The 124,845-nt window shown below is 38.8% G+C and overlaps 3 protein-coding genes, 2 non-coding genes and 2 pseudogenes across 6 annotated transcripts; 4 read left to right on the forward strand and 3 right to left on the reverse strand.

Moving 5' to 3' along the window:
• Positions 1 to 20,098: 20,098 nt before the first annotated feature.
• Positions 20,099 to 36,136, forward strand: LOC105054962 (protein PAF1 homolog). Of its 2 annotated transcripts, XM_029267567.2 has the most exons (13): positions 20,099 to 21,337; positions 23,944 to 24,012; positions 27,253 to 27,360; positions 27,452 to 27,632; positions 27,740 to 27,819; positions 27,919 to 28,038; positions 28,388 to 28,471; positions 28,849 to 28,954; positions 30,001 to 30,087; positions 30,292 to 30,360; positions 30,534 to 30,605; positions 30,685 to 30,846; positions 35,695 to 36,136. In XM_029267567.2, the coding sequence occupies exons 1-13, from the start codon at positions 20,319 to 20,321 to the stop codon at positions 35,821 to 35,823; spliced, it is 2,286 nt and encodes a 761-aa protein (XP_029123400.2). In that variant the 5' UTR covers positions 20,099 to 20,318; the 3' UTR covers positions 35,824 to 36,136. The 2 variants fall into 2 exon arrangements, with proteins under 2 accessions (XP_029123400.2, XP_010934933.4); XM_010936631.4 differs by lacking the exon at positions 28,388 to 28,471.
• Positions 36,137 to 45,414: 9,278 nt separating this feature from the next.
• LOC105054963 (uncharacterized) lies at positions 45,415 to 56,463 on the reverse strand. The gene is made up of 9 exons (XM_010936632.3): positions 56,130 to 56,463; positions 52,275 to 52,339; positions 50,287 to 50,335; positions 48,905 to 48,999; positions 48,445 to 48,530; positions 48,274 to 48,333; positions 48,120 to 48,201; positions 45,891 to 46,004; positions 45,415 to 45,816 (listed from the first exon to the last, which is right to left on the reverse strand). Exons 1-9 carry the CDS (start codon positions 56,314 to 56,316, stop codon positions 45,649 to 45,651), a joined length of 906 nt encoding a protein of 301 aa, XP_010934934.1. The 5' UTR covers positions 56,317 to 56,463; the 3' UTR covers positions 45,415 to 45,648.
• A 1,838-nt stretch (positions 56,464 to 58,301) lies between these two features.
• Positions 58,302 to 62,056, forward strand: LOC105054998 (putative pentatricopeptide repeat-containing protein At3g25970). Its single transcript, XM_010936684.4, has one exon. The coding sequence runs from the start codon at positions 58,302 to 58,304 to the stop codon at positions 60,828 to 60,830; it is 2,529 nt and encodes an 842-aa protein (XP_010934986.3). The 3' UTR covers positions 60,831 to 62,056.
• Positions 62,057 to 67,387: 5,331 nt separating this feature from the next.
• On the reverse strand, positions 67,388 to 70,278 carry LOC105054999 (probable receptor-like protein kinase At5g24010; annotated as a pseudogene).
• Positions 70,279 to 76,387: 6,109 nt separating this feature from the next.
• LOC105054964 (uncharacterized) lies at positions 76,388 to 88,374 on the reverse strand. The gene is made up of 5 exons (XR_012135850.1): positions 87,987 to 88,374; positions 85,901 to 86,162; positions 81,632 to 81,699; positions 77,846 to 78,157; positions 76,388 to 77,671 (listed from the first exon to the last, which is right to left on the reverse strand). It is a non-coding gene; the product is annotated as an uncharacterized protein (transcript).
• Positions 88,375 to 102,831: 14,457 nt separating this feature from the next.
• Positions 102,832 to 102,938, forward strand: LOC140852992 (small nucleolar RNA R71). Its single transcript, XR_012136069.1, has one exon. It is a non-coding gene; the product is annotated as a small nucleolar RNA R71 (small nucleolar RNA).
• Positions 102,939 to 113,113: 10,175 nt separating this feature from the next.
• LOC105054965 (uncharacterized) lies at positions 113,114 to 117,322 on the forward strand (annotated as a pseudogene).
• Positions 117,323 to 124,845: the final 7,523 nt, after the last annotated feature.

The raw sequence follows: 124,845 nt of genomic DNA on the forward strand, positions 1-124,845 counted from the left end.
TACCCACAGCCGAAATTCTCAGCGAAATCGACTACGAGCAGCACAGCTCCGCCCGGACTCCTACGGGAGCCGGGCTCCGCCTCCGACATCAACCGCAGCACAGCTCCGCCCGGACTCCTACGGGAGCCGGGCTCTGCCTCCGACATCAACTGCAGCACAGCTCCGCCCAGACTCCTACGGGAGCCGGGCCCCGCCTTCGACATCAACTGCAGCACAGCTCCGCTCGGACTCCTACGGGAGCCGGGTTCCGCTCTCAGTATCAACTGCTGGTAAGCTCCGCCCGGACTCCTACGGGAGTCGGACTTCACCTTTAACTTTGATTGCAGAGGACTCCGCCCGGACTCCTACGGGAGCCGGGCTCCGCCGCCGACATCGACTACAGCACAGCTCCGCCCGGACTCCTACAGGAGCCGGGCTCCGCCTCCGACATCGACTACAGCACAGCTCCGCCCGGACTCCTACGGGAGCCGGACTCCGCCCTCAGTATCAACTGCTGGTCAGCTCCGCCCGGACTCCTACGGGAGCCGGGCTCCGCCTCCGACATCAACTGTAGCACAGCTCCGCCCGGACTCCTACGGGAGCCGGGCTCCGCCTCCAACATCAACTGCAGCACAGCTCCACCCGGACTCCTACAGGAGCCGGGCTCCGCCGCCGACATCGACTACAGCACAGCTCCGCCCGGACTCCTACGGGAGCCGGGCTCCGCTCTCAGTATCAACTACTGGTCAGCCCCGCCCGGACTCCTACGGGAGCCGGGCTCCGCCTCCGACATCAACTGCAGCACAGCTCCGCCCGGACTCCTACGGGAGCCGGGCTCTGCCTCCGACATCAACTGCAGCACAGCTCCGCCCGGACTCCTACGGGAGCCGGGCTCCGCCTCCGACATCAACTGCAGCACAGCTCCGCCCGGACTCCTACGGGAGCCGGGCTCCGCCTCCGACATCAACTGCTGGTCAACTCCGCCCGGACTCCTATGGGAGCCGGGCTCCACCTCCGACATCAACTGCAGCACAGCTCCGCCCGGACTCCTACGGGAGTCGGGCTCCGCTCTCAGTATCAACTGCTGGTAAGCTCCGCCCGGACTCCTACGGGAGCCGGACTTCACCTTTAACTTTGATTGCAGAGGACTCCGCCCGGACTCCTACGGGAGTCGGGTTCCGCCTGCAACTTCAGCTCCGAGAGGGTTCCGCCCGGACTCCCACGGAAGTCAGACTCCACCCACGACCCCAACCGCCAGGGGGACCTCTCCCGGACCTCCACAGAGGCCGGGCTCCGACCGCTGCCGAGCTTCAATCAACAGATCCGTGCCCCCTGGCAGGCCACCATAACGGTCGCGATCCTGCTCCACTTCCTGTGGCGGATTCCGCACAGCTCCACTACCCCCTAGCAGGCCACCATAACGGCCACGAACCTGCTCCACCTCCTGCGACGGATACCGGGCGATTCTCTCATCCGCTGGCAAGTCACGACAACGGACGCTGCTCCACCCCTCGCAACAGATCCCACGTGGCGAGCTGCGGTGATGGCCACGATTCCGCTCCACTACCTCTCGCAATAAATTCCCCCTGACTACGGGCGGCCCACGATGAGATGGTTACAGACGTCGCCATCGATCCGTTACCTCCTCCGCCTATAAAAAGGGGGGATCCAGATACGTTATTCTCTAAGCTCATTTCTTATCTCAAAACTCTGCTAAATTCTCCGTTCGAGCACTCCATTCTTGTTGAGGCAGAGAACTGACTTGAGCGTCGGAGGGTCTTGCCGGAGCAACCCCACCTCCGGTTTAGACTTTCTTTGCAGGTTCCGGCGGCGACCGCGGCTTCCCCGACTCCAGCTTCTCCGGCGCAAGCAGATTTGTGCACCAACAAAAAATATTATATTAATATAAATATTAAAATAATATTAAAATATAATAAATATTTATATGAATATTAAAATAATATTAATATAAGATTATATTACTATTCAGTATTCCATTCTAACCATCTATCGATATTTTACTAAATTTTAATTATGGATCTTAAATGGATATTTTAGGAAAGAAAAAAATACTATCACTTCCCATGTCACAGGAAGTGCCAAAACTCACCTTCTCTATGGGTTTTCACTTCTCATGAAATATGAAAAGTGATTTTCTATGGAAACTACTTTTTCCACTCTCTCTCCTCTTAAAACTCTAACCAAATAAATGGCACTTTCTTCACTTCCCAAGAAGTGCCTCTTCCTCCCTCTACTTCCTGTCAACCAAATGAGTAAAGATGATAGTGTTCTAGGCTGTGGCATTTGTAATGCATACGGTTTGATATAAAAATTACTGAAACTTGAAGGTGTCAAGCCAACAATTGCAAGAATTACTTACAGATTTGTAAATAGAAATTGAATTATTCTACAACCTCACTAAAGTTTTGTATAGAGTTTTAACCTTGCCAGTGATATATAGAATGTCAGGAAAGAAAACTATTTATGAATCTAAGAATGGGCTGTTATTTATCTATGGTTCTTAAACCATAAGTTTCCATAAGTTTCCAGGTCACTTTTCAAATATATATATATATAATACATCAAAGAGAATTTGTCTATGTGTATCTAAATATACACCAACTTTTGTAGCCATACTTTGATTACCATTTTCATAAAATGTTGATAGGCATTTGCCAACCTTATACCGAGCATTTCTTCCTTAGATTGCTTGTTTTACACAGTATGTTAAGAAAAAAAATCCTCCTAGTAAACTACACTACATTGAACTAATCCCTGTAAGAGGAGGCTCTTGAGCCTAATATTGAAGGATAATTTAGTGAAATATATAAGAAAATGAACCAAATAAGAATTAAAAGGTGTGATAAATGGTTTTCTTCAAGGGTATGAAAATGATGCATCCAATTGCTAAGCAAAGAAGTTATTATGCATTATTGTAGCAAACTACTAAAAATTAGACATCTTTGCCTCAGGAGAAAAATAAAAATAAAAAATAAAACTAAATAAGAGGGGTCCAAGAGGATCACTTAACTCATCATGGATCAATCTAGCCACTTTGGATAGATCAAAACGGATTTGGGTTGTATCTTTCACGTAAAAGAATGATTGATCTTCTTTCACACCCTCGATCATTGGATTGCACTTTACATATCTTTCAAAATACGACATAAGCTTAGTGATATGCTGCAAATTTAAATGAAAGAGGTTCATCATACTTTGAAAGATATGTAAAATACGATCCAACGATTGAGGTCACTAAAAAAGATCAATCATTCTTTCATGGGATGATACAACTCAAATCTGATGTAGACAAGCTTTAGGAGAAAAATCCGCTACAGGCAAGATTTAGTCTAATACTAAAATTTTAGGAAGTCATAACTTCTAATTTATAAAATATTTAGCAATAAGACTAAAGATAATGCAAAAGTTAAGATCTAGTTTATACTAAATTTAAAATTTTTAAAATTTTTATTTTTCTTATACTTTTATCTTCTTTTAATTATAAAAGGAATTCAATTTGATTAGGGTTTGGCATTGGAGGAAAATTTTTACCCTCTCTTAACTAGAAGAGCAATTTGACTTAGATAAAGAGTAGACCACTAGAGAATAGTAGAGAACTTGTAGCTTCGCCTCTTTTAACTAGAAGAAGAACCCAAATCAAATACGGAGGATCTTGTGGGTATAGATAGGGGACATATGCAATGGCTTTATATAACATGAATATAGAGAGTGAACATAAAGTGTATGCACTCTATTTTTCCCACTAGAAATCTTCATAATAGGAGTGAAAGTGAAGAGTATGTTGGAGATGTGTGGTCAGGACACCACCTCCACAAGACCTTTTCGATATCGCACGTCACAGCAGAAAGAAAAAAATAAAACAGAAACACAATCAAATATGTGGATCAGTCCAAAAAAAACTCATCTCCATGGGGCATGCAAGCTTCACTATGAGAAAAAGAAAAAAATTATAATAGGAGATCACACCCTCAACTCTCATACACTCAATCTCTCCCTCACAAGAAGCTCCCTCACAAAAGCTCTCTCTCTAAGAAGACCCCTCTAAACCCCTGAAGCGACCGCTGTCCGCTGCCTAACAGTCTACCTGAAGCCCCTGCTCATTCTCCTATCGATGCCTCACCTTTGCTGCTGCTCTGGATCTTCTGTCGGTCAATCAACCACTCACAACGTCTCTGTTCATAGAATAAGGGCTTTAAAGCCCTGAACCCGAGTGAAAATAGGAGTAATAAACTCTTCACAGCACCCAAAAATCTTCCTGAACACTCAGATCACGACCGATAGTACTCCAGGCTGTCTGATCACATAATGGTCTGTGAAAACCCCCATAGACCGTGAGAAACCATACAAAAATGGCTGTCGGTCCATGGTGGATTGCGAAAAATCAAGGAGAAATGCCCTCTCAATCCACGTGGGTCCCTGTGGATCGTCGGTCCATGCTGTCACGGGCTTATCCGCAGGAATGTCGCAGGGGGTGCCGGCATGGGCGTGGCACGATGCTGCGAAGGATTTGACTTGGTCAAAATTTACAATGCTACTCGATCATTTGGAACCCCCGGGGTGAGATTTGGGGGGATGTCTTGGTGGGGTAGTGAGGGAGCAATGGTTCGCCAAGGAGCGGCATGGTCGTGGCATGATATCGGGGGCTAGGGACGCATGATATTTGGAATGGTGGTGGTCCACCATGATATATATGGATACTCAAGGATTCTTCTTGGTTTGAGGAGGGGCACAGAGCTTTGGCCGCGTACCCAACTCCCCCAGACCCGTAGGAGACGGATCCGCCGTGGCACAGTTGTGTGGACAATGGTGGTGCCACGCCCGAATGACCTTATGTGGAGATATTTGGGGCAATATTGGTTGGACGAGCTGGCCACATTGTGCGGAAAGGGGATATCTCGAAGTTTTATCCTTGAGGGATTTGTCTAGACTACTCTATGCATTCTTGATCTCTATAGTAGAGCGAAGAGGTGATAGAGGGCTAGTCGGGCAAGGGTATGGCCTACCCAAATAGGCAAGTCTCGTGAGCATCGCAAGGAGATGTCTCGCGAGAATCTACGGGAACCGATCGATCGTGGAGAACAAGGAAGGCTTATGACATATCGGTCGGAATATGTGCCTTGGAGCTGGGCCAAGGATCATGGATGGCCAAGAGGGTCATGCCGAGGAGAGGACGGCTTGATGCATTTATCATCCGATCGAAGATATTTACTTGATGGGGCAGACTTGGATGCCGATGTCGTGGCAGTGCTCAATGTGTGAGTAGGCTGTGGACCTAAGATATTGGGTGGTGTGGTTATGTATCTTCAGGATCGTGGTAATGCACAGTGATGGGCAAGCAGGTCATGAATATTGTCAAGCGATATGGCCAGGGATGGAAAGGCATATCAAGGATGAAAGATCGGGATCATGGCACAAGAGCTTATGGAGGAAGCTTGGATAGTCGAACCCCAGAGGACTCGGATGTGTACGATCATCTGTAGCTTGGAGGAGCTGTAGGTCATGTCAGCTTGGTAGTTTAGCTGGGCTGCATTAAAGATGGGTTTGCCCGGGCCTCATGCGTAGTGGTGACATTGCATGGTCATGCTATGTGAATTTAGTATGTGTAGTACTGAAGGACAGCTTAGTGGGTTACGGATCAGTGACACAGTGGTTATGTCATGGCACAAGGGTATGTTGAGGATCAAGACATCTGAGATGAGCAGTGCTTGGCTTGAGGGGCAAAGCCTTAGAGTTGACACAGAGGTGTTGAGCTATGGAGCACTCTTGGAAAGAGTCTAGGTTATGGCACGGAGATGCGCATGAGCATTGCAGTTGATTCGAGGGGTTGGATTGCTTATGGGCACTTGAGGGTGTCATCTGTATTCAGTACAATAGTGTTGCCAAGTAGGGGCATAGAGGTGCAAGCTTGGCTATGTGGCTGGACTGCTGTGTGCTTATTGGTATATCCGAGGAAAAGACTCGAGAGGGCTGGCCTTGGTGTGTGGCATGCTGGGGCGCCGCATGGGTGTTTGGGTAAGAAAACACTCACCCCGTAACAGTTGGTATCAGAGTCAGGTTGGCTAAGTCGATGGTCGATGTTGTGCTTGGTGTTAGCTTCTGATACATGGGGTATCCAAAGTAATGTGAATTTGAAGTCTAAGATTAGAAGAACTGGATGTCTGAGTCTGTTGTGGGTGTCAACGACTCAAAGTGGGGGAGCATATTGCAGGGCAATGTGCTCAGTGTTAAACGAAAAAGGATGCTCATCAATGGCACTAGTGGATGGAGGCTTGTGAATGTGAAAGTCTACCAGTTCATGGCTGAAAAAAAGAATTCAGGGTGAAGAGTGCTCGTGAATGCTAAAGCACTTGGGCTGCATGCAAAGTTATAAGGCAGAGCATCTCGAGGGACTAGAATCTCCAAAGAGGCAGAGTTGGGCAAAGAGACTAAGGTACTTAGGTGTATCTATAGTGCATGGAATGATGTAGCACTCATTTTTAAAAGTGCAAGCTGAGATGAGAACTTGAAAAGTTAAGGGACTCAGTTGCACAAGGTATGAAAACATTGGAAAGAGCCATCTCTTGTGTGGATGATTGTGGAGCTGAAGCACTTTAATGGTATGAGATATCAACCAAACTCAATGGAACTGCTCTCAGGGTGAAGGCGTTGGTAAGCTGAGGTACTAGAGGCAGATATTTGGCTTAGTGAAACTGCTCTCAGGGTGAAGGTGTTGGTAAGCCGAGGTACTAGAGGCAGATATTTGGCTTAATGGAACTGCTCTCAGGGTGACCGCGTTGGTAAGCCAAGGTATTAGAGGCAGATATTTGGCCGAAGGTGTCTTCTTGCTACACAGGCATGTGATGTCAGGGTGTAGGAGATGAGGCATGAAGGTTGTTTAATGTTGGCTGGGTTGGCCATGAGGTGGTCATGCTGTGAGGCATTACAAGGCCCTGATGTCGAGGCAAGTGGGTGTCGATGCACTGGAGTCATAAGAGTGAGGCAGGCCAGAGGGGTAGCCTTACATTGGCATTACAGACTCAGAGTCAAGACACAGAAGCAATCGAGTTGGGGATCGTAGGAAACAGCATGGACAAATAGTTCTGTAGAGACAGACAACTGGTGCTCGGAGTGAAGACTGGATTGTCTAGACACTTGAGCAAAGTGGAAAGTGGCCTTGATCGGATATCAGGGTCTCGCTTGAAAGCAGCCATGGATCTGTGTTGGTATGGGACAGTGCAGAGTTATGGAGGCAACTTGTGAGTACTTGGCATCAGTGCAGTATGGTAGGGTCCGAAGTCTTAGTGTTGAATGGAAAAGGTCGGAATTACCACAAGACTGTAAGGTGGGTATGTTGCAAGACCAGGCGTTTGGAGGTGAGTTGCCAGAGGGGACTCATGTGATGGCCCACTTCGAGACTGGTGGGTAGGAGTTAAACCTTGGACATAGTCCGAGGAGTGCCATTTTGTGTTTCTGACAATGGATCTTGCATTGATGGAGGCAATGGCAGCTCTTAGATTGAGAAAATCGAGAGTAAAGCCTCAAAAGAGTTCGAAGAGTGCCATAAAATTTTTAGTTAAGTTGATGGTCAGAGGACTGCAGCAAGCTTAGAGAATGCAGTGGCCGCTCTTAGATTGGGGTAATCGAGAGTTAAGCCTTGGAAGAGTTCGATGAATGCCATGTAATTGAAGGTTAAAAGACCATTGGAGGAGGACAAAAGTAGAGGTTGGTGCTGGATTTTGTAGCAGTTTGATTCTGTGGAGGAGTCAGTGTGGTGTGGATGATGGATTCTTAGTGGTGGAGAAAGGATCAAGGATATCAAGACCGTGAGTCTCTGACTTGAGGAACCATATTTATAGTGACTGTAGTAGAAATTTGGCTATGGTGACTAATGTTCAAGTAGTGGCTTGGACATCGATGAGGACGTCGACAGCTTGAGTGGGGGAGAATTGTCATGGGCTTATCCACAGGCATGTCGTAGGAGGTGCCGATATCGGCATGGTACGGTGCTGCGAAGGATTTGGCTTGACCAAAATTTGCAATACTACTCGATCATTTGGAACCCCCAGGGTGAGATTTGGGGGGATGCCTTGCTGGGGTAGTGAAAGAGCAATGGTTCGCCAAGGAGCGGCATGATCGTGGCATGATATCGAGGGCTCGGGATGCGTGATATTTGGAATGGTGGTGGTCCGCCATGATATATGTGGATACTCAAGGATTTCTCTTGGTTTGAGGAGGGGCACGGAGCTTTGGCCGCATATCCGACTCTCCCAGACCCATAGGAGACGGGTCCACTGTGGCATAGTTGTGTGGGCAATGATGGTGCCACGCCCGAATGACCTTATGTGGAGGTATTCAGGGCAATGTTGGTTGGACGAGCTGGCCACATTGTGCGGGAAGGAGATATCTCGAGGTTTTATCCTTGAGGAGTTTGTCTAAACTACTCTATGCATTCTTGATCTCTGTAGTGGAGCGAAGAGGCGATAGAGAGCTAGTCGGGCAAGGGTCTGGCCTACCCAAACAGGCAAGTCTCGTGAGCATCGCAAGGGGATGTCTCGCGAGAATCTACAAGAACCGATCGATCGTGGAGAACAAAGAAGGCTTATGACATATCGGTCGGAATATGTGCCTTGGAGCTAGGCCAAGGATCATGGATGGCCAAGAGGTTCATGTCGAGGAGAGGACGGCTTGATGCATTTATCATCCGATCGAAGATATTTACTTGATGGGGTAGACTTGGATGCCGATTTCATGGCAGTGCTTAATGTGTGAGTAGGTTGTGGACCTAAAATATTGGGTGGTGTGGTTATATATCTCCAGGATCGTGGTAATGCACAGTGATGGGCAAGCAGGCCATGAATATTGTCAAGCGATATGGCCAGGGATGGAAAAGCATATCAAGGATGCAAGACTGGGATCGTGGCATAAGAGCTTATGGTGGAAGCTTGGATAGTCGAACCCCAGAGGACTCGGATGTGTATGATCATCTGTAGCTTGGAGGAGCTGCAGGTTGTGTCAGCTTGGTAGTTTAGCTGGGCTGCATTAAAGATGGGTTTGTCCGGGCCTCATGCGTAGTGGTGATATTGCATGGTCGTGCTATGTGGATTTGGTATGTGTAGTACTGAAGGATAGCTTGGTGGGTTGTGGATCAGTGACACAGTGGTTATGTCATGGCATGAGGGTATGTTGAGGATCAAGATATCTGGGATGAGTAGTGCTTGGCTTGAGGGGCAAAGCTTTAGAGTTGACACAGAGGTGTTGAGCTACGGAGCACTCTTGGAAAGAGTCTAGGTTATGGCACGGAGGTGCGCATAAGCATTGCAGTTGATTCGAGGGGTCGGATTGCTTATGGGCACTTGAGGGTGTCATCTGTATTCAGTACAACAGTGTTGTCAAGCAAGGACATAGAGGTGCAAGCTTGGCTATGTGGTTAGACTGCTGCGTGCTTATTGGGTATGGGGGACTCGAGAGGGCTCGAGAGGGCTGGCCTTGGTGTGTGGCATGCTGAGGCGCCGCACGGGTGTTTGGGTAAGAAAACACTCACCCCGTGATAACGCGCTACGCATGGACCGCGTGAGGCATATAGCACAGGCCGTGCCCACGCGCACGCCCGAGCCTAGGCCGCAGTTCACGCACGCCTGCACGTCCACACGCTCGTGGTCAAGCCGCATGCGGTTGCTCCATCGCGGCCTTCGTCGGCCCACTGCTGGCCACCACCGACCTCCATTGCTTCAATTTCTGTGCCATCTTCTATCGAGAGTATCTCCTTCATCTGGACTCTATTTGGGATGATCTTAGACTCGTTAGACTCCGTTCATCATCACGAATCTCACTATGAACTCAGTATGGACCAAATCTTGAGATATCAAATCTTAACAATCTCTATCTTGACTCGATATTCGGTCTCCTCCTAACTTTGAGAGCTTCTGGATGTCCTTGCCCCTGTGCCCTAGGACAATCATTTGCTGATTATGAATAGACAGACATAAGAGTCGAGTCAGACCTCTCGATTTTATCTCCATCGTATGCTGTGCTCCTCCTGACCTGAGATCTGCTTGGGATATCATTCTGCAACAATAGAAATCTCGCATCTCATGTCCAATCCACCTTCACCTGGAGCTCCACCTCGCTCTGGACTTCTCCTGGCTCCTGAAGCTCCACCTCACACTGGGCTTTCCAATAGGTATTAATGTCCTCTCATCCTCTTCTTTTCCTTCAGAATAATCCTATCATCACGCAACACCTTCAGGATTCCTCCACCAGCTACAGTCCTATAGCCTCTTGAATTCAGTCTACTCAGTGAGATAAGATTTCATCTGAAATTTGGTATGTATCGGATCTCCCCCAATCTCCTCACTACATCATCATGTGTCCTCCAACTGACTGTCCCGATGCCTCTGATCGCACAGCTCGATCCATCCGATAGATAAACAATACCCTCACTGCTCTCTAGAGAGTCGAACTACTCCTCTCTACAACATATACGATAGGTGCATGCAGAATCTAAAATCTACAGCTGAGAAGAAATAGATATCTCATCAGATATCTTCAGGGTATCATCCTCTGACTCGCTACTAGCTGTCGCTGCAATAGTTCTCATTTGATCCCTGAGTTTAGAGTAATCTCTGACTAAATGTCCTAACTCGTCACATCGACAACATCTGATTTTGCTCAAGTCTCTCGTCCTGAACTTGAACCACCCTCGTCGTGATCTTCTATCGCTCCATCTACCGCCTCCTACTCCAGCAACCACCAAAGCTGAGCTGCCACCTGAACTCAAAGCTAGATTTTTTCTTCTGAGAATCTTGTTCTGAAGAATCACCATAGTGATCTCGTCCATCTTGATGGTGCTCTTTTTCACTAGAAGAACAGTCATTAAGGACTCATACGAAGGGGGAAGCGATGTTAGCAAGACCAGCGCCCTATCTTCTTCTCAACTTTCTCATCAATGCTGAGGAGGTCGGTGAGGATCTTTTGAAAGTGACTGAGATACTTCTGCATACTCTGTCTCTCAATCATCCACAGCTGGTAGAACTACCTCCAAAAAAAGAGAGTGTTGGTAAGGGACTTCGTCATGTATAATTCCTCAAGCTTCGACCACAGTACCATCGAAAAAGTCTCATCAAGCACATGGATCACCATCTCATCTGTTAGATACATGCAGATGGTACTCACTGCCTGCATCTAAAGTCACCTCCAATCCTACACCTCCATGATGGTCAGTTTCTCCTCGCACAAAAGAGCATCGATCAATCCTTGCTGGATAAGTACATCCTTTTTTCTTACCTACCACAAAAAAAAATTACTCTTTCTATTAAATCTGTTGATCTCTATCTTGATTGATTATGTCTTCTCCATCTTCAATCTTGCTCACCACCATCACAATTTGCATTCTGGTACTGCCTCGCTCTGATACCACTTGTTAGGAATATCTGGTCAGGACACCATCTCTACAGGACCTTTTCGATACCATGCATCGTAGCAGGAATAAAGAAGAAATAAAACATAAACACAATCAAATATGTTGATCAGTCCAAAAAAAAAAAGCTCGTCTCCACGGGGCATACAAGCTTCACTATGAGAAAAAGAAAAAAATTACAAGATGAGATCACACCCTCAATCTTCGTACACCCAATCTCTCTCTCATAAGAAGCTCTTCCTTACAAAAGCTCTCTCTCTAGGAAGACCTCTCCTAACTCTTAAAGCGACTGCTGTCCGCTGCCTAACAATCTACCTGAAGCCCCTGCTCCTGCTCTTGTCAGTGCCTCACCTCTGCTGCTGCTCTGGATCTTCTGTCGAACAATCAACCACTCACAACATCCCTGTTCACAAAATAGGGGCTTTAAAGCCCTGCACCCGAGTGAAAATAGGAGTAATAAACTCCTTACAGCACCCAAAAACCTCTCTAAACCCTCAGATCATGATCGACAGTGCTCCAAACTGTCCGATCATGTAATGATCTACAAAAATCTCTATAAACCATAAAAAACTATAGGGAAACAGCTATCGGTCCATGGTAGACCGCGAGAAATCAAGAGGAAATGCCTTCTCAATCCACGTGAGTCCCCATGGACTGCCAGTCCATGCGCTACGCGTGGATCGCATGAGGCGTATCATGCAGGCCCGCATGGGCCTGGGCTGCGGTCCACGCTCACCCGCGCTCTGCATGCTAGGCCGCATGATCGCGGTTGCACCGTCGCAGCCTCCGCCGGCCCACTGCCAGTCGCCACCGGCCTCCACCGCTCCGATTTTTATGCCATCTTCTATCGAGCGTATCTTCTTCATCCGGACTCCGTTTGAGATGATCTTGAGCTCGTTGGACTCCATTCGTCATCGTGGATCTCACTATGGACTCAGTATGGATCGAATCTCATGACATCAAATTCTAACAGAGTATAAACTTTATATTTTCAATTATGATATATAATCTATATTATATATATTAAAATGAAAGCATCAACCTCCATCTGCTATATGTTTATTTTTTCCAATGCATCATCTGCCATGTGTCCGCAAGACAACATTTTTGTTTAAGTTTACATATTCTGCCTCTTTAAGCCATCCATCCACATAAAATGTAGGGAAAAATCCAAATTGAGGGAGACATCAGAGATGGTAGCAGCGCAAAGAGGGGCCTTGCAGTGGCCGACGGAGGAGGTGGAGGGCGGTGGGGAGGTGACGAATGGCGGAGCATAGAGTGGTGGAGCCCTCACGGACGCCCACCTCCTCCCTGCTCTCTTCACTACCATGTCCCTCCATCTCTATTGTCACCTTCTTTCTCATTGTCGCTGACATCGGCCTTCCCCTCCTATCTTCCTAAGGTACTTTCCTTCCCATAGATCTCCAAAAAAGAGAAATAAATAAACCTGCTCTCCTCATTGCCACCTCTCGCCATCTCCACCGTCACCTTCCTCCCCATCATCACCAATATTGGCTCTCCTCTCCTATCTCCCTTTGGTGCTTTCTTTCCCATAGATCTCCAAAAAAGAAAAAGAAATGAAAAGAAAAAAAGTGAATAAGAAAAAAAAATACCCAACACAAAACCCAAGCCATTGTTTAAGCTTCCCTATTCGACCGCTCCAAGCCTCCCACCTAGTTGAGACTCCTAAGGACAGAAAAAATAGATAAAAAGGAGAGAAAATATAAAAAAAATCAGTGAAAATAGATGAAAGACATAAAAAATTTAAGAATAAGACCTTTGCCCACATAGATGATCATTTTTCTTTTCATTTCATGATCTTTTGTAAAGATCTTTGGGAAAGGAGGGCATTTGATAAAGATTAGAGGGATTTCTTAGGTTCCAATTTGATTTTTCTTTGAATGATGTGGTATTTGTGTGAGTTGCGGCAGTATGAGTTGGTCCCTTGAGGTTTTGAGAGCTTAATCTAATCACAAGCCTGCATGGATGCCCATCTCCTCCCCGCTATTCTAGTTGCCACCTTCCATCATTTTTATTGTCGCCTTCCTCTCCATCATCACTAGCATCGGGCTTTCCCCTCCAATCTCCCTTAAGTCGAATATTAATAAGATAAATAAAATTAATTATTATTTTAAAAAATTGTATTTCATGCATTGCATGGATTATAAGCTAGTAATATTTAGAAATAGAGAGCGAGGAGGAAAAATACATACGGAGCTCTCCGAGGTCTGTGTTCTTCTTACGCTTTTTCTTTTACTGTGATTCTTTTTCAAGATCGATCTGATGGAGTAGGAGAGACCTAAGATAATCTATAGGATAATTTTAAAGAACAAGTCATGAGCTAGCATGAAGGATGAAGTGCATGACATGATGTACATATCGCATGTGTCATGGTGGTTGCCAAAATATTTTTAATTATGGATTTGATGGATGTTGGTTGCGATCCTCCCTGTTTATATCTTGCTTTAATTAACTAGTCCTAGGGTGAAGGTGATATATATGATATGGATAATATCTACCTGGATTTATTTTTATATTCGAATCTATTTGAATATAGATGAAAATTTAAATATTTGATTAATATTCATATCCATCAAAAAAAAATTGATATATATATATATATATATATATATATATATATATGTATGTATGTATGTATGTATGTATGTATGTATATGTATGTATGTATGTATAAATAGAGGCATCTGCATTGACAGTTTCTCCGTTTGACATGTGGGGTTTTGGTGGCATGTGATGGAAGTGTGATCACAACATAAAACCCCAACCATCATCTAAGTTACCTTATTTGGCTGCTTTAAGCCTCCCACTTGATTGGGACTCCCGAGGATGAAAAAATTAGAGGAAGTTGGGACTCCTCAGGATAGAAAAATTAAAGGAAATAGAAAACCTCAACCATTGTCCAAGGTTCCCTATTCGGCCACTCCAAGCCTCCCACTTGGTTGGGACTCTTGAGGATGAAAAAATTAGAGAAAGTTGGGACTCATGAGGATGGAAAAATTGGAGAAAAAACTAGGGAAAACATAAAAATAAATAAAAATAAATAAAAAATTGAAAAAAAATTTAAGGGTAAGACCCTTTTCCCACATAGATGATCTTTTTTCACTTCTTTTTCTTTTCATTTCATTATCTAATTCAGAGATTTGTGGGAAAGGAGGGCACTTGAGAGAGATTAGAGGGGCTTCTTAGGTTCGGAGGCTACTCCAAGCCTCCCATCCGATTGGACTTCTAAGACAAAAAAAATAGAGAAAAAACAAGGGAAAACATAAGAAAAATCAATGAAAATAGAGGAAAGATAGAAAAAATTTAAGGGTTTCCCCACATTGATAATTTTTTCACTTCTTTTTCTTTTTCATTTCTTTATCTTTTTCGATATCTATAGGAAAGGAGAGCACTTGAGAGAGATTAGAGCAGTTTTTTAGATTCCGATTGAATTTTTTCTGAAGGATATGGGATATTATGCGAGTCATGGTAGTGTGAGTTAGTCCCTTGAGGTTTTGATAGCTTAATCTAAACTAATCTTTTTTAACCCTCACAGATGCCCACCTCCTCTCCGCTCTCCTAGCTACCACCTCTCGCCGTCTCCACCATTGCCTTCCTCCCCATCATTGCCATCGAGCTTCCCCCTCCAATCTCCCTCAAGTCGGATCTTCACAAGATAAATAAAATCAAATATTATTTTAAAAAAATGACATCCCATGTATGATATAGGGTTATAAGCTAATATATATTAAAACGGTGGCTTCTATATTTGCAAGACCTCTGTTCGCCATGTGTAAAAAAAACTCTCTGTAGTAAATACTTTTTGAGCCCCTACACCATGGGGCTCTGTTCGAAATGGGTTGAATGTCAAAACATCTCTCATCTCTGGAGCTAAAATCGACCTCATCTGAGAGGATGTGAAATGATTCCTCACCTTCATGAGGTAGGGCTTCGAGAAGAGAAGTCCACACCTGCTCGCCTATTAAGACAATGAAGCAGTAGTTGCAGCTCCAGCTCCACATGATGCAGTAGACATGCCACCGATCGTGGATGACAATGAAGGCCGTATCCAAGAAATTGTTGGCCTCCACAAAGGGGGATCAGCATCGGTGGGTCATAGTGACCGTATGAGTAGGGTTGGTAGTTATATATCGACAATCCTTGGATTGTTGAAGATGGTGTACACCATTGGTGCCATTGGGAGGAGAGATGCCGACGATCGCTCGATGCTGTTAATCGATCGGGTTGGCACAAAGTGTTAGTCCTTTCCAGTATATATCTGCTTTGCCAGCTTGAGAACATCATTGATGGTGCCATCGACCATCATTTAGCTATCCTATCAGGATCTTGCGATCACAAGCAGAGGGGAGACAAAGTCACCAGAGAAGTGAGGAATGGAATGAGAAACTATAAATACCGAATTAAATAAAATTTTGGTTCATTAATTTCAATATGAACAAGAAAACTTTAAATCCCAATTCTTCTTCAAGGACCTAATTTTTTCCTTTTTTATTTTTATATTTTAATCTTTAATCAAAAGTAAAAAAATTAGCAAAAAGAGAAAACTTAAAAGTATCAATAATATAGATAGTATTAATATTATTTTAATAAAAATAATATATTTTAATAAAATTAATAATTTTATTATTTATAATATCTTAAAGATTAATAACGTTCAATAATATATTAATACATTAATAAAATAATATTTTAATAAAAATTAATAAAATTATTTATTAATAAATTAAAATACTTTATATATTAATAAAAAATATATTAATTTTTAAAATAACTATATAATTAATAGAATAATATCTAATATAGTATATTTTCTAAATAAAAGATGTATCCCACTCAATATATGGGTTGCTTACCGTGATATCCATATATCTAATATATATATATATATATATATATATAAATGGAGGCATCTGTATTGATAGAGCCTCTATCCATCACATGTCATCCATCATGTGTGCAAAAAATATAATGGTCGAATTGTATATGCTGCTTTGACGAGATCTCTATAGCCTCCTGTGGCACAGAGGACTCATAGGGGCGGAGGAGAAATTTTCAGCGGGTAAAGATCTCAGTGACAGAGCCACTAATGGTCTATCCGACAGACTCAAGAGAAAACATAAAAGACTGGTAGGGGCGGATGCCCAAAATTATAAGGTATGTCCTAAACATTATCTTTGTTTCACTAAAAGCTCTTAAATTTTTTTAAAAAAATAATGCCCATAAAATCCTAGAAAAGGGACAAATATATACATGCAAAAGCATCTCTATATTTTTGGGTTTGCATGAGGCTTTTTACTTAAGCCAAAGTTTCTTCTGAAAGTTTTATTCCTTAATAAATATTAAATAAATTTTATCATCATTAAATGTGCTTTTCTATAATATACTGAAAGAATTATATCTTGGATAGGAAGTTGAGTGAAGAGAGATAAGAATCATAGGAACCCTTTGTCTTAAGTGCTAAAATCAAGTTCTTTGAATCCTCATGTTTTGTAAAGTGATGTTCAAGGAAACCCAAATAAGCCTGATCCAATATACCCATTTGGATTAGTTTTCTATCATTCAAACTATATTTGAGTCAAGCGAAGCATCTTTTGGTTGATGCCCAAGATGGTGGAATTCTAGCTTAAAATGGTGGCCCAAGTGAGCCATCAACCTAAACTATTTTAAGTAATAAAAATCTTTTACATCTATCTTTTGATATATGTGGATGCTTATGGTCCTATTACCATAAATTCAAACCAAGTCTCCATAAATTTTTGAGTTTTAAAGGACTCCCATTTACAAGCTCCACATCATAGAGATTTTGATTTTTTATAAAAAAATATTAAAATTTAAAATATACAACCACTCCAATATATCTTTCTTCTTTCCTTAATCACAAGCATGGCATGCTTTCTATTTTTTTGGTATTTAAAAAAGTATTCAATGGCATGGTTAAATATACTAGTTAGTACATATCTTAGTTCGATACTTTTAATCTTTGATTCTCTCATAAAAATGTTATACAACTAAATATGATATATTATTGTTGTATTTTTATTGTTGATATTTCAACAGTTCATTGGCAAACTAAAATGCCAATACATTAATTATCGAAAGCCACGTAAGGTATGTATCTTAGCTTAAATAAGTATGTACCATAAGTTATTCTTTTAAACAAACTACACGAGAACAAAAATCATAACTTCTTTAGTGTAGGTAAACCACTTGTCACTCGCTCTTCTCATCCTTATCCTCCTCTCCATCCTCTTTCTCTTGGTCCTCTCTTTCTTCTTTTTCTTGTTCTTCTCACAAATCTTGTGCCATTTCTTCTTGTTTAGCCCTCTTTATATATTTTTTCTCTTTTTGTAGTATATCAAGATATTATTTCATCAACTATGTCAAATGAGGATAGCAACATGTTCGGCAGATTAAGGTATATTTTATTAAATTTTTTTGATTATTTTTTATGCAATACATTTTTCTTCAGATGCCTCTTTCTTGATTTATTTCCTCACTTTGATTTTTGTAAAATTTGTTTACATATTTTTATTGGCTTGGAAAGAGTATTTAAGGTCATAGAGGTTGATTTGCTAGTAGATAGATCTGGCATGTTTGAACCTAAAGCAATATTTGATTCTTCTATTTTATTTTTAATATTTTATTTCTTAGGTGTAAGATTGAAAAGCAAAATATAGCTACATGCTGTTTTGCTAACTCTAAACCCCCACAGATCCTGATGAAGGTGGCAAAAAACTTTTAATCTTTGGTACAATTACAAAGGAACTTATCGATAAATTAGTTTGCAACTCATCTCTTGCAACTTTTTACTAAATGCTAGGATGATGAATATTTACATCTCATGGATGAGGCAGTTAAGAATTAGAGCAACAAAGATTATAAAACTTTTTATATATGATGTGCATATTGTGATCTCATAGCACCTAAAAGTGTTTAGGAAAGTTTTCAATATAGTCCCAAAGAAGACAAAGCAAATCAAGAGAAATTTGATTGAATGGCTAGATTAGCAACAAGAAGAAAATTGTATATAAAAGTTATTGACTTCAAATTTAAAGAGATAGAAATGTCCTCAACTAGAATGTGTGACTATAATATTCGGAGAACAATGATGAGTATAATGTAGATATTTTTAGAGGCTATTTGACTAACAAGTTCTATCAAAATAGATATAGAGAAAACTCAAGATGAATGATTTTTTTTGTAGAATTAGTAGTCTAGTTATTTTCCTAAATCTTATTTTGTTAAAATGACAAGTCATAAAGCCTGAAAATTGAGTTTTATGAAAAAGCATATATCTCTTTGTTTTCACATACATGTTTTGAAGAGAATCATATTTTATTGATATCTGTTTTTAGTAAACCTAGCAACCAAACATCTGCTGAGAGTAATTTTGAAGGAAACTATAAGAGATCTTGTAGATATATAGGGAAAGGAAGAGATATCGGTATTCTTCCTAGGATTGAGCTTACTTCATAGAGGTCAAATAATGATAAATAGGTCAAATTCATTTTCATATGAAAGATTTTTATTATGTACTAAATTGCTTCAAATACGAGTGATAGCTAGAGCTTATGAAGCATTCTTTATATTTCGCATTAGGAAACTAGTTTTCTATGAAACAATGATCGGCCAACTGCATTTCATCAATTTAGAGATCTATCTAGACCTAGCCCAACTTTCTTTTTATCTTTTTGGTAAGGGGGTTCAAGTTCCATCTATGTTAAGCTTCATCAATTTGAGCTATGTCGAGAGCAAACATATGAAAAAAATGATAATAAATAAAATATAAATAAAATTGCCACTATGCTTTTAGATAAATTAAAATTAATAAATGTTGTTTGTCCTTTTAGTTACTAGTTGAATTATTAATAGAATATTGTAATCATGCCATATTCTTTGTAAAGCACGGAAAGAGAAACTTTGTTAATATCATCTTTGATAATAACATTATATTTTTCGATATTTCTATATCTAACTATCTCTTTATAGCAAATTTTTAATAATTTTCCTACTCATCCTCTTTTTATGTCCATGGGCTATAATTCATCAAAAATGATATAAGATATAATCTTTAAAACTTAATAAATATTTGCATGTTTTAAAATCCTTACCAATCTAGTTTTAGGAAAATGAAACTTTCAAAATATTTACCTTTTCTTTAATACAAGTTGAAGAATATTCCGACAATCCTTAACCTTGTCTATTTTTTCTTCGCAGTGTCAAGTTCTCGAGTAGCATTTTTATTATCTGAAATATATTTATAAAATTAGTGAACAATTTATATAGCAAACAAAATCAATAGCAAATCCACATTTCTAACCAAGTTTAAAGGAAAAGTTATTTTATAAGAATGTTAGAACTGTATCCATGCACAAGTAGCATTGCTTGCAACACATATGCAAAATCACAAGCAATGAAGGATCATGATTTCATATGCTTTTCACTTGCAACCATGTACACCATCTAGCACTCTTGTCCATACAAATTTTTGATTCTTCAATTCAATATCTTCTTGCTCATTGGGTTAGTTGATCTTCAAGCTGGAGTCCTCTTGAGGATCTCTAAATTATTTCTAGTATGGGGAGGGACCATATGAGGAAACTTAACTCCTAGCCTAATCATTGCTAGATCTCTCTTTTTCTGTCTAAAATTTGCTGTTCTATTCAAGTTTGTGCTCTCGCCATCTGGTGATTTGGGCAGCGGGATACTCCCAAAATTAACACCTTCCCTGAGCTTCCACCTTGCAACAGCCCGCTGGATCCCCTTCCCCTCTAAAGATAAGAGCTCGGCCCGGCCTCGCCGAAACCATAGCTCTAGGGTTTTAAAACCAAGAAGTCGTCGCGTTGATTAGGTTCGATTTCTCTGCTCGATCGAAGCGTCGGCTCCCCTCCGATCTCCGGTCATGGCCTCCTTCCGGCCGTTCCCCCCTGCTCCTCCGCCCAAGTCATCCTTCCCTCCGGCGCCCGCGCCCACGCCCGCACCCGCACCCGCACCGAACCAGAACCCCCTCCCGCCGCCCCCTTCCGTGCAACCCCCGATCGGCCACCACCAGCCCTACAACCAGCACAACTTCCCATCCGCCGCCGCCACCGGTGGTGGCGCTGCTCCTCCTCCGCCCAATTACGGCCGGCTTCCCCCCAACCAGGGAATCGGCGCCCCCTTCGAGCCCCAGAGAAATCAACAGCAGGCTCCTCCCCCTCGGCCGCCTCACCAGCCGCCGCCACCGCAGTACCCCTATGGCCCCTCCTTTCCCCCGGCGCCGCCGCCGCCCTCCTCCTCGTACCCTCCGCCACCGCTTCCTCCTCAGCCGCAGCCCTCTATGTATTACCCTTCCTCCCAGTACTCTTCTCAGTATAACCCTCCGGCCCAACCGCCCCCTCCACCCCCTCCGCCGCCGTCTTCCCCTCCCCCTAATCCTTCCCTTCCTCCTCCGCCGCCTCCTCCGGTCCCCCCTCCATCCGTTCCACCCCCTCCCCCTCCTCCTACTTCCTCTCACTCAGCCCAATCGATGCCCGCTAAAGAAGCCTCCCGTCCCGGTTATCAGCCGAAGCCCTCCATCCCACTCAAACAGCAGAAGCCCCCCTCGGGGCCCCTGGCGGCAGCGCCTCTGGCAGGGCGGACTGCGGCTCATCCGGGGGCCCCAAATGGGCCCTCGGGGAGGGTGGAGACGGAGGAGGAAAGGAGGGCGAGGAAAAGGAAGGAGTATGAGAGGCAGAAGATGGAGAACAAGCGCCAGCATATGCTGAAGCAGTCGCAGGCCACTGTGCTGCAAAAGACGCAGATGCTGGCATCGAGCAGCACAAGGCTGCACGGCTCAATGACAGGATCGCGCATGGCAGAGCGCCGAACAACCCCGTTCTTGGGCGGGGAGAGGATTGAAAATCGGCTGAAGAAGCCGACCACGTTCCTCTGCAAGATGAAGTGAGTTGCTTTGTTAGTTTTCTTTTGGTGAAGATGAGGTTTTCTGATTTGCATACTACACTGTTTCTGGTCTAATGTGTTTAGGCTTGTTTTCTCTTTTGAAATTTTTGAATATATAAGTTGCTCTACTCTATACAAGTTATTAGTTGTGTAGTCACTTCCGGTAAAACTGTTTTCTCATGAGTATGAACTTCCCTTCGTAGATGCCAATTTATAATCTAGTGAATTGTTAGATGGCAAGAGAACGAAAGTTTTTTTTCCTTTTTTTTTTTTTTTTTTTTGACATTGCATTTAGCGGGTTGAGGAAATTACTCCAGATATTGTCAACATATCTATGCTATTCTTTTTGATTTTTAGTTTCACATTTTGTATGCAGAATTTGGAAGTTGATATATGCATTAGCAGGATAGCTTCACCACCAATGACTTAATACACAATGAAAAGTATGAAATCCCATAATGTTTTCCTGTCAAAATGGTACTGCAATGGTACCAATAATACTTACTGAAACTAACTTTTTCTAAAAATTGAAAACCATTGGTGCCAACCAGTACAACTGTTACATATCGATACCATTTCAGCATCTCGGCAACCATAGTAGTGTCAGTTTCATTTCGGAATGGTAAGGTACTACTTATACCATCCCATTTGATGGTTTTTGGAACTATGTATAAGATCTTCAAAGATTGTCAAAATTCTTTTTATTCATTTTAGACAAGATTTTAAATCTCGTGAGATGAGGCTGTCCTAGTTTTCTCGTAGAATGGGACGCACTGCCGTCTCATCCCGTCCTGATATATGGGATAGAGGATGTCCTAAAACGTCCTAATCAGGATGATGGGACACTAGCAAGATGGACCTGTCCCGACATGTGGGATGGTACCCCGTCTTGATGTCCTGTGGAACATCCTGCTACGACCTGAATCCTTGATTTTAGATAACATCCTAATGGGCTACTCAGAGATCAACGACAATGATGAGATGGCCTAGATACTAAACTGGAAGGTCCACATAATACTGGTCATGCACTATTTGTGTGTATCCCAAGATATTATTGCACATATGATTCTATAATAATGTTCCTTTTCTAGACTCTCTCAAGGATGGTTTTCCTTTTCTATTTGGTATATTAATTAAAATCTCTAGTTCAAGCAAGTGGAGCTTTTATTACTAATGTTTCATCTGGCGGTCTTAAAGCCCGAGAATTCCATAGTGTTTTATGAAAGAAGATCTCCAAGTGGAATTACTAAAGTCTGGCCTAACCTGTATTACATCAAAATTCTAAGCAATGAAACCTGAACTGAATGACTTATGTGGTGGCACATGAACTAGAGAAGAGACAATAGAGCAAGGATTAGTGTGATGGCATGTGCTGATCTGTGTTGTATGGCATGTACTATACTAGCATTGGACCAGCATGTGGCATGGTTGCATGGTCAGGCCCCTGCAAGCTAGGGTGAAGTGGTACCGGTGCATGGCAAAGGATGTAATGACATGGGGCTACATGTCACATGCTGAACCGGTGTCAGGTCAGGATGACATCAGTCTGCGGTAAATCCTTATAATAGAGAAGTAGAAGGGGAAAGAGAAGGATGTATGAAAATTAGTCTCCATAAGCATAAAATATTAAAGATACAAAGGGGTAGCCACGGGATTTGAGATGAAACAAAAAGCATTCAATCAGATTTATAAGCAACTGTTCTAAAAGAGTCCTAATAGGTTCTTTTTAGATAATCTTCACTCAAAAATCAATTAATTCCTTAAATTATACTGGCTAGGTTGATAGATACCAAAGATGATGTCAAATCTCTCTCTCTCTCTCTCTCTCTCTCTCTCTCTCTCTCTCTGCGCCACCCCCTCTCTTTTTTAGGTTTTTAGGCTATGATCTTGTGGAGTAAGAACTTGCTAGTATCTCATCCTTGAATTTGTCTTGGATTTGTGCATGCATATTGAAACCCTAAATTTCAATGTAATTCAGCACTGAAATCAAACTAGAGCAAAATAAATTATATACTAGTCTAGAAAGTTTAGATATGTTTTTTGCATTATTTGGAGGAAGTATTATTATTGATATTAATATTGCAGGCCAAAGATATCCTTGTTGTCGTTGGTGTCTCATTGTAGATATTGATGCAGAGTTCCTCCATTTATAAGTTTTTTCACTTCTCGGTGCTTTAGAATCTGGACCCTTTTCCATACCTATATGCAAGGTCGCATGCAATGCATATGGACAGTGCTTGTTTATTTTAGTGTACATGATCATTCTACTTAAGTAAGTTGCTTGAGGAGGGCTTGGTGAGATTCTTGACTAGATAAGAATGTTTTTGATGCCCCAGAATAAACACCAGAAGTGATGACATTCCTATACTTACACATTTATGTCCCAGAATCACTAGAGCAGACAAATATCCCCACACTCAGATGTTTACATATTTAGCACATTCTTCAGTGATTTTTTCATACAAATATTTTTCTTAAGTGCACGAGTTTAGCCCAATTGAAAATATAGCTGAAGTGGTCCTGAGACATTTGCAATATTTAAGTGCTCACCTTATGTCCTTTTCAAAGTGTAATGATGGTTATTCTTTCTTCTTTTCCCAATACAGGTTTAGGAATGAGTTGCCAGATCCAACCGCACAACCAAAACTATTAGCTATAAATACTGATAAAGACAGGTAAATCATAGAACTTTTGGGGCCTTACTAAATTGTTGCCATATTTTGTTTTCCATGCTAAATTATGCTGCCCGCACCTCCCCCCAGCTTGCATATTTCATCATCATCATCATAATCATCATCGGTTTCATTTCTTAAATATGCATCGACTATTTCCTTTTTAATAAATAGTTATAAGTTTCTAAAACTTTTTCTGAGTGCACAATTTGGTGTCTTTCCTCTTTTCAATTTGTGTCTAGGGAGGCTGCTGTGCTTTTTTATTTTTCTCATTCTGAATAACTGTAAGCATCGTCATGGTTGTTTGAGTTTAATTGTTCAAAGTTTGTATAGTTTATCTTGGATTGACTTGGAAAACTATTTGATAATCTTATCAACTTACTGTCTGGATTCGGTGCATTAGTTCCTTCTCTAATATTTACCCTTCTGTTAATATGTTTGCATTGTATCTTGGCATTACCATTTTCTATGTAAGTGCGATCAATGCATGTTGGCACTTGTACACAAACAATGGGTAATTGCCAATAATCGTGTGAAATTTACAACTTTATTGTGATCCAAAAGCATGGAATTCATAAATGAATTTCTCTGACCCTTTGCTTATTGAGTTTGTTTGATCAGTATGAGCATTTCTCCCATGCATTGATTTGATTTGGTGCACCATATGCCTTGCTCGCTAATGTAACAAAGGTGTAAACTAGGTTTTGTTTAATTATTTAACTTGAGTTTTATTTTCATATAAAAATTGCTGCTATATTGAGTCTTGGGAGTCATCTATTTAACTCTTTAATGAGCAAATTATGTGCTTGTTGTTTTCTTGCATTTTGGTATGGCTTTTTGGTGTTATTTTTTTGGTGGGTTTTTAAGTCCTGTAGTGAGTGCGATTATAATCTTAACGGTTGGGCTGAAACCAGATCGGATGCTAGTATATTTATATCTATATTTGTTTTATTTGATGAATACAGGTGCGGATATGGATACAAGTCAGATAGTGGAATTATGGATTTAAATACGGATATAAGTCAGATAACTAAAATCTATGACCACAGAATTAAAGATTCTATTAAGTGGATCATAAATCAAATTAATAGCATGTTAATATAGTTATATATATTTTTTAAAAGTTTATGAGTGCTATATAAAATTAAATAAGATTACAAATAGAATTGGATATTTGGATGCGGATTAGATAGTTGTCTATCTATATCTATATCGATTTTTCTTTGACGGGTATGGATACGGATATAGATATTTGTCGGATGCTCAAATTTCTATCAATATCTTGATAGATTCGGATGCAAAAGCAGATCTGGACCGATATTATCCGATCCACTTTCACCCCTATTGAATGTTCTACTGTGATCTAGGTTTGACTACAACATTTTTAAACTCATTAGAATTGTGATTTGGAAACAATGATAGCCTTTTATTGGGATATGGAATTCTGTATTTGCTATTTTTGGGAAGTCTAAAGTCCAGGCTAGCAAAGAATCATTCTATGATTTGAGATTGGAAATCCTATTTTCACTCAAATTGTTTAAAAGAGTTCTAGATTCAGTATAGGCAAGTTGAGAGTCTTTTATTATTAGAAACATAGTTTACATTTGTTTTTGTTTCTTTTCACTTTATATTTCTTTTCTCCTTGTAAAACCCTCCTCTTTTTCCCTACTTGTACTCTCTGTCTCGTTGTTTTGCATGATCAAAGAACCATTGAGATCTGAAATTTATCTCACCATATGTAAACTTTATTTGTGGCCCTAATGCTGAGAGGCTATGCTGCTTAGACAGTCTAGTCTGTAACCATTTGATTAAAGTCTTAGTTATGGGTTTTGATTATAAGTGGATGAAAACATCTGTACCAAATAGCCAGCTTTGCTTTATTACATTGTTGCCACATAGTTTTGTCTTGAGACCTCTTGGACAGCAATATCTCTAAATAATTGCATATGCTTCTTCTGTTCTTGTTGGTTTAACTGCTCGAAGTGATCCTCTAAATTGCTTTCATATTCTCATTTGTGGGCTTACTTCATTTTGTCCTCCTGTCTCCCAATAAGCACATGAAACCTTTTGCTTGCTCTACTCATGTGTTCTTTCGGTACACAATCTTGACCTTAAGGGTGATAATTATTATTTAACAGTTGTGATATTATGGCATATCACATGGTTTGTTATCTCGAACATCTTTGTAGTTAAACTATTCCTAGCCATCATGCTTCTTTTCCTCCCATTGTTAAGACATTTGAAACAAGGATGGAGTGGAATACGTTGGCTATTGAAGGCCTGAAATGAGACTTTTAGTTGACCTGTTGATTCAGCTCTTGAGGAGAATTCAGCCTATGTAGGATCAAGTCTCACTGCGATGATCTTTTGCCTACTAGAGATCCATTGTCAAAACTGTGGTTGACAACTCTGTCCAACTGTCTTTATGGATGATATGTACTGCTAATTCATAGATCAGTTCGCAGATTAAACAGTATCATCTTCCAAGTATGGCTTAGGAATGTAGTACTTGCTAAGAAGTGAAAGATCTAAGGTTAACACACCGGTGAACTCCCTCAAAAAATGTGGGCAGTCATGTTTCCTCCTTGTTGTTTTTCTTGTTTCATTCAGGATTTGTTGTATCTATTTGAAAATCGAGATAGGCTTATTATATGATGTGATAGTTCTCACATACTCAGTCATTGACTAGGGCATGGCTGCTTATGGTTCACTTCATGTAAGTGACTTCCACCATATTGATCCTTATCCATTTCCCTTGCTGTTATTGAAGAAGCTTATTCCTTAGTGATTTATGGTTTTTTCGTAGTCAAACTATTAACAGATGTCCCCTTGCTTAGTGGACTTGATGACTCCAACCAATTGTTCTTTCCCAGGAACAATTAAATAAATGTCTCATAAAATTAAGTTTGATTTGAAGATGATTCTGTGAAAACCTTAGCTAACCTCCACCAATTTCCTTTTATTGTGTTTGTGTCAGCATTAATTCTGGGCAGACAATTTGATTTTGTACTTCTATTCTCTTTTTCCTTTCTTCTTTTGTGCTGTTTTGTGGATTCTTCACATCTGAGACTTCACTGTGGATGTTTTGCAAGGTATGTGATATTGACAAACTTGAGGCTTTATCATATATCCTAATTTTTTCACTTGTAGTATGTGATATATGTAGGCATCATTGCTTGCATTCTATAAAATCGATGTATCTGTTGCAGAAATGAAGTGGGTTTCGATTTGACATTTTTGCAGATATACCAGATATACCATCACATCGTTAGAGAAAATGTACAAGCCCAAACTCTACGTTGAGCAAGATCTTGGGATTCCTCTTGACCTACTTGACATTAGTGTGTACAAGTAAGAGATCTAGTAGTTACTTTGAACTGGAACTTTTATTCTGTTTACAATGTTTCTAGTTGCTTATTTGCAAATTTACACCATTCTGCAGTCCTCCCAAAGTGCGCTTTCCCCTAGCACCAGAAGATCAAGAATTGTTGCGTGATGATGAGGTAGCAACACCTATCAAACAAGAAGGTATAAGGAAGAAGGACCGGCCCACTGATAAAGGTGTTTCATGGTTGGTCAAGACTCAGTACATTTCTCCACTGAGCACAGATGCAGCCAAACTGGTAGGTGTTATTGCTGACAAGTGAAGGAATTATATTCTTTAGGTTAATCTTCAGTTGTTCTGCAGCTATGCACATGTTGCTAATTCAATATGCATTGGCAATTCTAGTCTCTAACTGAAAAGCAAGCAAAGGAAATGCGCGAAAACAGAGAAGGACGGAATGTCTTCTTAGAGAATCTTAACAACAGGTCCATAAATGTTTGTCTATTGTTAATAATGAGAGGTTTTACAACAGTCAGGAACTCTGACATTTTTCTTGGTAATTGCTCCAATTATCTGTGTATCAGGGAAAAGCAAATACAGGCCATTGAGGAATCTTTCAGGGCAGCTCAATTGCCTCCTGTCAATCAAACTAATCCTAAATTGCGGGCTGTGGAGATTCTACCTTTGTTACCTAATTTTGATCGGTATATTTCACAAATTATTAATAATTATGCTGTCCATGAATATATACTCGTGTTTTGATAAATTTACCTGGTAGATTGACTGTGCACAGTACACTTATGATCATCGATCTGTATATGTTATTATCTACTGATTGTTTCTAAGTAAATGGGAGAATGGTGCTTCTGTCACTTCAATTCTGGCTGGAGTAATAGTTAAAACAAAAATTCCTATGCATATCACTGGAAATCTGATATTCAGGTCTCGATGCTGCTATAATCTGTTCACTCTATAGCATAAATGTTGAGGTTAAACAAGCAAATTGAAACTGCTGCACTGATGAGATATTTCCCTATTGTACATTTTTTGTAGAAGCTGGAGCAATCTTGGAATAATCCTGTATTTTCCACTACCATTAAAGAAACATTTGTTGCCTGGCGCCAAACATATTTGCGGGTACTAGGCTATCATTCAGTAATAGTTGTAAGATCAATTTAAGAAGATCTATTTTAATAAACCATTTAAATTTAGATGCATTAGTATAAGTAATGTGCCTCAGTAAAGTAAGCAAACTTTTCTTTTTCAAGAACAAGCTTTGAAATTAAGTAAACAATAGGAAAAAACTCTAATACTATCTACTTTTTTTAATTTAAATTCTGTGTCTAACATGACTTCTTGTGAGATAAAAAGGTTTGCTGGAATATTATAAGTTAGATTAGATGATTCAACTGATCTAATTATGCTGTCAGCTTGTGTTGGGCTTCATTTTAGTTATGTTTGTAAGTAGTTTGTCGTTGACCTCTGACTTGGTTAACAACAATTTACTATAATAGGGATGATGATCAGTTTGTTATGGTAAGCTTTGATGGAGATCCAACAGCTGATGCAGAGCAGTACAACAAGTTAGACAGATCTATTCGTGATGAGTACGAATCACAGGTGAGTTGTGTCCAAGATGGGCTCACATGTCTGCATTATTTTTGTAATTATGCATCATTGTTTAACACCAGATATTCTATAAATTACAATTTTATTTGGCAAATGTATTTTTGCTCTTTTTGGCTTATAGTTGCAGCTTGTAGATGGATGCAATTTCCTGTGTCTGATCTTGCTCTCTTCCCAATTTGTCTAGATTTGTATAGAAATTTGGAGGATTACACCTCATTTGCATGAGTAAAAATTTGAAAATTGCATAATCAAGTTAGTTCTCTGCCTGCTGACTACCCCTTTTAAGTTTTATGCTAGGCCCCTCTCCTATATGGAGATGGCTGAGCTAGGAATTCGATACCAATTCAGAGGGCTGACACAATGTCATGAGCTGGTCTATGCACATTTTAACTTTAATGGACTGTAAAGTGAATGTTAAAGCTGACCCCACGTAGATGAGATAAGGCTGCTGGTTGAAGTTGATTATATCAATTTATTTTTGTAGAACTATTTTTTGCCAGTAACAACTAATATATTGTGCATTTTGAAATATTTCTTAATCTACAAACTCTGTATCAATTGATCAGATAATATAAACCTTCCCTTATCGCAGATTGTGGCATATGCCATTTGGATTCATCCTGCTACTCCATCTTATGTCTTCTCTGTGCTTCAATTATATCAATTGTGTTTTATCATTTTGTAAGTTAAATTTTTCTGATCTTGCTTGTTTTGCACTGCTAACAATTTTCTTTTCTTTGCACAGCAGAAGCAGCATGCTTTTGTATGTGTTTGTGATGGTAATTTGACTTGACTAATTTCAAAGAATGGACTTTGTTGTAGTGGTTCCCACTTTACTGGAATATTGATTAGTTGTAGTTCTTTATGTTAAATTCTTCTCTCTCTCTTGATGTGGGTGACTGCTGTCAGATATTGGTGTATCTTGTGGGTTATTCCTTGGGTACGCTAATACAGTGAATTGCTTTGTTCTTACATCTCTGTTATGTTTAAAACTTTAATTGCTCTTTATTGTCGGGGCATATTATGCTCCTTTACAGGCTATAATGAAGAGTTTTGTAGTAAATGGTTCAGATCCTGCAAAACCAGAGAAGTTTTTGGCGTACATGGTTCCTGCACCTGATGAGGTATGATGTTACTGTTGTTTCTACTTTTAATATCAATGATGAAGTGTTTCATTTTGTGATTATCTGGATCATTTAGTGTGGAATACTTGCATGTTTCTTGCAGAACTTTATATTGTTAAAAAATTGAAATTCAGCACCTCTTCTTGTCATCTTTATGTTGTACATTTGCATAGTGACAGTGTTTCTGATGTTTATTTTTGGCAGCTATCCAAGAATATGTATGATGAAAATGAAGATATATCATACTCCTGGGTTAGAGAGTATCATTGGGATGTGAGTGTCGTATATGCCGTCATCTATTCCTTATTTTTTCCCTATGATATACAAGAATTGCTTTCGAGTTTACATTTGTTTTTCCATATATAGGAGAACTAACTGGAAATATATATATATATAGATATATATGACATGCTGAACATGAAACTCCTTTTTTCTGGGTGTTATAGGTGAGGGGTGATGTTGCTGATGACCCCACAACTTACCTTGTTACTTTTGACGACAAAGCTGCACGATATTTGGTAATATTAGTTTTATTCATTACATTACTGGGGGTTAGTATGGTGGGGTCTTGATTCATAAATAATTCTTGTTTTGCAGCCCCTACCCACGAAGCTTGTCTTACAAAAGAAGAGGGCAAAAGAGGGAAGGTTTGGAGATGAGATTGAGCATTTTCCTGTGCCTGCAAGGGTGACTGTGAGGAGGAGGTCAGCTGTTGCTGTTGGAGAATTGAAGGAATCTGGAGAAACATCTGTGAAAAAAGTATAGTGTTTCGCCTTTTAAATTCCAGATACATTTCAAATCTGGAGTGAATCTGTTACATTTGCGTCTACTTAGTAGTTAATACCGTAGAATGAAGTGTCAAAAACTTCATGGTGAATAATCAGTTTTAGGCACTCTATCTATGAGGATATGAAACCCTTGTTTGGCCTCTAGCTAAGGTTAATGTTGGTTTCTTGGCACTTCGCATTTTGTGTTTATTATGCTGTTTGCCCCAGATAGTATATCATTTTGACATGTTATAGTTGCAGACTCATTGTTAACTTGGATCTAGTTGATGGACTGACAACCTTGGTTAAGCTGACATTTGAGCATGTGAATGTTGCACATAAATACTTAAATATAAATCTTAATGTATTCGTTTATGATTTTGTGGGACTGTTTTTGCTTGTCTCTTACTGTTTATTTGTGCCTCTGAGATGAAATTGGTTCCCTACATCAGAAGTTGTCATCTTCCTCCCTTGTCTACTCTATCCGAGTTTAGGGGAACTTCAGTGGTTTTTTTGTGGGTGTCATGAGCTTAAACTTTATGTTACCTAGACACTCTATTTTTAAGCTGTCTGTAGGTGCCTATACGTTTGGACACTTGGACAAGGCATGGCTGGACACTATTTTGAAGTATCTTGCTAATGTCAACAAAAAGTGTCCAATACTTGATACTTGTTTTTGGTGTGTCATGCAGGGAACTCTTAGTTTTAAGTATCAGACATTTTAAATGAAGTGTCCTGAAGGTTTTATGGACACTTACAGTGAAGTGTTTTTATGTTTAACATAAACTTGTCAAGTATACGGACACTTTAAGCTAAGTTATATTATATTTTCTTATAAAGTTATCACAGTTATATGAATACTTTAAGTGAAATGTCATGATGTTTAATCATACATGCATCACAGTTAGTTATCAATTTAAGTATCTCAACATATCTTAAGTACCTTTAGCTAAACCCAGTGAATAAATTAAACAACCAGCAAGCTCCTGGATATTCTATTGATTTTATCTGTTGGATAGCATCTATGATTCTAAGTTTATATTTCTTTGAATAAGCCTTGACAAACACAAACCTATGTCTCGACATGTATTTATTGCAGATGTATGTATGTTCGTGAAATTTGCATGTATATATGTATGTATCCCTATATTAACTGCACAGATTTTCTGGTTGGGAATTTATGATACAATGAATCGAATATATTCATTATTGTTAACCTGATTATATGATTTGATTGAGATCTTAGATTTGTTTAGATTATCAAAACATGTGGTTCTTAGATGATCAAAAGATATCTGCTTATCAATATGACGCAATCCAAATTATCCTTGACTAGAAAAATAGGTATTCTTTAGTGTTTTTGATCTTTAGAGTTTTCATTCGTATTGTTGCATATCTTTTTGTGCCCATATGTGCCAGTTGTTAGCATTATTTGGACATGAGAAATGCTTATATGCTGGTGTGCAAGAGGTGCAGAATTTGGACGCGGTTTATGAGAATCTTTATTTGAGGCTTGAACATTATGGTATACAAGAATTTGCATTCAGATGTTGTGATTGATCATGATCTAAGGACTTCATGTGACATTATGATTTTGCATTTTTGGTATTGCTGCTATGTTGCTGCATCGGTATAAGTTATGGGCTGTTGTGATGAAAATATAGTGATGAATAAGGGAAAGGGATGAGAAGAGGGAGAGGGAAAAGAGAGGAAGAGGGCGAGACTTGAGGGAGGGTCTCGTATATTATGAGAAGACTGAAGAGGAATAAAAAATAAGAAAATGAAAGAGTTTCTGGACTTGGAAAGTGAGAGAAGACAATCACTACAAAATATATTCTCTGTTATATGACATAACATAAATTCTCTGTTCATTTATTCATTCATGTTCTCAATGCAGTTCCACAGAAGTTTGAAACCTGCTGCAAGATCTTATTCTACGCCATCTATTTAAAATTTAACTTATAGGTTATACATTTATGTGGTTACATCCATCATTTAGATGCAGTTAACTTGAACTAACATTGGCACATGAATTCAAGTGGAAGGATTAAATGATGAGTGGCTGTAATTTAGGACATTTGATGGATAGCTATGATCCCACAAACCAATAGATCTTTTTTCTACTATTTTTTATTTTTATGATGTGCAATGGCATGGCTGATTTAGGGAGGGAATAATTGTTGAAGGGTTATGATGCCGTCAGATGCAATGTATGTAATTGGTTCAAGTTGAAAGATTATTTGATGAATAGCTGTGATATGCATGGCATATGTGATGCACATGAGGGGGTGAAGAGTGATGAAATTTTGGTGGGTGACTAGACCCTATCAAACAAGGAGATATTTGGGATTTTCCAATGTTGCATATGGTTGACTCATGAGAAGCAGTATTTGATCCACAACTCTGATCTCATCAACCAATGAATTTGGGATTACATTTTTGCGAAATCATATTTTGTTTTTTAACTTACATGAATTGATATTAAAACTCACATTTCTAATGTCTTATAAAGCATTATCAACAGATAGATTCAGCAAAGGTTCATTGACACGAAACAAGTCTCTTAAGCAGAGTGTATTTGTGAAGGTTCATATAGCTTAGACAGCATGTGCAGCTTCATCAATGGAAGAGAGGGTGATGATGGTAGACCTTAGTCTATCATGACCTTTCCTAATATTATTGAATTATTTTTAAGAAATCTGAGTGTGGTGTTTCACATGCCCATGTGGTATCTGCTTTATAGCTGGATTGAAATATAAATTTGGCAGATAAAAACAAATAAAAGCAAAATAAAAAGTCTAACTCATAACACCATCTACCTTTATCCTCCAGTCCCAAAAGATGAGGTGAGAGTATTTTGTTGTGGATCATAAAAAGTCAAATGGTTTGGTTTTGGTTGTCTATGCTTGATTCCTAAGGACCTGATCTAATATGGGAGAACGAAGAATTTCCTCAATCTACTCGACTCAAATCTCTCAAAAGAAATTTAGAAAAGGTAGAAAAATTGGTAAAAGTAGAGTTTAGGTTTCCTTTTCTTTCATTGATGATTGATGATTCAAAACTGAGGTATATAGCTTCTATTTATAATAATAGTGAGGTCTGCTCGTATGCAATTTGGATTGAATTCTTCTCCTAATTCGAATAGGAGTAGTTTTCTAAAAGTAAACATGACTAGTGGAAATAAATATTAAAAAATAAAATAAAATCTTATAGGAGGTAGATTTCGACTCCCACATCAACTTTGCCTAATGTTGTTCCGTTGGATTTTTCCTAAATTAGGAGATATGCTTGATCAAAATTTTTTCTGAAAAGAAAAGTTTCGGTTTGATTGGTCCATTTTAGGGTCCAAACGATAGAATTTCTGTCTATTTTGATCTCCTTGGAGTTTGACATTATGTCATAGATCTCGAAAAGTTACTTGAGTTGAAAAAAAGATCATCTCTTTTGGGCATCACCAAGTTATAGCCTTTGAAAATTTGACACATGATTTGGCTTCCCATTGTGATGGATCTCGCTTTCGGATCCTATCTAGTCCTACCCACAGTGGCCAAAATGGTCCATATTGAGTCTAGTGATCCTCCTGGATCATGCACTACTGTGGCTATAATTAGGCAACACTAGTCTAACCTTTTTAATTGATATAATCAGCATCCTATATAATTTGTGTCATATCTCACAATCCAAACAAGGTTTTAAATCTCATGCAATGGAGGTATCTTGGTATCTCAATGGAGCGGGATGCCTTGTCCCGCATCTTATCCCGACAGTAGTCTTGGTTATGCATCTTGATAGATTCATCCATCTCTCTCCCCTTCTATTATTTCTTTCTTTTTTTCTTTCTTTTCCTTTCACATTCCTTTCTTTCTTTCCTTTCTTTTTTCTTTCTTTTTTTATCGTTTCCTTTATTTTTTTTTCTTTTTTCTTCTTTTTTTTCCTTTTCTTCCTTCTTTCCTTCCTTTCTTTTTCTTCTCCCTTCCTTTCTTTCTTTTATTTTTCTTCTTGTTCTTTCATTTCATTTTCTTCATCTTTTTTCTTTCCTCTTTCTTCTTCTCACCCTGTATGGATGGATTTCGGAGTTTTGACCCTATCTGGATTCTGTTTTCTGGTAGGAATGGGGCGGTATGACTGAGACGGCCCCCATCCCATCAGGGTGTAAAATCTTGCAAACAAGTGGTCATCATGACACGTTCTTTTGCAACTGCTTGCTATGTTGCATGGTGTATTTGTTAGCATATGCAGTCCCCCACCCCCGCCCCTCTTCTCTCTCTGGTGGAAAGGGGGGAAGGAGGGTTTCAAAAATTGTCAACCTTCTTGATATAAAACTCTAATTGATCAATGTACTACATAATCATGTTCAGGGTGGTATTTACAGATTGTGATAATATCAATAAGGGAGTTGCTCATAGATGTAGTTAGGTGTATTTCCATCTGGTTTCATGCACAAGCCCCTTCAAACTGTTAAATGTTTGTTCATATGGTAGCATTAATGCAAAAAAGTAAAAGCATAAGTTAATTGTTGTAGTTTAGCCGCATGCACTTTATTAAGGATATTTGAAAGCTGATTCTCTCAAGTATGTCACCAGAGATGATTATTTTAATGCCAGCTGATTTTTCCTCATTTTAATCTTTCATTTCTTTTCTGTTCTTTTATCTTTTTCGGTCAAGTATATCGTTTTTATCCATTGCTGCTGCAATTCTAGTTCCTTGATTCACTGAGCATGTCAGGAAATAAAAGATATTAGAAGTAAGATGCTTTTGCCTGAATATATATTTTTATTTTGATGATTCATATTACAATTATCGTCCTTATATCCTCAATATGTATCATGACTTTTTTCAGGATCAGGTAGATATCTTGAGTTTAAAGCGGGGAAGGTTTTCAAGGGATGATGACTTTGAAAGAGAGAATAAACTTGCACGAGTGGATGACATGGATCAGTTCAGCGGGGAGGAAGACATGTATGATTAGTTACTAGCAATGCATCAACCACCTTATCTAAAGAATATTTATTTCTGTCAGAGATGTATAGTTCTGGACTATTACTAATCCAGGAAGAGATGGTGAAGCACACCTGACCACCATGGATGTTAAATTCAGAAGTCAAAAAAAGGCGAGGTGGTGGTGTTTCTCCATTTGTTTGCTTCAATCACAAGGCATGTGCTCACAAGTGATGGTTGGCTGTTGTGGTCATAAATGAAACTCATTTTCAAATCTTGCAGGCATATACAATTGTAACATTACATGAGTTTATTCATAAATAGATCTCCTATTCTGTTTTTCCCTTTGGTTTCATGTAAATGCAGTGAACTTTTGGAGCCTCTTGTTATAGTTTTAGGTTATTTCTTAATCACCTGCTGGTCCTTGCAACAAGGAGAACCTGATTTCAAGTTTTACAGAATTCTGTTCCTTTAATGTGGTAATGTCTACTAGTATTAATGTCTGTGAGTTTCTTATTCCACCACATTGCGAGCCAGATAATGCTTAAGGTGTGGGCTTTCTAATGTAGGTCGAACATTTCTTAAAGTACAAAGCAATAAATTCTCGTTTTTCAAAGAAAAATTAGATAATGTAATGGCATTATTGGAAAATATATTTATTTGTGTCAGATACTGAGGCACAATTTTCTACTTATTTGACTTCACCAAGGGATACTAAAGGCTATTAAATGTGTAGAACCCTGAAAACAATGATGCCGTTACATGCTTTTTTTTTTTTTGGTTAGCAATTGTTAGTTAATGATTCATCATTTTTCTTTTGAAGCTTTTTGATTAATGCTAGCAATTCATGGCTTCTGATACTTTCTAAATTAGCTGGCCAGATGAGTGAAACAATTAGCTAGGGAAATTTTTCCTGACCCTACCGAGTCTTAGAATTTTAGTTGAGAAAATCCTTTGATTTTATTTCACTCTCCCTTTTCTTAACTGCCCAAGTATTGCATCCCCTTCAGCTTTGCAATTGTGCAGGGCAGCATTTCATGCACTTACCTGGCAAATGCATGGTAAAGGGGTGCTGCTCTGTATGATGCCTTCTAAACGAGGCAACCTTGGAATGACACATATTGTTAAGCAAGTGGCTAGATATGCATTAAAGAAGGTCAGATCCCCTAAGCACTACTATGCTACTGTCTAAGTTGTCTTGTGATGTTTTAACGTTCTGACCTTTTACTGACTTGTGGTATAAAACTAAGGAGTCTCACCTCAGGTGGACATACGTCACACATGATTGCATTTTTTACAGTGATACCTTATGCATTATACTGTATTTATTTCAATTAAGTTCTAGAATCACTGTAGAAAAAGTCAAAAACATTTCTTAAAGGAGCATCATTTGTTGCAGTGTCTTACTGAAAGTTTTTGGTCTTAAATGTAATGCTTTCTAAGGCCCACTGCTGGAAACTTTTTCTTTTTCCAATCTACCAGGTACATGATTGGTGTTAAGGTTAACTTATGTGGTCCTAACTTTCTCAGCATCAAATGAAATTAGTAAGTACACGAGTGGTGGATGAATTTTCCTGCCCTCAACTGTATCCATCGTATGTGATGTTTTGCTTGTTATCCATTGTTTTTTTCTCTCTATTCTTTTTGTTTGAGTACAAAACTAAACACTTCTTTCAGAAACTAACAAATGCTTTATTCTGTAGCATTATGTGCTAGTAGTTCTTGGTTGTCTTTGTTTTTCTCAAACTAACTAGTGTGTTGAATTTTGTAACCTTAGATGCAGGTAACTCTTGTTTGTCGTGGATTAAAATGGCAGTCAGGTGCAAGTCTTGGCAATCCTTTTTAAATAATTCTGTTAAAGATGATGTTTGTGCTCATGGTTACCAACACCTTTTCTCTTCTTGTTGCTAATCAATGTGGGCATCGGCCTTCTTTTTTAGGTTTTTCATTTTAACACTTGTTTAGGTGTTTTCATTGTCCTATATGCTGACATGTGTTTCTTAAACTTAAGGGATATTTTTAGCAACTTGCTTTAACATGTAGCATAACCGTAATTTTGAATAAAAAAATTATTACCTTTACTTCCATGAACTTGGAAAGGTGTAGGATTTCTTACACATCAGATGATATTCGGTGTATATTAATTTGAAACTAGTTTAAATGAGGCTTTACAGAGCAACTGGGAAATGGTTCTTTAGATAAATGAGTGAAAGATTTATATTGAACATGCTAAGGAAGTTGGTAGGCTCAAATTTGAATTTAGTATGATAATTATTAGCAACAATATATTTAAATGGTCAAGTATTCTAAAAAGTACCACGCTTAGTTGCAATTTTTCAAACCTGGGCAGGACGAGGGTGTCTAGGTCATTTCATTTTGTTCTAGTGAGAAAATGGGACTAGGATGGGGGTGAGATTCCAAATCCATCAGCAAAGGGAAAGAAGAAGAAGAGGAAAGGAATAAAGCAAAGAAGAAGGAAAGGGAAAAAAAGAGAGGGAAAGAGGAAGAAAAAGGAAAGAGAAAAAGGAAAGGAATGGAGAAGGAAAAAAAGAAGGAAAGAAAGAAGAAGAGAGAAAGAAGAAGGAAAAAAGAAAGAAAGAAAGGGAACGAAGGGGAAAAGGAAAGAAAGGAAGGAAAGAGGGAAAAAAGGAGAGAAAGGAAGGAGGAAAGCATGAAGGAAGAGAAAAAGGAAAGAAAGGAAGGAAAGAAGGAAGGAGAGAAAGGAAGGCAGAAAGAATGAAAGGAAAGAAAGAAAAAAGGGAAAGGAAGGAAGGAAAGAAGGAAAAGAAACAAATAAAGAAGGAGAGGAAAGAAGGAAAAGAAACAAATGAAGAAGGAAAGAAATAAAGGAAAGGAAGGAAAGAAGGAAGAAAGAAAAGAAAGAAGAAAAGAAACAAATAGAGAAGGAAAGAAATAAAGGAAAGAAAAGAAGGAAAGAAGGAACAAAGGAAACAAGGAAGAGAAAGAAACAAAGGAGGAAATAGATAAAAACAAGAAGAGGAAAGAGATGGAGGCTGGGATGTTCGACTAGCTGTTGGGATGGGCAGGATAGCAAGATGTCCCATTTCATGGAGAATATTGGAATCCCTCTTCCATGAGATTTAAAACCTTGCTTGGTTGCATCAAAATAAATTCTCGGTGTTAACTTAGTCATACTATTCCATCAAACTTCATTTCTTAAATACCTTTCTGTTAAATATGCTTCTTTGTATGCTAATCATGTCTTACTCGTAATTCATGTTCAAGATATGATATAATACTGACCAAAAACCAAGGCTTGTAGTCTGAGTACCAGAACCTATACTTGTAGCCGACTGGTGTACCTTGTGTTGAGCATTGGTATGGTACATGCTTCAGCATGAACATTTGGTGTTGGGGCTTTGCTGCCTCTGTACCCTTCTGGTATGGTACACTACACTCGGCCTTGTACTCGACAGTTTCATTTGGGTGGTGTGATCCATATCCCTCAGAATTATCGTATACAAATAGATTCACCAATTTTTGATGTAGTAGCATTACATTATCACATATGATTAGTAGATTAGACAATTATATTTTCAAGAGAGCAACAAAGTAGATTTTCAACTTTTATTCTTTCAATATGTTTTTCTGTAACAATTTGAAAAACAATGAATGATCGAGAGGTTTAAACCAAGTTTTAAATTTTTATATATAAATATACATCAGGGAATGCAGTAACATCCTGGATCATACCAGCGGCGAACCGGCACAGTTCATCCCATTGGTTCGAAAAAATCCCACAGTGGAGAGGGAGAGGGAGGAGAGATAAGAAAAGAGAGGGAGGGAGGGAGGGGAAACTAAACTTTGGATGATCGTTCCCCTGTTTACATGGATTATGACAACTTGAACATGAGAAAACTAAACTTGAGCGAATTCAAAATGATCCTGAGCTTTAAACCGAGCTTATGACTAAAGAAACTGTAAAAATATAATTTTCTCTTTTCCTATCACAACACTCTCTAGTCATCATAACTTGAACTTGACTGTCTCATTTGGCATCCCTAACACATGAAGGTGTATCTCCTTGTTGGGTGAATCTCAACTTGGGATTGTTTGAATGCTATGGCTATATTTAAATCAAAAATTAAATGCATTAACTAAACTCAAACACTAAACTGATAGGCATTTAAATCTAATCATGTTGTCTTCCTTAGTTTGCAACTTGTCCCAAGATCCTTTTAATCTATTGCAGTTTATATCCATTGTAATTTGTGTCTGATGACATTTTACTTTGTGATTGAACAATGCTGCTCCAGTGTCTAGGTTGTCACAACATCCTATCATCTGGATGAGCATATTTGTTTGGAACTTTCAAGTCATGAATAGTGGGTCATAGGAGTTGGTCACAACCATCAACTTCACATTAGTGTCAAGATTCAATAGTATTTGGTTTTGCACATCATTGTGGTTAAATCCTCAACTTGTACTCTTTCTTACATTTTCAAAACCATGATGATTTAGTTGGTTGTCAATGTGCTACTGATGGATCACCATGACACATCATTCCTGATTCTTGACTGCAAGATTTTTGTATGTTGATCTTCAATATTATGATCTGTTGTGGATCCTTTGTCTTTGTGTTAGCCATCAATTTCTTAATTTGCATTGTTAGAGCATCCATTTCCTTCATTGAAGTGGCAATATGATGATCAGCATAGTCCTCATCATGTTGTTGAAGCTTTTGTCATCTTTTGCATCTGTAATTTGTCGGCACACTAATGAAGAATATGACGTGATTCTCAAATTATGGATCTTCCAGTTCTGATATGATTTCAATATGTTAGATTTGATAACCAGATTCACGAAGGAGTGATCTATTCTTTGCCAATCAGGGTTGAGTAAAAAGAAAGGGGAAAATGTTGAATCAATTCCATGATCAAAGAATAGGTAAATCCTCAGAAAGAGAACTAGAAAGCAAACTGAAGTTTCATTAGTTTTCAAGTTCTTGGGGAATGATCTGAACATTACATAAATTGAACCATGAGGATCTGAAACCTAATTCAAACTACTGAGTTAAGTAACCTAATCATAGCCTTCTAACTATTTTTAAAGAAAGCTCACAAAGGCAGCTGTGCCCCTCATTCTGTTAGAATGCTTCAACATTTTCAGAACTTGGTCTTAACATAATTGTTTGGTGCTTATAACACATCTAAAGAGGCATTCAATTCAGCAATTTGAAAATTATAACATTTGCTGAGGTGATTGCTTAGATGTCAAAATGCAGTCCTTGCCTGATGAATGGAGGAACTTGACATCAATTTCATTGGAAGAAGGTTAATGCAGTGTCTATGTATCTCTTGCGGAATCAAACTAATGAACCACAATGCAGGACTTTAGGATGGCATGGTGGGAAGGTCATTATGGGGGGTGATTTTCTTTTTCCTTGACAATGAGTTCATCATATGGACAAAAGAGAAGAATTTGTTGCAAGTGCCGAACTACTTGTGAATAGGCCTGTAAAAATCCAGCTGCAGGAATTTTTAAGGTTATTTAGCACAAATTTTGGTTAATTACTGTCATGAGACCATATTTCATACTTCATGGACTATCTTGCTAAAACATGAATGAGCAAATCACTCAAATCATTTATGCGGCAAGCTCCTTTTCTTAATTGAAGGTATATCTACTGTTGAATGTGCTAATATTTTGTGCATGCGATGCATGTGCTAGAGATTGGAAATAGTTAGCCTCCTGACTCTTGGTCCTTAAAAGAGTTAAAAAATGGGTTTCAGGAGTCCAGAAGGGTGGAATCGAACTTTGGGGTTGGAGACGCACACCCCGGAGTTACCATTATGATAATGGAGATTAGTAATTTGCTAAAGTGGCAGTTACATAAATTACCCTTCCTGTGAAGGGTTGCTTCTAAATTAGGAGAACAAAGTAGCTCATGCATAGATATCTTCTACATAATGCCTTTCATGAGTGATGTGGATTACAATAGCATACATGTGGTAGTTTTTATTTTTCAGCAAAATGGTGAACCACCAACAGCATACATTTGGCAGTATTCATTTCATGCTTTATTTTGAAGTTAGAAACAATCAGATACGATAACTTGTTAATCAAATTTCAGGCCTTTTATGTTTGGATTTCTATAGTAAATCTTTTATTCACTTGTAAATAGTGTATATCAGACAACCAATCAAAGGTGGTGTTCTCTGTTAGTTGTTACAACGGCATGGTGCATGATCATTCTTCACTACAGGGATTTAGGCTTGATTAAGAAGCCATTTCTGGTGTTATGTAGCAACCTCTGGGGATTCTACATAGAATATGAACTATCTTATTCTGGTTGTGCATTGAAGCTTTATGTAAGTGGTAAATGTATCACCTACACAATTGGCTTCTATAAGCTTGATATCATTGTTGTTAAAATCTTAGGATTTATGGTCGATACTTTCCAGTCCGGATTAAAATGGTGCTAAATGATCTGGATCCCATCCTTGGATCAAGATTAGTGTAGGATCACAAGATGTAGACCCTTTGGAATATTTGCAATTTATATGTGTCACCTGCACAATTGGTTACATATTAAATCATGGGTCGGTCTATTTTGTATAATTTATGTGTCTATGTGGTTTTTAAATCTATTATCACCGGTAATTGTTGAGTAGTAAAATTAGCAAGTTTGATTATTGGACCTAGTGTTAAAAACAAGTTGCAAATATTTGTATTTTTACGGCCATATGTTAAAAAATTGACCATTTTTTTTAAAAATATATTCTACCTAAAAGGATAAAAAAGAATTAAATTGATAGATGATATATAATTTCTTGAATAACCAAACGAAATATTTATTTCATTTGACATGCTATATATGGAGGGTTCAATATTAGTGAAAACTAGAGTTGAATGTATCGCTTTTTATTCTCCATCATTTAACTTTTTTGACTCATGCTTCAATTCTCACATTTCTTTTATGTCTAGAATTTTTAAAAGAATTCAGAAATAATCTTATGTTCTACCATCTGATCTAGCCCCTTCTACGATTTACAATGATCCTGATCTTAAAAACATCACCCGATATCCTTAAATGGTTTTTGTCCAAATCTTTTTGGGACTTTGTTATTTTCATAGTTTTTAAACCAGTTTAATGGTATTGGTACATGTGATGATACAATGGAATCTGTACACAAATATGGTATTGCTTTTTTCAGCGCCAAATAATTACACTTGTTGAGAAAATTGGCAGAATGATCCTTCAGAAAAGAACTGCTTGTTTATAGCGTTCTCACTAATATTCATCAAACCCAGACGGCCGAAACATCGGACATGGTAGCCTGGAATAACTCAGGCTGTGGTCTTTTCCGAGATCGGAACTTTGCTTCTGTTTGCAACATTTGTTGAGGGGATTCGCATCACTGCAGGAGGGACTATTCATATCATAGTGCATTTTACTGTGTTATCCACTCTTGTGCTTAGAACTGAAATTACATTAATACATAGCTCTTTACTACTGAATATATGATTTTTTTTCATTTTAGTGGATAAAATATCTTGGGTTCTCATTGATGAATTGAAAAGTGAATTCCAGCTGCAGTTTCTAGTGCGTTTCTTTGTGTGGTCGAGTAACATGCAAAGGCCATGCGAGAGTCTGACATTTTCGTTTAAGCTGAAATATGGCCTTGTGAATGTTAAATATTTTCCTATTTAATCAGCTTCCTAAGGTTTTAAATAAAGATCTCTCCATAACTCTGAAACAGTTGCTCCAGATCTACAAAGCTGTTACAGTGTGACAGACAAGTCTTTGCAAGCCCTTCGTCAGGATATTGTGAAGAAAATGCTCCACCCCTGTGCCCGGACACTTGCTCAACTCTGTGTTTTTCCTGATCTGTCGGGGATAAAGTTGACATCTTGTCTCCTAATAAACCACCAAGCTGCTGCATTTAATATTTTCACACTTTCTGGAGAGGATATTGGGCACATGTATCGGCATCCAGTGTGAGCCATCGGACAAGCTGAAAGTGCTACTTTGATTGTTGTGACTCGATAACATGTTCCCCAATTATTAAGCAGAGTTTGAAGGTAACTATTATTTGTGCAATGTAAGTCAAGTAGATTTGTTTTCGCGTGCAGATGGTGCTTCAAATTTTTATCAGTTTAAAGGATATATTGGTATTGTTATGCCCAATCAGGTGCTTGGTCTCATTAATGTCTTGCATGATGCATATAGTAAATTTCAATCTGTAGGTTTAACAAACATCGAGGGAGATTATCTGCCAAGTGGTCTGTCTTTCAGAAACTCTTAGATGAGGTTCTACGCCACTTTGTGTCCGTCTTATCCCTGAGATGCTAAACATTTTTGCTGTATCAATCGTTTTTCGTAGATTTGAAATATGAGCAAGCCTGAGCTTACTGATTTCTTTCATTTTTTTTTATCGGTATCTGGTTAGCATCCTCCAATATGGCTGCAAAACTAAAGAGATAGCAGGAGCTAACCTGTTCCCTTCCAGGCTTGGTAGGTCTGCATTTTGATTGGGCTTTTGCATGGATTGCAAAATTATCAGCAAAACTATTTGGAATTTTGCCTAAATCTACTTTGTTGTGGTTCACTTATAATGCGACACCACGTCAGGACTACCACGTTGGGAAAATCTGACTTGGTTTGAGCAACCGGCTTGAGCTGGTGTCAGCAATGTTGGGTCTGGAATGTGACCATATTGGGGTTGCAGTCTGCCCCGTGTCTGTTGACTCCTTGGTTGCAAGTTGCAACGATTCTCTGCCTTGTGGATAGACATTGGTCTGGTACTACCGGCAATTGGTCAATGGCAGGTTGCTTCATAGATCCGTGCAGTAAAAGACACTTGTCATGGTTATCATGATTACATCTGAAGTATAAACTGGAAAATTCCGTACCAGAGTATTTGGATGTACACTAGTGTTATTTGGAATATTTGGGGAGATCACATGGATCTGTAGTTACGCACTTTTGTGGTATGATTGCATCCGTTTCATTATACTACTACACCCCTAGGAAGCTAGGATGCTGGATAGATGACCTAATCCTAACAGGTATTAAAAAGTGGGCTTCTCACCTTTCTGGGGTTCATTTAGACCCAGATTTTCAAATGCCAGGGAAACTACCGGCCATGGTTACGACAGCAAGTGAGAGTGATATGACCCCAGACCAGGGAAATCACCGGCCATGGCTCCGCTGGTGGCGGGACAGAGGGTGCGGGTGAGAAGCGGCAGCAAACCCGCCATAAAATTATAGATCAACAACATGTAAAAAATGAGATTACTGGAAGAAGAGGAGAGCCTGGAGGAGAGGGAGAAGGCAGTAAAATGGTTAAGATTGCCTCCTTAATTCCATCTACGAAGCTTAAAGACGGATCCACTGGTCACCATGTCTCCAGCCGGCCAGCCTGTCCTTGCTCTTGCATCCTTTTCGCTAACGCAGTCGATCATCCTCATCATAAAAGTTCCTGTTAGTTTTTCTATGACAAGCTTCTCATCACCTGGTCTGGTGAAATCATGGTGCCAAGAATACAAGGCTTATATGTACTAAATATTCCATTGTGACAATCATGTAGAACGCACCACGAACAATGCCCGACACACACTTTGTATCATTATACCTGAAAAGGGAAATTTACTCATCTGGAACGATATAACTGATGTCGCATGGTTGGATTATATTTCATGTTTTCACATCAATATCTAAGAATTATACAAGACATCCCCAGATTAAAGGGACAAGAAACAGAAAAATACCCTCAGTAAAGAAAATTAAGCACTAAGCACCGTACTTTTGCAATATTTCCTATGCTATTGCTGAATTGGAGCAACCAGGAGTCAGTCACCAATGTTTTTTTTTAGAAAAGTAAAATCAGAATCAAGAGATGAGTTTCATATTCTTCAGCATTGTGGAAAGAAGAGGTAGCTTTTCAGGGGCCCTATGCTTGTAATCTTTCAATAAAGCCTCTGCAGCCAGAGATTGCAGTTCAGAGCTCTCCTCTTCCTTGTTGCGCCCCTTGGTCAGCTGATTGATGGCAACACTACACTGAACACATTGAGAAAATATATCACTAAGCATCATGGTGAGGAACCATGTGAGAACTATCCAGGATATCTTACCAAGCATACACCATAGAGAGCTCTGGTATTCTTGCCTCCAGTCAAGTTAATGGTGGATGCATAGTATTTTTTGGCTGCCTGAAGATTTTCCAAACCACCCATAGTATAAAGTACCTAATGGTAAAAGGATTCACAGCATGAAGAGTTAATCCAACAAAAATAGCACACCCTTTTTGCTATATTCTCATCAATTGAGAAAACAAGCACAAAGTAAACTAAGACACATGGGTTCCAAAACCCATTCCCCAAAAATACAAAAAGATAAAAAAAAAAAAAACAGAGAGAGAGAGAGAGAGAGAGTAGGAAATCTGTCCATGAACCTATTTTGGTCATCTTATTTGCTAGACTATAGCAGTTATAAGCATGTGGATGAACTAGTATTTGTAGAGATCAATCCAAATTTCCATAAGCAATGGAAGCAGTCTCCATTAAGCGAAAAATATATGACCACTTTTCACAACTGATGTAGGGTATAACTACCCCGACCAAAAGCAACTAATAAAGGACCCAATCTTCCACAGCAGCTGTGTCACACTGCTAAACAATATGGCCAACGTGGTGTGTTCTGTCGATATGTAAGTACAATGTCATCTGCCCAGCCAATGTCAAATGCACCCTGTGCAGCTAACCCTTTATATCCCACCAGCCCAAAGGATCTCAGCTCAGTTCACACTGAACACTAATATTAGGAAAGGTGAGTTATGACCATCCAATATCTGAACCAAACCAACACCAAACAACATCTGCATAATGCTGAAAATTAATTGCCCTCAACCTACATCAGCTCTCTGTGAAATGTTCTTGAGCTTATCTTGTCAAATTCAACTTTGGGCAAATAGGGCCTATCATACAACCTAGAATACTGGTAGGTGGGTATTGAGACATAAATTGCAAGGATTATCCAGAAAACATATTTTAGAATAAGTCATGTGCATCAATGAAGCATTCTTGAAGTGCAAGAAATGGTGGGTGATGGCAGCACATCGTATCTACAATGAGTATAGATGATTCCTTTTTCATTGCAGAGAAGGAAAAGAAGAGGAAGCGGGACAATGGATGTTACAGAACAAATTTAGGTAGAAAATGACAAACTGATAACCTGCTGTCAAGAGAAAGAAGATCAAAGTACGAAAGCAATTTTTTTCAACAAATGAAGTAGAAGAGAATTTAGAAAACAACTTGCTACAAGATAAGAAGAAAAATCCTCATCTCCATCAACAAGATGATTCATCAACTTGTCAGCATTAAGGCAAACATGAGTAAGATGATTCATGTTTATCATGAATTTCACTAATATTACAACTTACAAGTAAAAATTCCTTTTTCCTCCTTTTTTTTTTTTTTGACTATTTCATATTTGATAAATGCGAGCAAGAAGCACATTTACAAGTGTCCACCTCCAAGGCCCAATTTACAAATCTTGACCCACACCCACTTCTCTAAACAAAATCATAGCAATTCTCAGTATATAATTACAGAAGAAGGACATTAAACAAACAAAATTCAAAAAAAAAATCGACAATTCTAGAACTAATTGGGCTTTCTGCCAGGAAGATGCACTATAAGAGACTTTCTGCTTGGAGAACTTGTAGCATATGGTTCTCTATTCCATGTAAGGCTCCGAGGGCATCCTATACCTTCATGCTAACTTTACTATTTAGTTGGAATATCATCTTAATGGATGAAGCTAGAAGGAATTACCCTACTCAGTACTCACAGATATGAGTTTTTTTCAACATATATTTAAACTTCACTTTGTTGATTTTCCCCCTCTTTTGCCAGATGTTAAGGTTTTGATTTTTCTTCCTTTTCTTTCATAAACATGGATAAGTCTTGTTATATATTTCTCTTCAATTTTGTAGCTAATCTAGACTAGGTTTACCGCTCCCCACCCCCCCCCCCACCCCACAAAAAAAAAAAAAAAAAAAAAAAAAAAAAAAAAAAAAAAAAAAATATATATATATATATATATATATATATATATATATATATATATATATATATATATATAATAAAATACAAACATGCATACACCAAAAAAAAGAAAAGAAAAGATATCGATTAACGTGGCTGGCGAAAAATCAACTCCAATGCTTTGGAGATCTAATAGTAACAATGGGACAGGAGTGAAATAAGATAGGAATAGTAGCCGCATGATGTAATAATTTTCAACAATCAAGGAGTGAGAACCTCAAAAATATTAGAAGATACTAATGGTAGGCCACTTGCCTCTGCATAAGCCAGATGATATAGAGGAACTGTTGGCTGAGATAATATTAGCTCCTCATAACAAAAGGCTGCTTGCTTGTACCTGATTAGGGAGACAGAGCTTAGTAAAACTTAGAACAAGTTAGATGGTGCAATGACAAACAAGATGCCTCACATTTGTAGGGATACATAAATTTCTGCAAGTTCTCTCCAAGCATCTTGATCAGCCATAAATCTGGGAAAAGATCCAAATACTTCAGTTATCTATACATTGTGCAAATAGTTTCACCATGAATTGACAAAAAGATTCAAAATAGTTGCAGATTAGACATAAACTGATCCTTACATTTCAAGGTACTTATTTAGAAAATCAACAGCAGCTGAGATATTTCCTTGTGCCTTGGCCATAGCAACCTTCCTCTTATGCATCGCCTACATGAGGAAGATTTTAGAGCTTATATATTTTTAAGTTTTAATACTTGAAAGGATCAAAGTAAAGCATATGTAACAGGAGATAGAAAAATGGATTTAAACGGTAATCACAAATTTAATTGGGGAAAGCAGAAACTTGCATTCCAACAAGCTGGCTTTGCTTTTCTTAAATTGTGCTTAGACATTAACTCAATTAAGGGTTGCATCTCCATTAAAAAAGCATTTTTTTATATAATTCATAGTTGCTATTTTTTATAATCATTTCCAGGCAACAAATAAATATTAAAATTCCAATTCTTTATTTGGGCTTAGGACCATCACCAGCTATAAAATGGAAAAAATAATATAAAAAAACAGCAAAAACATTAACCTACCTGATCAAGTGGATTATCCTCTAGAAGACGTGCATAAGCTTTTTCTGCATCAGCCCATGCTCCCTTCGCTTCAAGCAGCATTGCTTCTAATCTGCCTGAAAATTATCCAAAGAAAGGCCAGAAGCAGCTTAGCCTGAAACAAGTATAACCCTGCACATAAATAGGCCTATTATGTATAGTGCAGTATTTCATTATCTTCGTGCCTATCGCAGATAGGATAAAGCAATCCAACATTTTCTGTATGAGCTGCAATGCCCACGACACTAAATTCTAAACCACGTATGTGTGCATGTATGTACTTAGATGTACACTTGCTTCAAGACCCTGAAGTATACATATGTACATGCTTTATTGGGTTGGGACCTTATTAAGACTCAAATCTGTTACTGTTCTATTGGATATCTTTATGATCTAATAACATTTATCTGCGCATTGCCGCATTCAACCTCAAAATAGTAAATCTGACTTATTGTGGATCTTTATCCAGTGTTCCAGAGAATTTCTACCCGTTGACATATCTTCTTACTGTTTCTCCATATTTTTGCTGTAGGTCTCTCTGAAAATTTTCTTCAATTTTCATAATCTTCGCATGAAGTTTGTAACAAATAGATTGCTCTTATTTTTCATAATATCTTACAAAGAGTACAGAATAACCACAAGGATTAACCAATTGAGAGTGCAACACACAGCTTATGCTGGCAAAACATTAGAACAGTATGCCATGAAACCCATTACAAGTGTGCAGCATTATTTACAGCAACAAGCTAACAGTATAAGCAACTAGAATGATAGGAACAAAGCAAGCCAGAAAAGACTCATTGAGATCCAAGGTGGTGTGAGAACTTACATAAACATAAATTCAACAATCATGAATCCACAAAAAGAATAAGATAGACTCTAAACCCTTTAACCTCTCTTATTCCTACGATACCTGATACATTGTATAAGGGATCAACTCATCTAATCTTTAAAATAATTTAAGATCCGAAACTACCTCCATTTCCCATGTATCTCAAAACCAAACATAGAGGCTAGAGCTATTATATATAATAGGAACAATTAGGTAATTGAAGAATTTAACTAACTAGGTATGGTTAGAGAATGGATACATTAAATATGATTTCCAAAAGATTTATTGCTTTATGAGATATACAGGCCCATAATTTGTAAATCACATACACAACAATGTGAGGTCTACCAAGGTCTATCATCTCAACCCCCTGGGCAGGATCTATAAAGAGAGAAATGAAACATGCAAGCTCTATTCGGCAATGCTTATCCAGTGACTTTATGAAGTTTGTCTATTTTATGACTGTATATAGCTTAAGTTGACTGCTATGCCAAATACAGCACAAAACATAGGTTTATACAATGGTACTTACCGACCCTCAAACTTCCTGTAAATTTCTTGGAGAGAGTAGCAATACAATCCTGCAAAACAAGAATTACAGGTATATCATGTCTGTTGAATTAGTAGAATAACATAAAAAGTGGTTCGATGATAGGACCATAGAAAATCTGATAGTATAGTTGAAACTTCTACAATAAAGATGCCAAATTTACTGTCGGGATACATGCTGCTGCCAAGTCCTCACAAACAGTACCAATAAAGTATAAACCATAAGAGACTTTCCATGGCAAGGCATCAAAGGAGTCAAAAGAAAGCTGACTGGTTGTTAGCATTCTACTTATTCTTCTATTGGACCTTCTTACCCATGTTTCTTCATAAGAAAGGGCTTTGGTGCCAGTGACTGAGCATATGAAATAAATTTGCAAAAAACAGAAAAACATCATGCATGAATATATTTTTGAACTAAGTTGATAGTAGTTACATATTTCATATGTGCTTTGTAAAACCAACACAATTTTGCAAGGTTGGTGCTTGGTACAATTGCTACATTAGCTACTATTCCAGTGAAGTTATATTATGAGCTCGAACATGAGCCAAATGCATAATTTCAGCATTTTAGCAATTAAAGTAGCTTATTCTGGATGCTGGTTCATGTCACAGTTATCATAAGTAACACTCCTCACATGACACTTGTGCTACAAACATGTTTTCACCACTCACAATTGTAGATATGATTCTTGTTGGTGCCGGTACTTCCTCCTTCATCTTATCTAAACCAACCCTCCAACATTAACTTGCAACAAAGAGCTCTGGCTCTCATAATTATATTTGGGTATCAAAGATGTCTAATTTTTGCAAAGGGGTACAAGGTACCAGTCATCTCATTAAAACATTCACTCTAATAAATTCTGCATGCTACAATGATATTCACATTGCTAATGAAGTTGACTTATCTAAATCATTATTCCACTAATGGTAAGTTGTTCATAGTATCACCAGATTTATTATGGTCTCTTTTATTGGACCATGTTCCAGATGGACATAATTTAATTAGTGCTCATAGTGAGTTCGTCAATATTCCTTACTCCTATCACTATTTCACCTTCTTGCAACATTCTTTGACATCTCTGTGACATTAGCTACTCTACTTTCTGCTTTTACCTCCTGTGTTTAGAGCCTTACAAGTGCTCATCAAGATTTGAATACTAACGATCAGAATTCTACAACTAGCTATTGTTGGCAAAGGATAAGGAACATATCTCCTGGTCAATAATGTCGAGAGCTTCACCATGGCCCAGAGTTCAACAAAGTTTTTCTGGCCTCAGTTTGACTAACATGTCTGTCAGAGAGCAACACATAGTGCTAATAGTCAAAGTATTGTTTAGACTGCTAGGCATACTGGAATTTATTGCCATATCATCCTACACTTCTATCTACTTGCTCTTCCATATCCTTACATTCAGCTAATCAACAAGCCTATAAATTCGTTCACAAATAATCGTGAAATTATATACTGACGCAGCCACATAAGCTAGTTTCATATATTTGTATATATTATTTGTCTATAAATGGAGAAGAAGGGATTAGCAAGATCATCTAGATGAATCAAACCAGCAACTATATGCCTTGGCTATTACATATTAACTGACCAAAACAAGGAAAAATAAGTTAATTTTGCTTATAAAACTATTACATATTAACTGACCAAAACAAGGTTAAATAACTTAATTTTGCTTATAAAAAAACCCATGAAGGATAAATGAGCCTTGTTGACAGCAAATCCTCTGATAGATTCAATTTAATTAAATTTTTAAAAGATAATTACGTGATATCAATATAACAACACTTCCTTTGCATAAAGAAATGATTCATGCTCACTTATGAAAAAGAGAAAAAAAGATTTCACTGAACAGACCATATAAAAATATTCTCTCACTTATGGAGTCTGCAAAAAAGAAAGAACGAAATTCAAAGAAAAACCAGAAAAAAGCGAAACATAATTTAGGATTAAGGCACCACCTTTGCAACATCTAGCCGCTGGCAATCCATTGCAGCAATAGCCACCTGCTCATAAAGAGTCCATTCTGCATTAATAGAGAGACTATACTGAGTTTCCAACCATCTCTGCCTGAAAAGTGGCTAATAGATGAACGGTTGTGATCATATGGAAGTAAACAAATCATGCATGTACATATCTGCATGCATATATCTACACACACAGGTACATGCATATGCATGTATATGTAAATAACAAAACAAGGATGAAAATGCAATATATTTAATGATGATTCAACTGACAAGGATCATCTTTGCAATTGAAATAAATTTGTAGCATGACTCTTGTTTGCAAACTAAAAATTAATAACCAAATTGGCAACCAGATTAAAGGCCAAAAAAGGTTGCATACTAAATTATTGCCATGACACTTGCTTTGTTTATCAAATTGCAGAATATTATTATGGAGTTTTTTCTTCTTTTAGAAATAGGGAAGGGTTAACCACCCAAAATATCATTAGGGAGTTAAACATAATTTATGTGCACAATAGAGGCATTCATAGGCCTAGAAAAGATATGTCAAATAAAATAAAGTCACTCCTGTGACCACAACCATAGCCGCCTAGCCAAATGCTTACTAGGATAATCATTCCACTTGCCTAGTAAAATCTATCAAGCATTTTGAGCATGTCCAAACCCTTTAGCAACACCCATCCAGAATTTTGTAGTGACTCCTACTCAACCATTATCCAATGTTCTATGCACCTTCCTTATAAAGTCATCTACAACAAATTTTACATTCCAATACAACCATGATAAATTCTTCATCACTTCCAGAACTAAGCCAATATTTTCTTGGAAGTTGGATCTACATATTCTTATTTCCTACTCATGCCACATACATCTGCATGATCATCTCATTCTGCTTTAGGAGTAAACCTTGGCAAAACATTTTATATGATCCCCTACTGCAAGTTGCATCAAATGAACAATACTTCAATATCTGCTTGCTTCATGCTTCTTTTGATGTTGAAGTAAACATGTTGTTCATGCAAGTGCATGCCAAGGTACCATAAGCCATTGAACTAAAGTTTAGCATACCAGTCGACACCGTACCATGCCAATACCGAATTGGTACGCAGCACCATACCATATCGACACTCGGTATGCTGAACCTTACTGTACCATACCATATACCGACACTATAACAAGACGTACTGGTACGCCGTCCGGTACTAAGATAGCAACCTTGCATGAAACAATGCTAGCATTAGCCACTCATTTGTATATTTGTTAGCTAAAATAACTTTCAATTGAACCCAAGTGTTGCACATCAAACGGAGGGTCATTTGGTTACATAAAACCTAATTCTCCTAGTTTGCTAAAATTCTATAAGTAAATAGCAGCTGGTCCAAGAGGACAAGACCTTGAAAGTATTTAGGAACTATAGGACCTTATATGCTATATTCTCCAAAATTTTGACATTACTGAGTTGATTCCCTCCCTTTAACATCAGAAATATACATCTTGCATGAACTCCTTAGCCAATTGCTATAATAAGGCCAACTTGAACAAAAATATCTTATTCACTTCTTTTGCTTGGCCAACCTAGTTTACAATATCTTTTTACCTATGACCTAGATTTTTACACCTAGGTGTGGCGTCGCTTGCCCTAAAGCCTTTCTAGGGTGCTCTAATTTCCACTTAAAAAACCAAATGACACATAAAATTCCCACAATGTTTCTGATAATATTTCCTTTTTCCAGGTTTGCCAATAGAATGTTCAACTACCTCACTAAAGTTCAGTTTATAGCTCCTTCATGTGCTTCCCATTTAACTTAAATGATATCCTGTATTCCGGTGACTCCATCATAATTTCCAGCCCCACATGGTCTTGTCGATGTGCTGCAGGTATATCCTCTCATGAGTTAAAATAATCAACTGTTGCCTTCAGCGCACTTGAAGGCACCTTCAGATTTATCAGTCTCCTCAAAAAAAAATGGTTGCTTTCCAAATTTTCCAAATGCATCATTCTTCTTCAACAGCACCAGCTTCAAGTACTTGTTGTTGTCTCCTGGTGCAATGGAAGCACCTTGCAATTGGCATAGAGCAAAATGAATCTATTAGTATCATTTGTAGTGCATGCCACTCTTATAAAATGGTGAATAAGGTTCCAAATGACAAGAGAATAAGTGTAACTCAGGTTCTTCAGAATATAATGCACCACCTAGTTAATGATGGACCAGTGGATAATTCTTTAAGACCACATGAATCTTTCCTGCATCCTAGGTAAGGAAAACAACAATCAGTCGCTCTCTCAAGAGTTCCCTTTGTCATGCCTTCTCACATCTTTCCTTGCCAGAAAGTTCATGTCCTCTGCACAAGGCATATGGAATATGAAACCAATTTTTTGATTCCACATCACTCAACAACGCAAAGAATAGGGGTCAATGAGAGGATTTAAATGATATGAGTGGTTAACCATCTTATAGAAATGATATGTCCCCATTTTTACTTCCTACTTCCCCTCTTCATCCCTCTAAACTTGATTGAAAAGGAGTTGGGCAAGAAGTGGCATGAAGCAGTCCAACCAAGGGTGCCTATGTCCCCAGGAAGACTTCTTAAAATAAGGGTGGTAGATCCAATTATGAATTCTGTTTTCAAGGAGTCCAGTCTGACATCCATCGGCACATGACTGGCATGACATGGTATGTACAGAATTCTCCCGTGACAACCTTGGGACCAGCAAGGGTGCGGCATGTAGAAATTCAATTCTCGCCTGTATAGGGGTTCCCTTTCTCACAAAACATTCCCATAAGCGCACTTCAAAGCTCGTTCCTCAAGTATATGTTATTTTCTCTTTCGTTCTTTCATATGTAGCCTACGAAGTAATATATTAGCACACCAAAACCTTTAAAAGTAATTAGAAGTTGGAAAAATAGAAACCAAAGGATATTAAGGAGAATCTATTATAATCACCTAAATAGTCTAGAAAGCATCATATAACGGATAGTTGTTAATGCTTATGATCTTAATATTGGACTCATCATTGACATCGCGACAATATCAATAGAAACAATGGACGGCTAGATATATGGAGTCATGGCTCTCCAAATTCAAAGGCGGTAAACCAAAATATTTACAAGGGAATATCAGGCGAGGATAAAGGGGCTTGGATGCTTGTATTTATAAAATATCAAATATGACCCAAAGGTGCAACATAAAACATGACCCAAAGGTGCCTTTGAAACATTGCTGGGACTTCATCATCACTAGCATGTCATATAGTTTGCTTCATTTCAAGAAGTTACATTAACTCATCAAAAACCAAAAGATTCCTCCATTATACATAATTCACAATTCAAATAACAGAGCACTAGTCATCAACAAAATACAGATACGGTAGCATGTGCCCAAATTGCAAATACTAAAGGTATTTCTCTATCATCATCAATTAATTTTAACACCTAAAATCTGAAAGAAAAAAAAAGTAATAAAACTTCCATCAGTCGCAAAGGAGTGGAAAGAATCATAACCGATATGCAGAAACAACACAAAATCCAATACAATAACCCAAGCCTACAGATTAAATAGAAAACTTCATAACAATACAGAGAAATCACAGCAGAGCATAAACTTAAAACAGGAAAAAAAAAAAAAAAAACTAAACTTGCCGTCCTATTTTAACAGACCAAAAACAGAACCTGTACAACAAACTGGGCAAATTAAAACCAAACAAAGCACTGAATCCCAGATCCCCAAAATAAACAAAACCCACTCGCAGGAATTTCTCAATCACTCCAAATTTCAAACAGTGTTAACGCAAAACAGATCTCAGATAAGCACCAATCCAGAGTCCGCATCAAGAATTGAACTAACCTTCTCCACCGAGCCTGGATCGAGCCTTGGGGTCGTTCAAGATGGAGAGACCGTGCTTGAGGACCTTCTCGGATCGGCGGGCCTTGAGCTTGCGGACGAGGCAGAGGTACTCCCACGCCCCGCCGCCGCCATTGTCTACCTGGCTCTCAAGGCGGTTCAGCTGCGCCTCCTCCGCCGCCCCCACCATCGCCCCCTCGAGATCGCGAGAAGAGAACAAAGAAAGATCGAGGGTTCTTCGGAGCCGAGGGAGAAGAGAACGAGAGAAGGCGGAAGCGCCGGCCGCCAATAGATGTTATGGTGGGGGAGATGGAAAAGATTTGGCTTCTTTGGCTCTTGGCTCGACCACCAGTTTTAGAGACTTGTTGATCCGCTGTCTGGTTGTATTTGTCGCTTTTGCTCACCTCTTTCTCTAATCTGAGATCCAATTTAGTCCGTTTTTTTTTAACCCGTTTTATGCTATTATTTACTTGTCATCAAGCCATGGACCATGGACTAGTGTCATCGATGTAAGTGGGTCAGGTGACAGAATACCCGGCCCAAAATTGGGCCTGGGTATGTTGGGTTGGAAGAAAGGCCTAAAATATTCAATTAGATATACTAAAAATAAGATTTTCTGCAAATCTCTTACTTATGCAAGGATCACCATTATCCCATCAATTACAAGATGTAGGGTATTACATAAAACTTCACATGGATTCCACAACACCCACACTTGTTCAGAAAGGCCAATCAGCAGTTTTTTTTTTTTCCCAGCCTTGAAAGCAATATATTACATAATAAAGATAGCCCTCTTCTAAATAGTTAACAACACCGATAAAGATGAATCCCACTGGTAAGTGTATTAAAGCCATTGCTTAAAGTCACTAGGATAATTGTTAGAGTAAAGATCTATTTGGATGGTTGGATCTAAAATTTTATGAAATTCATGCATTAGACCGATATAACCATCAAAGTCAAGCTAGATTAGGCTTATACTTACAAATATTTAGAGTATCTTTGGAATGAACCAATTTGAAATCCATAGAAAGAAAAAAAGACCAGCATGTATTCTAGATATTTGTGAATATATATCTAACCCAATCTAATTTTGATGATTATATTGGTTCAATTCATGAATTTCATGAGATTTTAGACCTAATCATCCAAACATACCTTAAGTCAAGAACAGTAATGTTATATTTTCCAAAATGGTGATTTGGCTCACTCTGAGTCTATTTTTTTAAAAAGATTAGGATTGTATACTTCGTGTGAAAGAATGATTGATTTTTTTTTTGCAATATTCACCATTAAATCTTATTTTATATATTTTTTGGCTCTTCAACCTCTTCTTTCTATCTTCAGCATTGATTATAAGATAAACATAATACTTTAAAAGCTATACAAAATATGATTCACTGGTGCACACCATTAAAGAAGATTAATTATTCATGTTAACGATATAGCCCACGTCTATTTTGAAGACACTTAACCGAAGAGAATAAAATAAAATAAAATTTTTATTTTATAATTATACTATAAAATATTAAAAATGATCAAGAAATGAGAATTATATTTTTTAAGGATATAACTAGTTTCAAACGATACGATTCTATTCTTCCAAAATGATAGAATCATCATATAATTTTTTTTTTTTGAAAAAAAAAATTATACCTTATTATCTACTCTTATATTTATTCACTTCTAATCTAACCATAAAAAAATTAGTATAGTTTTGATTTAAGATAAAATCTAATTATAACACAAAATCAGATGTATTTTATTTTTTTTTATCTTACATATATTTTTCCTATCAAATATTTAAAACATCCCTATTCTATGAAGTCTATCTCTCTACGGTGTAAGTTGCAACCTCATCAAAGATTCGATATCACATGCCTATGCACATCTACATCAATTTTTATCTTAGATACATATACTTCAATTGTTTATTATTAATATTATTATTATTATTATTATTATTATTATTATTATTATTATTATTATTATTGATACATATACTTTAATTATTTATTATTAATAATATTATTATTATTATTATTATTATTGATGTACTATGATTTATTTTTCTTGATTACCGGAAAACCACCCCCTTTCATCTACGGCCACAGCACGTGCCAAGTACCGGTAGGTTGAAATAAATACAATTTCAAAAATCTCACGCGCCCCATGGTCATGAGGGGGCGATGGAGCCTCCGCCGCTTATCCTCGATATCCTCCCTCCAATTCCCTCCCGCCACCGCCACCCCCCTTCCACCGCCGCCGCCGTCGCCGCCCATCACTATCGTCCTCCTTCGCGCCCTCCTTCCCGAAGCCCTGCGAGCCTCCGTCGTCCACCACCCGACCCCCCTAACCCCTCAACTCTTATCCCTCTCTCTTAAGTCCGGCCTCTCCCCAGACCTCCACCTCGCCACCCATCTCATCGGCCGCCTCTCCCACTCCGGCCACCTCTCCGAGGCTCGTGCCCTACTCCTCCACACCCCCGCCGCCGACACCGCCGCCTGGAACGCCCTGATCTCTGGATGTGCCCGAAATGACCGCGTCGAACTCGCGTTCCAACTTGTCAAAGAATTGCCGCTCCACGGCCTCAATCCCAACGCCTTCACCTTGAGTTCCCTCCTTAAGGCTGCCTCCTCCCATGGAGAAATTCTAGCCACAGAAGTGGTCCATGGGGTCGCCGTCAAAATGGGATTTTTATCAGCTGTTTACGTGATCACCGGCTTGCTGGATAACTATTCGAAAGTAGGGGAATTGGGCTTGGCTGAGAAATGCTTCGAGGAATGCCCTTTATTTGATTCGGGGGTGTGGACTGCTATGGTTTCTGGGTATGTGAAGAATGGAATGATTGGATCAGCTGTTGGAACCTTTAAGGAGATGTTGGATTTGGGATTGAGTTTGAATGAGTTTTGTCTTACGAGCGTTCTTGCTGCATTGTCTGACGGTGAGTTTGATGTAAAGCAGGGGAAGCAGATTCACTGTTTGAGCATAAAGGTAGGATTTTTATGTTGTGATTTGATGCCTTTGAGCAATGCGCTTCTAAGCATGTACTGTAGGTGTGGAACCAAGGCCGATGGGCTTCGTGCTTTCTGGGAGATTCAGGAACCTGATGTGGTTTCTTGGAGCACGCTTATCAGGGCTCTTGATGGCGAAGAAGCTCTCGGATTGTTTAAGTTCTTGTTGTCAAGAGATGTGGATGTAAATGAGTTCACTCTGATCAACGTACTGTCAGTTATTGATAAGCCGGAGCTGCTGAGAGGAGGGAAACAGATCCAAGCTTGGTGCTTTAGAAATGGGCTTGCATCCATTGTCTCTGTTGGCAATGCGCTTGTTTCCATGCATGGAAAGTGTGGGCAGATTGATGATGCGAAGCAAGTATTTGATGAAATGGCCGAAAGAGATATAGTTTCATGGAATGCCTTGATAGCTGCATGTGTTGCCAATTGCTTGCCTGATAGAGTGCTATGGCTGTTTTCTTGGATGCAGCATTCATCTTTCAAACCCAATATTTCTACCTTGTCGAGCCTTTTTGAAGCTGCTTCAAGATTTTCTACTTCCAATCTAGCAGCACAAATCCATTCATATATAATCAAATTGGGGCATACATTTGATGATCGCATTGCCACCGCCTTGATAGCAATGTATGGAAAGTGTGATAGGATTGATGAGTCAAAACAAGTATTTGATGAGGTTGATAGAAGAGTCTTGGTCCATATGAATGCAATGGCTTCCACTTTCGTTCAAGCTGGCCATCATGCAGATGCAATCAAACTGTTTAAGAGAACTAGGCATATGGGAATGGAAGTGGACAATGTTTCTCTCAGTGTAGTCGTTAAAGCTTATTGTGCTCTGACATCAATAGAGCAAGGAAGGAACATGCACTCTCTGGCTCTGAAATTGGGTATTGACAGAGATAGTCTTGTCGGGAGTGGGTTGGTTGATATCTATTGTAAATGTGGAAGCTTAGGTGAAGCAATAAAAGTTTTTGAGGAGCTTCCAAAGAGTAATTTGGCTACATGGAATGCCATGCTGACTGGGTATGCACAGCACGGTTGCTATGACAAGGTCATCAGTCACTTTAAAAAGATGGTGGAAGGAGGCATAGACCCTGATGAGATTACATTTTTGGGAGTGCTTTTTGCCAGCTGCCATGGAGGCCATGTTGAGGAAGCCTATTACTACTTAAACTCCATGATCAAAGACCATGGTGTAGTTCCATCTTTAGAACACTATGCCTGTGTTGTTGACTTGCTTGGTCGAGTAGGACAATTAGAAGAAGCTAAAAGAATTATTGATCAGATGCCTCTCAGTTCGGATGCTAGGATGTGGCAAATCTTTCTGACAGCTTGCAACATTCATGTCAATGTGAAGCTTGGAGAGATTGCAGCACAAGAACTACTGAAGCTTGAACCTGATAATGATTCTGCCTATGTGCTGCTTTCAAATATTTATGCTATGACTGGTAAATGGGATGAGGTTAGGGAATTGAGGAGGGGAATGAGGGAGAGAACAGTTTGGAAGGAACCAGGATGTAGTTGGATCGAAGTCAAAGGAAGCATCCACTCATTTTTGGCAAGCGATCTAACCCATCCCCAGGCTTCAGAAATTTCTTTAATGCTAGAAGAGTTGCACAATGTAATGATGATTACAAAATCTGAGGCAGACGGAAATTTGGTGCAGGCAGAAGACTTGGTAGCACTTGATTAAATGACTTGAAGTCAAAGATAGCCTAAGGACACCATCCAAAATAAAGGGTGGTCAGCCGAGAACATGAGGCAATGTTGCTGATATGGAGAACTAGCACAGATCTCGCACTGCAGCATCCTTCACTAGTCTGTGATGTTGTTACTAACCGCAAAAAAGTGAGGAAATGACCACCACCTCATGGGCTTCCTTATCTCCTTCTACTATTTGTGATTTTAACTAATGACTTAAACGAGGAGCTCATTGTTGACTCTGGTGAATTCTCCAAGGTTTATGAGGTTATTCTTAGAGACAGCACTTAGAGCTGCAGGGATCTTGTGCTGGTCTGAGCACTGGCACATTCTGCCCCTCCCTAGGGACTGCAATGACAGTTTGCAAGTGACCCTGCTCTAAGTAAATAGAGAGACATCCTCGAGTATAACTATTACTAAGGGGATTTCTCATGCTTGTCATCGAAAGCAGAGAATTTGACATTGATGTCCGACATTCTCCTAGCAGAGAGACAATTTGAATCTCCAACTTCAGTCTTGACCAGCCTGCCGCTGGGGAGACGCATGTGAGCCTGTGGCCATGGATAGCAGTGCCCAGAATAATTAATACTGCAGGGGCTCGGTGATATGTCTATTATGTGCTTGCTCTTTGAAATGCTTCTTTGCAAATGAGGCTGATCGTCGAGCCAATGCTCTTCACAGGGGCATCTTCATTTGTTGGAGTGGGTATTGCCATTAACAAAGGATCAACTGATCAAGAAAATCATCAATTTGGAGTTCAGGGAAAGAGCAAAAATGGATTTCTTATCAGGGTCTGGTGAGGTACTGTGAAGTTCTTACAGGAGTCTTCTGGTGAGATGGCTCCGAAGTGCCCGCAGGAGTATGGCATCAATGGGTGGAATATCTTCTGGAAGTGGTAATATGGGCTGTGTTTCGTTAAGATGGAGTCAAGAGGGAACCATGTTGCTGTAGTGAGGCAGGCATCTTTACGGGGCATAGATATCCACAAGAAAGATGATGTGGGTGAGAGGAAAGACGGAATCTTGGTTGTAATTGCAAGGAAGTTCTTCCCCTGCTCAATTTCAAACGAAGTTGAGAGCAAATATTTGTTAGCTACTTAGCTGGCCTTTGTTTTTTCCCATAGCAGATCTCTTCAAGTGATGACAGAATCAAGATGAAGCTATCTATTTTAGCAATTAAGCTCAAAATTTTTCAGAAATTAAGACTGCATGACCACAAGTCTTTCATGATGCATCTAGTGGTGTGTCCACAATAAGGTGAAGATAGTTTTAATCTACATGGGTGGTGCATCAAGCTTTTTTGAGGCGACTCAGAGAGACATGCCATTTGGGAAGCGTTTTAGCTTACCAAACTGTCTCTTTTTTTGGGAAAAATTTAAGAGAAACCATAGAAGCTTTTATTGTATGCAAGTATTGAAGGACATAAAAAAGGATCCACTAACATCAAGGGTAGCTGTAAATAGGAATGGTTGGTGATTGAAAAATTACAAAGCCAACCCCCTACGTTAAGGGTGAAAGTGGATCGGATAATATCCGTCTAGATCCATTTTCATATCCGAATCTATCTAGATATATATAGAAATTTGAGCATCTGATTAATATCCAAATCTGTAAAAAAAAATAGATGTGGATATGGATAAACAACTATTTGATCCGCATCTGAATATCTGATTTTATTGATAATCTTATTTAAATTTATATAGTACTCATGAACTTTTAAAATAAATACATAACTATATTAACATGCTATTAATTTGATTTACTATTTACTTACTGATATCTTTAATTCTGTGGTTATAAAATTTAATTATCTGATTATATTCATATTTATATCTATATTCTCAATATCCGATTTGTATTCATATCCATTTAAAATAATTACGGATATGAATTTTTGCATCGGATGAATATCCATATCCATATTTATATTTATCAAATAAAATAAATATAGATATGGATATAGTAGTGTTCGATTCGTATCCGATCAGATTTCAGCCCCAGTTATGTGCTTGATGGTTACAAATGTGGTTATAATCTCTAAACCTACAAGAATTGCTTGATTAAAACCAAGCATTGCCCAGTAAACTCTCCTATATTTTCTTATTGTTTCTTCATCCCTCCCTTGTGGACCCATCTTGCTTGCAAATTTATTCCTATAAGAATTCATCAAACAGTTAATGGATGTCTCTTAAAGAAAGTATAAATTGTTAGCATGATCTAAGTAGGGTTGGAAGTGGGCTTGGATTGGTCCGAGGTCCATCGGGTTGGGTCGGGCTTCGGACTCGATCTGAAACCCTCCGGATCGAGCTCGGACTAAAAAATAGGGTCTGTTTTGCTTTTGGCCCGAGCTCGGATAGTAGACCTTTGGCTTGGTTCGGGTCCAAGCCCGAATCTAAACCCGATTAAGCCCGAGGCTATTAACGCGGCAAGAGTTCATTTAAAGAAGCGAAGGACTCATATCGGAGGAAGCACAGCACGCCCAGGGCCCCACCTTTGAGGAGTTCTGATCTATGCTGGTGCCGGAGGACTTTTCGCCATCTTCGCCATCATTGCTGTCCACCCAGGCCATCCGCACCTTCGTTGCCCACCACAATTCCTCCCTGTCCTCCGCTTATGGAGAATTCACCTTCTCCTCTGCCTATCAGGAATCCAATCATCCCAATCACCCCAAGTTCATCTCATTCGGTCTATTCTCTTGATCGCCTTTTGGTTCTGGAGATTTGATTTCGATTGGATCCTAGCCTCCTATATAAAGTGATGGGAATTAGAGGTTTTGTTCATGTGTAGATGATTGGAATCCCAGTTTATAGTGAGAGATTTGAGGAATTCGTGGTGGATATGATTGGAAGTGGTGCTTTTTCTCCCTTTGGTCAGATTTAGTGAGCTGATTTTTGTTGTTGCTGAGGAAGAGGAACTTTGGGTAAATTGATAGAAGAGGGGAGCTCAAGGTGCTTGACTTCGTCGGGGACGACGGTAGTCGAAGATGATGATATGGGAGACGAGCCACTCCTTGCAGCCCTGGATCATGCCCTAGGTCACTGATGGCATCTCGTACTCACAAAATTTCATCGATGGCGACAATGAGGAGAAAAAATAGGGATTGTTAGGGGATTGATACAGGAGATTTGGGGATGGAAAAGGAGATGGGATGCAGGCATGGGATGGGGGAAGAGGGTTGAACTGGGGATTGAAAGGAGGGGTCTTCGATGGAGGCGAAGCACAAGGGTCATCTTTCGGGGATGGTTGGGAAAAGGAGAGGGAGGGAGAGGAGACAATGATGCTATGGATGGAAATGGTACTGGTAGAGCTCAAAGAAGGCTTTAAGTAGCGACGGATCTTTTTTGGGCTTGAATGCGGGCCGGCCCGATTAGGCTCGAATCAATCTCGGGCTCGATCTCGGATCGGGGTCGAATCTGTATTTTTTCAAAAAAATCAGATCTAAATTCAATTCAAAACTCAAAAAATTATTTCAGATCAAGATGAAATCTGAGCTGGCCGATCTGATCCAACTCCAGCCTTGGACCTAAGCACCTGGGGCAGCACCTCAACTTTCAAAACTAGAATCTATTTGGACCTTCTAAGATCATAATGATTCACCTTCTCGTTACTCAAGTACACAACCAAGTCCAAAGTACCACTCTGCAGGCCAGAGCGACAGACACTAATTGCAGACAAGATATCCTAGGGCGTCTGTCCTGAACTTCTAATGATTTGACCTGAAGAAAGCCACATCCTTCTCTTTTCTTTCACTACAGTCATTCATTGTCTTTTGACCTTTTGGGTAGCTCTCTTAGTTTGATCGAGTACCTAAAACACCGTTGTTTGCACTTGGATTTCAGATCTCTTCGCCCCTCATGTGAAGGCAACATCCTCCACTGGAGCACAAGAATTAAGTGAAGGTCTGGCTTCATGCTTGGAACTGGGGCACATCGTAACCTTGCAAGCAAAAGATAAGGTCAGTGGCAGGCCAAGTCGACGCGGAGGCACGCCCATAGATGTGGTGAATTTTTGACCATGATGCATAACAGGTGGCATTTGTTTCAGTGGCAGCTGTCTCCTCCACTTTTGTTTTACATTGTCATATCAGTCAATTCTATGACACGTTGAGCATAGTCGGCAGGGAAACATCCACTGCTCTGTTAGTTAATGCCGACGTCAAGTTCTTGAAAGCAACATAAGATTAGATTCTATTGAAAATGTTGTCGTTTCTGATAAGCATCGTTTAGCATTTTCAAATGAACAGTAATAAAGCTTTCATACTTCCACAGTAACTATAATATAGAATAAGAATGGATAAGTTTCCAATATATTGTGCTGAAGGTAGTAGATTCATTAGGTTTTAATTATTTTTCAAGGCTTAAGAAAGAAGATGGTTGGGATTATCGCACTGGTAACGGAAGGACCAAGAGTTACAGATGATTACAAGCGATTCAACAATGTATGATTGAAGAGGAGGCAAATTTGGATCAAAAGGCATTGGTGTAGAGACTGTAATTGCACCAGTCCTGTACACAACTTACATGAGATTCTTTGATTAGCCTGTTCTATAATAAGTTACTATCGACGATGGAACCGGAGTTATATTTGTTCTTAATGCTACTGTTTCACACACTCTCTCTATCTAATTGTTCTCCCTTCTTGCACGTTCATATGCAATGGAAGACAGACTGATAGGAGGTGATGCAAGAGTCTATACCGATGCCTTATGCACAGGGAAGTGCATTCAAGCTTTCAGAATTGGAAAGGGAGGAGGAGAGCTTTGTGAGGGACGGTGGATGCTTAATCTATTTATTCCTGCCATCACCTGAAGCTATTTTAGATTGAGATGGTTATTTGTTAAAATTTAGTTGCCAAAAGCAAGAGCATGTGAGGGACTGAACTTAGATGCGGATCACAAAATATATATTTATATATAAAAAAAATGAATAAAATTATTCGGGATTTAGAATTGGTACAGGCTTTTAAAATGGATATGCTACTTAAATTAGAAGTTTCAAGTTTCCAACTACTAAACGTTAAAAACTTTGCAATCAATGAGCTGAAACCGTTCAGCGAAGGAAAAAAGAAAAAGGAAACGGAGCTGGAACAAAATCGTAAAATATGGATAAATGTGTCTGTTAAAAGAATTATACTGACGATAGTTTTTAATATTATCAAATAGAGTAATGCTTTATGATTTTTGTAATGTGTAAATTAATATTTTTCTTGTCTGGTGGTGGCAAAGAGGAATTGGTGCAACTCATAGATTTGTTGTCAAATATATCGGCTGTATTATTGATGCTGGAGTTGCTAGCAAATATGGCCCACCCCAAAGCCTTTTTTTTTTTTGCAAAAAAAGCACCTTTTGTGTCTTAAATAATTTGCCTAATAAGCCAAATTGGGACACCAAAATGAATAATAAAGCTCTTTCTTTTCCTACTCCAGTGCTTAGAAGCCACAACGTCCAGATATTCCACCTAACGGTTCATCCAAATCAGTTTCTCGAAAGCACTTAATTTAGTCTTTTTTTCTGCAACATTTTATACTTTGGAAAACTTTCTATGGTCTCAAGTAGTTCCATATACGGCCCCGCTGGATGCTCCTTCACTCAGTTCACAACTGAGCTATTCCATGGACTTCCTTTGGCTCTAGGACAAACTCACATAGAATTGCATAGTGGTACCATGCGAGAGTGTTATTTGTAGTTAATTTGAATATTTCTTGATAAAATAGTCTATTTTGTTAGACATCAATGGCAAAGAAAATTACTGCTTTGCCTACTATAAATAAAATGATAGGTTTGATGACCAATGAAAAAATTTTGAAGCTGTAGGGGCGCAATTGTTTAGTCACCCTTGTGCATGGTGAATCATAGATGACCAACATATATGATCAACTTACTTAAACACTTAGTTTACTTACGAGTTAACTTCTTGCTTAAAAATAGTTATGAGTTAGCTTAAACTTCACATTCTTATTTTATTTTTCGGAGAAACTCGGAACCTGACTTATAGACTAATGATCTCGAGGATTGGATTACTAAGTGTAAAATGATAGTCACATCAAAATTTCTTGTTGAAGGAGAAATAGTTCCTATAAAATCTGATAAGTTTTTATATAAATAGCATTTGTTCTAAAAAGAGTGGCGCAGTACATAAGGCTTCTGCCAATGCAAGATCTTGAGAAGGTCAGAGGTACACAACCTCACCCCCATATATGAAGACGCTATTTCTGTGTTTGAACACATGATACCCAGACAACAATGGAGCTAACCTTACAGTTTTACCAATCCTCATCCACATTAATAACATTTATTTTGTGAACATAAAAACAATCTACATAACGAGGAAGGGTTCATTAGCTGAACCCAAATAGATTCCATGAGCTTCACTGGCACACTAAAATCAAGTTATCTTTTTCTAGAAAAGTTAAAAGAGCTGAAGTCGACAGTGTATGAGTAAACTTTCACAATATATGATTACAAACCTTGAGGACATCACACGCTGAAACACACCAATATAACCTTCCAATTTTAGACTAAATACAATAACGACAATTAAATGAATACATCTTAGACATAAACACAGACTTTGTTCTATAAATGAAAGAACGGATCATGAGATACAACAGGATACTGACAATGTGTACTGAGATACAACAGAATAATGATGTGTACTAAATACAAATGGAGAGCTGAAAATTTCCCTATTGATAAACTAATGTAATACAGACAAACAGATAAAAACATAGAACAAAAGTAGAATGGCTGATGGAATTCCATTTCACCCACCCTTCCAAAAACTTTCAGTTCAAGAATCTCAATTCAAGTACAAATGTAATTCACAAAAGAACCTTGAGATTATCTTCCATCATCAGTAAACAGTTGGGAGAACACTTTGCCTGTTGTCACCTCTGAATTATCCTTTTTTGCTTCTGCAATGCTATTCTCTCTCCCAGCTGTCACAGAGATTGAGGGATCCTGCCTAACATTCAGTGATGCAACATCCAAAGAACCATTTGTACCATCACCAAACTGTTCTCCATGCATTGCTTTCTCATGAAGTTGTAAAACACACTCCAAATTCCAGAGTACATCGCCCATGGTGGGCCTATCAATTCCATACGGAGCCAAACACTTCTCCACAGTCTCTCCAAATTTACTCAGTGACCTACAATCAATCTTGCCCTTCAGTGAGGGATCGATAACTCGTCCAAGTTGCCCCTTTTTTTGCCACAACATAGCCCATTCAGCTAAGTTTACCTGCTCCCATGGAAGGGATTGATCAATGACAGGTCTGGCACATAGGACTTCAAGAAGAACAACACCAAAAGAATACACATCAGACTTATCTGTAAGCTGCTGCGTCTTGAAATATTCAGGATCCAGATATCCAAAGCTTCCTTTGACCCCAGTGCTCACATGAGTCTGACTGATTTGAGAACCTAACTTTGAAAGACCAAAATCAGCAACCTTAGCAGCATAGTTTTCATCCAGCAAAATATTCGAAGACTTAACATCACGATGAATAATTCCCTGAGCAGAACCTGTGTGGAGGTAATGGAGGCCTCTTGCAGAACCAATACAAATCTCGAGCCGTTGCTTCCAAGACAAACATGGATGGCTCAATCCATAAAGATGATCTCTTAATGGACCCTTCTCCATAAACTCATAAACCAATATCATCTCTGACTGCTCCTCGCAGTAGCCAATCAGTGAAACAAGGTGTCGATGCCTGATCTTGGAGAGAACCACAATTTCAGTCTGAAACTCCCCAAGTCCCTGCCGAGACCCCTGCACACCCCTCTTCACTGCAACTTTAGTGCCATCTCTTAGCACTCCTTTATACACTTTTCCAAATCCGCCGGACCCAATTTGAGCATTCTCATCAAAATTGTTGGTAGCCAGAAGAATTTCAGAGAAAGGTATCTTGAGTCGAAGATTAAGAACAGGTGAAGCATTGGTTAGTTCTGTCGATCTACTATACGAGCTCCCAGTAAAAACCGGCAATGGCGACCAAGTCACAGCCTCCTGTGATGCAGGTCTCTCATTCCTTGGCTTCCTACATCTCAACATTACCACAATCAGCACAATCAAGACACTGATCAAAAATAAGGTACCAATTAGAACAGAAACTAGTACAATTGCAAGATACTTCTTCCTCTTCTCCTCCCTTGGGAATGGAACAACACCTCTTATCTTCATAATCTCCACCCCATTAAGTATGGCATTGACCTTTGACGGAAGGCTGCGCTCCGATGGCCCTACACGCACCCGAATGCTCCCCGAATCACTCGAATTCATAACTACAAAGTCCATGTAGTAAGGGGAAGCCAGCATAAAGCCGGCCAGCGCCGAAAGGTCTAAATCCTTGTAAGCAGAGTAGCCATTGATATACACATCAAAGTAGAGATCATTCAGTGCTTTACTAACTATATCGCAGAAATGCAGCCGGACAATATAGCCATTAACCGAATTCGATACTGGGAAAACCCAAGAAATGTTGAAAGAAGGAGAAGGCGACGAGGAATTGGATGAATTAACCCTGTTCATCTGACGGGCAGTGTCGTAAACTGTCTCGGGGGCACTCTCACGGGTGGCGCCACCATCGGGGTAGTTGATTTGGCCAGTAAAGGTGGCAACTTTGGCAAGAGACGGCGTGGTGAGGAATGGCGAATCAGGATTCCAGGTCCTCCAGAGGGTGTCATTTGCCGGGGTGACGGTGGGGCCGCCGACATTGATGCGGAGGAGGGTTTCGAGGGAGTGGCGGGATAGAAGGGGGGCAGGGGAAGGAGGGGAGAGAGGGAGGGGGGTGGCATCATCGGGGATGAGGTTGGCGGGGGCGGAGAAGAGCTCGATGGCGTTGACGAAGGCGAAGGAGGAGGGGGAGAAGGAGAGGAGAAGGAGGAAGGGGGAGGAGATGGGGGGTTTGAGGAAGAATTCTTTGAGGAGGGGGGAGCGAGGGGGGAGAAGTGGAGGAGGAGCGGGGAGCCGGCGGCGGAGACGGAAAAGAGAGCGGAGGAGAGGTTGAAGGAAGGGTGGGGGAAGGGGAGGAAGTGAAGGCGGAGCACAAGGCCGGCGGAGGAGGAGGAGGGGGAGAGGGGAAAGGAGTACGAGGAAGGGTGGTGGAAGAGGCGGGCGGAGTGAAGGAGGGGGGAGAGGGAGGAGGGGGAGGGGGAGGAGAGAGCGGAGGAATGGTGGGCGGAGAGGGACGCGGGGGCCGCGGAGGAGTCGGGGAGGAAGAGGCGGCCGTCAGCGGCATCGACGGAGGTGGTGGCGCCGCAGGCGAGGAGGTAGTTGTCGGCGGGGACGAAGGTGGCGAGAGAAAGGAGAGGGAAGGAAGAGAGGAGGAGGAGGAGGAGGTGGAAGGGATTTAGAGGAGGTTTAGGAGTGGGAGTGGTGGAAGAGGAGGGTGGTGGAGTTGCGTCCATTTTTTAAGGTAAGGATGATCAAAGGTTCTTCTTGCTTCCTCTTGTGCACGAAACTCTAGGTGTTGCTTAAATAGTTGGAACGCGGCAACCGTTATGTCCGGGTTACTTGGAAGTTTTAAATATTAAATAATTGAATAATATATAAAAAAAAATAAAAGATCGGATACACACCCGTGTACATGTATGAGGTAGAGTTGGATAAAAATAAAATCGATCGAATTTAAATTTAGATTCGATCAGATTAAAATTAGATAATAAAAATTTTATATCAATAATATAAATCATTGGATGTGATCTATTATCTCAAAACTATTTGCACATCAAAAATCATATCATTTGAAAATCTCTAATCCATGCATCAAGTGATCAAAAAATATATCTAAATCAATTTTATTTACACTATCTAATTTTTGACTATTTGATATAAAAGCCAGGGGTCTCCAAATTATATGATTTTTTTTTGTATGCAAGCGGTTTTAAAATACTGCATCATATTTAATGGTTTGAATCATTGACGTAAGATCCATATTATAGACTTTTGATCTGATCAGATTTAAGTCTAAATACGATCAATCTGATTCTAGCCCCCCCTCCCCCTCTCTCTCTCTCTCTATATATATATATGAGAATAAAATTAGTTTTATGAATAATTTTTTTATAAATTTAGTTTTAAATAATTTTAATACATTATCTATAATGTTATGTTTTAGTAAAATAAGAACTAAGATAGTAAGAAGCTCATCAAATTCAGGATGAAGTTGGGAATATATATTTAGATTGTTAATATCCAACCACCAGTAAATTAATAAGCACACTGGATTTTTTAAAGGAGGAAATAAATGAGCTACAGAAGCCCTGTTGTAAATACTTCTTAAACTCCCAAATCCTATTGAAAGCATGATATCATCCCAAGTCATGGCGAGTGAATGACACGGTGCCCCAGCTCGTTTTCACATTCGTTTCTTACTTATAAAGCATAACATCATCCTGGGTTCTTTTAGTCTAAAACATCGGTTGGTACCCTACACACCTGACAATGTTATAACGATGAAATAGGTTTTCTCGTTAGCTATCATCCAAATCTGTCAATAAAATGGTCTGTAATCCCCTTTTTTTTTCAATAAAAAGGATGAATGAGGTAATTTAGATGACTATGTATACATCCATCAAAATTAGAAATAAAAATATTCACAAATTAGCATGGAAGACATGTTGAAGAATCCTATAATGTTTATCCAGTGCGATTAGTCATATAACTTAATCTTTAATAATCTACATTTATTTATTAAAAACATAATTACATATCTTGTAAATTAAACAGTTCACCGGAATCAAGAATAAAATCATATTTGTCTATCAGCGAACAAGGTAATTGACCGGACTGCAAATTTTGGCAGACGAACTAATGATCAAGACAAATTCATCTTATACCCTAGGCACCGGCTGAAATAGCTACTAATCTAATTAAAACACTAAGATAATAAAATATAAATTATGTCATATTTTCTACAACTCATTACTTGTGAGCAACAAAGTAAGAGCCAGCTCTGTGACAGAAGGAACCGTGTGGTTATAGGCTACATCAAGGTAAGAATGAAGGCAAAGCAATTTATCCCATGACTTATGAGCTGTGGGCACACATAAAAAGCTGTCTTCCAACCCAAAGAAAAAGACAGAAGGATACAAAGTATGGATCTGAGATGAACTCTAGAGTTGACTCTTATAGGAGTCCTGCTAACTTCCACCGAGCTCTCAGAAAACTCTCCGACATGGTTCTGTCTCAGGGTGGTGAACTGGAGATGATGGGTTGGTGTCGGTTTATTGGTTAGATTTCTTCAGTACTTTTCTAAATCAAGTGACATAGATTGCGCCTTGTTTCAGGCCACCTTTTAATTTTGCTCAAAGTTGTCCACGGTAGTTGGAGTGGTCTTTACGCTATCGTTTGGCAAATTGAATATTATTTAGGATAAGGTGATTCGGTCGGTTAGCCGAAATTTGCAAGGCTTTTTGAGTTCAATGGACTAGGCTGAAGAGGTTCAATCTCAATCACAATCTATCTATCGTGCAACAGCTGTAATAGAGTGTGGTTTGCGATAAGATGGATTATAAAAACGTAAGCTTCATTCGTAGATATCATGCAGTATATGATGGATTGTCTATCGTTGAGATTGGACCTCTACAGTTTAGTCGCCAATGAGAAAATTTTTCTACAGCTTGGATTGTAGAAGATCCACCGCCAGGAAGATAGCTAAGCTATTCGCTCTTTCTTGACTTAGTAAAACATTTTAAAATGATGCAGCAATAAGTGCTGAATTTTGAATTATCTTTTTTTTTTGTAAATAAATAATGGAGGAAGTGAGACATTTCCTCACGATTTATTGATCGGAAATCAGAGTCATTATGGATGTGAGAATGTTTACAGGTTGGGAGTATTTACAAAGGACTTGGAGTTATAAAACAATTAGGGGAAGTTTTTTGTGCACCGTGGTGTAGAAAATCCGACGTAGAGTGCACTGCTTTATGTATTGATCTATGTAGCTATCATTTTCCAATGTACATTTAATGCATATAGATTCATTTTTTCGTTTAAAAATTTTATATGACAAAAATATATTTTTTTTATATAAAAAATTATAATATCTTATAGCATATTATAACTTTCTATATTTAGGATATCATAATATGGTTTAAAAAATTATGACATTCTGTGGTATATTATGATATCCTGCGTCAAATTATGACTTCCTTCATGCAGGATGTCATAATATGGTTCAGGATGTCATAATATGATCTAAAATATCATAATATAGAAGGGACATTTTTATCCAATCACTTTCTAATACGCATTTAATACCTACAGTTTCATTTTTTTGTTTAAAAATTTTGAATGACGAAAATATTTCTATTTTTTGAAAAAAATTATGACATGACTTACTGTACACATGATGTCATAATATGGATATAAGATGTCATAATTTTTTTCAAAAAATAAAGATATTTTCATCATTCAAAATTTTCAAATAATAAAACGGAACTGGAAGCATTAAATGCGCATTGAAAAGCGATGGTTACGTGGACCAATCACATAAAATGATGCACTTCGCATCGAATTTTCTACACCACCAACGATGCACAAAAAATTTCTCAGACAACTAAAATGACGTGCAAGCTGGCAACCGGCAAGAGTGGAATCACTGCTAGAAATTTGGCACAAACGTGGACAGCATTGCCTAAAGTTCTTTGTAACTGTCTGCTGTTTTAACTGAGCACAGATTTTCTAAAGGTTTGGAGTGTTTTTTGGAGAATTGTGGTAGAGAGGCTTTGGTTCGAACGAAAATTCTCGTATTCTATTCCTGCCAAATCTGCCAAAAAAGAGCCATTATTAGATGATCGCAAGCTTTTTGAAGCAACCCATTGATCTTCTTGCGTCCTCAATTAGTCCATACATCATGGAACTTAGAAGACCAACAACCTGTCAGCTTGAGACAAGGTTTCATTGGAGACCAAATAATTTTTGTATGAACAAATGGTCAATTGATTCCAGCCTTGCACTGCAAAGATGACATCCTGAGCTTACTTTCCAGCCCCTCTTTTAAGGATGAAATTTGAATCATCTTGAAAGGTGTATGGACACCATTTTATCTAAATTTTTCAACATATTGTAGTTTTGTTTGAACCAATAAGAGCAATTTCATGATAGGATCCCAAGTAAAGCTGAAATCGGATCGGATACGGATTAGATACCAACATATCTATATCCATGTTTGTTTCATTTATCGAATACAAATATATATATATGAAAATTATTCGATGTAAAAATTTATATTTATATTTATTTTAAACGGATATAGATACAATTCGGATACAAGAAGTATAAATATAATTACAGATATAATTTAAATAATTAAATTTTATGACTATAGAATCAAAAATATTACTAAATAGATGATAAATCAAATTAATAACATGTTTATATGGTTGTATATTTTTTAAAAAAATTAATAAGTGTTATATAAAATTATATGAGATTATCTATTGATTTAGATATTTGGATATGGATCGGATAGTTATCTATCGATATACATATCCATTTTTATTTGATAGATATGAATATAGATATTAATCGGATCCTCAAATTTCTATCCATATTCAGATTGATTCGAATGTGAAAACAAATCCAAATAAATAATATCCATACCACATTTACCCCTAACCCCAGGGGTTCTTTTTTTAATCCCTGTAGCTTCAATAAACTACTGCCTTAGTACTCATGGGAGGCATACCATATTACCATTAGGTTACATAGCTAGCCTTCATTCCTAAAGTGGATTATTAAGTGGTTAATTCCATTTGAGGTAGAATTTATGAAGTTATATGCTATCATATTATAGTTCTTTTGATAGAGATTAATAGAATTACATTTCCTCATACTTATGCATTAAAAAAAAAGGAAAAAAAAAAAAAAACCAACTCGAAGCTATCTACAACCCTGTCATACACCACGAATTCAACGATCTCTCTTTCATTTTTCAATCAAGCCCTATTGACTGGATAGAGCCCTAGTTTGGATGCACAGACAAATTACTAATGCAATAAATCACATATGGCCCATGCTTTAGAAAAATTGGCAGTGGAAGAGAGAAATTTTCCAATCAAGGAAACCTCCCATCACACGTTTCCAAAGAAGACCAGGATGACTGAAATCACCTTTCAAGGGGGGAATCCAGCATCCATCTCTTAGTTGTCTACATGATTGTTGTAAATGTCTATGGGGACATCCAACTAGGCTCCACTTGATTCTTGTTCAAACTATTACCGCTTAGAATTTTCTTAGATATGGACTGGTAATTGGCTGATGTTCGTTGCCTGAAAGAACGCCACTACCAACAAAAGTGATCCATTTTACTTGGCTGGCCATCCAAGGGGGTTAACCACTGATTTTGCAATGGCATTACAAGAAAGCATCTTTGGCAACAGCATTACAAGATTTTACACCAAACAAACATCTTCAAGCTAACTATTGTTGGCTGCGACTTCGCTGCACCAAAATGTTAACGTTGTAAGAAGTTTTTGCTGGATGCATCTAAACATCCTCTATTGCAAAGGGAGGAGGAAAAACTAAAAAACAAACGCTTGGAAGCAATGGAACCAGACTGCATTCTTAAAGTATCAGCAAGAAGCCAATCTATGAAAAGAGGAGGCATGCATTTGCTCCTTTGCAGCTGCTGATCTGCTTGGAAGACTCCCTATCATCCTTCGGATCAATGATGTTCCCAAGAAGTTCCATTTCTTGTGTTGATGCCTCCCCTCACTGGTCCCCCTTCTCCCTCCCTTGCTCAAGAGAGAGTGCTCACTTGAGTCAGCATTTGAGTTCCCCATTAGAGAGAGAGAGAGAGAGAGAGAGAGAGAGAGAGAGAGAGAGAGATTTTGTTGTGTGGAAATAATGTGCAAGCGTGGTTGTTATATATGTGGCAGTATGGACGGGAGAAATTTCGAGGTTGGTTCCTGATTAGACTTTTAGTTTTTGTAGATGAAACAAAGGGGAGATAAGAGTTTGAGATATGGTAGAGATTAGAGCTTAAATTAGAGCAGCATGTTGGAAGGGCTTTGGACAGGACTGGAGAGCACAAGGCCTGTGGCTTTGAGTTCGGGAGGCATGACAGGTTGGATTTGTCTTCATTTGTGTGCAAACATTGACTCTGGTTCCAGATACAACATAGATATTATTTTGTTATTTGGATTCAGTTCCTTCCGAAGGTTTACTTTGCTAATAAAATTTGGTCTGATCTATTGGGTTGCAGATCTCAAAGGGTTTTAAGATTCTTTAGTACGGGCTGGAAGCAGCCGTGAAGGTACGTAAACGTACCTTCCTTTCAACTCTTTTTTTTTTTTCCCGGTTGTGTGGGTTGGGGGGGTGGTGGTGGGATGTTTCCAGGATTTTGCCATGTTGGAGAGGGTTAGTGTAATGTATGCACATTCTGAGACATGGCGAACAGCGCATCGATCAAAAATGGTTTAATGGAGTGCCCAAAATCACCAGACCACCCCACAAACCACAATTGACATCCTTGTAATTAATCTAATCATCAGCCTCTCCTGTATCCACACACCACACCACACCACAAGTCTCCTCATCGAAACATAGTCAAAATAGCAACCATGACACTAAACAGAGTCAAAATTACACCTTGACTTTAATAACCAACTCCAAATGGAGTACCAACCACCAGGTTAAGATCCAGATGGCATAAATATAACAATAACCTATAACAATAACAATATGTTACCAGATAAAAATAAGGAAAAAGAAAAAGAAAAAAAAATCGATAACAATAACCTCACAAAGCTTGCCTCCAAGCTCATCATCCATCAAGGCACACCCTCCCCACAAAAATGACTCACATGTAAAGTGGAAAGCTTTTTGCATGTGACATCAAACTTGAATCCGCCCACTGCAGCAAATATTTTGGCCCCAAATCCAGTTTTTCTCCAGTAGAAATTATAAGATTGTTTGCATGTGGGAAACCTTTCCAGAGCAAAAGAGTTACTAATCATAAAAGAGACTTGATCCAAAGAGTGCATTAAATTATGTTCACTGGCAAATAGGGTAAAATGGTTAGAGATCTACCACTATCTTCTCAGAGTTGCAAGATCCAGGTGACCTGATTTTGTGGTCCTCATGAATAAAAAACTGCCACTTAACGTGAGAAACCCTATATTATAACGACCCATAAGGTGCTATTTGCAAAAAACAATTAACAATCCACATAACCATTTTCCCCAAGTGAACCTACTAAGAGAGAAACCAACTTGCAAATAAAAAAATTCTGAAAAAAAAAAAAAATCTAATCAAGATCCAGCCCTAATTGTGAGCAGAATCAAAGCAAATCAAGAAGAAAAATAAGTTCATTGATTATACCTATCATACCTACTAGATGCTACTGCTTTTTAAACCCAACCATGCCCTTAGATTGCTTGTGAGAGATATGGAATCATCAGGGCAGCTCCCTGTTTTCTTTGTCCTTAATCAGAGCAAAATGGAATCTATTCTTAACTATCAGATAAAATTCGCTGGCATGTCTTCCCACCAGAAAACCACCATCAGAGTACCCCTTTCTCATACAAACCAGCCCCTGTTTCTAAGACCTCTATATATAGACCAATAACAAAGACAACAGCATAGCCAAGTAGGCCAGCAAAGGCAGCAAGACTCTCAACACTGCTTACCTCCATTTTGCACCATGAGCAACAAGGTCACCACTGTTCTTGCCACTGCTTTCAACAATGGGAGGTCAGGGAGGCGGAGGCCAATACCAAAGCGGGGGCAGATAAAGTCCAGAATAGCCACCACAGCTGCACACTCCATCACCTCCATGCTTCTGAAGGCATTGCCACAACTGTCACATTCTTATCAGAAATGATGCATCTGAATGAATCTTTGTGTTAAGGTAGTTTGTTGGAACAACTGTACTTTTAGTTAAAGTAGCCATGTAAATCAATTTAAAGGCAAAAGGATTTTCATCTTGATGAACAAGCAATATGTCTTAGTTCTGAAGAATTTTCACACTTGATACATATCGCAGTCAAACCCCCTCCTCACATGTAATGCTTCAGTCTAAGTTGCATTCGTTGTGTGCTTCTGCCGTTGGTGCAGATGTTCATCTTCTGACGCTGAGGACTCTTCAGACTTCGAGGATGAAGAAGAGTCCTCGTGGTACTCTGAAGTACTGCTTGATGGCTTCGCTCCAACGCTGTTCATGAGATTAGTGAACCATGTGCTCTGGAAATGGGGATTGGCATTGTTTGAATTGCTTGGATTCTCAGGTGTGGCTGGTGCATTTGAGGGCACACCAGTGATGAATCTGTAAGCCAGTTTGCTAGCATTCACAATTTCTGTTTTTGCTTGTTTCAGCTGTATCCAAGAATAGATGGGGAACAGACAAGATTGAGAATCCAATTCAATCTACCAGAAAAAAATTGAATGAAACAAAAGGAAAAAAGAAAATCCTTTTATGCTTTATTCATATAGCTTATTAGATTTAGTTTCGAAAATGGTATCTGCACACCATGCATGGTAAGCTTCACTTGTCTTATGGGAAGCTTAGAAAATGTTTTGCAGTCCGCCAAGGCCAGTAATGGAAAGTATTACAAGAACGTTCATGAACATAATTTATACTGATCTATTTCAGGGATTATGTAGGTTTCAGAAATAAGCCAGAACAGCAAATGAAGGAATTAACAAATAAATAAATTTGAGGTGGCTTAAAAGAGGACTTATATATGCCTGGGTAACATATGCATGACTGCAACATGTCCTTTTTTTTGGTAAGTGCAACATGTCCTTTGAGTAGTTCAAGCCCGTTGTGGTGCCCAAGGTCTCTGGACCTGCATACTCAAGATATGCAACCATCACCAGCCATATACCGGCCTTCTGAACATGAACAAAGTATGCTCAGCACTTTGAATTGGAGGCCTCTAGTCACCCACGAACTCTTTTGAAGATTAGAACAAAAGGACTCTGTTAGTGGTTTTTGTCTTGGAAAAAACACCATATCAAAGATGGGGAGAGAAAAAAGGATCGTTGGGTGCATCTCTCTTGAGTATCTATATACAGGAATTGACAGAGATGTCCCCTATATTACCATTTAAAGAATTGCTAAAACAACTCCCATTCAAGTGTCCCATTGAAGGAGCACTATGCACTATTATGTTATTCTATATAAAAGCAAATTCTCGGAGAAGTCAATTGGCCCTTTCATGGTTATTTTCTGATCAGAACCATGTGGGAAGGGCATTCTGACATTTGAGACACCAGAGGTTTACTGATTTCGATACCAGTCCCATAGTGATGTTTACCTCTCACATGATTTTATAAAGATGGTAGGGCCTTTCAGTTTCCCAATAAAAACCAATCATCTTTCATATCTCCCTATCCATGGCACATAATCATCCGGGAAAACATAACTGTCTATTCTTCTCATATGCATTGCACATGCCAAAATCTGGTGAAAGATGAGGGGAAAAAACTCATGCACACATACATGGACACTGGCTTCGAAAAGGATACTCAAGTAAAAGTCAATACAAGAATTGCTGAAAGTCAAAGCCAGGAGATGGGCTCCAGGAACAAAACCTTTAAAATAAATGAGAAACTTCAACAGTAGAAACCCTTTTAAAATTTTAAATTAGATAATACACTTTCAACAAATAATAAAATATGTGAATTTTTATGATTATCTAATCCTTGATTGCATGAGCTTAAATTGATTATCCATTTAAAGTAGTTTCCCTTCTTGTAGCCCCTTTCTTTAATTAAGATGCCTAGCCCCAAAACTAGATACCATTCAAAGAGATGACATCTGGTTAACCATCCCTATGACTATCAACCTTTGATGGATCATATGTCAAATCCCCAAGCCAATCCCATACAGATTAACAAAGGTTATTGGTTAAGGATTTTTAATTCCTAAATATCAGCAGCCAGTGGCTTATATATGAGTAATAAATTTTGTTCATTTGAAGAAAAGTCCCTCCATAGATACGATCATGGTTCTGGGTGGAGAGTTTAGCTCTTACTCTTTGCAAGCATCCTCTAACAAAAGGAAAGACCAAGCAAATAGTGCACTACTCAAGTAATTCTGAAGCATTTTATAAGTGCCAACAAAAAGGATATGGCAAAGTTTACTCCAGGTGCCCAAATTTGCTACAAAATTTGAACAATGCATTTCCTATTCTGGCACCTTCATCATGGAATGTCAACAACTGGCTCTACAAAATTGCAGACAGAATTTGTGAACCATGCAACCAACAGCTTTGCAGATGATTGGTAAAAGGAAAACAGCCATTACCATGGCATATTTGGACAGATCTGAAAAAAGAATGAAGAAATGGGCCAATAATAAGTGAATGCCACTTGAATTCCAGCAGGTTGATATGGTTATGCTCACTTGTTAACCCCAACAGTTCAAGGTGTTCAAAATGCCCCAGAAGGGTTGGCACAAGAGGATGAAGGGCAACACTTAGAAGATATGCAACTTGGCTTACAAGTTACAGCTATGTTCCAGATAAACTGCTTAAAGCCTAGCCATCATAATTGTGTCAAATCCCTTGCAGTGGATTCTCATATACCACCTTGCCTGCTGAAGACGTGTCCACACCTAAATGTAACCTTTTTGTCTAGAGGACACAACTACCAGGAGGGAAGCCAGTTCCAAGTGAAGAAACACTTTATGAAGGACAAGATTACCGCGTTCAGGAAGAGCCAATAAAATTTACACAGTGGAAGGTTGTCACATACTAGATGATTTGACCCACCAAATTATACCATGAGCAAGGCATTTACTCAACTATATGGGAGCAAGGCATTTACTCAACTATATGGGAGTACATCTCCTTTGAAGCTTATATGAAGTTTTCTACATCAAAAACATCCTAGATGTTTATTTAGATGGTTGTATGATCTATGTCTGTAAACAAAAGAGATTTGTGAGAAAGCATCATGCCCATTGGATGCAAGCTCCTCTTGTATACAGAAGATGGCTAAAATAAGCGTAATGGTCTGATTTGCAACTCATGTCATTCAAGCTTTGAAATCTCCCAGGGTGAGAAAAACCACAAGTTCCTTTTCCGTTTCCAAGTCTGTTCACAATGAGCTTGTATACTGAGTTTAGCCTTAATCTTGAAGTCGCAACGGTATGTTCAAGTCATGTTAAAGGCCACTATGGGAAATGCTACTCCCACACAAAAATGCAGACAAATGCGAAACAGAAGTTGGCTAGCAGATCGCCAAGTAGAAAGAACAGGCTTGAATGTTTCAGGATTTGGTTTGGCTCAAATCAATCATGATTTTAATAGGCATATAAGGATTTTAATTAACATCGTAAGAAAAATATCATGTACCCCTAGTGGATTTCCTTAGTTTATGTGACATAAAAGGACTTCACTGAGCACAAATGTAAGTATTGTTTAATGTTAAATCTCTTGTTAGGCTTGAAATAAAATTGGTTTCCTGATACAGAATGGTAAATTAATAAACTTGTAATGCTGATCACAATGGATAAAGAAGCATATCATGCTTTTTAACAAATCTTTATGACTAACCAATACAAATGTCAACACTTTTCAAGTTCTTGCATAATACGCACATGTATAAAAATCAATAGGATGTACCACGATTTAAAAGAAAAAAAAAATCACTTGTTATTATATGTAAAAGTAATGAATGTCTTGAAAAACAGATTTCAAAAATATTTCATATATTAACATTTTTTTTAAACAATAGTTTCAGAATTCCGAGAATTTAAGCACACTCATGAACAAGGAAATAAACAAAGAAGGGCATTCATGTAAGTGCAAAACACCAACTACAAAAATAAGAATTCTCCACCTTTGTTGCCGTATTTTCTGCAACTTCCATTGCAGCATCACCAGCATTGGCAAACCGGTTGACCCAACCTGTAAGATTACAAAGAATAAGATCATGATGAAAGATCCAGCCACAATAAATATCAGGTCTCACTCATTAAACTTCCAACTGTAAATTTCAAAGAGAAGAAACTGCCAGATATGGTTTAAAGAATCATCAGAAATTCCCGAAACTAAAATCACAGGTTTCAGTCTCAGCCTAAACATAACCCTAATTGAGATTGGTGTCACATTTTCAGCCAAAACTATCTTCTAAATAATTCGCTTCTCTCAACCTAAGAAGAATTCCCTCAGATACACTCCTCAGCCAAGTAGTTTATGCGCCTCTAGGCACCGGCTGAACTTCCTTTATCCAATTACCCAATTTTAACCTTCTATTATAGGCCTTATTTCTTCTAGATGAATATCTCCATCAGTTTTCCCTTGCTACAAAAGCTAATCTAATCGCCCTTCAGAATTTGCTATAAACTGTAAACACATGCATCTCTCTCTTATTTGCCTTGGTCTCCACTGAATGTATAGGAGGAACATTTGAGCTTGCTTTTTTCTTGTAAATGTTATCAACCTACATGGGCTTGTGAATTGTACAAGGAGCTAAAAAGTTTAGACCACCCTATTGTATTGCACCTCATGGACATAAACCACAATCAACCAAATGTGCCGCAACCTTCATAAGGATCAGATGGAGTGAAGCAAGATTGCCTTATGATGGAGATTTTCATGTCCCAGTACCGTTTAATACTGCAGGCCATGGATGTGTCTCAAAAGACAACACCAACTCATCAATCAGCTCTCAAGATATGAAGTTCATGCGAAGCCCACCACTTACGATCAAATATTACCTTGTTCCAATGCATAGCTTAAGCACAGAAGAAATGAGACACATCAACATGAAAACTGATTCTTTCCAAATTTAACCGCTTTTAACTTCCATGAAATTGACACTAATTGACTCCAGTGCTACAAGACTAAGGCATCAACCTGGCTGCTTAATTGAATGCAGTAGCGTGAACATATGATTGCAACAAACTACCATGGTAAACTTGAAGCTCCAAAACCTTATCAGATGCATGAATGTGGTTTATTACAAACTGGTTATTATTATGCTTCTATAACTCTAACTGGGTACGGGTGCATATGATTTAGTCGAAACCCAATACACGTGCATAACAGGTTTTGCTTGACCAGATAAATATGTAGATAAGTTTGTTTTAGAAGTTTTTTTAAAGAGAAAAGCACAAGCAATCATTAACTAATGCTACCAGGTGACAAGATCCTCTTAGCTGGAAGTCAATTAACAACAATGCCGGAGAGAGTTTCTCAGACATCGGGGCAGCCTGTCAACATGAAACCCCTATTTCTGAATATAAGGTAGATCACCTCAGGAGAGGAATCTATTAAACCTGAAATTTCAGGAAGAAGATCAATCCAGCCGATCACTCCTCTCAAACTCCTTTCTTGCTTCATCTCTTTAAACTTAAAGTCCAGCCAATCATATCTTGTCACCAGGATAATATCTTCCAGTGTTCAAACAGCCTCTAAATCAGAGAATATCACCAGCAAACCTCCAAAGATAATAGAGCCTCAACCTTGTTAATTGGTCTAAAACATATCAAGTATTATATAATAGTACAATACAGCTAGATACTTCAAGCCACGAACACAATAATTTCAATTGGATCTTCACTTGGTGAACTGACAAATCAATCAGCTTAACAATTCCTGATCGTATGGCATTTGTGAATCAACACCTTGAATTAAACCACTTTGCTCTCTATTCTTCTATCATAAATTTTCTCTCTTAAAGCACATAGTGAATGACATCTGAAGAACTTGGCAACGGCCTTGGACAGATAGAATAATAGCAAGATTCCCATTTTGTATGGATAATCATTTATGATCCACTCACATCAGTCCAGTTTTCCTTTTTTTCCTTTCCTTTAGTGCAGGAAGATCTTCGTTAGTCTTAAAAGGTAAATGAGATGGAGCAGTTGCCACTCACCAAATCAACTTTCAATCAACATATGCTCTCTTAAACAAGCATTGCCTGATACTGAGGCAGACAGAGTTGCAATACATTTAAGAAAAATAAAGAAATAAAAGGATATTTAGTTTTCATTGCGAGTTTTGAATTCTCAATTTTGATGAACAATGGTTATCAGCTAGTGATGAATAAGAAAATAGCATGAACTACCTCAGAAGACATTTGGAGGGCAATATTGTGAGTGAGAGGGTGAAAGGAGATGATGATGACGATGATGATGATGATGATGAAGCCCAAATAGACGGAGCAGAATTGATGACCATGACAACATAAGGGGTACCAAAGGAAAAAAAATGATAATACTGCAGCAAAATCATTGATATTATGTTATCTGAAATAATAAGTTAAAGCAAAAATTTTAGAAGTCACATTACTCCTTATAAAGTTGAGGTGATCCAACTACTAGAGAGAAAAAGAGTTAGATGAATCAAACTGCTGATCTATACAGCACAATATGTTTTATGGACGCTCACGTCCAGCACACTATGCATGTCACTTGGATGCTAATCTTTTTTTTTTTTCCTTGCTTTTACAAATATGTAGACAATTTAACTCTTCCAATAATGAGTTCAGCACACCATAACAATGTTGAAAGTGACTCTTTTTTTTCCTTTTTATATATTAGTCAAAGATGTACATATTGAAATAACTTTGCAGAGTATCACTTTTTCCTTATAGATATTCAGAAACATATATAGGGGAAGGCCTTGACCTACAATATCTTCTAATTTTTCTATCCTACAATACCAAAAAAATAAATATATAGTTTGATTAAAATTATTTTTTCAACTTGTCCCCATATCTTCTTTTTTGCTCTTATTGTGTCAGACACTTGGACATGCATCCGAATCCAATTCTCATATCCATGTCTATGCAACACTGACAGCAAGATGTACAATAGAAATGCAAAAAAATACATAAACAACTCATGACCTCAACTAGGCCACAAACTGTGGTAGAATTCCATTGCCAAAGGAATAATTATGTACATGCATTAGTTCTCAGCAAATCTTTCTAACCATGAAACATGTCCAGATCTGCAGAGATGCAAAAATTTACAACATCTAAAATAAGGATGCAGAAGCATAACTTTCAGAACGAACTGAGGAGGCATTTGGAGCATTGCCAAACAGTAGTAATCTGTATTACCTGCGATCTGGATAGATTGCCAGTAATGTTGATAATTGTGTTTGGTACACACAGGTAATGTTGCAGAAAAATTACTGAGAATCTTGATTGACATGTTTAGTATGACAATCAGATTACTGGTAATGTAACATCAAATTTTCAAAATACCCTTAAAATCAAATTATTAGTTTAACATTTTTAAACTATTTATTTAATTTTTTTAACGATAAAAATTATTATATGAAAAAATTTATTATTTTTTAATACTTATTATTATTTTCATTATTTTAAAAATTATTATTTTTAAACTATTTTTTATTTTTTTCCCTTTCTCCTTCCCCCGCATGCCATGCCCCGACCCCCCCTCCCCCCTACGCCCCCCCACCCGTCGTGCCTCTGGCACCGCACCCTGACCCCTCGACCGCCCGTGCTGCCCTGGCCATCGCACCCCGGCCCCTTATCCGCCCATCGCGCTGCCACCCCTCCCCGACCCCTGCCCCCCCCCGACCGCCTGCCGCGCTGCCACCCCTCTCCGGCCCCTCGACCGCCCGAGCTGCCCTAGCCACCGCACCTCAGGCCTCCGGCTGCCCATTGTGCTGCCACCCCTCCCCGGCCCCCTGACCGCTCGCGCTGTCCCCCCGGCCACCTGCGCTGCCCTGGCCACCGTACCCTTGCCGCCCGTCACGTTGTCTTCGGCAAGGGCTGCGAAGGCGACATAGGAGGTGGCCCTGCTGCCGGAGGAGGAGTTGAGGGGGTTGGGAGGGAGGCACGGGTTGGGGGGGAGGCATATGTGGCGCCGTGCGGGAAGGGGTGGAGGAGAGGAAGATAGTTTCGTCAAAAAATTTTATTATAAGATTACCTCATGGGAGGTAATCTGGATAGCCACCCCTCCTCTTGGTAATCTAGATTACCTCATGGGAGGTAATCTAGATTACCAGCCCAAAAAGCATACCAAATGTGGCAATCTAGTGGGGTTCTTTTAAATTGCCAGCAATCTAGATAGATTGCCAGCTACCAAATGCAACCTAAGATTCAGATACTTGACAACACAAAAGTTACCTGGAAGTTTTGGTACACCAAGCAATTCACAGAAAGCATCGCAAAAGTGGTTGCAGTTTCTTGATAGCAGGTCATACGAGCTTCCAGGCCATGCTCTGCTAAGTTCCCTCAAGATCTGATTTACCATGAAAACTGAACAGTTTGTCTTTCCAAGGACAATGGATTCACGATAGGTATACATAGGATTTCTACGAGGTGGACAGCTAAAAACTCCACTGCCGTATTCACAGAACCCAAATGACCATTCTTCATCTCCATAAATCTGCCAGCACAGAAGTAACCATAAATTAACCGAAGGATAAGAAATTTAATAGCATAATTCCAATAATTGCATAAAATTTAACTTCCAAGTGCAAAACAAGTCACTGAAATTTCATGGTGTCAAACTGAATAATATGGCACCAATTTAGGTAGTTTCATATTAAACATCCACTATGATATTTATTCTGACTTTAGTGAACAGATTAGTATGTCAGGTAGGAAATAGTACAGAGTAACATAAATAAAGCAACTTGATGGGTTTCAAAAATTAAAAGAAGCCAATAAGTTAGTAGAACAATAGGTTATAAATTAATTAAGAATCATTTGTAAGTTAGTAAACCCTATATAATGTACTTGGCATAAGAAGAAGGATAAAGGAATCAAGTTACCACGAATTGCTAACAAGAGAATAGCAAAAATGATAATCAGCAAAAGAAAATTAGAAAATCACTTAAAAATGTTGATTCCTGGAGAAAAAACTAGAGTCTTTGGCAAATACTGGATTTAATTCTACATACAACTCTTGTATCTAATTCTGCATTAAAAATGTATTATGTTTCTCTTCTTCCATATATACAACCAAAGCATATGTGCAACAAGGTCAATTTTTTTTTTGCTTTTATCGCAATAATGGGTCCCCAACAATGAGTGAAACCCATCATAAGCCAACAAAGTCCAAATTGTTCCATGACCCATAAAAGACATAAGAGTGACAAAAACAGGTTGCAGTTAAATCCTTGAATGTTCATCATACTCCCAGGCCGAAAAATGAATGTTCATTCCCTTGATGCCAGATTGTTTTCTTGAGCAAGAATCTTAAAATGACCATAAAATCTCCAAAAACATGCTGCTTCTCAACAATGTGAAAATACTATAAAGAATATGTATAAGAAAATTTCTTGGGCTTTCAGTAGCCTGGTCCGTTCAACATTAACAAAGCTCATGTCCAATTTTACCAATGTCAGCATGAAAAGAAAATAATTAGCACCAAAGAAAAATGGATGGCTAAAAAGTGCCATGGATATCTGAGCACTTGTTCCATCCCTCGCCTATTCTCTGTGCCATCTTTTTGAGCTGTGAGCAACATAAAAGCCTACTATTCCTCCCATCAGAGCTTACTCCTACCACCATTCTTGCTCCTGCGGCAAGTTTCTAAGAATCAACCTCCTCAACTTCCTCACCTTAGAGGTCCCTCCAGAATTTAGAGCCCACAACCTTTTTCTCCTTTTATATTGAAATGATAATGTCTCCAAGTGGCAAAAGGCTCAACTGCAATATGTTTGCAACACAAGCAATACGAAACCTACATCACATACTCTGTCATGACACAAGAAATGGCTTTACTACCTTATACTCAATTTCCATTGCACCCTTCTCGAATCATTTTCAGCAACACTACCATCATGCAAAACTTCTGCTCTGCCAACAGAAAATGTTCACATCGGAATGGCACAAAATGCAGTCCATTCGGGCACTATTTTTTTCCCCAAAAGTCTCTCCACCTTCCAAACTTATCTACTTATCCAACCCTACTCTAAATTCAATTCTTTCTGCTAAAACATTCACCGCAACGTCCAACGAACACGCTAACAAGTGACATGAAAGTGCATTGACAACAAAGCGATTCAAGTTTCAATCTTTATTCAAAATTAGAGTGATTCTCAAGCAACGAATCCCAAATCTCCGGTTTTCCGCTTCACATCAAAATCAAAAGTATAGCAGCAAGAGTGAAGATTTCAATCGAAGCAACTGATGATTTTTCTGATCAATAAAAGATAAAATTGAACGATAAATGTGGAGAGAACGTGATAGAAAGGGGCAAGACCTGGACAGCGCTGTGGAAGATGCCGCCAAGGCCAATGCCGTCCTTGAAGATCCGATTGATCTGGAGGATGGTGTTGTTGGTCTTCTCCGAGCCGCTGTTCGTCACGTCGTAGATGTGCACCACCACCTCCTCCATTCTCCCGCCCTCCTCTCCTCCTCCCCCCCCCATCTCTCTCTCTCTCTCTCTAGGGAATAAGGATTCTTGTGGAGGGTTTAGGGCATTGGATTTGGGGGAAGGGATGGCTTCTCTCTCCTCCACCCTCGCCACCGCCACTGCGAGCGCTAGCTCTTGTTCTCCTTTTGGTTTCTCCCCCCTCTTTCTCGCTCTCCGTCCGGCCCCAAAAATTTCGATCTCGGAGGGGCGTTGGGTTGCTCCTCTCCTTGGCAGTGTCTTCTCTTATGGCCGTTTCTCTTATTTATTTATTTATTTATTTATTTTCGAAATGCTCTGGCACGCTGGATTGGATATGGTGGGATCCACCGGACCCTTTTAAGCCCATTGTGGATCTACTCTCCGACCGCGTTTGGAAAATTAGATGTGGATTTTTTGGTGCAGGGTGGGTTATTGATATCTATCGACGTGGGGGAATGAATGAATCATTAAACGTGCATGGCCGTGATCTCTCTGGATATGTCAGCTTCTATTGCTACGAGGAACTTGCAGAGTATTGTATTTTAAAAAAAATAATAAAATAAAAATAAAAAAATTATATATATATATATATATATATATATATATATATGTGTGTGTGTGTGTGTGTTCTTTTAGATTTTTCTAATATCTCACCGTACGTAAAAAAAAAAAAAAAGAGAAAGGCACCCTCTTATGTTTATATAAGTGCACTGCTACGTCATACTAGAAAAGTTGCCAGCAAATGAATATTTTTTGTTCTAGCAACTCATGCTAAATGCGTGGGTGTGATAGATGTAACTTTTCAAATCAATGCTATTGATCTCTACCATAAAAAAAACTAAGTGCAATTTCTTTGATAAAGACTATAAATGATTTGACCATTTCTAATCATTTTGATGCGTTTTGTTCTTGGAAGGCCTATTCAAAATTTATATCATTTTATTATTTCATGTTTACATAGAGAGACAAATCAAGTGGTTGACTAGTTACAAGAAAAGTAAATAGTGTAGTTCATAATTTTGTTTTATATTGTAATTATTAATGTGATTTAATGGATATTTCGTATGTTGAGAAAGGTTCTATACATTTAGTAAACTTTTAGATCTTTTTATGAATATAAAAGGAAAAATTAAAAAAGAAACTTGCAAATGGTTTTTCTTTGGAGTATACTTCAAGAAATAAAAATTCTCTCCCTCATCATTCCTCCTTAACTCACAGTTATATGTCAATCAAAGATATTGGTGGTTGTTTACAATATATTTATAATATATCAGGTCAACAATAAAGAGAGATATATCTTTATTTTAATATGAAGGCTTTTCGAATCATTAGACATTCGCTTCTTTTTTTTTATGATAACAATGAAATCTCTTTTCAAATTGTATCCCACATTATTGCATGCAACAAAAATTTAAAATTATTTCTCTTAATTTTCAACTTAAAAACTTTTTCAAAAAAAATCTCATTTTTCATCTATTTGTTTCACCAATAAATATAAAATTTTCAAAGTTTATCATTAATTTTCTGCAAAACTTTCACTTTTTCACAAAAAAATCTTTGTTTGTCTTTTTTTCCATGAATTTAATTGCAGCTAAATATACCCTCACTCATTGGTTACTTAAGAATATATGTATTTTTAGGACTCATTTGATTAGTAGGAAGAGGTGGTGGGGAAGTCTAGTCAACAAAAATGAAGAAATACTTTTAAGTATGGTTGGAATTTTTAAAATAGAGAGATGAAAAAGTAGTTTTCCGATTACAGTAAGTTTCTATATTTCATAGAAAAAAATATATAGCATATAGAAAAATGACTTTCTCATGGTCTAAAAGTTGAGATTTTTTTTTCCAAAAATACCTTTAATCTTTTAATAAAAGATCTTTCCCTTTATTAATGATATAATAGATATTTCATATAACTTTTCTAAAAAAATAATTGGTCAACCAAATTTTAGCTATTCTAAAATATGTCACTTTTCCATAATTAACTAAATATACAAAAATAACTTTTTAAATCTCAACTTTCTAGAAAAAATATCCCAATAAGAAAATATTTTTTGGCAAACCAAATAAGTCCTTAGTATGCACATTAAGGATCTATACTTGTTGATCACCAAATCTCATACATCAATGTATTTTTTTGCTTTCTCAGGATAGAAGTTGGTGAAATAAAATAAGAAAACAAAATTGTCATACTATAGGAGTGAGGCCAAAAACCTAAAGATGGATCATGGTGCCTTTCTCCAATATTACACGCCATTCCTGCTTGTCTCTTGGTGGGATCTTTTGCGTTCCAGCAATAACCGTCGCTCCCTTGTCCTATGAACTAGGATTCCTCCATTGGACTATACATGAGGATGCAAATGGGCCAATTTATGGTTTGATCCAGCTCGACCCATTTAGACCTAATTGGTCTATTTTAAAGGATCCATAGAGCTGGATCGAGTTTAAATTTATCAAATTTAGATCCGACCCTATCTAAACCTAGTGTACTATTAACATCCAAACCTGTTTGAATCTCTAAGTTATAATTTAAGACTTATATGAGAAGGATTTTGACATAAAGATATATTTAAAATTATTTTTATATTCTAATTTATTTTAAAGATAGTATTGTTCGTTGTTTATTTTGTGTAGTTAATAGTAGTTGGTTATATGGTAATTAAAATATAGTTAGCTATTTTTGAGTCAGATCCTATGTAGATCCAAATTTTTTGGATTGGGATCGAGTTATACGTGGACCCAACCTAATTTAAATAGTTTGTTTGATTGAAAATTTTGGGTGTAGACTCAATTCCATATGATCCTATCTGATTTTTTATTGTATTGGATCTGAATCTAATATTAGGATCCGATCAAAAATCTGGATTAGATCAGATTCACGCATATCCGACCCGACCCATTTGCATCCATATCCATACAACCCTCTTAGCTCCCATCCCTATCCAATCCACAATGGATTTTTTTTTTTTTTTTTTGAGAAATAGGGAGACAACTGCCATCCAATTTTATTGAAAAAAATAGAGTTTTACATGTGCTATTTACAAATTAAAAAAAAAAAAAACAATGTTAATCCTGCTGCCTTTGGTGAACAAAACAATAAGGATCCAAAGTATCAGTAAATACAAAAAACATAGAAGAAAAAGAGGTATCCCAGATTTCTGCTTGATGAAAGAAAGTTATCCCAACCTATTTGTGGGATAGTGGTAGACCAGTGTCTCTAGCCTTTTCCATAGCTAATCATGGCTATCTAGCATCTTTATTGTGCACAAGTGCTTCCAAAAATGAACAGAATGCAAGGTCTTTTAAAGAATAGAGTAGATAGAAGCAATTTTCTAAAGGAAAATCTTTTGATTCTTCTCTTTTCAGACCTCCCAATAAACTGCTGTAATCAATTGGTCCCCTGCTCTCCTGGATGCTGGTTAAAATTTTTTAAATCTCCAACTAATCCATTAATCATATAAATTTGATGGCCAACCTCTCAAATTTAATTGGATTTTAATTGCATTCCAAATGCTACGAGTGAAAAAGCATCTAGTAAAGAGATGAGATGCTGACTCCAATCTCAATCTACATAGTACACAATCCATGCTTGCTTGCCATCCTTTTCTTACAAGTATCTCATCTATGTATAACCTGTTCCGCAGTGTGAGCCAAAGAAAGATCTTCAACTTTTCAAGAATGGGTGTCTTCCAAATCACTTTGTAATAAGGACAAACAAGCCCCCATTGTTAATGAAGTTGTAGAATGAATCCATTGTGTACGTGCCATTTTTGGTGAGCTTCTAAGATGGAGTATATCCAATCCTTAAGGGTCTTACTCTAAAGAGAGATCTTTGAAGAATATCCAACCGAGCTATTTGTTATCTTGTTAAGGGTCCTCGAAGCTTGATTTGTCAAGATAGAGATCCCAAGGACCATTGGGAAGCAACAGAACAAATTTGATTTAGAGCACTTGAGTATAAGTCTTCAAAGATTGATGTAAGATGTGTAGGGCTAATCTATGAATTTTTTCAAAATAGATGCTAGAACCATCACTTAATTTGAAGGACATGCAATTTCAAAAGGCAATAAGCTACTTACAAATATATTTCCAAACATGATATAACTTTTTATGACTCTTCTTGACTCAAATCTCCTTCTGATGTAGTATGCACTTTTGATTTGCCTCCAATATGGGGAGCATGATCCCATAGTGAAATTCCATGCCCACATGGCCAAGAGAGCAAGATTCATTTGTTAGATGGTTTTGATGCCCAATTCCCCCTATTTCTTTGATCTACACACACTATCCCAATTTATCAAACAATAGAATCCGCTGACCTTATCTTATCCTTTCCAAAGAAATGTACATCTCATGCTGTCAATTCTATTGAGAACCCATTTTGGCAACTTGAAAACCGACATATAATGTGTAGGTAAAGCAGATAGAACAGAGTTGGTCAATGTGAGCCTACCTTCCCATGAGAGAAATTTTTCTTTGCACGAGGCTAACTTTAAGTTGACTTTCTCTAATAATGGCATCCAACATTGCTTAGGGATCTTCTTGTCACTCAATAGTAATCTAAGATAGATGAATGGGAGAGAGCTAACATTGTAATTCAACCAAGAAGCAAATATTGTTGCTTCACTTTCATCCATATGCATGTCAACAATGAAACTCCTGTGAAAGTTAATTCTCAATCCAGATGCACCCTCAAAAGCCAAAAGAATAGCCTTTATTGCCACTGGACTGTCATTCTTTCTAGCACAAAAAAAGGAGAGTATTATCAACAACCTGCAATTCTTTGATATTGTGGAATTCTCTATTGCATCCAACTCCTTCAATGAGCCTATTGGAGCCAGCTTGCTTGAGAAGCTTGGAAAGAATATCAGTGGCTAAAATGAAAAGAGATGGAGAGAGGGGGTCACCTTGCCTTAGGTCCTGCTTACATTTGATCCAATTTTCAAATCTTCTATTTACAAGGAGAACAACGGGTAAAGAGTCGAGAAGGCATGCATCCATGAGATCTATTTTGATGGAAACCACTAGTCTGAAGCACATCAAACAAGAAACTCCAATTTATCTTGTCAAAAGCTTTTTCAATGCCTAATTTGCACAAGATTCCGTTCTAACTGATCTCTTGCAATGGACAATCATTTCGTGAGTATTAAAAAAATTCTCAATCACGAACCTTTCCTCTCACAAAAGCTAATTATACACCATCAATCAAACTACAATGAAACTGTCACGCCCTCGATCCGAGATTGTAAATCGAGGGTCATGGCAACCACCGCATACTCATAGAAAACTCTTCCCATAAGCATACAAGGCATCTTATCATACTATCCTAAAATAACAGTGGAATAATTAGTCAATAATTTAAATCTAAAACATAACGATCTAAATTTTTTCTTTAATATCTTAATAAATTCAACAATAATTCATAGGCCTTACATCAAATTCAATAAGACTTTCAACCTAAATTAAAAATATGAAGATTTTGTTTCTGATCACTCTTCCATTCATATCTTGTATCATCTTAATTCCTTAATATCTGTAAAAATAGTAAAATAGGAGGTAATGAGCTAGACAGCCTAGTAAGCAATGATCACTTTTCAACAGATTTCATCAGGTATTTAAGTAAATAATCATTTATAGAAAATAAGCATATAGAGTTCATCAATTTGAAATCAATTTCGATTATGCAGTATAATTCGTACCAAATTTATTTCTTTTTCAAAATTCGAGTTTCTTTCGAGATTTTAATTTTTTTCATTCTTAAATTCTTTTCATCAACCATGAGCTATGACCATATTTTTTCTGTGGCAGGGTCATAACACCGCGTATCTTCTTGCGGTGAGCTGCGAATCATCTGACAGCAAAGTCCTTCGGAATCGCTGGTCTCTCTGACGACGCAAATTCTCAGGACAAATCAATTACCAACGTATATGCCCCCATTGGCGGGGTCTTTTACATAGTCAGGTTGTCGATTCATATTGTTCTTACATCAGAATTCTTCATAAATCATGTTTCATATTCTAATTTCAATAATAAAATATATAATCATGTAGTATCGAAATTAATCAATATAATGCATCATGGAATCAATATGTTCAATCATGCTTCATCATAATATTTCAAATAAGATATTTTCATAATAAAATATCATTCATCCAATTCATGCATCGTTTCACAAATCATGTCAGAAAAATATATTATAATTTATCAATAAATCTAGAAAAAATAAAACATTACTTACCTCGAACGCATTCCAATAAATCTACATAATTCTATAAATTTTTTTTCAAAAATTTTGTTCGTAGATCATATCGCGATATCCCATGATCAAACATCCACAATCCTATACAGAATTAATTTCAATGATTAGAAATAATACAAATACCATATTTCAATGGTTTAGATTGAGTCCGATCATCTAATTTTATCTAATCAAAATCTAATTAGGATCTAAACGATCCAAAGTTTGACTATCAGATCAAATCGGATAAGAAGCGATAGGATCGAAGTTTCTTTATCGATTTCATAAAATCAAATGGAGAGAGAAAATCAGAGGAGAGAAAATTTATGAGGTACAATTCGAATTGATCAGGTGACACAATCCAACATTATGATTGATCCAATATCTCGAGTGGTGAAATCAACATGATCAAATCATGATTAAATCGGGATCATGGATAATTAAATTGATAAATATTGGATCTGATCAAGGTAAGTACCAGTACACTGTCCGATAACCATGGATCAGAATTCTTCATTAGAATCGGATCAAGACTATTAAAAAATTTTTTTATTGATAAATCAATCAAGAGAGAGAAATCGATCGAGAGAGAAATAGCTTTAGAGAGAGAAATTTCTTGAAAGAGAAAATTTTAGAGAGAAAAAAATTATCTTGGACTCCTCGAACGATATGATTCAACAAATCCGATCGATCAGATCAAATCATACTGAAATTATCATATGGATAATTTAATAAAATTATAAAAAATAAAATCTAAAAATATCTAATTTGATCAAAGTGGGTGTCGGTATACCGTCCGGTGATCGCAGATCAAAAATTCATCACTAGGATTATTTAAATTCATCATCATTCTTCTCAAAATTTTAGAAAATCTTAGGAGAGAGAAATAACTTAGAGAGAGAAAGTAGAGAGAAAAAAATTCAATTCTAGAGAGAGAAAATACTAGTTCAGACTGAAGGAAGAGAGGGAAGAGAGAGAAATTTTCTTTCTCATATTTTATTATTTATATCATTATTTATTAATTTATTTATTTTATATTTTCTTTCTTCTTTTCTTTCTTTCTTTTTTTTCTTCACGGAAGAGAGAGGAGAGAAAATCCTATTTATTATTATTATTTTATTATTATTTTATTTTTCTTCTCTCTCTCTCTTTTCTTTTTTTTTCCTTCTTCTTCCCACGATTTCCTTTGGGCCGAAACAGGGGACCTCACGATCCCCTCGATTTAGTCAGCCAGCCGGCGGTCGATCGGCACGAGGCTGGCCGGCGACAAAAAGGCGATGATAGGCGGCTCGGAGGGATCCAAATCGGTGGTCGGCGGTGACCACCGGCGTCAAAAAATCGAAGAAAAATGGGCAAAATAGATGTTTCTTCCGCAACAAAATTCGACAATTCCGATCGTCGGTGAGTGATGTTCAAATCTTAAAATTTGTAAATAAAACCGCAAGCGCACGGTGTGCAGAGTAGCACGACCAGCGAGTACGGGTCGATCCCACAGAGACTTGGTTTTAAAAATGATTTTCAAATCTATGCTCAAGCGAGCTTTAACAAAAATCGAAAGTCGAAAGTTGTTTGCTAAAGACAATAAGACTAAGGATCTAGGGTTTTTGAATCCACTAGATCTAGATTAGGGAATTCTACCTAGAATTTTTCTTATTGATCCTAACGACTACTCCTCTTGTCTTTCCCAAGCATAGATTATGAAGGGACTAAGGCCCAACGATAACCCATCAAGATTCTTTACAGGGGAGTAGTAACTAGGATCCCTTAGGGTTTTCTCCTCCTATGCACTGAATCAAGCATGAACTATGAAGGGACTCTGACCCAACTGTAGTTCATCAAAAATTCTTGGCAAAAGAGGAAGAAAAAGAAACCCTAAGAAAAAGAAAGAACCCTATGTAAAATCCCTACTCATGATCTAGCTTCATCGCAAACCCTAGAAGGGATGCTTAGCTAGACATGATCTAAATCTACTTACAAAATTTAAATACAGAAAAATAAATTACCCTAATTTCATAAAATTAAACTGCATAATTTAAACTAACCTAATTGCATAAAATTAAATTGCATAAATTAAACTATCCTAATTGCAAGAAAAATAAATTGCATAATGTAAAGAGATGAAATTGCATAAAAATAAGATTTTATATATAAAAAAAAATTTATTACAAAAATCTCAAAGCTCGAGGCTTGAAAAGAGAGCTAAAAACCCCACTATCTAGGGTTACAAGCTTGATCGGAAGGAAGAATACCTAAAACAAGGGCCTTTGGGGGCTTTTTATAGGCATTTGGGGGTTATAAGGTTTTCAAAACTTCCGATGTGGGACTAAGAGGTTTTAGGGGGTTTATGGTGCGCCGATGGGTCCATGGTCCATGCGCCTGTTGCTGTGGACCAGGCGGCTAACCAGATCACCAAATCAGTTGATTTTTGACCAATTTTGATCTGATTTGACTCGGGTTTGACCCAATTGAGTCTTCTTTCTTCATTCTTCAATTCCTGGGTCAATTTAACTCCGTTTTGCATAAAATTTGCGCCGTTGGAATCCTCTTTCCTTGTTCTTTCTATTGATGATCTCTTCTTCTGCAAAATATAATAACAAGTATCAATTTCTTAATAAAGTTAGATAATTTAGATATTAATTGATACTTTTTATGTCAATTTGTGACATAAATCACACCCCCCAACTTAATCATTGCTAGTCCCTTAGCAATGTACCAAAATAAGATCATATTCCAAAAAGATCCTTCCTTTGCAAATTAATTTAAGATCGAAATTCAAGAAGTTTTCTAGTATTACTAAGTAATGAGCTTCGAATTAGAATCAGTAGTCAGTCTACTTAGAAGCTTTCTTAGAGTACACTTAAAGTTTTATAGCACTTGTGTGAGTGATAACTAACTTAGTATTTCAGTATTAACTTGTACAGGCCAATTGTATCATTTTTCATAACTTAGTTCGATTAATTTTTTATACACCCCAGATTAAACAAAGAACTAAGGTAGCTTTCACACTGTTTTTTTTTTTTTTTTTTTTTTTTTTTTTTTTTTTTGCCGAGCATCCTGGCCTTCCCACCACCGTTTGACGCGAATCTCAACACTTGACTTAGGTGAAGAGACCCGGTTACTAGGCTTAGGGCAATCCACATTTACTCTGTGTTTTGCATTTTATTTCAGGCAGGTAGCTCTTTCCTTAAATTCAAATTTCTTCAATTGGGGTGTAGAGAAAATTATCTAATTTAAATAATACTCAAATCCTTAATTGGCCTTACAATTAACACCTACTTTACCTTGTTAGTGTGCATGTGCAATTGGAAGTGCTAATAGTCTTTAAATGACCTAAGCCACCAAGAGTCTAACCAGCTAATCTTCTCCGTGACTCACTACATTAGCAAATACTTTCTAACTTACTCTTATTTCTTTTATAGATTAATTTATTTCATATATATATATATATATTTTTTTATTATTATTATTATTTTTTTTTTTACATAATATATTAAATGCAAGAAATAACTCATAGTGGAAGGAAAAGGAAATGATAACACCTGATTTTGTTCAAGCTCTCCCCTCAACTTGACCGACATTGTCCCCAATGGAGTTTATCTAATTTATTTGTCCTAAGCAAACTGAAAACAAAGAAAGCATTAGAAATTAAATAAGCTGGGTTGCCTCCCAGAAGCGCTAAGTTTTATGTCTTCAGCCAGACCAAACCTCGAAGCAACTTAATCAGAATAAGTTGGTTCATAAAGAACCATGGCATCTTCAACAGTCTTGACAGGTAATTCCAAGAATGGTTTTAATCGTTGACCATTAACTTTAAAGATAATACCATTACTTGGGTTTTCAATCTCAACAGCTCCGTGTGAAAAAACTTCCTTTACTAAAAATGGTCCTGTCCATCTAGACCTAAGCTTTCCTGGAAACAGATGTAATCTAGAGTTATATAAGAGCACCTTTTGTCCGATATTGAAAGTTTTTCTTATAATTGATTGATCATGAAATACTTTGGTTCGTTCCTTGTATATCCTTGCATTTTCATAGGCTTCATTTTTAAGTTCTTCTAATTCATTCAATTGAAGCTTCCTATGGTTTCCAGCATCGTTCAAATTTATATTTAGTTGTTTGATGGCCCACATGGCTTTGTGTTCTATCTCAATAGGCAAGTGACATGGTTTACCAAACACAATCCTATAAGGAGACATTCCTAGATTGGTCTTGAAAGCGGTTCGGTATGCCCAAAGTGCATCAATTAATTTTAAAGACCAATCCTTTCTATTGGCATTAACAGTTTTTTCCAGGATCTGTTTGATTTGTCGGTTTGACACTTCAACTTGCCCACTAGTTTGAGGATGATATGGTGTGGCCAATTTGTGGGTGACATTATACTTTTTCATCAATGTTGCAAAAGGTCGGTTACAAAAATGGGTTCCCCGATCACTAATGATTGCCCTAGGAATATCGAAACGGGAGAGAATATTTTCTTTAAGAAACTTAATGACCATTTTGCTATCGGGTGTTCTACATGCAATTGCTTCTACCCATTTTGAAACATAATCAACTGCTACTAGAATATATTCATTTCCAAAGGAATTTGGAAATGGTCCCATGAAATCGATCCCCCAAACATCAAAAACTTCAACTACCAAGATTGGGTTGAGTGGCATCATGTGTCGCTTGGTGATTCGGCCCATTTTCTGACATTGAGCACAATTTTTACAATATTCGTGAGCATCCTTAAACAAATTGGGCCAATAAAAACCACATTGGAGAACCTTAGCAGCAGTTTTCTTAGACGCGAAGTGACCCCCACATGCTTGATCATGACAAAAAGATAAAATATTCATGATTTCGTTATCTGGGATACACCTTCTAATAATTTGATCAGGACATTGTTTAAAAAGATAAGGATCATCCCAAATGAAATACTTCACTTGGGCAAAGAATTTATATTTATCCTGCTTAGTCCAATGAGAAGGTATCTTGCCTATGGCTAAATAATTTACAATATCAGCAAACCAAGGTTCAGTAGACAAAGACATGAGTTGCTCATCTGGGAAAGATTCATTGATGGGTGGTTCACTAGATGGTGCAACTGGAATTCGGGATAAATGATCTGCTACAGCGTTCTCAGTGCCTTTCTTGTCCCTAATTTCTAGGTCAAATTCTTGAAGGAGCAAAATCCATCTGATTAAACGTGCCTTGGCATCCTTCTTTGCTAGGAGATGTCTAATGGCTGAGTGATCGGTGTAAACAATGGTGTGGGTCCCAACCAAATAAGATCTAAATTTCTCTAAAGCAAAGACAACGGCAAGGAACTCCTTCTCAGTTGTGGTGTAGTTAAGCTGCGCATCATTTAAGGTTTTACTTGCATAATATATCACTCTAGGCAGCTTATTTATTCGTTGACCTAAGATTGCGCCCACAACATGATCGGACGCATCACACATTAATTCAAATGGTTCAGACCAGACAGGAGGATGAATGATTGGAGCTGATACAAGTGCATTTTTTAGAAATTCAAAGGATTCCAAGCACTCATGAGTAAATTCAAATTTAGTATCCTTTGCCAAAAGATTAGTCAGTGGACGTGCTACTTTGCTAAAGTTGGCAATAAACCTTCTATAGAATCCAGCATGACCTAAAAATGAACGTATTTCTTTCACAGATTTAGGTGGTGGAAGACTTGCAATTAGATCTATTTTGGCCTTGTCCACTTCAATCCCCTTTTTAGAAATGACATGGCCAAGAACTATTCCCTGTTTGACCATAAACTGACATTTTTCCCAGTTGAGAACTAGGTGCTTCTCCTTACATCGTTCTAGAACTAATTGCAGGTGATTCAGACATTCGGAGAAGGTTAGACCAAAAACAGAAAAGTCATCCATAAAAATTTCTAGAAATCGTTCTATCATATCTGAAAATATGCTGATCATGCATCTCTGAAAGGTTGCCGGTGCATTACATAGTCCAAAGGGCATTCGTCTATAGGCAAAAGTACCAAATGGACAGGTGAATGTAGTCTTTTCTTGATCTTCAGCGGCTATGGGGATCTGGTTGTAACCGGAGTATCCATCAAGAAAACAGTAAAACTCTTGTCCGGCTAGTCTTTCCAATATTTGATCAATAAATGGCAAAGGAAAGTGATCTTTCCTTGTCGCAGCATTCAACTTTCTATAGTCTATACAGACCCTCCATCCCGTTTGGGTCCTAGTTGGGATAAGTTCGTTTGCATCATTTTGGACCACTGTTACCCCAGATTTCTTGGGTACTACTTGAACTGGGCTTACCCAAGAGCTATCATAAATAGGATAAATTATTCCACTATCTAGGAGTTTCAGAATCTCCTTTTTAACTACATCCTTCATAACTGGATTAAGCCTTCTTTGGGCTTCTCTTGTTGGTTTAGCCTCTTCCTCTAAGTATATTCTATGTTGAACTATAGAAGGGCTTATTCCTTTGATATCTGCTATGGTCCAACCTATTGCTTCCTGATTTGCTTTTAGAACTGACACTAACTCCTCCTCTTGCTTGGGATCTAGGTCTGATGCAATAATTATAGGCAAAGTTTCTTTGGGTCCTAGATATGCATACTTGAGATGTTCTGGGAGGGGTTTCAGTTCTAAAATGGGTGCTTCCTCTATCGATGGTTTAGGTGATGGTTTCACCATCTCAATGATTGGTTCAGTAGGAAGTGTCGATTCTTGATTAATCTGATTTTCTTTAAGTATTTCATTGACATCCTCAGACTCATGGATTAACCAGGGGTTAGACTCTAGGTCGACTTCATCATCACTAATGTCAATGGATTCATAAATACCATCTTGGACTACATTGACATCAGCATGAGAAGAGGATTCCTGTTCTAAGTTAAAAACATTAAGCTCAATGGTCATATTCCCAAAGGATAACTTCATTAGACCATTTCGACAATTGATTTCAGCATTGGCCGTAGCTAAGAATGGTCTTCCTAAAATGACAGGTATATGTCCTTTAGGATTCGCAACTGGCTCAGTCTCTAAAACAATAAAATCTACAGGAAAAATGAAATTTTCAACCTTTATCAGAACATCCTCGACCATTCCCTTAGGGATCCTGAGAGATCTATCGGCTAACTGTAATGTGATCCCAGTAGGTTGAAGTTTTTCTAATCCTAATTGTTCATACACCGAATATGGAAGGATATTCACACTAGCTCCTAGATCTAGCAAGGCCTTTTTTATATTGGTTTCTCCAATAACACAAGAAATTGTTGGAGCTCCAGGGTCCTTATATTTAATTGGCACATGGCTAGATAGGTATGAACTGACACTTGCAGCCAAAAATGCTTTCTTTGGTACATTAGTGGTCCTTTTCCTAGTGCAGAGATCTTTTAAAAATTTGGCATAAGTTGGAACCTGATGGATTATATCTAAAAGAGGAATATTAACTTGGACTTGTTTAAATACCTCTAAAATTTTGTCTAAATATTCAGATTTATTGGATTTCAGTCTGTTTGGAAAAGGAGCTCTAGGACTTTTAAGTACTGGACTAGGTGAATTTTCAGTTTCTGGTGCTTGAGGTTGAAAGGTAGTAGTTTTAGAAGGTGACTCGGCAGATGAGTCATCTATATCATCAAGTGCAACTACCTTATTGTCTATTTGTTTTCCTGATCTTAAGGTATGAATGGCATTTATACCATTAACTTGGTTTCCTTGTTGGGGTCGTGGACCATTTTGGTTCCTAGGATTTGGCTCATGTTGGCTAGGTAACCTACCATGTTCTCGTTCACTAATGGTCGAAGCCAGCTGACTTACTTGCATTTCCAGACGGGCTATAGCTTGGGTGTTATTATTTATGAGTTGACCCGTAGTTTGCATAAAGCTGGTATGTGTTTTCATCATGGCTTCTAGGCTTTTCTCTAAAGAGGTAATTTTTTTGTCATTATCATGGAAGCCTGGCGGGTTGTTCATCACTGGGTTGGACCTTAGATTTTGCTGATTGAAATTTGGATTACCTACATTAGGATTCTGGGACCATGAGAAATTCGGGTGATTCCTCCAACCTGGGTTATATGTGGGTGCATAAGGATTGTTCAATGGTCCTTGATAGGTGGCATTCACCTGTGCACACTCATTCGAGTAGGAACATTCTTCTAAGACATGGTTTGGTGCATTGCACCCTTTACACATGGGTGCAGATATTTGATTTACATTGGTTGGTCTCTGTAATTCTAAGGCTTCCAATCTACGTGTTAAGGTTGCAATCTTGGCCTCTGATGCTAAGGTTGGTTGAATTTGATGCATTCCTCCTCTTGAAGGTGTAGCTTTATCAGGTTCCCTAGTTGTTTCCCACTGTAAATTTTTCTCGGCTAGATCTTCTAAGAATTGCCAAGCTTCAGTAGTTTCTTTGTCCATAAATTGATCTTGGCACATGGACTCTAGCATGGTTCTTGAGTTTGAATCTAACCCCTCATAGATGATCTGGCATAGTCTCCAAGTTTCTATTCCATGGTGTGGGCATTGGGTCAAAAGATTCTTGAAACGATCAAAGTACTTCCAAAATGATTCACCAGCTAGTTGGTAAAATTGATTTATTTCATTCCTAATCCTAGCTGTTTTATGATGGGGGAAATACTTTTTTAAAAATATTCTCACAAAGCCCTCCCAGGTAGTGACAGAATAGTTTGGCAGATTATAAAGCCACTTCTTAGCATTGTCCTTAAGGGCAAAGTTGATTAATCTAAGTTTGACCTCATCCTCTGTTAATTGCAGTTTCATGGTTGCACATACCTCCTCAAATTCTCTAATAAATATATAAGCATCCTCTAATCCTGTGAATTTTGGAAGCATATTTATGATTTGAGGTTTGATTTCAAAATTGTTAGCTGTGGGTTGTGGCAACCTGATACAAGATGGTTGGATGGAGCCAACTGGATAACACAAATCCTTAAGGGTCATGGGTTGGATTGGTTCAGCCATTGGAACAACAGGAATTGACTCAATTCTAACTAGACGACCCGACACTCTTCTCCACACACGAAGTGTACGGTTCTCGATGTTTATACAATTTTTTTTTTTAATAAAATTTTTATGTATAAGGAAAAGAAAGAAAAGAGAAAAAGTTCTAAAGAGAAGATCCTAAGGAGTCCTAAATCTAAAGAAAAGTAACCAAATTTTTTAATTTTTTTTTTTTTTTTCAAACAAGTGAATCAATAAATTAAACTCAATCTATCCTAGGGTTAACCTAAATCTAGACAGCTCCTAACTGTTCCAAGATGACCCTTCAAACCTTCCAAGTGGAGATTGATCAACTAGTTAGCCAGGTAAGTATAAGAGGTGGGAGGTTCACTCATCGTTGCCTTTCTAGACACCAAACGAGTTGGCCAGGCCAGCAACTGAACCAATTTAACAAACCACTCTCAGGGACTTGCCTAGACACCAACTAATCAAACAACTCAAACTTGGTAAAACTCTTAGGGTTCTTTGTCCTATTGAGCTCGAATTCCTTAAGGTTGACGTCTAATTGATTTTAAGATTAAAAGTCTAGGTAATGCAATATGATGGAGATGGTTTTTGGGCTAAGGAAGGGTAATGAAATCCCCACCTTATCTTGTTAATGGGTTGATGCCCTTAGATTAATTATGAAAATGCAAATACAAATAAACAAGATGACCAAGAATGTAAAAGATTTTAATTTAGAATTTTTTTTTTATTTTGATATTTTACTTCACGATTATGAAATGTCTTTTGTTTTGTTTTATATATATATATTTTTTTTGTGATTAAGTAAATTTAAATGATTAGGTCTAAAAGCAAAAGTAATTAACTAAAAATAATAAAAGAGAAATTAGAAGCGTACCTGAGTTTTCCAGCAATCACCAGCTAAATATAGAAACTTAAAGAAAAAAGAAAGAGAGTTATAACGCACGAAGAACAAATATTTGAAAATAATTTAAAATGCCAAATCCCCGGCAACGGCGCCAAAAACTTGATGTTCAAATCTTAAAATTTGTAAATAAAACCGCAAGCGCACGGTGTGCAGAGTAGCACGACCAGCGAGTACGGGTCGATCCCACAGAGACTTGGTTTTAAAAATGATTTTCAAATCTATGCTCAAGCGAGCTTTAACAAAAATCGAAAGTCGAAAGTTGTTTGCTAAAGACAATAAGACTAAGGATCTAGGGTTTTTGAATCCACTAGATCTAGATTAGGGAATTCTACCTAGAATTTTTCTTATTGATCCTAACGACTACTCCTCTTGTCTTTCCCAAGCATAGATTATGAAGGGACTAAGGCCCAACGATAACCCATCAAGATTCTTTACAGGGGAGTAGTAACTAGGATCCCTTAGGGTTTTCTCCTCCTATGCACTGAATCAAGCATGAACTATGAAGGGACTCTGACCCAACTGTAGTTCATCAAAAATTCTTGGCAAAAGAGGAAGAAAAAGAAACCCTAAGAAAAAGAAAGAACCCTATGTAAAATCCCTACTCATGATCTAGCTTCATCGCAAACCCTAGAAGGGATGCTTAGCTAGACATGATCTAAATCTACTTACAAAATTTAAATACAGAAAAATAAATTACCCTAATTTCATAAAATTAAACTGCATAATTTAAACTAACCTAATTGCATAAAATTAAATTGCATAAATTAAACTATCCTAATTGCAAGAAAAATAAATTGCATAATGTAAAGAGATGAAATTGCATAAAAATAAGATTTTATATATAAAAAAAAAATTATTACAAAAATCTCAAAGCTCGAGGCTTGAAAAGAGAGCTAAAAACCCCACTATCTAGGGTTACAAGCTTGATCGGAAGGAAGAATACCTAAAACAAGGGCCTTTGGGGGCTTTTTATAGGCATTTGGGGGTTATAAGGTTTTCAAAACTTCCGATGTGGGACTAAGAGGTTTTAGGGGGTTTATGGTGCGCCGATGGGTCCATGGTCCATGCGCCTGTTGCTGTGGACCAGGCGGCTAACCAGATCACCAAATCAGTTGATTTTTGACCAATTTTGATCTGATTTGACTCGGGTTTGACCCAATTGAGTCTTCTTTCTTCATTCTTCAATTCCTGGGTCAATTTAACTCCGTTTTGCATAAAATTTGCGCCGTTGGAATCCTCTTTCTTTGTTCTTTCTATTGATGATCTCTTCTTCTGCAAAATATAATAACAAGTATCAATTTCTTAATAAAGTTAGATAATTTAGATATTAATTGATACTTTTTATGTCAATTTGTGACATAAATCAGTGAGCATGCACACCGACACGGGAAGGAAAGGGGAGAAGAGAGGAAGGAGGAGGAGGCTCACCTTCGATGCCGATGAGGCTTTCCGACAAGATATTGGACGGGCACAGGTCAGGTCTCCGTTGTGGTTTTCCTGCGATTGCCGCCGACTGGGCTTAGGATCTTCGGTGAGAGGGAGAGAGGAGGGTTCTCCTCCTTAAATAGAGCCAGAGGGGGGCTCTTTCCGACTCCGATTGAGAGCCGACAAGAGGAGGAAGAAGACTTCCTTTGGGAGTCTTCTCCCCTATTTTTCTTCCTTTTTTTTTGTTTGGGCTTTGGTGGGCTGAGATTCGTTACTCGGGCTGGGCCATCACATTCTTCCCCTCTAAAAAAAATTTCATCCTCAAAATTTTTCTTGCTTGAGTCTTCGTATTTCCTTACTTGAATCTCATCCACAAATATTTCAATATTCTAATTTTTGATATAAAATTTATTCTTAAATTATTTCATAAGAAAAAAATCAATACATCAAATATTAATCTGAAACGAAACCATTCATTTTCTTATTTATCAAGATCAATATCTCAAAGATTTTCAATATTTCAAGATTTCGAAATTATGATCTCATTTTTTATAAAAATCATGTTCAATATCTCACGACTCAAATTAAAATTAAATCCATCTCTTGTAGGTAGAAGAAAATCAACGTCTCTATTCTTGCATAAGAATTTCATTCATCATCATCATTCATTTTTTTTTTAAATATTATCCACTCTTAATTTCAACCCATCATAAGATAGGAAAAACATACTTATGTGAATCATATAATGACATCCCAATTCTCGATACAACTTCATCATTAAGTCATTTCATAAAGATCAATATCACCATTGTTGATTGAATCAATATCACTATTTCTAGTCATCGAAATTTTCTTACTCAAACCCTCAAACTCTTACATATTCTAATTCTTGAAGTAAATTTTATCATTAAGTCATTCCATAATAAAAATCAATAACTCAAAAATTGATCTAAATCAAAACTATATTTTTCTTATAATCAAAATCAATGTCTCTATTCTAAGTAAGTATATCAATTTTCTTTATCTAAACATTAACAACTCTCAATTAATCGATTTATTGTCAAATTAAATTATAAATAACTCTAATCCATCTTTTGTAGAATAATCGTCAATATCAATAGATAACCTCAATCTTTTCTATTCAGTCAGAGAAATAATAATGATCAAAAGAATCCAAACTTCAAATTTTATTATATCCTGCAGATAAATATTTGAGTATAATAATCTAAGATCGAAATCATTATTCGATAAACAATCTCAAATTCTTCATAATAAATAGAGAATTATAAAATTTAATTCTAGGATAGAAAAAATTTATCTCTAAATATTCTAAATCTAAAATCAAAAATCAAAGGTCCACTCATCCTAGAATTAGGATGCTAAATATTTTTTTTTTAGCATAGTAGGTGGAAGCACTACTTTTAAAAATCATATTAGGATATCTAAAATAATTTAAAATTTTAAAATATTATTTTTTCTAATATCAATAAATTTTTTGTATCAAACCATATCATCTATCATAATTCTTTAACTCAAAGGGTCAACATTCCTGACTTACTCAAAGTAATCCAGATTACCATGCTTCTGCTGCGCACTCTGATCTAACAATCAAAATTTTTTAACTTCACCAAAAAATTTTGATCAAATTATTTCTTTACCTTATCAATAAAAAAAATTTAAAATTTTAAATTTCAATTGAAGCCAAAGATTAACTTCTGATTCTCATTCATATTTCTACTGGTATACAATAATCTTGATTAACCCTTGAGTCTAATATCATATTTAAACCATCATACAGATTTACTATAATCAATATGAATCAAATCTTAATTCTTATATCAATTCAATTCGATAATTTTCAAACCAAAAATCCTTATAAGTCAAATTAATGAAGAAAAAATCCTTCGATGCTCCATCAAATTTGGACATAATCAGAATATATAAGAATTTCAAATTATTATTATTTTTTTAAAATTTCTATCATTAGGATCTTTAATATCTATCAAATATCCTTTCATAACAATCATACAAGCTTCAAAAAATCAAATCTCCATTTAATAGTAGATTCAATTAGGGACCTCGTTAACAAAAGCAAAGGAACTCCATATCAATTTTTAAATCCAAAATTTCTAAATTATAAATTCACATGGATCCCTTAATCTGAAATAAATATAAATTAGATCTTTTATCTTAATCTAAAGATATCAATTTTTCATTAACAACCTCAACAATAATATCAGAAAATCTCTTGATCAACTTAGATACGAAATCTTTAAATTAAAATTTCATACACATCATGTAGTCTCCAAAAGACAAAATAAGATCTATTATCTAGATCTAAGGATGATGATTAAATATTCCAGTATGATGAATATTCTACAACCTCATAGTCGATTTCATCAATAAGAAATAGGTTTCTTTGCAATATCTCCAAATATGCATTCATCCTAATATGTCACTTTATATATGATCCACATACCAAGTTCACTTTTGATAAATATTCCAATCCAGCATCATAAAAAAAATTTTCTTTTAAAACAATATTTTATTATCAAATCTTTATCTTGTCAATAATAGTCAACTTTTCAACTAGAAGTAATATCATAGTATTATTCTCACATCGAATTTGAACTTACGATTCACTTGAATAACCAATGATCAAATTAATAACCACAATGCACAATAAAATTTTATGTCAATCCTTTTGTAATTACTTTCAATCAAAATCTAACTAATCATATAATGATCAATAGATTATCTATCATATTTCAAATTCTATATGTCATAATCTCTTGTGATCCTTTCATACATAATCTCAATATTTAACCAAAAGTTCATAAAGATTTCTCCCACTACAATCATCAAAGATCTACACCATAATGTCCTCAGTGTCTATCCACTTACACCCATTCTATATCTGATTCTATGTTTCATAATTCATCCACTTATGCTCTGATACCATATTAATTGTCACGCCCCCAATCCGAGATTGTGAATCGAGGGTCATGGCAACCGCCGCATACTCATAGAAAACTCTTCCCATAAGCATGCAAGGCATCTTATCATGCTATCCTAAAACAACAGTTGAATAATTAGTCAATAATTTAAATCCAAAACATAACGATCTAATTTTTTTCTTTAATATCTTAATAAATTCAATAATAATTCATAGGCCTTACATCAAATTCAATAAGACTTTCAACCTAAATTAAAAATATGGAGATTCTACTTCTGATCACTCTTCCATTCATATCTTGTATCATCTTAATTCCTCAACATCTGTTAAAACAGTAAAATAGGAGGTAATGAACTAGACAGCCCCGTAAGCAATGATCACTTTTCAACAGATTTCATCAGGTATTTAAGTAAATAATCATTTATAAAAAATAAGCATATAGAGTTCATCAATTTGAAATCAATTTCGATTATGCAGTATAATTCATACCAAATTTATTTTTTTTTCAAAATTTGAGTTTCTTTCAAGATTTCAATTTCTTCCATTCTTAAATTCTTTTCATCAACCATGAGCTATGACCATATTTTTTCTGTGGCAGGGTCATAATACTACATATCTTCTTGCAGTGAGCTGTGAATCATCTGGCAGCAAAGTCCTTCGGAACCACTGGTCTCTCTGGCGGTTTGTCGTTGGTCTCTCTGGCGATGCAAATTCTTAGGATAAATCAATTGCCAACGTATATGCCCCCATTGACGGGGTCCTTTACATAGTCAGATTGTCAATTCATATTGTTCTTATATCAGAATTCTTCATAAATCATGTTTCATATTCTAATTTCGATAATAAAATATATAATTATGTAGTATCGAAATCAATCAATATAATGCATCATGGAATCAATATGTTCAATCATGCTTCATCATAACATTTCAAATAAGATATTTTCATAACAAAATATCATTCATCCAATTCATGCATCATTTCACAAATCATATCAAAAAAATATATTATAATTTATCGATAAATCTAAAAAAAATGAAACATTATTTATCTCGAACGCATTCTAATAAATTCACATAATTCTATAAAATTTTTTTCAAAAATTCTGTTCGTAGATCATATTGCGATATCCCATGATCAAACATCCACAATCTTATACAGAATCAATTTCAATGATTAGAAAGAATACGAATATCATATTTCAACGGTTTAGATTGAGTTCGATCATCTAATTTCATCTAATCAAAATCTAATTAGAACCTCAACGATCCAAAGTTTGACTATCAGATCAAATTGGGTAAGAAGTGATAGGACCGAGATTTCTTCATCGATTTCATTAAATCAAGTGGAGAGAAAAAATCAGAGGAGAGAGAATTCATGAGGTACAATTCGAATTGATCAGGTGACACAATCTAACATTATGATTGGTCCAATATCTCGAGTGGTGAAATCAACATGATCAAATCATGATTAAATCGGGATCATGGATAATTAAATTAATAAATATTGGATCTGATCAAGGTAAGTACCAATACACTGCCCGACAACCATGGATCAGGGTTCTTCATTAGAATCAGATCAGGACTATTAAAAGAATTTTTTCATTGATAAATCGATCAAGAGAGAGAAATCGATCGAGAGAGAAATGACTTTAGAGAGAAAAAATTCTTGAGAGAGAAAATTTTAGAGAGAGAAAATTCATCTTGGACTCCTCGGACGATATGATTCAACAAATCCGATCGATCAGATTAAATCATACTAAAATTATCATATGGATAATTTAATAAAATTATAAAAATTAAAACCTAAAAATATCTAATTTGATCAAAGTGGATGTCGGTATACCGTCCGGTGATCGCAGATCAAAAATCCATCACTAGGATTATTTAAATTCATCATCATTCTTCTCAAAATTCTAAAAAATCTTAGGAGAGAGAAATAACTTAGAGAGAGAAAGTAGAGAGAAAAAATTTAATTCTAGAGAGAGAAAATACTAGTTCAGGCCGAAGGGAGAGAGAGAAGAGAGAAAAATTCTCTTTCTCATATTTTATTATTTATATCATTATTTATTAATTAATTAATTTTATATTTTCTTTTTTCTTTTCTTTCTTTCTTTTTTTCTTCACGAAAGAGAGAGGAGAGAAAATCCTATTTATTATTATTATATTATTATTATTTTATTTTTCTTCTTCTTTTTCTTCTCTCTCTTTTTTTCTTTTTCTTTTTCCTTCTTCTTTTTCTTTTCTTTTTTTTTTCCTTCTTCTTTTTTTTTCTTTTTCTTTTTCCTTCTTCTTCCCACGGTTTCCTTTGGGCCGAAACAGGGGACCTCACGATCCCCTCGATTTAGTCGGCCAGCCGACGGTCGATCGGCATGAGGCTGGCCGACGACAAAAGGGTGACGACGGGCAGCTCAGAGGGATCCAAACCGGTGGTCGGCGGTGACCACCGGCGTCGGAAAATCGAAGAAAAATGGGCAAAATAGATGTTTCTTCTGCAACAAAATCCGGTGACTCCGGTCGCCGGCGAACGTGCACATCAGCACAGGAAGGAAAGGGGAGAAGAGAGGAAGGAGGATGAGGCTCACCTTCGACGTCGGTGAGGCTTTCCGACGAGATATTGGACAGGCACAGATCGGGTCTCTGTGGTGGTTTTCCGGCGATTGCCGCCGACTAGGCTTAGGATCTTCGGTGAGAGGGAGAGAGGAGGGTTCTCCTCCTTAAATAGAGCCAGAGGGGGGCTCTTTCCGACTCCGATTGAGAGCCGGCGAGAGGAGGAAGAAGACTCCCTTTTGGAGTCTTCTCTCCTTTTTTTTTTTTGTTGCCCAGCTATGCAACCCAAGAGGGGGGATGAATTGGGTTTCTAAAAATTTTAAGCTTAACTTATGTCTTATGAAAAATGTTTGACAATAGCTAAATAACTAGAGAGAGTAAGGTTAATTCAAGACTAATGGCTAAATACAAGAATGCACGAGAATAATGGAGAGTTAAAGAAGAGCAATTAGGCATAACACAAACAAAAGGATTTATAGTGGTTCGGTGCCAACCTTGCACCTACATCCACTCCCCAAGCTCCTACTTGGGAATTCCAATCCACTAATCTTGTATTCAACCCGAATACAAACGTCGAAAACTCTGACTCTAGCTATCCCAAGCTAGTCCACTTGTTTCTCGGATACAAGCCAACTCAATACACTCCGATTCAAGGTTCGGATCAACCTTCCCTTGTTTTGGAACTCTTCCAAAACAAAAACAATAAGTCAAACAAAGTATAACAATGAATAGCATAAGTAAGTACAAAGAAAGCTCCTTTAATGAGCGAATAAGACTTTAAATACACTTTACTCAAAGAGAAGAAGGCTCTTTTTGATTTCCTCAAGGTGGTTGGAGACTTGAATGTGCACTTGAGGAGTTGGTGAGCTTGGATTAAAGGCTTCTTGAATGCTTTGAGTGAGCTTTTGCTTAGGGCTGAAAAGTTTGCTTGAAATTCCTTTTTCAAAATCTCTCTTCTTGATGCTTCTTTTTGATTCCCACCTTTTTGTCCCTTTTATAGCTTCAAGAAATAGTGGAAAACATTCTGGGCTGAAATAGAGCCGTTAGACCACAATAAATGAGCATTAAAAGCACTTAAAATGGATTAAAAACTAGCCGTTGCAGAACAATCCCGTCATAGGGGTCGACTCATGGGTCGACTCATGCCTGGGGGTCGACTCATGGGTCGACCTCTGTGGAAAAACACCAGAAAACCAAACGGGAAGCAAGGTTCTGTAAAATTAGCCCAAAACCCACAGAGGTCGACTCATGGGTCGACTCATGCCTTGGGGGTCGACTCATGGGTCGACTCACAGGGTGTGCCAAGTTTGTGCCGGCCAAAAATTCAGCGTGCCAATCATCTCACATGTCATGAGTCGACTCATGTTTTTCAAACATGAATATCTTTCAAAATATAAGTCCAAAAATAATAAAATTTTCACCAATGGATCACAAATCTTTTGTTCTATCACTTGATGCTTTCAAATCAGAATTTGATAAAATTACGATTTTGCTTCTGAAGAGCAATAAGTCTTTTTCAAGCGAAAATCATTAGTACCCCTTCAAATGCTTTGTAATCATCAAAATTAATTCAAGAAGTAATATTTTTTTTTTAAATTTTGACGGGTTAAAATTCATTACTCAGACCAGGCCATCACAGAAACAAAGCAAGTCTTCAAGATGATACCTTAGAAATGATTTTGCATAAGCTGTTAAGTAGGCTAATGGGTCTGAGATCTCGAGCGGCAAGGGATCCTTCCTTGTTAGGCCAATCCGCAGCGGATCAAAAATAAAAATAAAGAAAGAAGGAAAGACGGCGGAAGGAATCGTCCGCATAGTTATATACACACGGACAATCAAGATCACCGTTCGATTGACCCCTCCGAACAATCTCTACCGCCGGTACGTTGCGTCCTATAGAAATTTGTATGCAGTATATCTGGAAGCCGGCATGGGATATTGACATCAGAAATAACCAAAATGCCATTCTCGTCCCTTCGAGCCGTCGTCATCGCTCACGCCCTTGGTATGTCATCGATTTCTAAAATCCCTCAATCACTCCTCTCTCTCTCAGCTGATTTTTGTTAGGGTAGGATTGAATCCAAAGACTCCACGCCCAAGGGAATTCCATTCGATCTCGTTGGTTTCTCAGCTTGATATGACCACGAGGGGGCTTGGATTCGCCTGTTTCTTCGCCGACTTGGGCAGGTATCTCAGTACTCTCTAGTTTTCCTTTTGTTTTTTGGCTTTTTTTTGTGGTGGGGGGTCGGGGGGTGGGTGTTTGTTGGATAAAAATTATTTTTTTCTTAATTATCATGGGTACATCTGGGTCTCACAGTTAGGAAGGTTTGTTGAGGGTTTAGATTGCTGCGGTGGAGTGGTATATTCGAAGTTTGTACGCATTCGGGTTATTTGAATTGTTCCATGCTTTTCGAGTGTTGTTGATTAGAATTCAGGTTTCAAGTGGAGGAATTCTAGGGTTTTTCGGTGGAAATTGGAGTGCTGGTAATTGTGATGACGGTTATAGTTTGTAGAAGAATGAAGGTAGGATTTGAGGGTCAAATGCTTGGGCAATAGGCTTTTGACAATCGGAGGCCGAAATTGTGATGCTCAGAGAAATAGGAATATTGCTTGCATATAAAGTTGGGATCTTTAAGGATGAAGTAGTGGATTGGATTCAATTTAAAATCGTTAGAGCAAAAATGAGGATTCCTATAGACTTAGTCACGGTTAAGACTTTTGGTGGGAAAGGCTTGATGAGAAGGGGTAGGAAGAATAACAGATGTGAATTTACCATAGAATTAAGAAACTAAATAACCATATAGGAATCCAAGTTTAGTCAGCTAGAACAGAATATTCTGCTTGATCCCTTTCACTGATTTAGGAGGGAAAAGGCGAAACAAATAGAGTGAAATACTGAAGTGAACATTGCAAAAAAGCAAAAAAAAAGTTGTACTTTGCCTTGAAGCGGGAAACAACAGAAAAAAACTGGACTCTTAGCATGCTATGTGTTACAGTGGGATTTATGTTTACATGACGACCCATTACAAATCACACTGACCCTGTGGATCGCATCAATTCTTTGATGCCATATGGCATGACAGTGCTGCTGAATCTTTTCTTTGGCAATAGGGCTGGGCTGCATATGATTGCTTTTGCAAAATTTCATTGCAAGCGGATCCTTCTGCAACATTTTGACACTAATTTGCTAGGTCAACTTGAACTTCTTAGAAGAACATTAAAGAGCATATTCCATTGAGGAATTTTCATATAGTATGAAGATGAAGCAAATACTTTAGATCTCAAATACTTACTGCAATTAGTATCTAAGTGAAACTAAGCAATAAATGGAAGACAAAATTTACCTTATAAGAGCTGTTATTTGTAAAGATCTTCAGAGGTATAGCATCGAACATGCTTCGATGTTTATTTCAAAGCTGATGTGTCATGGATAGGCATTAGTTAATCATGATTGGTTCAATAACCATGTGAGTCTACATTTGAGAGTATTTTCCTCTGACATTGGATTGATATTATGTGCGGGGTTCTTCTAGAAACATAGCTGCACTCTTCTGGGAATCTGGAGGGGATCTTTGAATTTTGCAGTTGGCAGCTTCCCTTCTAGGTCAAATCCCATCTGACAATAAACCCTGAGAACAAAAATTATCTCCTTTGCATCATGGAGTTTGTTCATGACTTCAGCTACAACTTTCTTTGTTTGTCATGTGATAATCTTATGCATGGATCATCACCACTGGTACGCTTGTAGGATTGAAGGTGGGTTGTCCGTTGATTTTTTTCTTATGCTCCAGAATTGAAGGTTAATAGGAAGGAGGGGAGAGTAGGAAGTAATACCACTTTTAGTTTTCTATGTCAAAAAGATGGATTGAGATGATGTTGTCCAAATGAGGTTAAGATTAACCTAAGGGAGGCAGATGTCTATTAGTCCACGCTTTCTGTTGTAGTTCTCATGTGCTTTTTGTTTCTTTTCATATTATCAATTGCATTCAACTCCTCTTAGTGTTTTTTTCCCTAATGGTCAAGGTTTCCCATATTAGTCAACACCATATACCATACCAAACATACCATATCGGACAGATACATAGTCTCATACCATACCGGATCGGTACATAGTCTTATATGGTACGATACTTAATACACCTAGCTATGTCATACTATACCGCATACCGACACTATAATAGGATGATATCGATAAAGAGTCTGGTATTGAGATAGCAAATCTTGATGTACATATATTAAAGCTTGTCTGATAATAATATCTCTTATGGTGCAAGGACCTTCAACTTTGATACAAATTAGTTAGTAATGTGATGAGCTCAATTTTTGAATTCCATCATTCATAGAATATGAAAAACCATATAATTGTTCATATATTTTTGAATTTTAACCTTCTCACACAAATAAAACTATTGCAGCACTTCCTAACTAATTCATCCAATGATCCCAGTAAAAACCAATTCATCCAATGTTTTTTATGTTTTTCATTTTAACTTTGTCGAAATAACCTCTTTGTGCATCTAGTTGAAGCATTTCAAATCACAACAAATGGATTTTAAGTTGTTTTTAGATATGTGAAAAAAAAAAATAGTTTAAAGTAGAACAGTTCTGAATTACTTGGCTAACTTGTAAGAGTTGTTGTGTAGCAGAGATAAGAAAGAGCATTTACCATAGCTTGATCTATTTGAGCAAGCTTGCCTGGTAGGCCTGGTAGCTTGCATATGATGGAGAAGCATTTTGAAATAATATTCACCTTTTTCTTTTACACTTATACTATCACATGAGTCTACTTTTTATTGAAATTTTGTGATGAGGAAGATGGTGTTTATTGGAGATTTTGATGTTCACATTCTTTTGCTTGTATGCAGTAGGAATGCAATATGAGCTGTTCGATTGAATATTTTAATCCTTGCCATCATATTGTTGAGATCCATACTTGTACATTTTGGTGGTATTAAGATGGGCAGTGGTTGGGCTGCAAGAAGTCTGGGAAAAAGGCCACCAGAGAAGCACTACTTAGAGCTTATCATTTTACTCTCCTCCTTTCTCCTGTTGTTTCCTTTTGGGATTGTATTGTTCGCAAAATGAGATACTCCTACAGACCTGAATGGGTGTAGCATTATGGTGGTAACTGTTGAAGTAGTTTCTTGCTCAGAAGAGTTCAGCAACTTTTGTAAGTTTTCGGCAGATGGTACTAGAAATGATTCTATTTCATTAATAGTCATTTCAAGGATATTAAGCTGAGACCAGTATTTTTAGAAAGAGGAATCATGGAATAAGTTTGCTATGGTCAAGCAGGTGCTGTCCTGAAGAAAGGGAAGAAGAAGCAGGCCAAAGAGGAACTGGATCGCCTAAAGCAGGCCGAGAAGAAAAAGAGGCGCCTGGAGAAAGCACTCGCAACCTCTGCAGCCTTATGCTCTGAATTGGAGAAGAAAAAACAGGAGAAAAAAGAAGAAGAACAACACTTGATAAGGAATGTGCTTAAACAGCGGAGGCTGTTGCTCTGCATGTCCTTCTAGGGGAAGATGCAGATGAACCCTGTCATTTCATGCTGAACAGTAATCAAAGATATAACCCTGGGGATCACTCTAACAATTTTGACCTTTTAATGGGCTATCAGATTTTCACAAAATATTCTGGTGAGGGATTGGGATGGACCACTGATGCATATGGACCTGTGTGGAGTGGAATGATTGGGTGCTTGGACAGTCAATGCCTTCTGAGATGCATGCAAGATGTTTACAAGCATCGTATTATGAGGAGACAGGTCAAATAGCAGATATTTCTGCAGGGTGTCTAGCAGCGCAGGCACTCTCATCACTTCGAATTGCAGAGAAATCACTCAGCGACCAATTTGCTTGCCAAGGACTGGCAAATGCTGTCATCCATAGGATTCTGGGTGGCTGCAACGTGGGTAACAAAGTTAATTTCTACAAGGAGTCATAACTACATTATATGTAGAATTGTATAAAGCTTTGGTAGATGAACCTTTTTCCATTTTGAGTGACTTTAAATATCTTCCTGTTTTAATGCTATATCCTTGTCATGAAGTGGGTGTAAAGGTGCGTCTGAAGGAGCTTGTAATGTCTTTTGTTTCGGAATACTGGCGAGACCTGCTTGGGACCTTTGCTGAATATGTTCTGTTTTCATTGAACAATAAAATTATCATATTGTAATTTGTTATATAGTCAAATAAGCTAGTTGTCGCTCTTGATAAACGAGGCTCTTTTTAAATTCTTGTTTTCAAGGTGAATCTTTAGGAATACTGCATTCCTACAGTTTTCAAGTAGATGGTATTTTTGCCATATGGGAAGCAAAAATAGAATGGCCTTTCACAGTTGTGCACGTATGAGTTTATGCATGATGCAGCCATCGGAGTTCTGTGTCTGGTATTTAGTAGAATGAATTGTGATTGTAAGCCATTTGAGGGGTAATTGAATTGTAGGTACATCTCAATCAAATTCATTTCCTTATCCTTGTGAGTTATGTCTTTTAACAAGATATCTTTGTGGAACCTTTTGTTCCCCCTGGTTGTAGGGATGGTGATGTGTGAAATATTGATTAAGCCGGTCAATATCTGTACTTATTTCATAATGAAAAACTCCATATTTATATCCATGCTGTATTCGCCTCAAGTCAAGTCAGCTCAAATAGTGGTGCGGGTCAAATCAGATTGGATAAATAAAATAATTTAGATAAGTGAAAAGAAAAATTTATCACATAAATATTATAAAATAATTATATTTTTTAAAAAAAATATTTAGATTAAGCTATATTGTGTCGGATTCGAAGCAAGACATATCATTATCTATAGAAAATTTAAAATTATTTTAAATATTTTATCTAGAATGAATATTTATTTTAAATTTTAATTGGATCGAATAAAATCTGTCGCATTTGAGTTGAGTTGGGCACTCAATGGATCGGCTTCAATTATCATCCTTGCCTGGTTGTATCAAAGCTTTGGAATCTAAACATACACCAAAACCGACACTACATGGAAATTTACCATATTTGGTGTATGGTGTTTGATCGTACCTTATTTAATAATATTTGTTGGGTATGAAATACCCTCAGCCGAAGTTCTTGACAGGATTGACCCTCCCAGAACTCCTCCGGCTTTCGACTGCAGATGGTATCTCTCCGGACTTCCCCAACAGCCGAATTTTTCACGTGCTGACTGAATTCCCCCGACGTACGAGCTCCCACTGCACCACCGCGAGCCCCTTCAACACGAGTTCCCCCAGTCATCTATTAAGCCGCCCCAAGTGCTCACTGAGCTCCACCACCAGCCGACCTTCCACGACTATCAGCTGTTCCCCGAATCCCCTTCTAGGCTTCTTCCAGCCAGGTTTAACTCCATCCGAACTGCCCCGGACTTCGCCAACGGCTGAACTTCTCCAACGATAGATTCCTACAACTACTAGATTTTTATCCGGACTCCCTACGGGAGCCGGACCTCCGTTCCCGACTTGGCTGCAGGCGGACGTCGCCCGGACTCCTACGGGAGTCGGGCTCCGCCCACGACTTCGTCTACAGGTAAACTTCGTTCGGACTCCTACGGGAGCCGGACTTCACTCACAACTCCAATTGCAGGAGGACTTCGCCCGGCTCCTACGGGAGCCAGATCTCGTCTCCAGCTCCAGCTGCGGGAAAACTCCGCCCGGGCCTCCTACGAGAGCCGACCTCGTTGCCGACTCCGGCTGCAGGCGGGACGTCGCCCGAACTCCTACGGGAGTTGGGCTCCGCCCACGACTTCGTTTACAGGTAAACTTCGTCCAGACTCCTACGGGAGCCGGACTTCACTCACAACTCCAATTGCAGGAGGACTTCGCCCGGGCTCCAACGGGAGCCAGATCTCGTCTCCAGCTTTAACTGCGAAAAAACTCCGCCCGGGCTCCTACGAGAACCGGACCTCGTTCCTGACTCCGGCTGTAGGCGGACGTCGCCCGGACTCCAACGGGAGCCGGGCTCTGCCCACTGACTTCGTCTACAGGTAAATTTCGTCCGGACTCCTACGGGAGCCGGACTTCACTCACAACTCCAATTGCATGAGGACTTCGTCCGGGCTCCTACGGGAGCCAGATCTCGTCTCCAGCTCCAGCTACGGGAAAACTCCGCCCGGGCTCCTACGAGAGCCGGATCTCGTTCCCGACTCCGACTGCAGCGGACCATCGCCCGGACTCCTACGGGAGCCGGGCTTCGCCCCACGACTTCGTTTACAGGTAAACTTCGTCCGGACTCCTACGGGAGCCGGACTTCACTCACAACTCCAATTGCAGGAGGACTTCGCCCGGGCTCCTACGGGAGCCAGATCTCGTCTCCAGCTCCAGCTGCGGAAAACTCCGCCCGAGCTCCTACGAGAGCCGAACCTCGTTCCCGACCCCGGCTGCAGGCGGACGTCACCCGAACTCCTACGGGAGCCGGGCTCCGCCCACGACTTCGTCTACAGGTAAACTTCGTCCGGACTCCTACGGGAGTCGGACTTCACTCACAATTCCAACTGCAGGAGGACTTCGCCCCGGGCTCCTACGGGATCCAGATCTCGTCTCCAGCTCCAGCTGTGGGAAAACTCCGCCAGGGCTCCTACGGGAGCCGGACCTCGTTCCCGACTCCGGCTGCAGGCGGACGTCGCCCGAACTCCTATGGGAGCCGGCTCCACCCATGACTTCGTCTACAGGTAAACTTCGTCCGGACTCCTACGGGAGCTGGACTTCACTCACAACTCCAACTGCAGGAGGACTTCGCCCGGGCTCCTACGGGAGCCAGATCTCGTCTCCAGCTCCAGCTGCGGGAAAACTCCGCCCGGGCTCCTACGGGAGCCGGACCTCGTTCCCGACTCCGGCTGCAGGCGGACGTCGCTCGAACTCCTACGAGAGCCGGGCTCCGCCCACGACTTCGTCTACAGGTAAACTTCGTCCGGACTCCTACGGGAGCCGGACTTCACTCACAACTCCAACTGCAAGAGGACTTCGCCCGGGCTCCTACGGGAGCCAGATCTCGTCTCCAGCTCCAGCTGCGGAAAAACTCCACCGGGCTCCTACGAGAGCCGGACTTTCGTTCCGACCCCGGCTGCAGGCGGACGTCGCCCGAACTCCTACGGGAGCCGGGCTCCGCCCACGACTTCATACTACACGTCCGGACTCCTACGGGAGCCGGACTTCACTCACAACTCCAATGCAGGAGGACTCGCCGACTCCTACGGGAGCCAGATCTCGTCTCCAGCTCCAGCTGCGGAAAAACTCCGCCCGGGCTCCTACGGGAGTCGGACCTCGTTCCCGACTCCGGCTGCAGGCGGACATCGCCCGGACTCCTACGGGAGCCGGGCTCCGCCCAGACTTCGTATACAGGTAAACTTCGTCCGGACTCCTACGGGGGTCGGACTTCACTCACAACTCCAATTGCAGGAGGACTTCGCCCGGGCTCCAATGGGAGCCAGATTCTCGTCTCCAGCTCCAGCTGCGGGAAAACTTCGCCCGGGCTCCTACGGGAGCCGGACCTCATTCCCGACTCCAGCTATAGGCGGACGTCGCCCGGACCTCCTACGGGAGCCGGGCTCCGCCCACAACTTCATCTACAGGTAAACTTCATCCGGACTCCTACGGGAGCCGAATTTTACTCACAACTCTAATTGCAGGAGGACTTCGCCCGGCTCCTACGGGGGCCATCTTGTCTCCAGCTCCAGCTGCGGAAAAACTCCGCCCGGGCTCCTACGAGAGCCGGACCTCGTTCCGACTCCGGCTGCAGGCGGACGTCGCCCGAACTCCTACGGGAGCCGGGCTCCGCCCACGACTTCGCTCACAGGTAAACTTCGTCCGGACTCCTACGGGAGTCGGACTTCACTCACAACTCCAATTGCAGGAGGACTTCGCCCGGGCTCCTACGGGAGCCAGATCTCGTCTCCAACTCCAGCTACTGGAAGACCCCGTCCGGACTCCCGCGGAAGCCGAACTTCATCCCCGACTTCAACTGAAGGAAGACTTCGTCCGAACTCCCATGAGAGCCGGACTCTGAGCTCCTCTCAGACGGGCAACTAGCCACCTCCTCTCCGCCAGACACTCCCGTCGGACTTCGGCCGACAGGCCTGGACCCTCTAGCAGGCCACAGCAACAGCCACAACTCTGCTCCACTTCCTGCGATGGATTTCGCGTGGCTCCATCACTCCCTGGCAGACCGCAATAATGGCAATGATCCTGCTCCACTTCCTGCGATGGATACCACGCGATTCCTCCATCCTCTGGCAAGCCACGATAACGAACACCGCTCCACCCCCCGCGACAGACTCCACGTGGCACGTCCCGGTGATAGCCACGATTTCATTCCACTACTCTTCACAGCAAACTCCTCCTGACCGTGGGCAGCCCACTGCCGGATGGTTACAGTCGTCGCTATCAGTCTGTTGCTCCCTCCACCTATAAAAGGGGGACCCCAGATACGTTATTCTCTAAGCTCTCATTTTTTACCTAGAAACTCTGCTAAAATTTCCATTCGAGCACGCCATTCTTGTTAAGGAAGAGAGCTGACTTGAGTGTCGGAGGGTCTTGCCGGAGCAACCCCACCTCCGGTTTAGACTTCTTTTGCAGGTCCCGACGGTGACCGCAACTCCCTCGACTCCAGCCTCTCCGACGCAGGTGAATTTTTGCACCAACAAGATTGGCGCTAGAGGAAGGGCCTGTGTCTTTACAGTACCCTTATTCTTAAAGGAGCGCTCAATGGAACCGCCCCCAGGCATCTTTTTCGGCGTCCTCTCCTCCTTCCTCCGCTAGGTCTTTGCCCGATGCCTCCCTGCAGGGCATCCACGCGACGATCGGGGTCAGATCTCAGGCTCCGACCTCACCCCCAGTTTCCCAGCCTCCTCCTCCTCCTCCAGCAACGATGGTTGGCGCGGAGCAGTTTGACCTGCTGGTGCAGCAGGTCAGAAGCCTCACTGAAGCTGTGTAGGCCATACAGCAGCAGCAGCAGCCACAGGCATCGGTGTGCCTGGAAAGAGCGTCACCGGAACACCAGAATCCGGTGGTAGGGCGGGCCACTTGGGCCGGCCGCTCCGTCTTTCTCGAAAAGATGAATCCGAGGGTGGAGAGCCCTCGGTCGGATCACGATTCTGCCCCTGAAAGATCTCTACCCCCATTCTGCCAGAGGACCCTCGAGACCCGTAGTCGAGAGGATTTCCTGGACCGAAGGCTCCAGGAGATGAACCAGCAGATCGAAGAACTCCACCATGCTCCCCCCGCTTGTGGTGAGGATATTTGCACTGACCCCCCCTTTTCTCAAATGATCATGTAGGAGCCGATCTCGCCAAACTTCAAACTCTCCCAATTTGAAAGCTACGACGGAACTTCGGACCCGGTTGATCACCTGGAGGCCTTTCGGACGATGATGCTGCTTCATGGTGCACCAGACGTCATTCTATGCCGAGCCTTCCCATCCACCTTGAAGGGAGCGGCGAGAAACTGGTACTCGATGCTGAAGTCGGGTACTATCTTTTTTTCCGATCAGATGAGCCACCAATTTGTGGCCCATTTTGTCAGCAGTCGGCGCCCCCGGAAGGGTTCGGAGTCCCTCATCAATATCAAGCAGAGGGAGGGGAGTCCATCCGGACCTACATCAACCGTTTCAATGTCGCCACGCTGGAGGTCCGAAACTTGGACCAGTCGGTGGCGATGGCCGCTCTGAAGGGCGGCCTTCAGAAGAATGACCTTTTGTTCTCTCTAGAGAAGAAGTACCCCAGGGATTTTGCTGATCTGTTGGCTCGGGCCGAGGGGTACGTCCGAGCAGAAGAAGCCTTCAAAATGAAGGATGAGGAGACTGCGAGAGAGCGACAGACGGAAAACTCGAGTAAGCCTACAGTCAAAAAAGGGCCGAGGGAAGCTCGGCCGCATTCTCGAACTCCTCCCAGGCACAAGCGTGTCCATACTCCTCCCCGGGTATGTAGGCAGAGAAGTCCGGACCGTGAAGTTTGACGGGGTTCCCCACCAGGAAGATTCCGCAACTATGCCCCCCTCAATGCCTCGAAAACCCAAGTGCTGATGGAGGTCATGGAGCAGTTGCCAAGGCCGGAAAGGATGCGCACACACCTTGGGAAACGCAATCCTAACAAGTTCTGCCTCTACCATCGTGACCACGACCATGATACAGAGGAGTGCATTCAGCTCCGGGACGAGATCGAGGAGCTCATCAGACGAGGTCGGCTCGACAGGTTCATTCGACGCCGACCTGAAGGCAGAGAGGATCGGCCAAGGGCCCTGCCGCAACCTGAACCGCCAAGGAGGGAGGAACAGCTCGGGGATCGGCCTCCAATCGGGACCATGACTCCATCACTGGAGGACCTTAAAGAGGAGCAGACCTTCCACGACCATGGGACTCGAGAAACCTGTAAATGTACTGCTAATGACTTTGCTTTGAATCAAAATTCCTTTCGACTTTGCATGTCTTTCCCTTTTGGCATGGACTTGTTACGATTGGGGATAACCCCTTCAAACAATTAAAATAAGATCATGTTAGGGACAGGAGGAGAATCTCGTCCTAACATGAGCAAAATGAGAGTCCAATTATTTTAAGATCGGATCGGGGGGGAGGCCCATATAACGGCCCTTAAGTGCCCATGGCCATGTTGGGGACAGGAGGAGAACCTCGTCCTAACATAGGCAAAGTCAAAGGCCCGATTCTTTTAGACCAGATGGGAGGAGAGGCCCTACAACGCCCTTATGCGCCCCCACAGCCATGTTAGGGACAAGAGGAGAACCTCGCCCTGACATGAGCAAAGTCAAAGGCCCGGTTCTCTTAGATCGGATGGGGGAGAGACCCTACAATGCCCTAATGTGCCCCCACAGCCATGTTAGGGACAGGAGGAGAACCTCGTCCTAACCTGAGCAAAGTCAAAGGTCCGGTTCTTTTAGACCGGATGGGGGGAGAGGTCCTACAACGCCCTAATGTGCCCCCACAGCCATGTCAGGAACAGGAGGAAAATCTCATCCTGACATGAGCAAAGTCGAAGACCTGATTCTTTTGGACCAGATAGGGGGAGAGGCCCTCGCAACGACCTTTATGTGCCCCCACAGCCCCGTTGGGAACAGAGGGAAAACCTCGTCCTGACGATGACAAAAACCTGATCGCCCAACATGATCGGATAAAAGGAAAAGTCTCCTCAACGGCACCTCTACACCTCTACGCGACCCCGCGAAAAGCAAGGGGAGGACCCTCACTCAGAAAAGAGGAGAAAAATTAAAAAAGAAAGCGACGAACTACATTGACAACAGATGAAAAATAAACTACATCAAAAATATAGGAAACTTCGTCTCAACAAAGACGGGAGCTCCTACCGAACATCTCTGGTCCCTAAGAAGACTCTCGACATGACTAATGTGAAGTTCAGACCATGAGCTTGAGCCTGCGGCCATGGACGACAAGAAAAGTAAATCAACGTGGCGACGATTGGGCACCTCCGAGCGACACCAACGTCGAACAAGTCAAGGACGTCGAACAAGTCAAGAGACAAAAGAAGTTCGACGGACGACGATTTAATGCAATACGTGGACGAGGTAACACTAAATCTCTTTTTCATTTCATTCACAAAATATACACTACAAAGCCCAGCAAGCTAAAGGAAGAAAAGCAAAACAACAAGAACAAGACGAAACAACAAAAGAAAAAATATATACATGGGAAGACGGAAGGACCAAAAGAGCCCTAAGAGGACCCGGC

This window comes from Elaeis guineensis, chromosome 12 (genome assembly GCF_000442705.2).
Source record: "Elaeis guineensis isolate ETL-2024a chromosome 12, EG11, whole genome shotgun sequence".
NCBI classification, from domain to species: domain Eukaryota; kingdom Viridiplantae; phylum Streptophyta; class Magnoliopsida; order Arecales; family Arecaceae; genus Elaeis; species Elaeis guineensis.

What these genes read in the sequence shown, in the direction of transcription:
- LOC105054962 (XM_029267567.2), top strand. Translation starts at nt 20,319, where the DNA reads ATGGCCTCCTTCCGGCCGTTCCCCCCTGCTCCTCCGCCCAAGTCATCC. An exon ending in ACGTTCCTCTGCAAGATGAA is followed by an intron (nt 21,338 to 23,943) that starts GTGAGTTGCTTT and finishes TTCCCAATACAG; the next exon opens with GTTTAGGAATGAGTTGCCAG. An exon ending in TTAGAGAATCTTAACAACAG is followed by an intron (nt 27,820 to 27,918) that starts GTCCATAAATGT and finishes TCTGTGTATCAG; the next exon opens with GGAAAAGCAAATACAGGCCA.
- LOC105054963 (XM_010936632.3), bottom strand. Translation starts at nt 56,316, where the DNA reads ATGGTGGGGGCGGCGGAGGAGGCGCAGCTGAACCGCCTTGAGAGCCAG. An exon ending in AGGATAATCCACTTGATCAG is followed by an intron (nt 48,531 to 48,904) that starts GTAGGTTAATGT and finishes TTCCTCATGTAG; the next exon opens with GCGATGCATAAGAGGAAGGT. An exon ending in CTAAATAAGTACCTTGAAAT is followed by an intron (nt 48,334 to 48,444) that starts GTAAGGATCAGT and finishes ATCTTTTCCCAG; the next exon opens with ATTTATGGCTGATCAAGATG.
- LOC105054998 (XM_010936684.4), top strand. Translation starts at nt 58,302, where the DNA reads ATGAGGGGGCGATGGAGCCTCCGCCGCTTATCCTCGATATCCTCCCTC.